Source organism: Sminthopsis crassicaudata, chromosome 1 (genome assembly GCF_048593235.1).
Source record: "Sminthopsis crassicaudata isolate SCR6 chromosome 1, ASM4859323v1, whole genome shotgun sequence".
In the NCBI taxonomy this organism is placed as follows: Eukaryota; Metazoa; Chordata; class Mammalia; order Dasyuromorphia; family Dasyuridae; genus Sminthopsis; species Sminthopsis crassicaudata.
The window spans coordinates 468,524,542-468,660,879 of record NC_133617.1 but is presented as its reverse complement, the minus strand read 5'-3'; the positions used below and the strand labels follow the sequence as shown (position 1 = coordinate 468,660,879).

Sequence of the window (136,338 nt, the reverse complement as noted above, 5' to 3'; positions counted from 1 at the left end):
AGTAATCCAATATAGGTTAAACATGTGCAATTCTTCTAGAAATATTTCTACATTTATCATGCTTCACAAGAAAACTCAGATCAAAAGAGGAAAAATGAGAAACAAGTAAGCAAAAAACAGCAATAAAAAAGATGAAAATACTATTTTGTGATTAACATTTAGTCCCTTTAGATGTCCCATTTGGATACAGATGATTCTCTCTACCACAAGTCTATTGGAACTGGCCTGAATCACCTCGTTTTTTTAAAAGAGCCAAATCTATGATAGCTGATCACATAATCTTGTTATTGCTGTGTACAATGTTCTCCTGGTTCTACTTATTTCACTTAGCATTGATTGTTTTAAATCTCTCCAGGCCTCTCTAAAAAATTTTAAAGAACCAAGTCTTTAAAGAACAAAATACCTTTCTCATAACAATCCTATGAAAGAGCAATTTGTGTAATTCTCAAGAAGCTGAGGCTGAGAGATATAAACTATACTATACACAGTTGTGTAGTAAGTGCCTCAAACCTGAAAGATGTTAAATTCTGATAATCATTTCTTATAGAACAATAATATCCCATTACATTCATATAAAACTTGTTCAGGCATTCCCCACCTGATGAGCATCCACTCAGTTTTCAGCTCCTTGCCACTAAGCCCAACTTTAACACAGAGTTCAAAGTTAAAAAAATAAATAAATAAATAAGGCTGGGAAAATTAACAAACAATGACAACAAAAGAATTTGACCATAAAAATCTAGTATGGGGACAGGGATGATCAAGATATAAATTACTACTGGGCTTATATCCCAAAGAGATCTTAAAGGAGGGAAAGAATCTCACATGTGCAAAAATGTTTGTGGCAACCCTCTTTGTAGTGGAAGGAAACTGGAAACTGAATGGATGCCCATCAATTGGAAAATCTCATGGAATATTATTGTTCCATGAGAAACAACCAACAAGATGATTTCAGAGAGGTCTGGAGAGACTTACGCGAACTGACGCTAAATGAAATGAGCAGAACCAGGAGATCATTATAAATGGCAACAACAAGACTTTATGATGATCAATTCTGATGCACGTGACTCTCTTCAACAATGAGATGATTCAAACCAGTTCCAATGAAGAAAGCCATCTACACCCAGAGAGAGGATTGTGGGAACTGAGTGTGGACCAGAACATAGCATTTTTACTTTTTGTTGATGTTTGCTTGTATTTTGTTTTCTTTTTTTCCTTCTTGATCTGATTTTTTTTGTGCAGAAAGATAACTATAAATATGTATGCATATATTGGATTTAACATATATTTTAACATATTTAACATGTTTTGGAATACCTGCCATCTAGGGGAGGAGTAGGGGGAAGGAGGGGAAAGGTTTACAAGGATCAATGTTGAAAAATTACCCTTGCATATGTTTTGTAAATTAAAATCTTTAATAAAATAATTTAAAAATAGACTATTTAGGAAGGCAATGATATGAAAACTCAAAACAAAAAAAGTGGGACTTTAGGGGTGGTATATCCATTCTCCTGAAGATTTTGCTAATAAGTAATTTCATTCTTAGAGTAACATGCACTTAGTACTCACTTTTCTACTTTCCATCACCTCCACTAATCAGTTGGATTCCTACAGGAGTGATTATTATTTCTAAGTTTACAGGAGTAACCTGTGGAAAGCTAATTTCTTAAATGCTAGTTTATGAACCCTACTAGTATGATTTCCCTTAGCAATCATTTAGTAAGTAGAATAAATGCTTTAGTGAAGGCATTTACTGAAAAGCTATAGCAAGAACAGAAGTTATAAACATGACCCCTAACACTAGGAATATACTGTCCTTGAACTATGCCCATAATCCAGGAGTGAGTCTGGGTGATATTATGGATTCATCACTTGGAATGTTACTATGTTCTTTTCAACTAGAGTCCTATTAAAAACCTTTTATCTAACACAATTATTCTTTAATTCAAGACCTGTGGAAGCTTTTTCCCTTTGATGCTCTTAAGTTCTCAATTCTGAGATTTGTCATCCATAGGCAGGAGTTGGAGGAAGTCTTGCCTCTCTTACTTCCAAATTCTTTTTGACTCAAAATATTCTTCCTTCCATAGACTACTTAATATTGCCTTATGGTTTCTATTCAGTCACTTTCACTTCCCATATTTCTTTTTGAATCTTTATGTAGATGTGTGGCTAGAGACAAAGATGAATGCAGTCTCTTGATAAGCAATTAAGATATTCACTGCCTTCCCAGAGTGAGGAATGCCTGTTTTATAGTTTAAGATTTCCCTCTTTAACTTTCTTTCATCCCCAGAAGATCTTTAGCTTTTGATGATGGCTGGGTGATCTCCATTGAATTCCATTGGATTCTCCAAATGTCAGTTTGAAGAAGCTTTAGATTTCATCTGATTTAATTCCCTCATATTACAAAAAAAAAAAAAAAAAAAACCTGAGGCATAGAGGAGTTTTCTCCTTGTCACAAAAGTATCATAGAATTTAAACACAAGCTTTCTGACTCCAAATTTAAGTCCCCTTCTTATATTGCCTTTTCCTATACCTTTTACAGATGAGGAAACTGAGACCCAGCAAAACTAAATGACATAGTCAAGATTGTAACATAATTTCTCCTCTCCTCCACAGACAGCTCCTCTTGGATCCTGCCTCTGTTATATACTTTTAGTACTCCAATAACTTTTATTCTTATGAACCTTTATTCTCATATTCATATGAGGGAATATGGGTATTTCCTCCAATGTATCTATGCTACACATCTATGCCTGCTTATGCTTCTCCTAGAGGCAGCATTGTGTAGTGGAAAGCTTTGGATATAGAATCTCTGAGTTCAAAACCTATGACTAACATTACCTTTTCAACTCCTTTTTTGAGCCTTTTGAGCTTCATTTTGGCAAATGAAAGAGTTGGACTAGATGATCTCCAATAACTCTTCCAATTCTCAATTGTTCTATGATGTACCCAGAAGATGTCCAGTACTCCAACGTGCTCCATTATAATGTTAATAAATGTCAGGTACAATTTGTATGTTGATGGTTTCAGTAGTTCCTGAAATATTATCATTTTTGTATGTTTCTAGTAACAACTAGCATTTATGCAGAATTTTAAGGTTAACAAAACAATTTACAATTACTTCATTTTATCCTCACAACAATCCTGTGAGATAGCTAATAGTATTCTCTTTTTTTATAGATGAAGAAACTAAGACAGACAGCTGTTTCTAATTTTTATTCTTTCAATTTCTTTATTATTTTGAAAAAGAGATCAAAAATCCCTTGAGAGCCTTTATAGATGCACTAACAGAAATGTTCACTAGTTTGTACCTGAGCATGATACACCTACAATGTCCACCACAGCACAAGAAAGGTACTGCTTAAACGTTTGTTGGATCAATTGTTTATTTTCAAAGAAGATCAATGGCATCACAGAGCAATGTCTTGACTTGCTCGTGAATTGGATTTCAGTAAAGCAAAATTGTACAAAGTCATCATCAATGTCCAGCATCAGGACAAAAGTCAAAATGACTGGCAATGTCTCAAGATGTGGCTGGAATTTTTGGTGTCTGACCAGGCTTTAAGCATTCCACAGTTTCTGCTTCAGAAGAGTTGTAAAGAGCTTTTCACATGCTTGGAGTAGAAATCCCCCTAACTCACCAGAAATTGTCATTTAGCTACTCTCAACCTAATTTTAGCTCATTTGCTGAAATGGTATTTGCTGAGAGAGTATAGATGCTGGTCATGCTACAGCTTCTTGGAGCATTAGTACAGTAGCACTAGGTTGCTTCCAAGAAAATGAATTAATTTTCTGTGATCTATTCATGCTCATTTTGTACTGTTTTTTGGTGTGTGATCAATTACACATATCTCTCTCTTAACCTCTAGTCAGAGCTAGGGGCTCTATGTGGCTCCATTTCCCCTCTTCTCATTCATTCTTCACCCTTCAGAGTCTAGCATACAGTTCTGTCCCTCAATTGCAACTATTCTCTCCAAAATTACCTATAATCTTTCCTGCCTATTCTTTGCCTATTATTTATTTTAAACATTTTAGTGATACCTTTCATTTATATCATGATAATTTCTGGATTTATCCCTTCCCCTTCCACGCAGAAAGCTCTCCCTTTTAACAAAGAAAATTGAAAGAGAGGGAAAAAAGCAATTGAGTAAAATTTAACCATATCAACTAGATTTGACTATATAATATTCTGTACCTGTAATCCCATTTCTGTGAAGTAGATAGATTGAATTTTTTTCATTTTTTTCTTTGGCAATAAGCTTATTCATGATGATTAAATATCTTGCCCCCTCTCTTTTTTGTTGTTGTTCTGTTTATAGTGTTGAAATCATTGTATTTATTGTTTCTTAGTTCGGCTTACTTCCAAGGCATCAGTTCACAAAAGTCTTCTCATGTTTCTGTGATTTCTTTATGTTCATTATTTTTAATGGTAAAGTATGAAGAAATAGAATCTAAGAATCTCAAACTCTTAAATTTGAAAAATTCGGAAAGTTCTAAATACTTAGCTTAATTTATTAGATTTCTAAAAGCTATTTTATTTGTTATTTATATCTTTTATTTTGATGTATTTTAATATTTTACATTACTTTATATAGTATTATAAAATAACAATTATAGAATGCTACACATTATATATTCATAATTTTACTTATATACTTACATAGTATCTATTACATATTATTTTGTTATTTTTAAAAGAATGTTATTAATAGTTATAGTAATAATAATAATAATAGGGAACATTCAAACAATGTTTTTAGTTTCCTAAATTGCTTTACATGTTATATCATTTAATCCTCACAACAACTCTGTGAAGAAAGTGCCATTATGTCCCCATTTTAAAGATGAGGAAACCAAGACTGAGAGGTTTAAGTGACATCTCCAGGGTCATATAGCTAAAAAGGCTTGACAACAGAATTTGAATCTAAGTCTCATATACAGTCTAGTACACAATCCATTGTGCTACTTCACTGCAAAACCAAATGATTTTTAATAATCGTGGACAAGCTTATCCTCTATGCCACTGTTTTTGTACTTTGCAAAGCATCAGAGGATCCTAATAATTTTGTTACATGACCACATGAAATTAAGCCTGTTCTTCAAATTGTTTGATCCACCACAACTCCAAAGGATTCAGGATTTTAAATGCTTTTTAACTCCAGATAAAGAACTTATGGTCTCAGAGTACAAATTAAAGCATAATTTTTTTTTTTCCTTTTAAAATTTCTCTTACTTTTTTGGGAGGGGAGGGGATGAGGATGTGGCTAATGTTTCTCATGACTTTACATGTATAATGTTTATCATATTTCTTGCCTTCTCTCTCAATAGATGGGGGAGAAGGTATAGTGAAAGAATTTGAAACTGAAAATAAAAATAAAATTCTAAAAATTTTAAAACATAAAACCTTTAAAAAGTAGACTATTGATGGTATCTTTGTGATTTGCAATACCTTAATAACTTTCTGGAGTTCTTGAAATTGTATATAATTGATACTCATGATCCAAATAATAGTAACTTACTTTTTTTCCATTGATATAAACATTTTTTAATAATTTAAAACTTTAGAACAAACATTGTAGTATTACAGAATTTCTAAAACTTTCTAGGTTTTCACAAGGGTATATAAAATCCAGATTTTATCAAACTAGGATTTGTGGTTCACCAAGAATAATCTGAAAGACACCAACCTTTTGAGTAGTTATTTATGAAGTAAAGAATCCATACTTGTAATAAATCTGAATATTAAACATAATATTGAGTTTTTAATTTATTTACTTCCATAGGACTTAGATTTAGATCTAGAAGTGACTTGAGTAGTCATCAAGGCACCCTTATGTTAACAGTAAGAAAACTAAAACCCCGTAACTAAATTGCCTTAAAATCATAGAGGTTAAGTATCAGAGAGGATTTGAATCTGGAGGGCAGTGAGTAAAATGCTGGACCTAAAGTCAGAAACTCTTGTGAATTCAAATCTAGAGTCAGACATTTACTAGTTGTGTGATTATGGGCAAGTCTCTTAACCCTGTTAGCCTTAGTTCCTCATCTATAAAATGAGCTGGAGAAGGAAATGACAAACCATTCCACTATCTTTGCCAAAAAAACCAAACCAAAACAAAACAAAACACAGAGCTAGGCACTATTGAAAATGACTCAATATCATCATTTTCCTCTCAATCTCATTTCCTGGATCTTCATCTAGGTCACACCTGCATGGATGTCCTACTTGGTGAACTCATCAACTCCCAGGGATTCAATTATGTCATGCTGATGATTCTTAAATCTACTTATCTAGCCCACATTTCTGTACTGAACATTATTCTTCAGTGTCTATCTGACGGACATGTCCAATCCATATCTTAAACTCAGCATATCTGAAACTGAACTCATCTTTCCATTAAAACCTTTCCCTCTCAACTTTTCTGTTATTTTTGGAAGAACTACCATCATCCTAGTCATCCAGGCTCTTAACCTACATATCATCCTTCAATCCTCACTCTCACCTCTTATATCTGTTGTGAATCTGTTGTGAAGGCCTGGCAATTTTGTCTTTGTTTTTTTCCCCCGGGGCAATTGGGGTTATTTGTCCAGGGTCACTTAGCTAATAAGTGAGGTCACATTTGAACCCAGTTCCTCTTGATTCCACAGTCAGTGATCTATCCATTGTGCCACTTAGCTGCTCTTTATTTTATCTTTGTAACATCTCTCATATATTCCTTCATCTTTCCTCTGACATTGCCTGGTACAGGTACTCCTCATCTCATGCTTGGACTATTGCAATAGTTTGCTAGTAAGTCTACCTGCCTCAAGCTTTTCACCCATTTGTCAAAGAGATCCTAAAACATAGTTTCGACCATAATTTTCACCCACTTAATCAATTCCAGTGATTCCCTTTCATCTCCAGTATCAAATAAATAAATAAATATAATCTATTTAACATTTAAACCCTTTAACAAACTAGTCTCTAGGAACAAGAAAGAATTGGATTTGTAAGAAAGTCTAGATTAAACACACACTTTGGGCTACCTAAAATTGTTTCCAGCTAATACAAGCTATGTGTTTTACTTTCCAGTTTTGTACTGTTTTTGGTCTTTAGCCTGGGAATATTAAAAGGCATACACACACATCCACATCCCCACCCAGCCTAAAGATCCATATAGTTCCATTCTAGAACTAATTCTATTTTTAATTATCAGCATTATCATAGTCAACATCAGGGTCACTTTGTTTTCCCTATGGGCAAGAGCAATAGCTTTCCTGAATTCTCTGCAGAAGCTGAGGATCAGGATTTTTTTTTTAAAGAGCAGATGGCTTTCTTCCAAGCTCTGTCAACTGCTATTTTGGATGTACAAATCCTGCCCTTGATCAGTCTTCTGGATTACGGTGTTCTAATAATTGTTCCTAACACACACAGAAAGTACATTGGCAATCTATTTCACTAATAATTAATTACAAGTTATTCTGGGAAAGAAGCCTTTTCAAAGACTAGTTGACCCAAAACTCAGCCATGCTCAACTTGATTCAGAGTTTCATTTTAATTTTTTTCTACTTTAATTCTTTTTACTTTAATACTTTTCTACTTTAATTCTTTACTACTATAAAAATTGAAAAAGAATGGGCTTCAAATCCTTAATTGAAATGTGTCTTAAGGAAAATGGCTCCCATAGTATTTCTTTAATCATAGCACACATTCTCTCTGTTACCAATGAAGTCTTAAGATCCCTTCCAGCTCTAAATCTATGACTATGTTATTGGTAATTTTATTGTCTTGCAAGAGTAAAATCAGTCTTGGTAGTCACATTGAGGAGTGAAATCTAGTTTTCAGGGCTCCCGTTATGGGAACCAAAAATATGATGAGGTTTAGGTTTTAGGGTTCCCTTTAGTAGGGAACCAAATGATAAGGTCTAGATTTAGAGAGCCAAAATGAGATTAGAGTTTTTGGTGGTCAGGGAGTTAAATGATAAGGTCTAGTGGCAGGTTTGGGGTTCAAGGAACCAAATGGAGAGATTTGGCTCTGCTGCACCTCCCTCAGAATTCAGCACAAGCATAGGGAGTTTTGGGGAATCCCCTTTTAGTGGCGCAGAGATTCTCTGTAAAGGAATTTACAAACCTGAAAATCTAGACTGATAAGAGGTTTATTATAGGGATTGGGAAGTAAGGTTAGAAATCCTGACAGAGAGGCATAAAGTCTCATTAGGGACATAGGTGAGGATAAAGAAGGATAACACTAGAAAAGATTGTTATTCCAGTGGGCAGAAGTTTCTTTGGCATAGCATAGCATGGACTAGCATGGCATACCTGGCATGTTTAGAACCTCTGCAAAGAGAGGATTTTAGATTGGCTACAAGCTGAAGTGTGGGTGAGTCCCAAGTTGGCTCATCTGAGTTTCAGCTTGAGATGGAATTTGAATTGAATGAGTTTCTTTAATTGAATAGAGTGAGGTCCCTTACTGAAGCAGAGTTGAAGGAGATTTTCTGCTTCAAGGAGTTTTAGAGTTTCGGGGTCCCCTCTTCAACATCTCATCTGTTGGCCCCTCTGAATGAAGAGGAGAGCAAAACCACAAACACCAAAAGGAGAGGGTCAACATAATCTTTTCCCCATCATCCATAAGCTACACTGCTTTTGTATTTCTTTGAATTTGTCCATCATGCTCCCTTACTGAAACTTTCTCCTGCCACATGAGGCAGGTGAGAGAGCCAAAGAAGAGGGAAGGAGACAGATAGAGAAACAGAGAGACAGAAAGAGACAGATGCAGACCGACACAGAGAGAAACAGAGACAGAGAAACAAAGGAAATTAATGTCATTTGCAAGTGAAGAGATGACCCCAAAACTCTGAAAATCCTAGGCTGAGAAAATCTCCTTCAACTCTGCCTCAATAAGGGATCCTGCCCCAAGGGACAAGCAGTTTCATCCTTGTTATCTGGGTGGAGTCAGCTCAGTCCTGAAATTCATTTAATTCAATTAAAATTCCAGCTCAACCTGAAAGTCAGCAATGAGCCAACTTGGGACTCCACTCACAAGCCCCCTTCAGCTTGTAGCCAAAGCTCCTATTATAAAAAGAGCCAAACTAAAACCCTCTTTTTGCAGAGGTTCCAAACATGCCAGTTCCATGCTTGGCAAGCCAAGGGCCTCTGTCCACTGAAATACTCTTTCCAGTGCCATTCTCTCTTCATCCTCACCTATTTCCCTAACCAGACTTTATGCCTTTATGCCTTTATGTCAGGATTTCTAACTTTAGTTCCAATCCCCATAATAAACCTCTTTTATCAATCTAGGTTTTCGGGTTTGTAAATTCTTTTACAGAGAACCTCGGCGCCACCAGAAGAGAGTCCCCAAAACTCCCTACCCTTGTGCCGAATCCCAAGGGGTTGCAGGGGAGCCATACCTCTCCGTTTGGTTCCCTAAACCCCAAACCTGCCACTAGACCTTATCATTTACTTCCCTGACCTAATTTCAATTTTGTTTCCTAAATCTAAACCTCATCACAAGGACTTTGTTTAGGGAAATGTGTTAAATGATGGGATGAACTCAAATCAACAGGATCATCAGGCAATTAAGTAAGCAGCTCTTAAAAAGGGCTTTGTAATGGTTCTTGGGGAAGAAGAAAGCTCTATTTGTATATACTTTTGTCAGGTGCAAGTTCCTCAATTCACCATAGAGCTAGTCTGCAAGGTTTGCATGGCAATTGTCCTTTTTCAATAGTCCTGGAGTATTCAGACACGGGCAAACTAAGCAGGTAACAAAAGAAAAGAAAAGGAAAAAAACAAAGGGAAACTAGACGACTCACACTATTCATATTCAATTTTCTCTTCCACTAGCCAACCTAAGATACCCACCATGATGTGACCATGGATGATATTTGCATAATATCTATCACATCATCTATTTCCTTTTTGTTCGCTCTGGAACCAGGCCTGCCCACTTTCCAAATGACATAGAGTCCATGTCTGTATGGAGATGGATTTGAGGATGCTCTTCACTTTCCCCAGTATCTACTATTTTGCTTTGGAGGCAAGAAGCCCAAATGTCCATCCTTAGAGTCAAAGATCTGAGAGTGATGGGATACAGATCCTAGAAGAACAAGATAAAGCATCCTTGTAATGCCAGAGGAACTGAGGCAAGATAAGAGATTAGAGAGTTTTTAATAATTTATTTGAAAAGGAGAGATTGTGCTGCTCCCAGGGCTGACGTCTAAAGTATCCAGAAACTTATGTGTGCTTCTCATGAAGTATATGTACACACACGTGGCTCAGCTACAGGGGTTGACCTAGGCAGGGGCGGAGTCAGAGCACTTAGATCGGGAACAGACTATCAATCCGGTTCTGATAGGGTGGGGGGGTAGGACCATAAATTCTTGATGATGACTTAAGAGGAGTTAGGAGCCAGGAAATCTGAACTCCCCCTTATCTTGAGTTTATACATTGACAATTTATAACCTTAGAATAAGTAGCCCTGAGTTATATCAGTCTTAACAAACCAGAGTGGAGCTTGCAACTAAGGGGATTGAGACAGAACAATTCAGGGAAACTGAGTCAGAACAATTTAGGAAAACTGAGTCAGAACAATTTAGGGAAACTGAGATAGAACATTTTAGGGAAACTGAGGCAGAACAATTAGGGAAACTGAGGCAGGACAATTAGGGAAACTGAAGCAGGACAGTAAAAGGGAACTGCAGCACAGCACCTTAGCTGTTGGATAAGAAAAGCCTGAATGAATTCCATCCTCTTGCCAGACTCAGAAATAGGTGAGAATCATTCCTACAGAAAGGAACACAATTTGGGGGATCAAGTTAGAAGGGTCTGACCTTGAGTTCAAAAAGCCATCCTTCAAACTCCTTTTTGCCCAATGAACAAACCTCTACCTTTTGAAGTTCTGTGACATTGCTCCAGGAAATTCTCTAGGGCTTTCTGATTTATTGGTCCTCATCCATACCTGGATTCAAACTCAAGAAATATTATTAGTTATAGTTCCCCCAAAATTTTCTCTTAACTAGCCCAATCCCATATTAGAGTTTAGTTCAAAAAAGAAAAAAACCTTACAAATCATCGTGCCTAAAACTATGTTAGGGCTGATATGGTAGAAGGTAGTCAACAATGAGACCATAATACACTTAATAATTTACTGAATGGTATTAAAATATTCATTTTTAGAAAATTTGCAGTTAACCGGAAATCTAACTTCTCTTAGGAACTCCTTATATTACTAAGCACTAGAACTGCTTATATTAAGTATATACTTGGATATATAAGTGATTTTTAGCATTACAGAAATTATTTTACTCTTAAAACAACTACCACAGACTTGAAAAACTAAAAAAAGACAGAAATATTCAGTTAAAAAACACCTTGTAAACATAGGCTGAAGATGGATTTTAATAGTGTGCCCAAACCTTTTTTTTTCAGGTGGGTAGCTTGGTGGAAGGCTAATGCTAACTTCCATATAATAGATAAGAGGAATGAGAAGTTGTGCCACTGGGGAATGTGTAAAGTTAAAGAAATTTCATCTAACCAACAGGGCAAGGCCAGAGAAGGGCTGAGCATAAGTGGGATTCTTTCCACTCTCCAATAATCAGTAAAGTGGGGATAGGGCTCAGGCTAAGTAAAGGAGCAGCCACCTCCAAGGAGAGAAGGGTGGACTACATCCTCATGTATAATTATGCCAAGTGATCTAAAATAAAACTATAATTTAGTTTTTAATCCTAAATTTCAAATTACCACAAAAAGTTCTTTAAAATTTTTTTTGAAATGATAGCCAAATTGTTACCTGTATTTTTTCTTGTATGGGAATTTCATATCACATACTAAGATCATTTCTTAGAGCTGATGACCTTGCTAGAAAGAATGGTTCTGTGAGTTTTTCTTCCACTTTCTTCACCAGTGGAATATGGGAATGGGAAGAACAACTTATTCAAAAATAAAACCTAAATAAATTTTTTCATTGTCCTATACCCAGCAGGTATATAAGTTTTAGGTTTTAAAGTGAATTTCTGATAACTCAAGCTTCTAAAATTCAGAACATAGATGGTATCTAAATAATTTTGAGTAAAAACTTCACAAAACAAAACTCATATGCAGCAGGGCTGACAGAATTTTAAAAACATAGATCATAAAATTTTACAAATTGTACAACATACAATTTAAAAAGCAACATGACACCTTAAAGATATTTCATCTAATTAGGAGATATAAATCTATGACCTCTTTGAGTAAGTTACAACACTTAACTCTACCACTGGGGTACCCAGTTTTTTTAGCTTAGAATTAAGTCAAATTTAGATTTAAATTTCCAGGAGTAATACTTCAATATTACAGATTAAGGCACCTATATTTTTAAGATCTTATACCCAGAATAAACAAGTTCATAATTTTAGCCTGTACTTGTTAATAGCAATTATTTCATATAATTCTCTCATACAATTTCAGAATCAGAATTTTAATATAAACACAGATGCAGCCCCCAAATTTAAAGATGGCAGAAAACTGTCCTTCCAAATTACAATAATTTTCTTCTATTTTGCCATTCAACTCTGCGGTTATGGTTGAAGTGATAGAATGCAGCTTCTAGGGGACATATAGAAGCAACCCTAAGGCCACCTGGCCTTGAGACTGTTGTAGTTCCACAAACAATTCTGGTTGTCAGATAACAATCTGTTGGTCTGTAATAACAAAGTTTCTGAGATAATAATGAGGTACATACCAAACCACTCTTCAACTCTATCTGTAAGATCACTCCTCAATTCTGCCTCTAAGCTATAAAATTAGCATATGAGTGACATGAACCATCTGATGTCTCTTTTTCCTATAAATTTATCTTCTTACTCCTGGTTCTCTGCTAATTTCTTTTGGAACTTAGCCCTCTTCAATTGGCATTACAATTACAATAAACTTTGTCCCTTGACTTGGAGATAGGTTCAAGCTTGCAAATTCTTTTGAGACATCTCTCCTCACTGGTCTGTGACCCCTAACCTTTTGGGGTCTTTTCTGAACCTCAACAAAGGGAAGAAGGTTTCCTTGGGGTGCAGGATGGCTGGATTAATAAGCCATATCCTTTTGCCCACTTGGGGTCCTGAGAGGAGGATTTTAGAACTCAGGAAACTGGGGACACAGGAAGTAAATGAAACTGAGAGGAGCCTACCATGTGTCAGAGAGGCTTGGTTATCCACAAGTGGCAGGGATCTTAAGCTGGGCATAGATCTGATGAGGATGGTCTTGGACAATGAATCTCTCTTCAAGGGAGAAAAGCTTAACTTAAGAAAAACTTTGGTTATTTTGAATTGCAAAGACAAGGCAAATTGTCACAGATAGGCAGAAAGGGAGACAGGAACAATAGAAGAAGAAAACTTTTCAATCTTAGATAGCCAGATAGTTCTTTATCAATAGTGAGGATGGAAATACCCCCTAAAACCCCAAAACACAATCCTACACTCTGGTGGGCTCTCCTACTTCTGTCCCATCCTTGTAGCCAATGTTCACATATCCAGAATCCCAGAAAAGTCAGGTCCTCATCAGAAATGGCAAAACAACTTCATTCAAGGTGATAGGGGTGAATGTAACGGGAAACTGAGGACTTCTCAGAACAGTCACTTGATAATTCCAGACCCAATTTCAACGGTCTGTTAATCATTAAGGATCTGGGAAGGAGAATAAAAGGCTTGCTCTTCTAGTAGAAATATCTGAAGTGATCTTCTGGACCTTTACTTAACTGCTTAGGAAAAAAATTTAACTATTTAATGGCCTGGAGATATTCTAAGGGGTCTATAAACTGGCTAATTCTATTTGTTGATTGAGGAAGCCTGAGGTAAACTAAGTCTCCTTGGTTATTCTAGCTTAATGGACTACTTAACCTCTAAACAACTCTCCTCTTTGTGGGGGATTATATGGTTTCTTATAAATTCATTAACTAAGGTAGATTGAATTTATAACAGATTCAGTTTATCTGGGAATTTGGGAAAATGAAATAGGGTGCTCATACTGGCTAAAGTAAACAGTACTTGTAAGCAGTTGCAAAACTGACCAACATAAAACATACCTGCAAACAGTTGTAAACCTTGTGAAATTGACCATCATAAAATTCCAAAATTTAACAAATTCATGTTACTTCCAAGCATTAATTGAGATAGTGAGAATTTACTGGATAAGGGGAGAAGGAGGTGTCATGAATTCTTGTGGTCATGACTATGTAACTCATTTCAATCTCTGTGGAAATTAACCTCTCTCCACTGGTGGAACTCCAATGGAAAGATGTTTGCTTCTTGCAAGATTCAAAAATAAACACTTCTATTCTTCACTAGAGATATCTGTGAGTATTTGTAAATTGGATTTGCCATATCACACAGTTGTGAACTCTGAGATTGTCCAAACTCTCCAAACCAATGAGACCACTTAACTGCTCTGAAGGGTGGGATCTCTTTCAAAGGAGAGTTTTGACAGTTTCAGGGTTCATCCACATCAAAGGCATCCTCTGAATAAGTCTGATCACTAGCCCATAGTTTTGCTAAGTATCAACTAGCTTTGGAGGAGAAAAAACTGGGTCTTTCCCCAAAAGCTTGGCTATGTGGAGGAACAGGAGTTAAAATTGGGGGAGACCCCCTTATGTTGTGGTTTGAGGACCAACATGATGTGGGTTATATCAATACTAGTTGATGGTAGGCACCCAAAGTTGGGGTTCAGTCATGTGAAGAATTCAGAATGGCCATACTCTTTGGCAAAAGGTAGATTTATTTAGGGAAGAGGTTTCATACAAAATGAAAGAATACAATAGACACTGGGAATGGTAAACACAAAATAAATTTGGGAGAGTATAGAAAGAAGTTTTCTGGACAGGTACATAGCACCCCAAAAGAGTTATCTAGCTACAAGGAGGAGAAGTGAGGTTCAGAAGCATAGTGGAGTTAGGGGAGATACTATGCAGCAGGGGAAAGGGGAAGAAGAAAGACACCACGAGGCAGAGTGCCATTGACTGATCCAAAGGAGGGCAGCAGCCATGGGATAGCCCATAAAGAGATTTTATAAGGAAAATTTAACCTCAGGAACATGACTGGAATTTCTGATAGGGCATGGCAAGGTGAAACATAACTTGGATTTCAGACTGGATGACTTCCCCAGAGGGTGGGACCATGGAACTAAACTGATCTCTATCACACCTAATATTGAAGACCTTATCACTTACATTTAGGTGAAGAAGAAAGCCAGCTGTTTGGAAGCACCAGGTATTTGCTGTTCTTCTGGTTACTTCCCACTTTAGTTGAGGAGCAGGAATTGAGTAGCAGACAAAAATAGTGGGGTGCACATTGCTTACTTTGTCAAGAAGAAGATCAAGGCCAGTTTCAATGATCTTGTGATGAAGAGAGCCATCTACATCCAGAGAGAGGACTGTGGGAACTGAGGGTGGATCATAACCTAGCATTTTCACTCTTTTTTTTTTTTGTTAGCTTGCATTTTGTTTTCTTTCTCATTTTTTTCCTTTTTGATCTGATTTTTCTTGTGCAGCAAGATAATTGTATAAATATGTTTACATATATTGGATTTAACTTATATAAAAAATGAGAAAGCCAAGAATTTCTAGCACCTAAATGATGTGATGTGGGTGATGTAGACACCAGATAATGGTAGGCACCAAAAGTTGAGGTTCAGTCTGTAAAACATTCACAAAGACCACTCTCTTTGATAAAAGATAGATTTATTTAGGAAAGAGGTTACAGAAAAAATAAAGGGATACAATAGACACTGGGAATGGTAAATAGAGTAGGAGAGCATAGAAAGAAGTTCTGCAGTGTAACTCACATTACCCAGTAGAAAAAGCACATCCCACAATGTTGGGATATAAACTTAGCTGGCAGGCAAAATCTTGAAAGGGATTTAGCACCCTAAAAGAGTTAGTGGCTGTAAGGGAGAGAAGTGGGATTGGTAAATATAGTGGAGTTAGAAGAATTACCATATGGCATGGAAGAAGGGAAATGGATGGGAGAAAGGGAAGGGGAAGTGAAAAGGGAAGGGGAAGAGAAAGGGGAAGGAGAAAGGGAAGGGAAAAGACATTATGAAAACAGAGTACCCTGGTGGACTGATCCAAAGAAAGGCAGCACCCATAGTCCATAAAATTTAACTTAGGGATATGACTGGGATTTCTGACAGGACATGTGAGACTGTTCTAGATCTGTACAGAGGGTGGGTCTCAAAACTTGGATTTCAGACTGGAAAACCTTCCCACTGGTGGAATAATGGAGTAAATTGATCTCTATAATAATCTTCTGCCTGCTTGCCTAAGGAATCAGTTCTTTAGTTTTTTTTGTGTAATGCTAGAGAAACTGAGGCAAGATAGAGATTATAGAGTTTTTTTAATATTTTATTTGAAAAGGAGAGATTTACTGGGACCAAATGGTTGGTCGCAGGGCTGAATGAGACTACAGTCTCCAAGAATCTAGCATCCAGCCAACATCCAGCAGTCAATATGAGTTCTCAATGACATATTTATACACAGTAGCTAAATAAAGGCAGGGGGATGAAGTCCAAACTCTGGTGAGTGGGAATCTCCAGGCAGGAATCATAAATCCGGTTCTAACAGGTTGGAGGGTAGGACCATAAATTCTAACAAGCTGGGAGTTAAGAAAGTGTCTGACTACAGACGGAAAGTCTAGATTCCCCCTTTTTGAGTTTACACGTTGACAATTTCTAACCTTAGAACAAATAGCCCTGAGTTATATCAGTCTTTATGAAGGGGGAGTTGCAACTAAGGGGTTTAAGGCAGGACAATTAAGGAAACTGAGGCAGAACCAATTTAGAGAAACTGAGTTAGGACAATTAGGGAAACTGAGTTAGTAAAAAGAGAACTGTGGGACAACATTTGGTCCAAAACTATATTCAGAATCTCTTTAGTCAGTAGAAGCCATGAGCACAATACAAGTATCTTGCCATTTTCAATCTGAAAATATGTAATTATCATGTCCTAAATAATTGGCATTAAATGAGTATTTATTTGACCTATTACTAGATATATACTCATATGAAATTAGGTCCCTAAGTTGATATGGGACCTAACTGTTATTCCATTGATTATTGAAACAAAATCTGAAACATCTTTAGTACGCTTTAGAGAAGAGACTTTTAGTGCAATGAGTTTTCTTAGACACAACTTAATGGGATACTTTATGTTATATCAATGAAAAAGTTGACTTTATTCAAGTTTGTTACTAGCGTGGAAATGACATGTTTGTACTATGTGTCCTGTAATACAGACATGTTTTTATAAATGACCCTCCTAAGTCTTTTGTCCTACAAGTAGAAAGCCTCTACTTGCAAGGGTGTTGCTATTCATATTTCCACGCCAACTGTTATTCAACCTTTTCATGATTTTCAGTCCATGAACTTCCAAATACTTATTCAACCAGAATACTACCAACTACCTAATTCTGAGACCCAGCTGCCACCATCTTTAAGTCACAAGTCTTCCCTTCCTCTGTCTGGGCTCAGCTAGGCAGGGCCAGCTCTACATTCCTTCCACTCCAGAAGATGATAGCTTCTTTCCTTTGTCCCAAATGAATTTGAGTTTTCATTGGTTGTGGGAGAATGATAAGGTGTAGCTCTTAGGAAGAATATGAGAAACCCTAGGGCTACTCATCCTTGGGAATGCCATGAACAGTGCTGGCTGGCAGAAAACAATCTGTTGGTCAGCAAGCCATAGAATTCAATAATGGATGCAACCCCATTCCTACCATTCCTTCTTTATAACTTCTGAGCCATAAAATTAACATATCAATGACTCAAGAACCTGATCTTTGTTTCTCTTTCTTATAAAATTATCTTCTTGCTTCTGGTTCTTTGCTAAATTCCTTTGGAACTTAGCCCTTTTCAAATAGCATTACAATTATAATAAACTTTGCCTCTTGACTTGGAGGTGAGTATGAACTTGCAACTTCTTTGAGATACCTCATGATACACTGATCTGGAACTTCAACCTTTTTGGAGTCTCCTTTGAATCCCACCATCTGCACTGATGCTTTTTTTGGTTGCAGGAAGGATTTCACAAAGCAGCTCAGGAAAGGTACCATTTTTCTTTTTTAATCTTTTTAAACTGTAATTAATTTTTAAATACACATTGCTTTATGAATCATGTGGGGAGAGAAAAATCAGAGGAGGGAAAAAAATTATGACAGGAAAAAAAAAAACAGAAAAAATAAGTGAACAGAGATTGATTTGCATTCAATCTCCATCATACTTTTTTTCCTGGAGGCAGATGGCATTTTCTATTCAAAGTTTATTGGGATTGCCTTGAATCACTGAACCAGTGAGAAGAACCAAGTCTTCCATAGTTGATCATGGCACATTCTTACTATTCCTGTGTACAGTGTATTCTTAGTTCTGTTTCTTTCGCTCTTCATCAGTTATGTAAATCTTTCCAAGCGAAAGGTACCATTTTTCTTTCTCTTGGAGAAATTCTTCCATAACTATGGAGGATCCTGGACCGTCTTCTCCCCTAACCCATCCTTTTTTTCCGTTCTCCCTGAGATCCCAAAGAGCTCAATTCTCTAGGCTATTACTACAGCCTCTGGAGAATTGTGCTGACCAGACCATGAGACAAAATGGTATACAATTCCTAGGAATTTGCTACTCAGACATGATCCTTATTCTGTAACTTCTCCCTTCCTCCCCCTCCCCCAAGTAAATCCTTCAAGGCTCAGTCACAATGACTCCCAAATGCCTGAGGTGAGCAGGATTCTCCAGGGAAAGGTAATGGTCTTTTATTGATTGACTAGTGGTCTCTTAAAGCTTGTTGATTGCTTAACCTATGCTACAGAGATTCTAATATTTTTTCCTATAGAGTTCTCCTATTCCCATTCCCCAATGTTACCTTTCTCTGCCATGTCCGATGAAAAATCCCTTACCCATTAAGGCTCTATGCCTCTCACCCCTGGCCTCTCCTTCTAACTTTCCCAAACAATCCAGAAATCCCGAACACTTCGGTCTTCAAGATGTACGGCGTTGGCTCCATATAGATCTACTCCTCCTTCCCCTAAAATAAGAGGCAGCCGATCGTCAATCCAGGAGTACAGCCCCTCCTCCGAATGCCCAGATCTAGCGAGTGCCCTCCCACTGACTATGACGTCAATGGCCGGAACCTGGAATAGCCGTGGCTGGGAAGCCCGGCTGGGCCGCAACCCGAGCTGTCTCCTACTTCGCCTCTTTTTATTTTTTTCTCTCCTCCATCTCCTCTTTCCAGTCGCGCAGCCATGAGTGACACCAGCTCGGTCAGCCGGCTGAGCTGGAACGGCAACAGAGATGGTAAGCAAAAGGGGAGAGGGGAGAACAGGGTCCTGGGCTGCACCGTCGCAGAAAGAATGAGTCTTAGGAGATTCCCAAAGAAAGAATGGGCAGCTCCCCTCCGACCCCAGCAACCGGTTCCCACGCCGGGGAGGAGACACTGGGAAGGGTGAGACTTGCGGAGGGTACTTCTTGGATCAGGAACTTAGTCTCTTGGGAAGCGGTAGCTTCTTCTCAGCTCTATGCTTGCCTCTAGTGAATTCAGAAGAGAAGGAAGGAATCTTTCTAGGACTTTGGATCTTCCAGACATCGGGAAGTTTGAGATCAGTCTTGTAGCTGAACTGTTCTTATCTTCTCCAGGAGCTCATTTCCTGAAAAACTTATCTGGATGAAAATATCCATGCTCCCCTTGGAGCTAGGAGGCAGACTGCGTGGAGTAATTGAAAAGGAAATCGAATTGGGAATCAAGAAAGCTAAATTCTCTAGTCTTAGATCTCACACTTAGTCAAAGTGTAGTCTCAGACCGGCCACAGACACTGGAACTATTTATCTATCCTGAAACTCCTTATTTATATGGAGCGTTTACGTTTTAAGTGCCGTGACGAGAGTGTTGACTAGAACGACCAGAGATGGCCAACCTGCCCACAAAAAGCGTATTTTGGTTTTAGACGGGTCCTTCCTCAATACAAATCTCGATAATTACGGAAAAGTTTTGGGAGGTTTCTGGCTAGCCACCTAACATTTTAATCTTGCTAGCCAAAATTAGTTACAACAAATGTATCTGGCTCCGTTCTTAATTTGCAAGTTTGTCTCTGCCCAGCAAGAACATTTTCCTTTACGTAAACTACTTATTCAAAAATGACTAGAGAGCATTGTTAATGGCCAGCAATTCTGGGCAGCATGATTTAAAAGAAATCCAAATATTGAAACATTCTAAATGACCGAGAAGTCAGTCAACAAGCATTTATTAGTGCTTACTGTATGTTAGTTAGGTACTGTGCTGAACTCTGGAAATAGAAAGGAAAAAAAAAAAACCAGTCCTTCCTCCTCTTAAAGAATTATGAATTAATATTGTAATGAGGGAGACAACTGTAAATTACTTCTATGTTGATATAGGATATATTTGGAGTCCATTACTTTCCACTGGGGGTGGGGGAGTCTACCACTTTCCACTGCCGGAGGGGAAGGAGGGAGGGGGGGAGTAGGAAGTAGACAATAGCAGCAGGACCAGGGGAAAGGCCACCTGAGATAACTTTGAGCTTTGTATATTCTGTGTACTACATGGATGTTCTTTGAGATTTAAGAGTTCCCATAAACCACTTTAAGTCTTTTCTGGTTTTTATTATTCCTGCCACTATTTAGGAAAATTCACTAATGTAATGGTGATTATGTTTTGAGTTCTGGCATCTCCTATACGCTGTGGAAAAGACCCACAAATTTAAACATGATTGTTAGATATTAAGAGAGTGGCCTGTCAAAACTTTTTGTCTTTCATTTATTTTAGTGCATAGAATAACGTTAGTAATTTAGTGGCTATGTAATCATGGCCGATTCATCTCTTCTGATGCTCAATTTTTTCATCTTTCAAATGGGGATAATTATGCATGACCTGTTTCAGAGAATTGGAAGAGAGGGAACGGTAATAGAAAAGTTTTGTAAATCTTAAAACACTATAATGATGTGATATTTTTATTAATATTACAAAAATGTTGGCAACTGTAGAACTATATTATTTTTTTACATCTCTGAAATCAATTTTATAATGAAATTGATTACCTGTAAAGCTTAACTCTTGCCATACTCTCTGTTATCACTGCCCATATGTGGGTGGATGTGGTTGGTTTTTAATATGATTCACTAGTGTATTTTGGAAAGAGGAAAACCTGTTTCTTCAGATCTGCTCAGAATGTCCAAGGAAAACCAAACCCTTTTGGTTAGGCATCACATATGTTTCCTGTCATTTAAACCCCAAGAAGGTTTGCATTCCTATAGAACAAGGCTCCCCAATTTGATTTAGTTATCTGGTTACATCAATTGTCTTTTGGCTTTTCAAAAAAGAAACAAGCGACCTGGCAAGAATTTGTCTGCAGGACTAGGGACCAAAAGGATATTTGGCTGTCCCTGAGAGTTAGGTACAAGCAAAGGTCATTGTTTTCGACATGGAAAATGCCTTTAATATCCAGTCTTCTAATACATTCCTCTCATTTTTCCCAATAAAGGTCCATAAAGCTTAAATGACTCTCATAAGTAGGATTGGAACACAGTCCTTTGGCCCCACATTCATATCTCTTTTCCACTAACCACACTTGGGCTACAGGAAGTTAAGACCTCTGGATTGAAACTAATAGGATGCAGTTAAATTTTTTAATTTTTTGTTTCTTATTTCATATTATCTGTATTTTCTAATGTATCTCTTTTTTACCCAGAGAGTCATACTGCAAACAAAAGAATAAAAAAGAGGGAACAAACAGTTTAGGAAAACTTACCAGTGTATTGTAAAAGCCTGCTATTTTGTATAGTTCCACCCACCTTTGCAAAGAATTATGGGGTTTAAGCCTTTTGTATCCATTCTCTGGGAACTACCTTAATTATTATAAATTTGGAAGCATTCCATATTTATTGCTTTGTGCTTGATTTTTTTTCATTTTTGTTATAATCATTGTGTTCATTGTCAGTTTCTACTACTTTCACTTTGCATACATAAGTTCATAGGAATCTCCTTATGTTTCTCTGTTTTCATCATAGTCAATTTTTCATACAACCCAGTCGTTTTGTTAAATGTCTGTACTACAACTTCCGTTTACAGGTTCCAAATTAGGTTTCAAACTCAATACAAATAGAGGGTCAGTTACAGATTGGGAACGAACTGCATGTTCTATGTGGCCACTAAGTAAGTAAAAGTCAGGAAGACCCACATTCAAATCCAACCTCAAACACTGAGTAGCTGGAAGACCCTGAGCAAGTCTTCATCAATAAAATAATATATAATATATAAAATAATATATAATGGCATCCAACTCACAGGGTAGTTGTGAGCATCAAATGAGATATTTGTAAAGCACTTAACACATTGGTAAACACATATAAAAGTTAACCCTGAGGATGAGGATGATGGTGTTTGATTTGTCCTTTATGAATAGAAGACCTGGATGTCAAGTAGGGATGGTTTGAAACATCAAGTTCCACAAAAGCCAAGGGCATGACGTTGTACCAGTGCAAGTGCAATCTTAGGTTGCTTCAATAGAGATACAATGTCCAGAACAAAAGCAGCTTAATCTTCTACCCTTCATTGCTTAGATCATGTCTACAATGTCAGTTCAGTTAGAGGAACACTAATTCAATAAAGCATGTCCAGAGAAGAGTGTTCAGGATGACATGGAACTGAAGGGTCAAATGTTAGAAGTCTTAAAATGCTTTTCTTTTTTTTTTTTTCTTCTCAATAGTATTTTATTTTTCCAGTTATAGTAAACATAGTTTTCAACATTTTTTAAATAATTATACTTTTTTTCCCCAAAAATAAATGCAAAAATAGTTTTCAACATTTACCCTTGCAAAATCTTGTTCCATATTTTTCTCCCTTCATCTTCACCTCCCTCCTCCTTTACACAGCAAGTAATCCCATATTGGTGCACTTCCAAACATGTACAATTCTTCTTAACATATTTCCACATGCTGTGCCAGGGGGAGGGAATGAGGGGAAAAAAACCAAGCAAACAAACAACAACCAAGGTGAAAATGCTGTATAGATCCACATTCGGTCTTCAAAGTCTTCTCTGGATATGAATGGCTTTTTCCAAAACAAGTCTATTGGAATTACTTTGAATTAACTCATTTTAACATTCATTTTTGTGAGATTTTGAGTTCCAATTTTTTTTCTCCCTTCTTCCTTTTTATCTCTTCCCTCCCCAAGACAGCAAACATTTTTAGATTAAACATAAGCAATCATTTTAAGCAGATTTCCATATCAGTTATGTGAAAGAAAAATCAGAACTAAAGGGAAAAAAAACACACACAAAAAAAAGAGAAAGCAAGCAACAATTAAAAAAGGTGGAAATAGCATGCTTTGATCCATTTTGTCTTCATAGTTCTCCTTCTGGATGCAGATGACATTTTCCATTCCAAGTCTATTGGAATTGTCTTGGATCACTGCTTATCTTAACTTAGAAGAGCTAAATATATCATAATTGATCATCACATAATCTTATTGTTACTGTGTACAATATTTCTCCTGGTTTTGCTCACATCATTCAACATCAGTTCATATGAGTATTTCCAGGCTTTTGTGAAATCAATCTGTTAATCATTTCTTTTAGAACAATAATATTCCATTACCTTCATATACCTATTCAGCCATTCTCCAAATGATGGACATTACTTTCTACTTCAGTTTCCAGTTCCTTGCCATTACAAAAAGAGTTGCTATAAACATTTTTGCACACTTGGGGCCTTTTATGATTTCTTTGGGATATAGACCCAGTAGTGGCATCTGTAGCCAGTAGTTCTGTAGCCCTTTGGGTATAGAGGGATTAAAATGTTGGAAAGGTCATGAAGTGGTAAATTTATTCTGGCAGAACTATGATGAATAAGAGAAAGTTACAGAGAGTCATATGATGGCAAGCAATGAGTGAAATCTATTTTCTAATGACTTAACAATTTTTATTTTGTATTAAAAAAATATTAGTTAACAAGTATTTCTGCATTCTAACAAGAACAGAATGAAATAGAGTTTATATAGAAATCTCCCAATATAGTTGGGTGATACAGTGGGCCTAGAGTAAGCACTGGGCCTAGAATCAGGAATCCAATCTCAGACAATTAGTAGATGTGTGACTCTGGAAAAGTTATTTAGCTTCCTTTTGCATCAATTTCTTCATTTGTAGAATAGGGATAATAATAGCACCTATGTTCCAGAGTTGTTAGGATCAAATATGAAAATAGTTGCAAATTCTTAAATACAAGTTGTTAAATACTCTTAATTACTTACAGCTTGCCTTTTTTTATAAAGTAAAGAATTTCTATTTTTTGAAATTACTATCTTATTTAATTTTGTCAATTTTATTTTCAGTTTCAAATTCTCTACCTCATCTACCTACTGAAAAGGCAGGAAAAAATGAGACCCTTTACAAATATAGATAGATAGATAGATAGATAGATAGATAGATAGATAGATAGATAGATAGATAGATGATAGATAGATATACAAAACAAATTTCTGCATTGGCTGTGTTGTGAGGAAAAAAAATAAGCAAAAGAAAGTGAGAGAAATAGAAGGAAATATGCTTCAATCTGCACTCAAGAGTACATCAGTTCTCTTTGTGGAGCAGACAGCATATTTCATGGAACATTGTATTGATCAGAATTACTAAATCTTTCAAAGTTGATTATCTTTATAACGCTGTTATGATTGTATAAAAATGTTCTTCTGGTCCTGCTCAGTTCAGTTTACATCAGTTCTTCCCAGATTTTTCTGAAACCATATCTTTCATCATTTTTTATGGCACAGTAGTGTTTCATAATATTCATATACTATAACTTGTTCAACCATTCCCCAATTGTTGGTCATTCCTTTAGTTTCCAAGTTGCTAACACAAAAAGAGCTGGTATAAAAAATTTTGGAAAATATCAGCCCCTTTCCTCTTTGATGTCTGTGGTATTAGGTAGGAGGGGCACCACTAGGTCAAAGGATATGTACAGTTCAATAACTTTGGAGAATAGTTTCAAATTCTTTCCAAAATGCTTGGATTAGTTCACAACTCTACCAATAGTATGCTATTGTACCTATTTTCCCATGTCTCCTACAGCATTTTGTTATTTTCTTTTTTTGACATTTTACCCAATCTATTGGGTACAAAGTGGTACCTCTGAATTGCAGTTCTTTAATTAGTGATTTATAGCATTTTGTTAATGTGGCTATTGACAGTTTTGATTTCTCCCCCTTGAAATATTCATATATTCATATATGTTGACCACTTATCAATTGGGAAATAGCTCCTATTCTTGCAAATCAGTTCTCTATATATTTGAGAAATTAGACCTTTATCAGAGAAACTTGCTACAGAGATTTTTGCCTCATTTTCCTACTTTCTAATTTTAGCTATATTAGTTTAATTTGTAAAAAAAAAAATTTATATTATCAAATTAATCATTTTACTTCTTGTGAATGTCTCTATATCTTGATTAGTCATGAACTATTCACCTATGCATAAATCTGACAGGTAATTTTTTTCATGCTTCACTTTTTCTAAATCATGTACCCATTTTGAATTTATCTATGTTGGTCTATATCTAGTTTTTGACAGACTATTTTCCAGTTTTTCCAACTTTTTTTTTTTTTGACAAATACTGAGTTATTATAATAACTAATAATAATAAATAAGATTATAGTACAAGTAATTGGGATCTTTGAGTTTATCAAACACATCAAACATGTGATATACTGAGTAACACTGCTTTTTCTTATTTAGTATCAAAAAAAATTTTTTTTTTTTGATGATTACAGTTTTGTAGGGTAGATTGAAATATAGTACTGCTAGTCCTCTTTCCCATTTAAAAAACTGATTCCTTTTTGTTGTTTTAGATGGATTGAGTCATCTTTTTCTGGTTCTGTAAAGTAATTCTTTGGTAATTTGATTAGTATGAAATTGAAGAAGTAAATTAATTGAGGTAGTATTGTCATTTCTGTTATACTGGCTCAGCCTACCCATGAACAATAATTATTTCTGCATTTTTCTAGATCTGTTTGTATGAAGAATGGTTTGTAATTATTTATATTCATATAATTGCTATGTATGTCTCAGTAGGAAGATTTTCAAATATTTTATGCTACCTGTAGTTATCTTAAATGGAATTTCTCTTTCTATCTCTCTGGGTTTTGTTGGTAATATGCAGACATGCTAATGATTTATGTGGATTTGTTTTATATCTTTCGACTCTGCTAAGGTTAATTGTTCTGATTAGCTTTTTAGTTCTCCCTAAGAGCATCCAATAAAGTTTTTAGGGTTTGTTGCAAAGTGTGATAGGTTTGTTTCCTCACTGCCCATACTTATCCTTTAATCTCTTATTTCTTGATTTAATGCTATTGCAAGCATTTCTAGTATAGTATTGAGTAGTAATGGTGATAATGGAAATCTTTGCTTTACCCTTGATGTTATTAGAAAGTCTTTTCTCCATTATAGATAATGCTTACTCTTGGCTTAAGACAGATAATATTTATCATGTAAAGGAAAATTCCATTTATAATTAAAAAAAAAAAAAACCCAGAAATGGATGATTTATTTTCTCAAATACTTTTTCTAGATCTCTTGAAATAATATAATTTTTGTTATTGATATAGTCAATCATGCTTGTAGCTTTCTTATTATTAAACCAACCCTACATTCCTGGTATAAATCTACTTTGATTGTGATATATGTTCTTTGTATTATGTTACTGTTATTTCCTTGCTAGTAGCTTAGATGGTGCAGTGAACTAAGCATTTTAGCTTACAGCAGGAAGAGTAGAATTCAAATCCATCTTCAAACACTTTACTGTATGACACTGGGCAAATTGCTTAAGTTCAGTCTGCATCACTTTGCTTATTTGTAAAATCAGGATAGTGATAGTGATGGGGGCGATAGTCCCTTTAAGATTCCTTTCCTGATTTCCAACTTCCTTTGGGACTGATCTTTGATTACAAGATCTGGTCAAAACCAGCCTTTTGTATTCCTAGGGGAAAGATCCGGATCTAAGCCAGTTTGGGCTGAACTCAGCCCCCACAGGATCTGAGTTGGCTTGGGTTTTCAGCCCCCATTCTAATGATCTGCTCAAGTAGCCCAACCCTCCACCTGGTGGGTTCTAGCTATCGAGGAATCAACCTGGGCACCACCCAGATGCCTCTTCAAGCAGATAAAAAAGCCAAGTTGGAATCATCCCTCGGCAGAGAGTTGAAACATGCCAGGCAACCATGCTTTGCAGACTCTCTGTCCCGCCGCTTGGGGTGTATTTCCTTCTCTATCTAATGCCTTTCATTAACCAGACTTTAACCTTACTTCTAAAGCCTGCAATAAACCTCTTTTTATCAATCTAGGTTTTCGGGCCTGTAAATTCATTTACAGGGGACTCTCGCCACCACTATACCTCATTTAACTCTGTATCCTTGCCCGAATCCTAAGGGGTTGCAGGGGAACTTCTATTTGACTCCCTGTACCCCAATCCTGCCACTAGACCTCAATTAATCCTAATTTTATTTAGGTATTTACCTCATCAATAGCATTTATCACTTAGGCAATGAATTCAATAAAATAATGTCTATGAGAACTTTGCAAAGCTTAAAACACTAAATGTTGGCTAATATTAATTATATTGATAGTGCTTAGAATATTCACTAGAACATAGAATTTGATACTTTTTTTTTAATCTCTGAGGAAAATGCACTATCCAAATTTTGACCCATGATTAGTTGAAATAGAAGTTTTTTATTTTCCAAAGCCATATACTGGAATACAGCAGAATATTATAAATCTAGTCATCTTGGATTATTAACCAAAAAACACAAGCAAAATAATTTTGCTCTGCCTGCAGGGGTGGGGTAGTAGAAAGGAGGAGTTGGAATCCTGAGATTTTAAGAGTTAGTGAAGTTTTATGCCATTGGTTAGGAATGAAACTTAATATTAGGTTTCCAGTTCCTGAGTCTATGATCACTAGGGATAATAAGGACATTTTGTCCTTTTTTCATATAGATTAAATTAGTACCCCATAGTCTAATTATGGTAAATGTTAAATTGAAATTCATATTAAGAGCTTGTTTTTGCCCTGAAGCTCTAATTCTTCATGCTCACTTAGTAACTCCACCCATCTGAGTCAATTTTCCTCGGAACTCTGAAGCCTTTTAATATTCTTTTGTGTTTAAAGGAAATCTAGCTAGCCATTTTCTTTTCTTTTCTTTTTTTTAAATTAATTAATTAATTTTAAAATAATATTATCCCTTGTATTCATTTTTCCAAATTATTCCCTCCCTCCACTCCCTCCCCTTGATGACAGGCAATCCCATACATTTTACATGTGTTACAATATAACCTAGATACAATATATGTGTGTAAATACTATTTTCTTTGTTGCACATTAAGTATTAGCTTCCGAAGGTATAAGTAACCTGGATAGATAGACAATAGTGCTAACAATTTACATTCACTTCCCAGTGTTCCTTCTCTGGGTATAGTTATTTCTGTCCATCATTGATCAACTGGAAGTGAGTTCGATCTTTTTTATGTTGAAGATATCCACTTCCATTAGAATATATCTTCATACAGCATTGAAGTGTACAGCGATCTTCTGGTTCTGTTCATTTCACTCAGCATCAGTTCATGTAAGTCTCTCCAAGCCTCTCTGTATTCCTCCTGCTGGTCATTTCTTACAGAGCAATAATATTCCATAACTTTCATATACCATAATTTACCCAACCATTCTCCAATTGATGGGCATCCATTCAACTTCCAGTTTCTCTAGCTAGCCATTTTCAACCCTTTTGCAGCCCCATTCTGTTTAAATACATGTTTGCTAGTCCTACCATTTCCCCTTATCCAAGATTTTTTTTTTTTTTTTTTGCACTGCTACTTTTCTTTTTTTCACCGGAACTGGTTTTGTGTGTGTGAGTGTGTGTGTATAAGAGAGAGAGGGAAAGGGACAGAATCAGAGACAGAGACAGACAGAAACAGAGAGACACACTGAGTCAGGGTGGAGTATCAAGTTTTGCTCAGCAACTGAAGCTCAGTTAGTTCCTTTGTTCTTTTTGTTTATTTCTCTTCTTCCCTCCCTCCCATTAGAAGGAAGAGGATCAAAGAAAAGAAATGTATTTTCATTTTTTGCAACCTTTGTTGTAATCTAGTTACTTTTTATAGATCATTGTTTCTATCTGAGGCCCTCCTATACTGAGCACAAGCCAGGTCCACACCGGTTTGAGTTCTAAAATTAGTTGTGAGACAAGAGAATTCTGACATTATAAAAGTAGTACTTAATTCTAATGCTGTAATCTACAAAATATGCACATGTAAATTATTGATAATAATCCTTTAATCAATGGCCAGTTATTGAATTGAGTGTGGAAAAAGGAGTGGAGTGAAGACCAGGGTTTTAAAAATAAAGTGTATAGGAGAGAAAAGGAAAAGCAGAGGGAAAATCTCATTTTCTCCACTTTATTACCTTTATTACTATTTCTTTAGGTAGCCCTATACAGAAAAGAGTTAAAAGACAGCTCCCACCTTCTAGGAGTTCATAGGGAAAGCTTCCTGTAGAAGATGACATTTTAGTTGGGACTTGAAGGAAGACTAGGAAGTTAGTTGGCAGAGTTGAGGAGGGAGATGAATGGGGACTGTCAGAAAAAACTCTTGGAGCTGAGATGGATTGTCTTTTTTTGAAATGTCTCGCAGTGTTAGCTAGGCCAGTGTTAGCTAAACAAAGAATATGTATTGGGGAACAAGGTGTTAAAAAACGGGAATGTTGGAGGGAGCTAGGTAATGATGGGCTTTGAATGTCAAAAAAAGCATTTTGTATTTGCTCCTGGTAGGAAATCACCAAAATTATTGAATGGGGTGGTGGTGTGTGAGGTGGTGTTGTATGGGTGGTATGTATGTGACATTCACAATAACTGTCTCACATTCTCAAGAAAGCTTATCTTCATCCTTTGCCTCTATTTTCTCCCATTCTATTCCATTCTTAAACTTTGCTACCCATCTTCAGATTCCAACACTGACCTGAAACTGAAAGGATATCCTAGCTGCTAAATTTTTTCTTCCTTTTTTTTGTCTTAGGCTTTTTAAACTAAATTTACATTTTTCCTTTTTTTTTTTTTAATTACTTTTCCTCCTATTATATGTAAAAGCAAATTTAACTTAAAAAAAAATTGAGTTCCAAATTCTAATTCTCCATTTCTCTCCTGCCTCTTCCATGAGATAGTAAGCAGTCTGATTACTTGTGCAATCGTGAAACATTTCTGTATTAGTCATTTTATACAAGAAAACTCAGAAAAGAAGGAAGGTAGTATGCTTTGTCTCTCTTCGGATAATAACAGTTCTTTCTCTGAAGGCAGATAGATTTTTTTCATCATGAATCCTTTGGAATTATCTTGAATCATTGTATTGCTGAGTTATTCACAATTTTTCATTGTCCAAAATTTCTGTTATTGTGCAGAATGTTCTGGTTCCTCTTCATTTTGTATCAATTCACAAAAGTTTTTCCAGTTTTTTTTTTCTGAAATCATTCTGTCTGACATTTTTTTTTTTAAATTTAATTTAGTTTAATTTTTTTTTTATTCATTTTTCCAAATTATCCCCTCCCTCCCTCCACTCCCTCCCCCCCCCATGGCAGGTAATCCCATACATTTTACATGTGTTACAATATAACCTAGATACAATATATGTGTGTAAATACCATTTTCTTGTTGCATATTAATTATTAGCTTCCAAAGGTATAAGTAACCTGGGTACATAGACAGTAGTGCTAACAATTTACATTGGCTTCCCAGTGTTCCTTCTCTGGGTATAGTTATTTCTGTCCATCATTGATCAACTGGAAGTGAGTTGGCTCTTCTTTATGTTGAAGATTTCCACTTCCATCAGAATACATCCTCATACAGTATTGTTGTTGAAGTGTATAGTGATCCTCTGGTTCTGCTCATTTCACTCAGCAACAGTTGATTTAAGTCTCTCCAAGCCTCTCTGTATTCCTCCTGCTGGTCATTTCTTACAGAGCAATAATATTCCATAACCTTCATATACCACAATTTACCCAACCATTCTCCAATTGATGGACATCCATTCAACTTCCAGTTTCTAGCTACAACAAAAAGAGCTGCCACAAACATTTTGGCACATACAAGTCCCTTTCCACTTTTTAGTATTTCTTTGGGATATAATCCCAATAACAGCAATGCTGGGTCAAAGGGTATGCACAGTTTGACAACTTTTTGGGCATAGTTCCAAATTGCTCTCCAGAATGGCTGGATTCTTTCACAACTTCACCAACAATGTATCAGTGTTCCAGTTTTCCCACATCCCCTCCAACATTCATCATTATTTGTTCCTGTCATCTTAGCCAATCTGACAGGTGTGTAATGGTATCTCAGAGTCTGACATTTCTTTTTTAAAAAATTATTTAGCATTTTGTTTTCCCTCAGTTACATGTAAAAATAATTTTTAACATTTGTTTTTAAAATTTTGAGTTTCAAAGTTTCTCCCTTCTTCCTTTTTCTCTCTCCTGCCTCCCCCCACCCCCACTCCAAGGCAAACAATTTGATACAGGTTTTACATGTGTAGTTATTTAAATTTTCCATAATAGTCATGTTTAATCTAAACTAAACTTTAAAAAGACTAAAAAAAAAAAACCCTTAAGAAAAGTAAAGAAAAAATTTTTTTAAAGTATGCTACTAGGGGCAGCTAGGTGGATAGAGCACCAGCCCTAAAGTCAGGAGGATCTGAGTTCAAATTTGGTCTTAGACACTTAACACTTCTTAGCTGTGTGACCCCAGGCAAGTCACTTAACCCCAATTGCCTCAGGAAAAAAAAAAAAAAAAGTATGCTACTATCTGTCTTCAGACACTGTTAGTTCTTTTCCCTTTTAAAAAAATCTCTTTGGGATGCAGAGGTGGTAGTGTTATTGTTGGATCTAAGGCATTTTAGCTGCTAAACTCACTAATTCAGTAAGCACTTTTTAAAGATGATAATAGGTTTTGAAGCTGAAGACAAGAACGATCTGATGGCTTTTTCTTAGGAGTAAAGATGTGTTTTAGTTGAAAGAATGATAAATTCTGATTCAGAGACTGGGTTTTTAATTCCCTTTCTGCTAATTACTACCTATATGATATTGGTAAAGTCATTTAAGCTCTCTCAAGCCTAGATTTCTTTATTTTTGATATGAAGGAGTTGGACTAAATGCCTTATGAACTAGACTTCTTTCAAAGACTCATCATTAAGTCTATGATAATCTATGATCCTATGAGGCCATAGCCCAAGAATGTTAGTATTCATATATTTTAGCATAATTGTTCTGTGGGTGACCTTTGACTAATTTTTCATTATAATAGGATAGAAAGAACACTGAACCAACTGTCAGGAGATTTGGATTTTAGTCTTGGCTCTGCCATTAACCCAATGTATGATGTTGGATTTAACCTGTTATGAGCTTCAGTTTTCTCACCTGTTTACCAGGGATAATAATATTGCCTTTACCTCAATAATCCTATTGTTGAGGAATATACTTTGACAATGTAAAAAAAAAAAAAAAGAGTGAGCTCTCTATTTTCAAGGTTGAATTACTTACCATTTGAAACACACACACAAAACTTAGAAGCCATTTAAATGTCTAACAATGGAGGAATGGTTAAATAAATTATAGTATATTCATATATGATGTAATTAAGACCAATAAATTTCAGAAATATAAAGAAGTTTTCTAAGTGCTTTATGAAATAATGATGTAGATAAAAGCATAACTCCTAGAGCATAATACATAAAAAGAAAAGTGAGGAAGAATGAATGGATGGTGAATTCTGATAGAGACTTAGAGGGTGGGGAAAGCGATAACTTTTTATTAAAATTAACTACAGAATACCCCAAAAGTCTTTATGTAGTTTAAAATTTTAATACCTTAACATTGTACTTTAACATGCTCAGTATATATATTCATAAAGCATATTTAATTCAATATTAAGTTTATAATAAAGTATTTTAAAATAACATCTGCCTTAGCTGTCATTGTAATGAGGGAAAGGAAAGGGGGAACCCCATTTCTCAGCGCATAGATAATCCCATGAGGCGCAGTGTCCCCTGTAAAATGAATTTACAGGCCCGAAAATTTAGATTGATAAATAAAAAACATTGTAGAAATTTCAGTTAGAGAGACTCCAGGGCCAAAGATGGCCGCTGGGCGGGCAGGAACCCCTACATGGCTGGAAGGATACCATATGTTGGCTGGGAGGGCTCCTGCAATGAGGTTGTTCGGGCTCACCTCTTTTATATCCAAAAGATAATGGGCGGTACCCCTAAGTTCTCTGCTGCCTTTTCAGTTAGCTCAGATCAGGTGAGGGCTGGGGGAAGCTGAGCTAATGATGGTGGGAGCTGGGCCCAGATATTCAAAAGGTGCCTTTGACCAGGATTTGTGAATCAAGGTCAGTCATGGGTTGGGCAATTAGAAAGGAATCTTAAAGGGACCCCAACCCTCATCAATTGTTCTTGTGAGATCATAAGATTAAACATTTAAGATCTGAAAAGAACCTTTCTCTTATGCTGATTTTTTAATACAGCAAAATATTTCATATATATATGTTATATATATTTATCTTCATTCCTCAATTGATGGTATCACTTTATTTCTAGTTCTTTGCTATGAGAAAAAGGTACTTACATCAACACTTTATGTATGGATCCATTTCCTCATTCTCTGATCTCATTGAGTCCAGTTGTGATATTAGCGGGTCACAGTTAAGTGACTTTTTGAGTAGAGTTCCAAATCATTTCCAGAATGCTTAGACAAATTCACATTTCCATCAACAGTGCATTCTTGTGACTGTTCTTTTAAAGCCTCTCCAATGTTGTCATTTTCCTTTTCTATTGTCTTTTTTGATGGGCATTGTTGACAATCTAATGGGCATAAGGTAGAACTTCAGAGTTAATTAGCATTTTCCTTTTATTAATTTGGAGCAAATTTCATATGGTTGCTGATAGCTTGCATTTAAAAAAACAAAACTGTCTTTATATCCTTTGCCTCTTTATCTTTTGTGGAACAGCCTCAAATGATTGCTGTCAAATTGTCAAAATTCACTTTAATTTTTAATTCCCTATTTTGGGGGAGAAGAAATAGTCAAGGTGTTGGAGATTGTGGGAAAATGTATTGTCAGAAACTGGGCAACACTAATAAACTCCAAAAAAGGTTAATAGTGCAGTTGAAAGAGATTTGGACTTAGATGATCTGGCTCATAATTTCAGCTCTATTATTAACTTTTAAAAAAGGTATATTTTAGGGACAGGTAATTGATGTAGTGGATAGAGCACCAGCCCTAAAGTAATGAGGACCTGAATTCAAATGTGGCATCCGACACATCGCTTTCTGGCTGTGTGATTCTGAGCAAGTCACTTAACCCCAAATGCTTCAGGAGAAAAAAAAGATATATTTTATTTTTAATACATATAAACTTCCATTATACTCCCAATTGAATTCACTACAATATGTAATACTTGTATACTTTTACTTTTTATGTGAACCTGAGTAAATTACTTAATTACTCTGTCCTCCAGATCTTCATCTGAAAAATCAAGATAGTCAAGTTAAATTAACATTTATCAAGTGTCCTCCATATGCCAGGCACCATGCTAAGTTCTGAGGATACAAATAAAGACAAAAACTTTTCTGCTTCCAAGATCTCAGTCTAATGGGGGAAGACAATATGCAAATAACAAACTATATTAATTGGAGATAATCAACAGAGGAAAGGTACTAACATTAAGGAGATCAGCAAAGCTTCTTGTAGAAGGGAAACTATTTTATTTCTTTCCTTTTATAACAGAAACACTTAAGGGTTTCTCTATCTTGTCTTTTCCAGTGAAATTTGGAGAGGGAAAGCTATTTATATGTTTCTGATGAAGAAAATTGGCAGGATGGCTGTTGAGTAGTTCCTGCTTCCTATGTAAAGTCTTCTCTTCTTTGCTAATAAAGCTCTTTTGTTTCATGAGATGTAGGGAAGTGATTGCTTGTCCTCAGAGCATGGCTCCATTATGGAGCAAGCTTGGGTCCCTTTTTTGCAGCAAAGGCACCAGACAAAACACAATTCATTTTTGTGTATATGTCATACCAGGCAACAGTGCCAGCTGGTAAATATGACTGATATCTCAATGTGCCAGCTAAAAGAAAGCATAATGAGTGGACCTTTGGGAAAGAATCCCTAAGTCCATAGTTGATAAATGACTGTGATTTTTAAATGGTAATAACAATTAGCAATTTACATTTATCTAGTTCTTTTTGCTTTTTAAAGTGGTTTCATATATATTATCTCAATTAATCTTTTTAAAAATTGTTAGTTTTTTTTTAATCCCTTTAACCTTCCAACAACATTTATTATGACAACCTTTTGCCCACTTCCCCCAGACAAATTCTAACTTGTAACAAAGAGGTTCAGTTAGGTGAAATAAACTTACCTGGAATCTGATCAAATTTGGCTCATTTTGAACATACATATGCGTCACTCCACCTGTCAGGCGAGAGGAAAAAAGTATGATTTCATCATCTATGCTGGAGTAAAGGTTGGTCAATGCTTTGATCCAGATTCTGATTTTAGTTTTGCTTTCTTCTACATCAAGGTGGTAATTGTATATCTTACTCTCTGCTCACTTTACACTACATCAGCTCATGGAAGTCTTTCTGTGTTTCTCAGAAATAAATAATTAGGCAAGAATTGATTATCTTTATTTGACAGATGAGAAAGAAAGGAGATTAAATGCCTTTTCCAGAGTCACATTAAGTAGTCAAAGAACCTGGACATAATACCAAGTCTTGTGGGAGGAAAGTCTTGCTTTCTGGAAACTTACATTTGAAACATTACTCACAATCATTAGTTATATCATCATGAAGAAGTCACTTACCTTTCAGAGCCTCAGTGTTCTTATCAGTAAAATGGGATAATAATATTTACAAGACCTCCCCCATGAGATAGTAATTTTAAGTTATTTTACAACATCACAAACCTATTTATTACTAGTCTCAAATTCCAGCAGTAGACTATTACAGTTCTGAGGAAGGACACTGTATAAAGAAAACCTACTTGCTATAAGTGAGTTTACTGCTTTGTCTTCCACCCCAATAAGAAAATTAAATGAGATGAATATTACTTTGTCACTAATCCAAGGAAGTGAATTTTTTTTTGAAGACTGGTAATGGTGTATGATGAGATCTCCATTTCCTCCTTGGATAAAACAGCATGGAGTGGTGGATAGAGGGTGGGAGGTGGAATCAAAAAAAACCTGAGTTCAAATCCTGACCAAATTTTGTTAGATAAATGACCCTGGGCAAGTCAGTGTCTTTGAACCTACTTTCCTTATCTATAAAATGGGGATAATAAATACCTAGGGTTATTTGAGGAGTAAATGGCATCATGAATGAAAAAATACTTTGTATACTTTAAGGCACCATATAAATGCTAGCTTTTGCTACTTTTACAAGTGACTTAGTGTTATTTCTTCCCAATAAAACAAATAAATAAGATCAATATGACTTTGTCACTGAGCTAAACAAGTGATTTTACAAGACTGGTTATGATGTATGAGATATTGCATTGCAAACTTTATTGTTATTCATTTGTATCTAACTCTTCATGACCTGGTTTGGGATTTTCTTGACAGAGATGCTGGAGTGATTTGCCATTGCTTTTTCCAGCAGATGAAGAACCTGAGGCAAATAGGGTTAAGTGACTTGGCCAAGGTCACACAGCTAGTAAGCTCCTGAAGCCAGATTTGAACTCAAGAAGATGAGTGCCCTTCTGCTTGTCTTGCTGCCCCATTATTTTGTTATGATGATACCATAATTGTTATTTCCCATTTGATGCTGATATTTTCTCTTCCTTTGTATGTGTAGACAGCTTCTTGGATTATAACCTACTTTCTTCAATGACTGTGAGCTTCCTTCAAGAGCTGCCCAGTTATCGGTCCATTGTGCGAAGGAGAACCTCCATTCTTGCAAGGGATAAATCAGGAGGCACTTTGCTGAAGCCAGCCAGCTCTGAAAGCAGGAGCTATTTGGAAACAGGAAAATCAGAGAGGGAACATCTTGGGAGCCAGTCCATCAGAAAATATGCATTGAATATCTCTGAGAAGAGGAGACTAAGGTTAGGTCCACAGCAATTTTTCAGCAATTTAACATGCAGAACGTGTTAAGAGACAATGCCATGGGGTGTGAAGTTTCATCAACAAATATTTATGGAGCAGCTACCATCTATGTTAGGAGTTAATGGAGATTACAGAAGCATAAGACACGAGTCCTGCTCTTAGAAGTCAATCAGCATTTATTAAGTACCTACTCTGTGAGGACCTATGCCAGTGCTTAGCAGAATTAAAATTCCTTGAATAGGGAGTTTAAAAAAAAAAAGAAAAAACTTGGTATATAGTAAATGCTTAATAAATGCTTGTTTCCTTGATGGATTGATAAGTACTGAGGTTATAAATTTTAAAAAGGAAAGCATTTATCTTCTTTAGGAGCTAACATTTTATCAGAAGAGAAAACATGTACCCATATAAGTCTATATAAGATAGATACAAAATAAATAATAGCATTTGTTTTAGTTTTGCAGAGCACTCTCATGATATTGTTACATAGCACTTTATGGTTGCAAAATATTTTCTCATTTGATCCTTACAACCCTGGGAAATAGGTGCTATTATTACCCACAGTTTACAGATGAGAAAACTGAGGTATATAAGTTTAGGGACTTAGCTCAGGGTCACACAGCTAGTAAGTGGCTAAGGCTAGGTTTGAACTTGTCTTCCCGACTCCAGGCCCAGTGCTCTATCTAACTGTACTACCTAACTGTATTGGGAGATTTCTATAAACTAGATTTCATTCTGTTCTTGTTTGAATGCAGAAATCCTTTTTAATTGTTGTTTTAGTATGAAATGGGAAAAAACTTTAAAAGCCATTTTTTAAAAGCATCTGAGGTTATATTTGAACTCAGGTTTTCTTAATTTTAAGTGGCATTCTACTTGCTATGCCACTTGCTGCCTAAATAATTATTTTTTAATGTTATATTTTTAATAATTAAATTCAGGTTTTCCTGACTTCACATTTGCTATACTACCATTTACTATACTACCTACTTGACTATGGGCTTAACTTGTAATGTTTTAAATATTACATATATTTAACATTCAATGCATCTTAATGCATTTATTTAATATCTATTTTGATATATATTTTTATTTTTTATTATTTTTTTTCCCCTGAGGCTGCGGTTAAGTGACTTGCCCAGGATCACACAGCTAGGAAGTGTTAAGTGTCTGAGACCAGATTTGAACTCGGGTCCTCCTGAATTCAGGGCTGGTGCTCTGTCCACTTTGCCTCCTAGCTGCCCCTATATATATTTTTAAATACAAGGTTATGTGGGGCATTTCGGCGAAGGTCAAGGAAAACCTTTGTGAGAGGTGGGTATTTTATAGTATAGTCAAGAAGAGGAGAAAAACATATTTGAAACATTAAATAAGAACATAATGTGATATTGAATATGATTGTGAAAAATCAAGAGGATAGTAAGTGTGTTGATCATTCAGAGATAAGAGGGATCATTGGCATAGAAAGGGGAGTGTAGGCTTTCATGGTAGAAATAGAATTTTAAGAAAGAACAGGAATTTCCTGAGGAGAAGGAGCAGAGCATGAGTGAAAGCCCATGAATAGAGCTGGACAAGTTGCATTCAGGAGACAATTAAGTAGATCAGCCTTCTTGGATCACAGGGTGGTTGAGGTTTCCTGGAGATAAGGTTGTAAATATAGACAGATTTAGAGGGTCTTAAATACTGGGCTCGATGCCAGCCTCATTATATATTATTCTTTCAATATGCTCTTTTAACTGTGACTGTTTTTTTTTTTGTTTTTAATATTTTTCTCAATTATATGTAAAAACAATTTTTAACATTTAAAAAAATAGTTTGAGTTCCAAATTCTCTCCCTCCCTCCCTTTACCCTCTTCCTCCCTGAGATAGTAAGCAATTTAATATAGGTTAGACATGTGCAATCATGCAAAACATATTTGCATATTTACCCATATACTCTGAGCTAAAGCCAAACTAGATTACAGTCCTAGAGTCATGGATTTCCAGTTGGAAGTAATTTTAGGGAATATCCAAAGATTCAATCTGAGTTTCCTCTAACCCCAAAGAATATGAAAAAGTTTGTTGTCAAGAATGTACAGGAAATATTTTGATTTGATTAAAAAAAAGATTTCTAATCAATGAAGGTAAGAAATTCTACTTCAATTGATTTATATAGCCCAAGTACTTAAAAAGAAAGCCACTGAATCATTTTTTTTTATCTATCTCATATGTAAACATATATATATATATATATATATATATATATGAAAGTAAACTGTAGAATTTATTCTTTTTATATTGAATGGGAGGACTGACATCCCAAGGGTAAAAGGACTGAAAATGACTGGAAATTCTGATCTAGTCCAGTTTTTTTATTTCACAGATGAAGAAACTGAGGCCCAAAAGTGATATGATTTTGCAAAGGTCACATTGAAGTAATGTGGAGAGCATACTTTTAGACTGTGCCAGAACATAATGATTCAATTCGAAACATGAAACAATCATGACGGAGGCATTTGGTATGGAACAAATATTTGCCATTTCTTACAAGAAATAGCTCACAGGCTTAACCATATATGACTAAGCAAAGCAGAATCATAGGTGATTAAGCAACTTTTCTTCCAAATTTGGGGACCTTTAAAATCTCAGGGGAAAGGAGGAGCAAGGGTAGAGTCTAAGGAGTATGGGAGGAGTTAGGAAGGAACAAATTCCAGTGATAAAGTATATAATGAGATGGTTGAGACTGTCTTAAATATATTAACAAGAGTTTGCTTCTTTTTTTCTGTTGTTGTTGTTGTTGTTGTTGTTGTTGTTTTTTAATCTCTCCCATGGTTTTTTTCTTTTGCTCTGATTTTTCTTTCCCATCAAGATTCCTAAAGCAATGTATATTAAAAATAAATTTTTAAAAAATGTTAGCAAGACAGTCTAGGAAAATGGATCTTTTGTGTGTGATAATATGTTTGATAAAATTCACATATTGAGTGTTTTAAATATACTTACATTCAGTCTGGGAAAGCTGAAATGGTTGAGACTGCCTTAAATATATTAACAAGACAGCCTAGGAAAACTGGCCTTTTGTGTGTGTGTGCGCGTGTGTGCGTACGTGTGATTATGATTAATAATAGGAACAGGATTTTAGCATTTATAGAAATAGCTGGTTTAGGGTTCACATTAACATGGTAATAAATGATAAGGCAAAGATTTGAACCCTTGGTCTTCCAACTTCAAATTTACTATTCTTTTCATGAACTACAACTGCTTCCTCCTTGTCATTCCTGTGTCATTTTCTGCCTCTATGCATATATCATTTCTTTGTCTGAAATGTTCCCTTCACTGTTGGAACTTTTGTCCATGATTTAAATTTCAACTCTTTAATGATAATAGTAATAATAATGATGGATTTAAATAGTTTTTTAGGTTTATATATATATATAAAATTTGTATTTTTGGTACTATTATTATCCCCATTTTACTGTTGAGGAAACTGAGGCAGGCAGTGGTTAAGTGACTTGCCCAGCATTATACAGCTAGTAAATGTCAGAGAAGAGATCTGAAGTTATGTCTCTGGAAGCTTTCCTAGAATCTCAAATCCAGTAATTATCCTTCCCTTTTGGACCTCACAGCACTTTTTGTTTGTGCCTATCTACTTTCCATGTATTTTTTGTTCTGTAATTATTAGTATGTTATATGCCCCACATAGAATGCAAACCCCATGGAGACAGTGTCTTACTAAAATTTTGTATCTCACCCAGCACAGTTCTCAGTTGTGTGTTTCGAGTTGAATTGAGAATATCTTCCTATTACTGAATATTAATAATATTTTTTAAAATTAAGGCAGGTTGGTGGCAGAGTGGCTAGAGTGCTGAATCCAGAAGACTTAGCACTAGAAGATCAGAAGGCTTCTGATACCAGTTTCATGAGTCTGGGCAAGTCACTTAATTCCTCTTTGCCTCAGTTTCCTCATCTGTAAAATGGGGATAATAACAGGACCTATCTCACAGAGATATCAAGTGACATATTATCAAGTGAAATATTTGTCAAAAGCCTTTTGTAGGCTTTTTACTGATAGAAACTATTATCCCCTCCCTTCCCATTAAAAGGGTCCATTTTATAATGGGCTCAATAAAACAAACTTAAGATTCTGCAGTGGGAGAATATTGGTTAGATGTTGTTGGAACCTCTGGTAATGGATAAGGCAGTAATGTTCCCCAACTTTAGTATCCTACCCCAACTTGTTATAAAGTTTCTTTAAGCATCAAGAGAATATATTTGGTAGATTTTCAGCTTTTTAAAAATCTTCACATCCTTTTTAGCCTTTTAAGTTTTGCCTCATGAAAAGCAAGAATCCTGAGAAATATTTTTTCATTTATTTTTATGGTACTTGGATTTGAAAAAATCTGAAGAGCCAAAGTTTTGAAGCATCTTTAACATAGCTAATTGCATTTTTATTAACATAGCTACATGCATCATGGTAGATTTGAACTCTCTAAAAGTTTAAATGAATTGACCTGTAAATAAATATACTATGGTACTTTGAGAGTACCTGTCTGGTCATGTTGTATTTGGGCATGGAGCAATGTTTAATTCTTATAATCCAGGATTACTTTTCAGTTTTAATACACAAGAGGAAGGAAGAGAAGCTAATTTATTCCATATGCTTAAAGATCACTTTTGAAGTGAGAAATGAGGCTTGAGTTAACAATTGACAGTTTTTGAAGAATTGTGGAAGGTTATTTCATTCTGAACCATAACAGGGAATCTCTGTCCTGCAATCTGGATTTGGCCCCTAGTTTAATTCTTTGGGAGAAATAATAGGAGATAATTTGTTTTATGCCTATAATTGTAAAAACCCCAAAAGGGCTTCAAAAGACTGATGACATTATTTGAAAAGGCATATTAAAAGGAATAGGGAGGATATTCCTGAACTGGTCTCTCTCTACCAGTAAGACTTCATTCTCTGTGTTTATGTCACTCTGTGTATCTTACTATATAGATCATCCTGGGTTTAATCTGTACTTCTGTGTTCCTCTTGTATTTTCCATTCTTTCTGCTTTTGTTTTTTAATTTTTTTCCTCTCCTGAGTTTTGGTCTACCTTCATGTTTTTATCTCTGATAATTAAAATACTCCAACTGCTAAACAAATTATTTTATTGATAGAGGATTATCAAGAATTTAAATGGATTTAGCACCTTAGTCCTATAGACAAATTAAGAGTTTTAGATACCAAATATTAAATAAAATCAGTCAGTCATCTAACATATAAGTGGGTAGATAAGCAAATTCCTTTTGTTTTTGCCATTTTATAAAGATTCCAAAAAAACTTAAGTTCTGGGATACCTTATGCTTTTCTACAAGAAAGCAAACTTAAAAGCAGTGTTTAAGAATGTGAATATAAAGTCAAGACTGGAAGAACAACACATTGGAATCTAGTAGAGCAGAAGTTTCTAATCTGGAATTTGTGATTTTTTTTATAACTATCTTATGCATTTAAAAATATTCTAAAAATGGGTCCATAGACTTTACCAGAGTGCCAAAGGGGTCCATGAAAATGAATGGGATTAAAATGGATGAAAAATCTTTACTCTGGATCTTCTGATGAACTATGATGGCTTATCTCTTGGCATGCAGTTTACCTCTAGGTGTGGCTTTCCAGTCTGATCTTGATTTCTTGTATTTCAAGTTTTCTTTTCTAAATACTCCTATTTTTTTAATAGTATTTTATTTTTCCAAATACATGCAAAGATGGTGTGCATGATTCACCTTTGCAAAACCTTATGTTCCAAGTTTTTCTTCCCCTTTCTGCACCCTCCCTAAGATAGCAAGCAATCCAATATAAATTAAATGGGCAATTCCTCTAAACATAATTTTTTTTCTTAAAGGAGGGATAAAATCAGCCTGAGAATCAAAGTTAATCTGTTAAATTTCTTGCCCCAAATTCTAACTACATCTCCCTTACTAGATAGAATACCAATTGGGACATTATCTTATATGTCTTTATCCTATATATGCAGGGATTCAATAAATATTTGTTGAATGAATCTGTCCAGTCTTATCCTTGTGATTCATTTATTACTTAGAAGTTTCTGACATCCTGTATTTCTGACAAATTTTCAGATATCCCAGCCTGTTTCAAATGCTCCAAGTTTTGTGAATACTGCCTTATCAGCTAGAATGTTTTTAAGCCAGTTTAAACATTAAAAAAAAACAAACAAACAAAAAACCTATCCCATTTGTTTTAAGAAAAGAGGTTGGACCATATTCCTTTATAATACTATCCAGAAATAATGTTATTAGTGGGGGGAGGGGGAGAATAATAAATACAAATTTATATGTCCTGTAGCTATTCCTCAGTTATAGTTATTAGTTCAAAATGTAGTAATCTTGCTGTTGTGTTGTTACTGTTTTTATTAACCTAGGGAAATTCAGGAGGCCCAGGTCAAGTATTTATCTGAATGGGATCAGTGGAAACAGTACAGCACCAAGTCATGGAAAAGATTTATTGAAGAAGCCAAGGAACTGGCTTCCCACTTGGAACTGTGGAAAAATGACATTCGCAGCATAGAAGGTATTGATGAATTATGAATAATACTGCTCATGGAATTCTTATTCAGAAAGTAGTGTTGGGGGTTAGGGGGCATATTCTTACTGGGGATCTTTTCGGGGGGGTAGTGATTCATTTCTTTTAATTTGAAAATACAAAATACACACATATATAAATACATGTATGCATATCTATTTACATATCTGTCTACATATACATTTCCATCCATCCATCCATCTACTTATTTATTTCCATAAGCATTTATCTCTCCCACCTATTCCCTCTCTCTCCTCCCATGAGAAAGAAACAGAAAACCTCATCATAAACATATAATTCAGTAAAACAAATTCTTTCATTGTTAATGTCTAAAAATATGTCTCATTCTGCATTTTAAATACAAAACATTTTCCTTTTCTTTTTTAAAATGTAATTTTTGTCAATTCCAAATTCTCTCCTTCTTCTATTCCTTCCCCTCCCTATTGAGAATGCAAGAAATATGGTAGTCATTATATATATATAAAATCATGCAAAATATATTTCCAAAGTAGCCATATATCACTCCTCCTCCCCCCCCCCCAAAAAAAAAAGAAAGAGAAAAAAGTAAGCTTTAATCGACACTGAGTCTATCAGGTCTTTATCTGGAAGTGAATAACATTTTTCATCATGAGTCTTTTGGAATTGTTTTGGATCATTGTATTAGTTGCTGGATCTTTCAGAAATTGATCATTAAAATATTGCTATTGCTGTGTATATTGTTTTCCTGGTTCTACTCACTTTACCTTTCATCAGTTCAGATAAATCTTCCCAAGTTTTTCTGAAACCATCTTCATCATTTCTAACAGAACACTAGTATTTCATCACAATTCATATAATATGACTTGTTAATTATTCTCCTACTGATGGGCATCTTTGACTTACAGTTCTTTGCTGCCACAAAAAGAACTGCTATAAATATTTTTGTATATGTGGCTAAATCTGTCAAAATTGTTTTTCTTCAAATTGTCATTATATAAATTATTTTGCTTGTTGTTCTTACTTCACTTTGCATCTTTTCATTGACATATTTTCAGTTACCTCTAAAATTGTGTATTTTGACATTTATGGTACAATAATAATAGTACATTCATAGCACTAATTTGTTTAGTTATTCCCTAATCATGGGCATATCCTTAGTTTCCAATTTTGAGCTTATCTGAAACATATAGGTCCTTTTTCTCTTTCTTTGTTTTTTTTGGGATATTGGCCTCATAATTTTATATATGTAAAACTATATAGATATGTGTGTGTGTGTGTTCAGAAATAGGGAAAGGAAATTAAAGCTCTCAAAAATTAAAGCATTTGCTTTTCCCATCACCCCAACCTTCAATCTTATCTATTTTCTAGGATACCAGGTCCCCATTGGTCCATTCAGCTTAATATTCCTGCTAACTGGAGTTTGCTTTTTTGTTTTCCAGCAAAATTTGGCACAGGAATTCAATCTTATTTCTCCTTCCTTCGCTTCCTGGTGATATTGAACTCAGTGATATTTACTATCATATTTTTGTTTATTTTGCTTCCAGTCATCCTTACCAAGTACAAGATTACTGAAAGCACTTTTTTGATTCTCCCTTCTAATGAAGTAGGTGAGTCATCCAAGAGATAATTTGTTTATTCCCAAACCCATATCTTGTTTTCCAAGGTATTCATGTACCCAAGAAAACGCCATCTCCTATAGAAGAGTAGGAAATGTACCATTAGCACAGAAGCTTAAGCTTCTCTCTATAAAAATAGGATAGATGCCTTTCCCCTACTCTAACCTTTTGTCCTTCTGCTTCTCCCCTAAGAAGTAATTTTTATTTTTATTTTTTAAACAGATATGCGATGTAAAGTATACCCAATGAATAGCACCGGACTCATTTACTTCTATACTTATATGATAGATTTGCTCTCAGGCACTGTAAGTATTTAGGTTAAACTTACTCTCTGTGGGTTTTTAAATTATTATTATAAATATTCTGGAGGCAACAGGGTTAAGTAATTTGCTCAGGATCATATAGCTAGTAAATGTCTGACACTAAATTCAGGTCCATCTCTACTTCAGGGTTGGTGCTCTATCCACTGTGCTACCTGGTTTCCTTGCTTAGATGTTTTCTTGTGGTCATTTTTAGCTCTAAATCTATCATCTTATGCTATCAAAATAGAATTTAGAAGATTGAACTGCTGCTGACTGGAGAATGAGAGAGGGTGGTTGATTGAACATTGAGAAAGAAAAGGGAAAGTCAAGGATGATTTCAAGATTTTAAATCTCAATAACTAGAATTTCTTAACAGTAATAAGAAAGTTTCTTTAGCTTTCCTCAAGCTTCCAAGAAGGAGCTCAAGGTAGTGGTGGAAGGGAAATATTTTTTGCCATCTTTGTCAGTTTGATGGATTAAGATATTGTAGCATAGCTGTTTTAATTTTTGTTTCTCTGATTATTAGTCATATTTAATATGCTTTTTGTGATTGTTGATAGTTTGGAGGTTCTTTCAGGAACTACTTCTTCACATCTTTTGATGACTTACCTTTTGGGGAATAGTTCTTAAATTTGTGTCTGGAATGACATTTTTCTCATCCTATTTCATTTGTGTATAAGAACTCTACTATATTCCCAGTCTTGGGATAGAGTAAGTCAAATTTAGACCAAATCATCTTTTACATTGTACAATTAATTTACCTTTCCAAACTAAAGCAGCTCCTTCATTCTCCAGGTTTCTTTCCTCTTGGAAAAATTTCAAGCTTTTAGCTTAGAGATATATAAAATGTAGAGCTGTAAGCTATGAACCATCTTCCTTTTCAGATGATCAAAGACAAAAGAAGACATCAGATTTTCATTGGCTGCACATTTCCTTTCCCTGAATTGAAAAAGGAGGCAGAATTAGAAGAATAACAAGGATCCTATCATTCCTCATTGAGATTTTCTTAGACTTTAATAACACTTACTCTTAGGGTATTTGTGAAGATTAAGTGAGATATTTGTAAAGTGTTTTGCAAACCTTAAAGTGATAAACTAATGCTGCAGTTATTATTGTTATTGACGGTGTTGTTATTATGATGATTACACTCAAGATTAAGTAAATAGTCTGGGGAAAAGAATTTTGCCTTTTTTTTTTTATACCCCCAGAACTCAACATAATGCCCAGCACATGGTAGGTGCTTAATAAATGCTTGTTGATTGACTGATCTCAAATCAATAAACTTCTTAAAGTCATAAGGAGCCTCAGACATCATCTAGTCTGACACTCCCCCCCCTTGTTTAACTAAAGAAAAAAACAAATCTAGAGCTCTGAAGTAATATATGTTCAAGGTCACCAAGCTAGCTAATAATAGTAGGATTTGGCTAGAACTCAGGTCTCTTCTCTTCTACATTGGTTTTCTTTCTAGTTTGTTGTCTCTCTGACTGATGGATACAGATATGAGAAAATAAGTACTCTCCTCAGGATTGGACTGGAATCCTTTGACAAGACTTAATAGGAATAGCAATGGTTATTGATCTTTCTAACTCTTTAGGGAAATAATCTCACAGTATGCCCTTTTCTATATTTTAATCAGGGTTTCTTGGAGTGGACCAGCTTATTTTATGGCCATTACACCGTAGATGGAATAAGATTCAAAAACTTCACATATGATTTGCCCCTTGCCTATTTGCTGACTACAGTGGTTTGTCTGGCATTGAGTCTCCTCTGGATAGTAAAAAGGTAAACTCTACTATATTATTGTTTGTTTTTGTCCAATATTGCTGCACTTTGAAGTCAAGTCCACAGACAAAAGGTTCTATTAACCCAGAGTAGATGGGTCTGTCAAAGAAATATGGGCATCCTCTGTGTCGTATCCCATTTTTGCTCTGTCTATGCTACTGTGCTGTCATAATCAACAAAATAAAAATATCAAAATCAACAATTTAGAAAAAGATTGCAGGAGGAAAAAATCTAATGACTAAATGTATTTTTACACAGTAATGACTGAATAATTAAACAATTTTCATTCTTCAAAAAAAGAAAGCTCATCTCAATTCTTCAAATCTCAAATAAAACAAAATATTTCTCGTGAACACAGGCCATATGGTAAATCTTAAATAATCCTTAGTACTAAGTTAATTTTGTTGTTGTTGTTGTTTTTGTCCTTTATTCTGAAAGACCCCTATGACATCACAGAGGTGATGCCATGTCATACTAGTGAATTGGATTTAAGTGAGAATGAGCTGTGAAAAGTCACCCATCTCACTTTCTCCTTTAGCTTATTCTATTTTCTGGACCTGATCTTCACTATAATGACATCTATATTTGAATAATTTCAATTCATATAAAACTATATTTCAAGAAAAGAAACAAATTATAAAATATCTTTTAAAACCTTGCATAGCTCTGAAGTCATTTAATCATCATGGATTAAGTGGGGATTTTAAAAATTCTTTTTTAACCTCTGATATATTCTTTATCTTGTACAGAAAATAAAGATTTGTAAATTCAAAAATACAAAAGAAATCTGAGTATCTTGGGAGAAAAGTATTGGAATATGTCCTCTGTAGAGCTATGAATCACTGGGAAAAATTTTTGAGGCTGTTTGGCTCCTACCTTTAAGGAACCCTTGATAATCAAGGGAGATACTGCCTAGCTTTGAGCTGCTTTCCCAGTCAGCTGTGATCCTTCCTTCTATCCTCACCTTGCTGTCCTTTCTAATCATATGGGCAAAGGGAAAAGTTAAAAAAATCCTCTTTCAAGTCAGATCTCAGCAGTCCAGTCAATCTAGTAGTCTCTCAACAATTGGTGAACTAATGCAATTAATGAATATCCTCATTGGTTAGAGAAGAAGGCTAATGAGACCAAGTGGTGAGGTCCTTAGTGAGTTAGACTCAGTCTGTTCTCCATTCATTAACTGGCTTTTAAATTTAGTTATGCTATATATATATCTAGATATGTGTCTACAAATATATTTATGTGTGTATACATGCATTTACATATACGTACAAACATATATCACACGCGCACACACACGTATATATTCACAAGGACTAAGCTGGTGACTATGATGGGCTTAGATCAGTGGAAACTTATAGCCCCAGGAAAAATTCAAAGGCACGCTCCTTTTCAATATTTAGGATATGAAATACATCCTAAGGTCCTTACAGTACAAAAACTTTCTTTAAGAACAGAGAAGTTGAACACCTTAAATGACTTTCAGAAATTGATAGGAGATATCCAGTGGATGCATCCAGTGTTAGGCTTAACTACAACTATTACATGACATTTTAAGAGGAGACACTGCTTTAAACACACCACGCCAGCTTATAAAAGAAGCTCAAGAGGCTTTGAAAGAGGTTGAACTGGCTTTTTCCAATGTGGTTGAAAGAGTTACTCAGAAACCCTTGGAAATATCAGTTTTTGCTATAAAAGAGGCACCCACAGCAGTCCTTCATCAGGGAGACAGTGTGATAGAGTGGGTGAACCTCCCAGCACAACCAGAACAAAGCCTTACTCCTTACTCAGTGCTTGTGGCTAGGCCATTAAGCGAGTAGTACAATTATCAGGGATAAGACCTATAAGATATATACCTTTTCTACCAATGCACAAATTAATGTATGCTGTGAAACCATCCCAGAGTGGCAAATTTTATTGTCCACAGCTTCAAATTTTACACACAAGTCTTCATTAAAGATAACCAGACATTTACATAATTGGCAATGGATTCTTGAAGAAAAGGTTTCAAAAATTCCTCTTAAAGGACCAACTATCTTTACAGATGCGTCCAAACATAACATTTATGCTGTATACTCTCATGACTTAACTACAAAGAAAGTAGTCAGAACTTCCTTCCAGTCCACTCAGCAGAATGAATTGTATATATCATGCTAGCTCGCTCTTATTATCCAGGAGATGTAAATATATCTGATTTGGCTTATTCAGTAGGTGTAGTAAAGAATTACCAGAGCCCAAATAAAATTTATAAGGTCCAATTATATCAGTTCTTTAAGGAATTTCAAGAGCAAGTAAGAAAGCATGCAGGTAAGATATCTTGCATGTCCACTCTCTTAGTGGACTTCCAGATCCTATTTTTTTATGAAAATTCAAAGGCAGATAGCCTTCTAACCATGTGGCCAATACTCTTATTTCAGGCAGCCCAAGAATCTCATTCTAAATATCATTAGGCAGCTTGAGCTTTACGTTTGCAATTTGGGATAACAAAAGAGGAAGCTGCTAGGAGCATAGTAAAAGCCTGTACAGCTTGCCTTCCTTTCCACACTCCTACATTCCCTCCAGGGAAGAATCCTCGTGGTTTGAGATTCAATGAAATTTGGCAAATGGATGTGACCCATTATAAATCTTTTGGTCATCTGTCTTTTATCCATGTTGTAGTAGACATCTTTTCACTATTTACTTTTGCAATATCAGCAGCAAAAAGAGGCCCAAATGGTCACTGAATTCTTTATACAAGCTTTTGCAATTATGGGTGTGCCATAAGCAATAAAAACAGATAATGGACCTGCATATACTTCTAAACATTTTTCACACTTTTGTACACAGTATAAGATTTTATACACCACTGGCATACCTTTTAATCCTCAAGGACAGGCAATAGTAGAGAGGAGAAACAGAGACATCAAGACACTCCTCCAAAAACAAAAGAAAGGGGGAGCCACAGGTAATCCAAGAGAACTTTTAAACTTAGACCTTTATACTATTAATTTTTTTCATTTTTGATGGAGATGCACTGGTTCTGGCAGACAGGTTTTATAACTCACTGGAAGGGCAGTATCCAGTGCAAGCAGCTCCACTATCTTTAGATCATTGCCAGGTGATGTGAAGAGATCCAGTAAGTGGTGAATGGAAGGGACCAGATAGCTTAATTGCTTGGGGGAGAGAATTTGCTTGTATCTCTACAGATGGAGAAGGAATCAGATGGGTGTCAATGAGCCATATCCACCTTATCCATCAGATAGAGATGGAAAAAGAAAAGACCCTTGAAACGAAGAAGACCTAAGAAACACCTGGTGGTTCCATCTCTTGACTACATGTGCCACTGAAAGCATGGCAGTTAACCCTATGTGTATGGCAATTGACTCATGAAAATAAAAAAATTATTAATGAGACTGTTGCAGGACTTCAAAACCTGCAAGAATCATTGGATTCTCTGTCACAGGAAGTAATGGACAATAGATTGGTTTTGGACTATCTCTTGGCTGCTGAAGATGTAGTATGTGTGATTGTTATTTATATACCCTCCTTCTAGGACTCATGGAAATCTTTTATAATACCTTGTTGATTCACATTGTACATTATATTACTACTTAGTTGTGTAATATCTCCCATACTGATGGATTTATGGATACCTGTTTCAACTAAAACAAAAGAAAGTGGGAGATGTAGAGGCCCACAGATAGTGGGGGAACTCTGGATAAGGTATAAGACCCTTTATTTAGCCCAGAGGGAACTTGCTGACAATGTCTGGTTTGGCTCCCCACCTCCCTTTGGTGATCTCACCCTTTCTGAGAAGTCAAGAAGGGTGTGACCAACTGTGTTTATACTAGAAGCCTAGGATACTTACTGTAAGAGGCATTTACATATCAATAGCAGGGTGCTTATAGTTAGCACTTGTACAGTGTGCTATGGTGAGATAATGCTACTATAGTTAGCATTTGCTCAATGTGATGTGATGATATAATGGTTCTCTAGTTGGCACATACTTAGTGTGCTGTAATGATGTAATCATATCAAGATATTTAAGTGCTAAAAGGACTTGAAATAAGGATCCCATTTTTGACCATTCTTATGGGTATCCTGCCTCCTTCATTTCTCCATTAAGACTAAGGTTGGTCCTGAGATCCTCCAGAGAGGTAGTTCAGGAGGTATATTTTGGCACCTCAATTTGGGGGCTCTAGAAAGAACACTACCTTATAGCACCCAAATGTGGGACACAAGAATCACAAAAAAAACCCACAAGAAACAAAGAAGCAGCAGCTTCTGAGAGCTGTTTGTGAGTAGAATCCTTCCAGGGTTCTTTCAGTAACCCGAAGGGAAGGAAAGGAAGAAGAGACTCTGTAAGACATTTTTAGTCGGGATAATTAAATGGGCCAACACATCAAAGAGCCAATCCAGGAAACTGATGAGAGACTTATGAAAAATGCCTGTTCTAACTATAGCTCTTTTCTTTGTTTGATTTGCCTCCATGACATTTCACAAGATTTAACACCTGGTATATAGTATCTTACCCTACAATTATCCAGTGCTGAGAGTACTGTTTGTACTCCCTAGCATTCGTACTCAGATATCTTAGCTTGTAGACTTAGATAATATTTAATGCATAAACTTACTGACCATTCTGTGAAGGGGAAATAATCGCGTTTCCATAAAACAAAAACGGAATTGTTAAGGACCATGTCTAGATGAAGAAGCAGGTTGATTCTCTGAGAGCCTCCACAGCAGTAAGTCATAACTTTGAAGGAGTTGCAAAGCAGCCTTTGCAGATGTTCCTTGTAGATTGGGAATGAAATAAATTGAAGGCAAGAGGAAAGAGGAGAAAAGTCAGAGAATGCAAATGCCTCTCAGTCTCCTTGTATCATCATCATCATCCTCTCACATGAAGAGATCCATTCTACAGATTTGGGTTAGCCCTCCAGCAGCCACTGGCAGGTGGCTCCTGTATCACAACAGAAATTCATTTCTACTCCACTACCTCTATCACCATAGCCCTCAATGGAACAATAAGTCAAAATACATGTTCTTCTACATAATAGGTTTGACAAGTAGATGTTGACTGACCAACTGTATTCTAGCCCTTTAGGGAGAAAATTGTACATCGTGCCCTTTGCTCTATTTTATTTAGGGTTTCTTGGAATGGATCACTTAATGATCTAACCTCAACAGAATATATGACATTGGGTGTCACTATAGGACATTTTTCCCTCCAGGACATCAGTTTTTTTCATTTGTAAAGGTGAAGTTGATAAATGAGCAACAATACAGAGAGTTGAATTAGATAATCTCAAAGATCTATAATAATTCTAAAATTCTTTGATATTTGTAATGTACCCAGTTATTGTAATAAAAGTTTTATTTTCTTTCTCACACATACACATAAATGTAGTAAAGTCTATGGATCTCAGAAGAATGTTTTTAAATGCATAAAATGGATAAAATTATTAAAGAAAGCTCATGGAACCCTGATATATAATTGAATTTTAGCATTTTGTTTTTTACTTTGTGACTCTAAAGGTTATAATGATACTAGGAACATGAAAGGAAAAAGAAATTTTCATTGGTGTAAATGGAATATTCTGTGTATTTTTCTAGTGTTGACATTCCCATTCACATAGGGATAATGTTTAATGCTTTGATTTCATTGGTATAGAGAATTCCCAGCTAAGGGTATTCCCTTTTCCAATACAGGTTAACATCTTTGCAATTTATAGTTTTAGATAATTACCTAGGTCACTGAGAGGTGAAAATGAATCTCCCAAAATCACATAGCCAGTATAGGTCATTGGCAGAGCTTGAATCTTTCGGACAGCTCATTTTCCACTATCCCAATGTCCCTCCATATTCATCTAGCCCAGTAGAAAATAAGTGACTATTTGTCTGATACATTGTAGAGAAAATTCTTATTCAGGTATAGTTTGGACTAGATATTGCCTCCAGGATTCTTTCTACCTTGAAATCCTGTGATCTTTTAAACATGAAATACAGGTCCTCTTCCTCTTTATCTCCACTTTTTTGAAACTCTTTTCTTTCTTCAGCTCAGGAGCTTCCTCTTCTGCAAATAACCAAGTTGAAAGTGATCTATTTTCTCAAACTATCTTCTTTCCCTTTTTATCTCATTCTACCTCCTTGTATATTTATTTGTATTCATTTCCTCTTTCACTTTCTTCTCAACCCCTGATAGATTATAAAAGTTTCCTGGATTCAAAGGATGTGACATTTTTCATCTTGGAATATTCAGTGCCCAACATAGTGTCTAGATGATTCTCAATAAGTTTTGTTAAATTGAATCAAATGGGTTAAATAGTTTCAGAAAACTTAATTTTTAAAACTTGGGGGAAAAATTTGAAAAAATTTTAGAATTTTTCAGAGATAATGGAGTATACTCTGTTACTGGGGAAGTTAGGTAGGTAAAGTAGATAGAGTGCCAGGCCTGAAGTTAGACTTGAGTTCTCACGTGGTCTTAGACACTTAATAGCTGTGAGATCTTGGATAAGTCACTTAACTGCGTCAATTTATCCTTTGGAGAAATATTCTTTGTTAATAATACTTTCTGGAGAAGGTAATGGCAAACCACTCCAAGTAACTTTGCCAAAAAAACCCAGATGGGGTCATGAAGAGTTGAACTGGACTAAAAATGACTGAATGACAAACTATTGAATGGAAGGAAGGAAGGAAAATATTTACTTAGCAGTAATATGAACACATTGCTAAACATTGGAGATAGAAATGCAAAAAAAAAAAAAAAAAAAAAAAAAGTCCTTGCCTTCAAAGAGCTTGCATTCTAATATAAAAGAAGACTACATATATAGGCAAGTGATGACCAAGATGGAATATTTTGATTTGGAAAATTATAAGGATAGCGAATAGAGCCTTAAGGGAATAGATTTTTAAATTCTTTCCTGGAATAATGACAATTCATAGAAACACAAATCTGGAGTTGAAAGGGAACGCAGAGACCATCTAGTCCAGGGGTTCTCAAACTACTGCCCAAGGGCCAGCTGAGGAGGTTTATGCGGCTTGCAGGATTATTTGCCATAATGGGCTGAGGGGTGGAGACAGAGTGTGAGTTTTTGTTTTTACATAGTCCGGCCCTCCCACAGTGAACTGGGCCCCTATTTAAAAAGTTTGAGGACCACTGATCTAGTCCAACCTCCCTTTTTTAACAGATGGGAAAACTGAGGCCCAGGAAAGTTAAATAACTTTCTGGAGATAACAAAAATACTAAATGTCAGGAGTAGGGTTTGAACATAGATCCTTTAGCTCTAGAGCTCATTTTGAGGTGATTTAATTAAGATTACAAATTTGAAAAAGAATGAAAGAGGGTGAGAGGGATGAGACAGCAGCTTAGGGGCCAGAAAGAGAAGGGGTGGGGGAGTAGTTGAGCATGCCTCAAAGAAGGCATAGATATTGTGGGGGAATAAGGCAAGTATCAATCAGGTTCTTTAAGATAGAATACATATTCTTTTTTTTTTTTTTTTCTTTTTTTTAACAGGTCTGTGGAAGGATTCAAACAAAACTTGGTGCGAAGTGAAGAACAGTTTCAGAGCTACTGTAACAAAATCTTTGCTGGCTGGGACTTCTGTATCACAGACCAGTCAACTGCAAAGCTCAAGCACAGTAGTATTCAGTATGAGCTTAAAGTGAGTCCTGCTGATTTTGACTATCATTGTGGATTCCTGAAAGGTTAAATCAACTTTAAATTTGGGACTTGGGGGAGGGGGGAAGAGACAAGGTCTGGTAGAAATATTTTTTTAACTCTTTAACATATCATTTTCTGGAGCAGCTAGATGGCACAGTGGATAGAGCACCAGCCCTGAATTCAGGAGGACTGGAGTTCAAATCTGGTCTCAGACACTAAACACTTCCTAGCTGTGTGACCCTGGGCAAGTCACTTAACCCCAGCCCTCCCAAAAAAAAAAAAGAAAAAGAAAAAAGAAAAAAGAACATATCTTCTGTGGATTAAAAAGTTATGAACAACAAATCAGAGCACTGGCTGAAAAAGGGACTCATTATTTGTAGATGAAAGAGTGACTTGGTGTGGAAAAAAGATAATGCTAGCTATACCAAACACACTCTCCCCTTCATAAAATCACCATAAAACAGCCAGCACCTAAGAGACTCAAATACCATCTGTTCATAGTTTGCACTTAATATATACCAATTTAGGCATAACTATTATGACTACCTAAACAACAACTCCTTCATTCTTCTCCCAAACCTTTTCTTTCCTCCTTAATTTCTTTTCTTTCCTTCTCTTTTTTTCCTTTCTTCCTCTTTCTTTTTCTCCTCAAAATTGCCCTTGCTAATATTTTGTTGTGATTTCACCAGGATAAATATATTGATAAGGATATATTGGAGGAGAAACTGCTATATCCACATAGTACAACTATACATAAATGCTTGGACACTCCCCTCTATGCCATGAACATCCTGTTTCCAATAGATTACAAAGAAAATATACAAGAAGCCAGTCTGAAGGGAGAGATGATCTGGAATGTTTTTTTAAATTCCAGAATGGGATTAAAGCATTTTTCATTCCAGATCAGGTCTTAACTTGTAGTTAAGATATCATAGTTGGATCCACAAACTTGGATGAGAAAGAAAATTTAACTTTTATTTCCTTAAATTAAAATTAAAAAATAAATTTCTGATAAGGAGTCTGTAGACTTCACCAGATTGTCAAAAGAGATCCAATGACATGGACACTACTAAGTTAAGAACCCTCAGTTCTAGACAGACTGTTCTGTAAATGTAAATCCTGGGTCTTCTTTCTAGCTTGTTGTCTGAAGAAACATTCTAGACACACATGAAGGCTCTACCACAGGTTAAGCACAAATAATCCATATGAACATTTGGACTGGAGATGTCTCTAAGTTTGTGTCTCTTTTGAGCTACTGCAGTTTTGCTGCTCAAAGAACACAGCACCTTCTTTGATGTGGGCAGGCCATATTGAGAGGTCCTATGCCAGTGTCTCCCGTGTCTCACAATCGATTCCAAAGCTCTTCAGAGAGACATTGAGCTTGTTTTTGTATTGTTTCTTCTGACCTCTGTGTGGACTCTTTCCTTATGTAAGTTCTTCATAAAATAACCTTATAGGCAAATGTTTGCCATTCAAGCAATATGGTTAGCCCCTCAAATTTGTGCTCTCTATGGTAGAGTTTGAATGCTTGTGTGGTAATTCAGCTCAAGAAAGAACATCAGTGTTCAATACCTTGTCCTGCAGGTGATCTTCAAAATCTTCCTAAGGTAATCCAAATAGAAGTGATTCAGTTTCCTGGCATGACAATGCTATATTGTCCAGTTTTCACAGGCATTGACAATAAGATCAGCACAACTCCTTCTTAAATGTTCAGTGTGGTAGGCAATGTATATACTTTTCTCCTACACTTTTCCTTTGGAGCTTCCCAAACACTGAACTGCCTCTGGCAATCTCATCTGTGTGTAAGTATGGAAAGTATGCTATCAAGATAAGCAAACTTATCTATAGCATTCAAAATTTCTCCTGTGAGAGAGCCAAAAAATTTCCAGATGATAGTATCTCAAATGATGCATTTCCCATGCATCTCTCTTGGTGTATGCTCTTAGTTGAAAATCCACCTATGACTTATCTTTGTCTTCACTATCTTTCTCTTCATTGTATAGGCACTTTGAAATATTTAACTAGACAGTAATATTTAGACACTTTCTAACAAATCTATAAATCAGCCATCCTTTCCTACCCCAAACTTTAGACAAAGAATAACATTGATTGTGCATCTGTTGAGTGTAGAGTACTTGACACCATGGAAAGGTAAGCTATGTGAAGGAAGAAGATACCAGGACTGAGAGTTTGAAGAACTCATAATCTAATAAAAGAGATTAACTTCAGAATTATTTCTAACACAAGGAATAAGGAAAATAGTATATGCATAATCAGAGCTGCATAAATAAATATGTGGTCATTCAGTGTAAGCATTAACCCCTGTAGATAAGAAAAATAATTCATAAATTAGGGTTTTGTTAACACATTAATGCTGATTAATTTTGGAATAGCTATTTAAGTATAGGTTCAGCTTTGATTGAGGTTATTAGTTGCCATGAGAGTGAGCTGGTACTCATGGGTTGCTGAGTCATTTAAGTCATTCTTTAAGGAAGGCAATTGGACTTGAATTTGGACAATGGCTTGGATTTTTCCTATAAAAATGTCCCTTATTGTGATTCCAGTATTCTTAAGAATGAAATTTTTTTTGGTCCTTAGACAGACTTGGAGGAAGAAAGAATAAGGAAAAAAATAGCCGAAAGGACTCCAGAGGAAACCTTACGGATTTATAGTCTCAGAATGCTTTTGAATGCTATAGTTATTACTGTCCTGGCAGCATGTTTTTATGCAATCTATGTAGCAACTGTATTCTCCCAAGAACACATGAAGAAGGTAAGTAGCTTTAAAAAATAAAATAAAATTAAGATGATTGAAAGAATTCACAAAATAAAACATGGGCTTTATTTAGGTCCAGAATTAGAACCCAGAACATTTGAATTTTCTACCCATTTATAAGTCTGCAACATTAATGATTAATCAGTCAGTAAACATTTATTAAGCCCTTACTACGTGCCAGACACTGCTAACGTCAGAGAATACTAACACAACTAGAAAAAAAAAAAAAAATTGGGTCCATGTCCTTAGAGGCTTTATATTCTAAAGAATATAGATATCATAAAAAAGGAAGCTAAAAAGGAATGGGGAAATACAGGGACGAAAAAAGAAAGTTCAAGTTTAGCTGTATCTTACAGAAGATGTTTAGGGGTGGTCTTAAGTGGAGGTTTCTGGAGGATCCACCCCATTCATAAAGTTAGGGTACTTCTATTATGTGAATTCCAGGGTTGGAGTGGGACTTCAGGATGAAGAGCTGAGGTTCTGTAGATATTTGGAGTACATCCTAGAGAAGAATAAAGCAAAGAACAAGATTATATAATGTAAAGTGAAAAACTAGTTACATTTTTAAACTAGACAAGTAGAACTTTTGTAAAAATGAATGAAGGGGTGGAGGCAAGATGGCAAAGACTAGACAGGACATTACTTAACTCTTCCCACCTTCCTCTCAGATCAAGCAAAAGCAAAAATCTAATTAAATGAGATAAGTAAGAAAACTAAATCTTTCTAAAGGATACTATGCACCAAGTGGTATAGCATTCAAATTCTTAAAGGAGAAATGAATTGCAAGAAGAAATACCCAGCAAAACTATTAGTGTGGAATCTCAAGCTCCCTCTATTGGAACTAGATAAACCTAATCACAAAATAAACAAGAAATTAAGAAAGTAAATAGAATTTTAGATAAATTAGGTCTCTTTGGAGAAAATTGAAGGCGATATGCCTTTTTCTCAGCAGTATATGGCATCTACACAAAAATTGGCATGTTTAATGCATAAAAACCTTACAGTTTTTACTGCCTTTTTAGGCAGAAGGGCAGAAATAGTAAATGCATCTTTTTTCAGATCATGATGCAGTAAAAATTATATATAATAAAGAGCCATGGGAAAATAGACCAAAAATTAATTGGAAACCAAATAACCTAATCCTAAAGAATGAGTAGATCAAAAAACAAATCATAGAAACAATTGATAATTTCAACCAAGAGAATGACAACGAGACAACAGACCAAAATTTATGGGATGCAGCTAAAGCAGTACTCATTTTATATCTCTAGATGCTTACATGAATAAAATAGAGAAAGAGAAGATCAATGAATTAGACATGAAACTTAAAAAGCTAGAAAAAAAATTTTTTTAATCCGCAATTAAATACCAAATTAGAAATTCTGAAAAGCATAAGAGAGATTAATAAAATTGAAAGTAAGAAAACTATTAAACTAATAAACAAAACTAAGAGTTGGTTTTATGAAAAAACCAACAAAATAGATAAATCTTTGGTTAATTTGATTAGAAAAAGAAAAGAAAAAAACCAAATTACCAGCATTAAAAATGAAAAGGGTAAATTTACCAACAATAAAGAGAAAATAAAAGCAATAATTAGAAGCTATTTTGCTCAGCTGTGTGCCAATAAATCTGATAATCTAAATGAAATGAATAAATACATATAAAAATATAGATTGCCTAGATTAACAGATGAGGAAATAAATGACTAAAATAATCCCATTTTAGAAAACGATATTAAACAAGCCATTAATGAACTCCCTAAGAAAAATCTCCAGGGTCAGATGAATTTACGAGTGAATTCCACCAAATATTTTGAGAATAATTTATTCCAATACTATATAAACTATTTGGGAAAAATAGGGAAGTCAGTCATTCATCTTGACAAGTTGGAATCTTTTGCCATTGTAGGAGATTGACAAAATGGTATTTGGAGAGAACCTTTTGATCCTCTATCTTCCCTCCATTGTAATTACACTGGCCAACTTTATCACTCCTCTTATCTTCTCCAAGATCATTCACTATGAAGACTATTCACCAGCCTTTGAGATCAGATTGACTCTCCTCAGGTAAGTGATAACTCAGCTTAGCCAAGTTAGTGTGTCAATATTACTCTAATTATCCATTTAATTCAAAGATTATTTGTTGAGCATCTACCATGTGCCCCTCCTATACTTTGTGATGTTCTGTTGGAGCTAAAGGGAAAAGAACTTACAAAGGTGCATAAAAAGATAATTAAGACTTCCTTCTTGCCCTTAATCAGTTTATAATTTATGAAGTCATTTACCTTCTTTTTCTGTTTGCTGCTCCTGGTTTCAAGGTTATTCGTAGGATCTATCAAGAGAGTAGGGCTTCTAAGCATCATGCTTAGGGGGGAGAAGAGGGAAAAGAAAAGGAAGGAATTGCATCCCCATCTTTCCTTTCAGAGACCTGGAAAATAGTATACCAGCAGCACACCTGGACCACTTTCTTTTCTTCCTTAAATATTTCTGTTACTGTATACAACTCTTCATTCTGATCACTTCAGAATTCATTATTTCATGCAAATCTGTCCATATTTTTTTCTAAAATCAATCTGCTCATCATTTCTAACAGCATAGTAGTATTCAATCATGAAAATATAACACAACTTGTTTGGTCATTTCCCAATTGATGGGCATCCTTTGGACCTGTTCTTAGAGGCACATACATTTCATTTCAACAAATACTTATTAAGCACCTGCTGTTTGTGAGGCACTGAGCTAGATACTGGAAATGAAAAGACAAAAAGAGAAATGATCCCTGCCCTCAGAGGGCATATATTTGGGAGTAGGGTGAGGTGGGAGAATATGACACATACACAGATAAATAGATGTAAGATAATTTATTTTTTTAAAAAGAGTACACTATCAATTGAGGAAGACTATAGAAGGTTTTTTTTTTATTATATATATATATATATATATTTTATAATATTATCCCTTGTATTCATTTTTCCAAATTACCCCCCCTCCCTCTATTCCCTCCCCCCGACGACAGGCAATACCATACATTTTACATGTGTTACAATATAGTCTAGGTACAATACATGTGTGTGAATATCATTTTCTTGTTGCACAATAAACATTAGAATCCGAAGGTACATGCAACCTGGGCAGACAGATATTAGTGCTAACAATTTACATTCCCCTCCCAGTGTTTCTTCTCTGGGTGTAGCTACCTCTGTCCATCATTGATCAACTGGAAGTGAGTTGGATCTTCTTTATGTTGAAGATTTCCACTTCCATCAGAATACATCCTCATACAGTATTGTTGTTGAAGTGTACAGTGATCTTCTGGTTCTGCTCATTTCACTCAGCATCAGTTGATTTAAGTCTCTCCAGGCCTCTCTATATTCCTCCTGCTGGTCATTTCTTACCGAGCAATAATATTCCATAACCTTCATATACCACAATTTACCCAACCATTCTCCAACTGATGGACATACTATGGAAGGTTTTAAAAAGGAAGTGCTACCTGAAACTGAGCCTTTATGAAAGCTAGGGATTCTAAGGGGGAAGTAAGAAAGCAATATAACCTATACTTAATGGATAATCTGGAAGGGGAGTATTCCTTGGACCCCACTTAGTGCTCATCTGAGCTATTATTCTTCTTTCTTCTCTTGATGATTCCCTTTGGAAGCTAAGCTTCTTGAAAAAGTTTTCCATTCTCTATAACTCTCTATCACTTCAGACACTATCTGGCCTCTGCTCCCAGTTCTTTACTGAAATTGTTTCTCCAAAGGGTATCAATAATCTCCCTAATCATCAAATCCAATAACTTTTTTTTCCCCTTTTTTCATAGTCTTTATTATTTGGGAAAATATTTCCTTAAAGAAAATAGCTAGAAAAAAATTTTAAATCCAAATACAGGACTAATCTCTCCTCTCCCTTTTTTCTCTTCCTCTTTCCCTCCCTATCTCCCTCCTTCTCTCTTTCTCACATTTACTCTCTTTTTCTCTCTATTTTGTCATATCAGAAGAGCTACTTTATTAATTATGTGTATTGGTATATATATGCAATTAAATTACATATGCAAGTACATGTACATTTGTTTCATATGTACATGTATATACACATATGTATATCAATATGTCTATATCTCTATATATTACTTTTTTCCATGAATCATAATATTTGGCATATTTAGAGGTAAAAACCTTTCAAAATGGGAATCTGGGGTGGGGAGAGGTAAGGATGATATTTTTTCTAATTTTAGTGGGAAAAGCCACAAAGTAATTGGGGGGAACATATATTTTTCTCTTTATCTTTTTTTGTCCTTTCTATCTTTAGCCATAAGTGCCAATAGATTTTGTGAACAAAACAACTTGATTGACTTGACTGTCTTTCCTTCTCCTTTTTCATCCTATTCAGGTGTGTCTTCATGAGACTGGCCACTATTTGTGTGCTTGTGTTAACACTGGGGTCCAAAATAACTTTCTGTGACAATGAGGATTGCCGAGTCTGTGGTTATAATCACAAAATCTATCCAGTAAGTTTAGTTGGTTACTAAAATGTTTTTGAGTCACATCAGTTGTTTACCAACCCGGGTATGGAATCAGTGTTCATTTAAGATCCGTTTTGAGTCTAGATTAAGCTTCATAGCCTCATTTCATTATTTTACTATCTAAGCTGTGGATTCCTTAGTGATGGTGGATCAAATGAAGTAGAGATGTTTTAAGTACAGTCACTCATCTCAAGCAAGCATAACTTTACTTTGAGGCTTATAGGAACCATACTTACAGAGATCTAGCTGCCTCCTCTTCCCAACCCCTACCATCTACAAGCTTAACCTTCAGCCTCCCTGAAGCAATAAAGAAACAGAAGAAGTAGCTTCCATTTATTTCCCCAGTACCCCAGGTCAAGAAAGATCTGTATTGAAGTTTACACTATTTAAAAACATTAAAACTTCCACAGATTTCAAAGTTTCTTTGTATAAGTTATCAGCTGACAGTAGCTCTTAATGCATCTATCTTGGGGTAGATTGAGTCATGGGCTGCATTCTAGAAGAATTTCTCATGGTTTATGAGATACAATTTGTAACAATGTAATGAGTCACTTGATGATTTATAGGATTTCTCAACCTTAATTTATAACTCAATGGGATCTCCCATGGAAATATAACTGACTCATTGAGTAAGTTTATTCAGTGTTTTATTGTGTCCAGTCCTTAGAAGCTTAATCTTATGAAAAAATGAGATTGACAGCAGAGGAGATTGTCCTTTCCCAGAACTGTTGGTGTTAAACAAACTATAAAGCCTTCATTAAGTGCTTCTCTAAGGTTGTACTATTAGGACTTGGGAGGCCACAGGATAAAGTTAGATGGGATGTTGGTGTTCAGATAGAGAGGAGGAGGGATCACAACTACCCGAAATTAGGTAAATTGGTGGTTAAAACCAGCACAATCAATTACAAAAAGAGAACCATGGGTCTTGAAAAACTAATGTAGATTCAGGCATTTAATAATAACTCACATTTATGTATCAATTTTAGGCTTACAGAGGTTTGTCCTTACCTTACTTACAACTTATAGTGTTAGGCAGTTAGGCAGATAATAAGAGGTTAAGTGACTTGTCTAGGATCACACAGTCAAACATGTGTTAGAGGAAGGAATTGAACCCAAGACTTCCTGGCTTAGAGTTTAGTTTTATATCCATTGTGCCATGATGTCTTTTTAGCTTTTTACCTTTTAAGTATAGTAAAACTTTACTGTAAGAAATAAAATTAGTTTTCTGTTATACCACATGCCTTCCTCATTTTCCAGCCTAATAAGTTTCCTCACTGGAAATTCAGAATTTACCCTTGGGCTCTGATCTTTCACTTTTTTCTGCCAAGATGGTCTGCATAGCACTTCTCAATCTTCACAATACCCCTGTAGTTGTCAAACCACAATACCTCCATCTTTCTCCTTTCCAGCATTCAGACAAAGGGCATGGGTATTATCAACCTCATTTTATAAAAGATAAAATAAGATGATGAAACTATAGAAGGTTAGTTGATTTGTTCATGGTAGTGTCTGAAGCAAGTCTAGAGTCTGGAAAGGTTGTAGAGCATGGCATAAGGAACTTGGATAGGAGGTAATGGAATCAAAGTACTAGACACAGGGTCTTGGTGACCAAGGGTTTAGTATCCAAGCACTGGGTACCAGCAGAAGAAAATGGAACTGATCATTGAGCCAAAATCATTGTGTACCATGGATTCTTTTTATCCTGGCTTCCCAGGACCAAAACTGGTTTTATAAGTGGAGGTAAGTGTGTATGTATATAGAAGGAATAAATAGTGAAACAACACCCAACAAAATTGTAAAGCAGGGCCAAGAAAACCTACCATGTATAGGTAGAGGGAGTGCCTTTAGAGACTGGATGGGGCAAGAGATAAGAAGAATCAAGAACTGAATTTCATGACCTAATGAGAATGGATTCCTTTTGCTTATTTTTGGTTTCAGTGCTGGGAGAATCAATTTGGACAGGAAATGTATAAGCTAACAATCTTTGACTTGATCATCAATCTTGCCATGACTGTATTTGTTGAATTTCCTAGAAAGTAAGTATGAGTAGTTTTCTTACCAACACTATACTTTTCATTTATTTACTTATTCAATAAACATTTTTCTCCTACAACTTAATTTTTTTCAGCAAATAAATATTTATTTTCTCTCCCTCTCACCCATTCCCAATTGAGAAAAAAAAATTTGTTTTCAACAAATATATTAAGCAGCTCTTATTTTCAATGTATATTCTTCTATCTGTGTACATATTAGACACACAGATATAAATATAGTAGATGTTGGAAAAGATTATAAAGATATTTCAACAATGAGGTGATTCAGGCTAATTCTAATAGACTTGTGACGAAGAGAGTCATCTGCATCCAGAGAAAGGACAATGGGGACTGAATGTGGATCACAACATAGTTTTTTCATCTTTTATTGTTGTTGTTGTTTGCTTGCTTGTTTTTTTTTTTTTTTTTTTTTGTCTCTTTTTCTTTTTTGATCTAATTTTTCTTGTGCAGCATGATAAATGATAAATGTGGAAATATGTTTAGAAGAATTGCACATGTTTAACATATTGGGTTATTTGCTATCTAGAGGATGGGGGCAGGAGGGAGGGAGGAAGGAGAGAGAAAAATATGGAACACAAGATTTTGCAAGGGTCAATGTTGAAAACTGTCTTTGCATATATTTTGAAAAATAAAAAGCTATTATAAAAAATATTATAAATATAAATAAAACAATTAGCTCAATTGCTTATAATTTGATGGTAGTGATAAAACAAGTATATAAATAGAAGTAGAGTCATCCTAATTATGTTAGTAACTTTTTAGCTGTTACATACAGTATAAGAACTGTGCTCTAATAGTCAATTTTATATAGGTTGTGTCAACATATATTTCTTACATATTGACAAATATAGTTATATTTCTATATAATAGTGTTGTTCTAAAATGCTATGTTCTAGACTATATTTCTCATATATTGTATACTTCCATATAATAGTATATATTTTCTTGTATTTATGTAGACTATGTGAAAATATATTTAATTTATATAACAGTATATACATATTTTAAAATGTTATGTAATTATATATTAAACATAATATTAAAATAAATGTATAAATTTAATAATATAATTATAACATAAAATTTGCATTTTTGATTATATAAATGTTATATAGACTACATAAAATATATTTATCACATATTGACATATGGTTCTATTTCTATAAAATAGCATACTTATTATCTTTGTTGTTTTATTAGACTATGTAAAAACATTTCATATATGTAGTTATATTTCTCCAAAATATATATTTTCTTATATTTATATAGACTATATACAATATTCTTCTTAATATATACTATTATGTAGAAACATAACTATATGTAAGAATATTTACATATTAGTTATTTTTCCACATAATAGTATATATTTTCTTGTAGGCTATATCAAACATTTCACACAAGCACACATATATATTACATATAAAAATATGTGTCTTGTTACTTTAAAGGTATATTCCAAAGTGAAGATGACATCAAAGACTATTAGAAACAGGTATAACCAGAAATGATGGTGGGGGTGGTCAGAGAGTGAGACTAGGGGATAACAGCCAGCTTAAAAGTTAATTGTTACCACAATATTAGTACAAAACCAATCAAGTGTGATAATAAATCATAATTTTGCACCCCCACATTCAGTTACAAGACCCATATGGGGTTGTGACCCACCATTTAAGAAGCTGGGCTCCAGAGGATTTATATAAAAACTTGAACAAATGGGGGCAGCTAGGTGGCGGAGTAGATAGAGCACTAGCCCTGAAGACAAGAGAACCAGAGTTCAGATCTGATCTAACACTTCTTAGCTGTGTGACCCTGAGCAAGTCACTTAATCCCAATAGCCTCAGCAAAAAAAAACAAACAAACAAACAAAAAAAAAAAAAAAAACTTGAATAGAAAGAGCCAAGAATGTACCAAGAATGGTTCTATGTGCTGGGGATACAAATCAAAACACACTGGATAATCTTTGCTCTCAAGGAGCTTATATTCTAAAAAGTATAAAAAGGGGTAAGTGGGGCAATTCCCTTACAGGAGTGTGGAGAGGATCAAGAAATTCAGAGAAACCAATTCAATGACAAGGCAAAATATTAATTATCAAAGTCTTTGAAGCAAATACAAATTTCCAGTAAGGCAACCTATGAAGCTGGGAAGTGAAGGACAGAATGAGAAGTAGTTGTGTGGTATGCCAGCTTAAACAAACAACAGTTTGGAGAGAAGTGAGATAAAGAGAAAATTGTTCATTAAATTTTTTTAAAAGATAATTACCTTTATAATGTTTCTTCAATATCTGTAAATTTGTTCTCCAAGGAAATTCCTTATCCTTTAGCTATATTCATCCTAAAAGCAGAGCTCTAGTTCAATCTAGTTCTAGATTGGGAGTCAGGATTTCTGGTTTCTAGTTCTAACACTTATTACCTGTGAGACCTTTAACTTAGGTAAGCCTCATTGTTCCATCGCTTGTGAAAGATAGATATAATGCCTGCCCCGACTTCTTCACAGATTTTTTGTGAGGATCAAGTCAAATGACATATAAAGTTATTTTATAGCTGTAAAGCTCCCCTCTTTCCTATTGCTCCTTTATGTACTTTCTTTCCTCATTAGAATGTAAAATCCTTTGCCTCTTTTCAGCTACTTTTTAATTGTTTGTTTTTCTTTCTCATTTCTCCTTTTGATCTGATTTAGAAAAAGTGCATATATTTAGCCTGTATTGAATTACTTGCTGTAATTCAGCAAAGAGGGAAAAGGAAGGAAGGGAGGAAAATCTCAAATACAAAATTTTGCAAGGGTAGATGCTGAAAACTATCTTTGCATGTATTTTGAAAAATAAGAAGCTATTATTTTTTTAAAAAAAGAATGTAAAGTCCTTAAGATGAGGGATTGGTTTGCTTGCAGCTAAATGGTAGATGATAAAGCTCTTCTCAGAGTAAGGAACACATGAGTTCAAATCCTGCTTGAGACAGTTAACAGCTGTGTGACTTTGGGTAATTCATTTAACTTCTATCTTATTTCCTCATTTGTAAAATAAATATAATTTACTAAGTATAAATTATTAAAATTCATTATAAGTTTATATTATAAATATGTCATCATTGTTAATGTAAATGATATAAATTAATTATAAATAAAATAAAATGGATAATAGCACCTACTTCCCAGAAGAATTGTTATGAGTATTAAATGAAATTATATTTGTAAAGCATAGTATATAGTATAGATATTGGCACATAGTAGGTGCTAAGTAAATATTTCCTTCTTTCCTTGAATTTGTATGTGTATACTTCACATAGTGCTTGGCAGCTATATAATCTTTTAATTATCACAATTGCTTTTAGATTATTGGTGACCCACTGTTCTTCTTGGAAGTTGATCAGGTACTGGGGACAACAGGAATTTGCCATTCCTGATAATGTCCTGGGGATCGTTTATGCACAGACAATCTGCTGGATTGGATCCTTTTTCTCTCCCCTTCTTCCTGCAATTGCAACTGTGAAGTTCATCATCATCTTTTACGTGAAAGAGGTAATGGCAGAAATGAGAGGGACCTAAAAGTGATGTGCAAAGGAGTCTCCTGGTGCCAGGCCCTGCACTTGATACTAATGCTCGAAAGACAAAAATAGAGTTCCTCCTCTCAAATAATTCACATTTTATTGGGGGAAGGGACAGACATCTATGTAAATTATACATAAACACACACACACACACACACACATCTATATGTATATGCATAGTATATAGAGTATTTACTTAAATGTGCCTTACTGTTTCTCACAGTAAAACATAAAGTTTAATATATGTATATAAATAACTTATTATAGGATACCTAATAATGGAGGACTTAAGAAAGACCTGATGTAGGAGGTAACCCTTGAGATGAATTTTGAAGGAAATACCTACTCTCCTATGTGTTTATAGATAAGAATCAAGCTGGCATAGTGGATAGGTGGTCATACTTGGATGTAGAAAAGACTCAAATTTTGACTCTGATGACTACTAGTAAGTTTAACATTTCAATGTCCCCAGGCAATTTTTAAGTTTCACAAGAATTTCTGGTCTGCCTGAATGAGGGAGTTCTATATCAAGCGATCCTTACATTGATAAAGAAGGACTTTTGAGGTTTAGAAAAATCTTCATTTAAAAAAAAAAAATCTTTATTCTCCAAATTGGGAAGGGTACATATACTGGGGTTATACACAAATAAGCCCTCCCTTCTTTGTATTTCAGCAACTTTATAGAAAATGAGCAGCTAATTTATGCTATGTTGGTACTTAATTGGGCTAATGATTACCACTGTGATCAGATGATCTCTGCCTCAGTTAAAGAATCAGTAGGTTGAGAATATCACTTGGAATCTGATTATCAATTTTCTGCTTTCAGACACAGGAATAAGCTTTTCTTTCCTTTGGAGGAATTGAGTACTTGAATAAGATTGGATTTGGAATTAGAAGAATTGGATTCAAATCCCAACTTCTAGCTACTTATCACCTATGTAATCTTGGGCAAGTTATTTGAATGTAGTGAGGGTGAATTAGATAACCTGTAAGGTCCTTTCCAGCTCCAAATCTGTGATCATGATCTATTATGTTGTTATTGTGTTAATTAATACCTATGTGACTCATTAAATGATTTTCAGCAAATCATTTAACTTCTTTTTGCCTCAGTTTCCTCAATTGCAAGATCTGGATTATAATAGCACTTATATCACAGGGTTGCTGTGAGGATCAAACAAGATAAAAGTATTTTGAACAGTGTCTTGCACATAGCAAGTGCTTAATAAATGTTTATAACCCTTATCCATTAAATTGCAAGTTCCTTGAGGGCAGGAACTATCTTTTGCCTCTTCATATTCCTAGCACTTAGCACAGTGCCTGGCATATGGTAGGTGCTTAATAAAATGTTAATTGAATTCCCTATTATGAAGGCACATATTTCCATTATGTGAATTCCTTCCATCAATTGCAGATCATCAGAATATTTATAATCTATGACTTGGGTAGATAAATCTTATAGAATTGCTTGAAATGTTGACTTGAGGAAGATCATAAAACTAGTAAGAATCAGAGGTAGAATTTGTAACCAGTCTTTCGGACCCTAAGCCTAGCATTCTAGATGTCACACCATATGCTGCTTTTTTCTGAGATAGCAGTTGTAAGGGTTGAACTTTTCAACCAGAAGATTGACTTTGATCATGACCTTACTCATGTCCTCAGGGTTGATATCGGAAGCTTTCCTTTGGTATTTTTGAGTAAGGTCTGATTCTTCCTTGAAAGTTAAAAATTATATAGATCAGTGAGGAATGATGATGGGAACTAAGTGGGAGAATTTTACCAAAAAGAAATAACAATTGGATAGGGAAGATGGAATGAAAAAAGGAAAAGTTAAACCTGTCATCCTTATTTTTGTTTAAGAGATATTAGAAGAAATCTAAATTAGAGGTCTTTTTTTTTTCTTCTTCTTTCCTCCTTTCCACAGATAAGCCTGATGCACACCTGTAGACCGTCCACAAGGCCTTTCAGAGCATCAAATTCTAATTTTTTCTTCTTGTTGGTGTTGTTAATCGGACTGACATTGGCTTTCATTCCACTGGGAATCAGCATGACACAGTAATCAATGAATTTGTCTTCCATAACACTTGAATAGATACTTTGGTTTGTGGACTGGGTTTTGTTTTCTTTTTTCAAGCTTGAAAAACAAGTTTTAAATGATATCTGAGGTCATTCTTTGCCCAAACCAAAGTATTATTTTGCCTTTGTAGAAACTTATTAGAAAAGTAGATAAAGATTCATGTTTTCAGCTTTTTGTTAAGTTGACTTTTTATTTTTATAGAAAAAATTTTAGCGGTCTTTTTTTTTTTTAAACGTAGCCTACATTTTCACTTATATTCTTATTCTCCAAAGAACCATTCCATTTATCAAAAAATTAAAAAAGAAAATTAAAATTAAAAAAGCAAAGCCTAGTAATACTTTTTTTTTTTTTGGAGGCTGGGGTTAAGTGACTTGCCCAGGGTCACACAGCTAGGAAGTATTAGGTGTCTGAGATCACATTTGAACTCTGGTCCTCCTGAATTCAGGGCTGGTGCTCTATCCACTGCGCCACCTAGCTGCCCCAAAGCCTAGTAATACATTGAAAAAAAATCTAACAATATATGCAATGTTCTGTATCTATGGCTCCCCCACCTCTGCCAAGTAGTAGAAGGCAAGTAGTTTCTCATATGTCTTCTTTGGGCTAAATTTGTTTTGTAATTTTGCAACCATTTATTTTCAGTTTACTTTGTGTCAGTTTAGGCAACCAGCATTAAGCACCTGCTATGTGCTGGGTACTATGGTGAGTGCTGGAGTTACAAAGAAAAACAAACCTTCCTTCCTCCTGCCCCTCCCACCCCGAAAATCCAGTTCCTGTTCCCCGGGAGCTCACAATTTAAAGGGGGAAACAACATTTAAAAAACTATACACAAACAAGCTATATGCAGGATAAATAGGAAATAAGTAAGAAAGGCAGGCACTAGAAAAATTTAAAAAGGTTTCTTGTGGAATGTTGGATTTTAGTTGGAATTTGAAGGAAGCCAGCAAAGTCAAGAAATGGGGCTGAAGCATGGGGGACAACCATTGAAAAATTTGAGTAGGGAGGTGGAATGGTGTGTCACTAGAAATAGAATACCTTAGTGGAGGGGAATAAAATGTAAAAGACTGGTAAAGTAGAAGGGGCCAGGTTTTATAAATGACAAACATTTTATGTTTTATATTTGATCTAAAAAGATTAATAAAAAGCAAAGTATTTTTTATTTGATCCTGGAGGTGATAGGGAGCCACTAGAGTTGATTAAATAATGACAGATATGGTCAGTTTTGTGGTGGCTGTTCTTTCCATTTACATCATTGTAGTCATTGTATATATTGTTTTTTAGGCTGTGTTTACTTCACTTTGCCTCTCTTTGTGTAAATCTTTCTATGAAACTGTTGACTTGAATGCTGATCTTTTAGCTGGTTGACACGAATGACTGGTCTATTTCAACAGTATTCCATCTTCCAAGGCCTGTGGACCATTCACAAATTATAACACGTCCTGGGAAGTTGTCCCTAAGACCATAAGCACTTTTCCAAGTGCTTTTCAAACATTCATCAATAGCATCACTTCAGAAGCATTTGCTGTGCCTTTCTTTATTGTTATCTGGTGAGTAAAAACCCATATATATTTACTGTTTATATCAGTAAAGCAGATTTCAAGTTAAGCAGGGAAAAAGTATGGTGGGGTATTAAGGATGTTGGAATGGAAATGAAGAGACCACAGTTTAGTGGGAGCCATGCTGGATTTAGGAATAAGATCAATCCCACCCTGACCATTATTTGCTGTGGGAACTTGAATAAGGCACTTCTCTCTCAGTCTCAGTTTTCTAATATGTAAAATAGTACTACCTGCCTCATATGGATGTTGTGAAACAGTGTTTGTGAAATGCTTTGTGAACTATAAAACATGATAGAAATATAAGACCAACTATTATTCAATCATTTTACTTCATTGGATCCCAGTTTCCTCACCTGAGAAATGGAGAGGTTGGCTTAGCTGTAAAATTTTATGATTCAGTTTCTTATACAGAAATGAAAAATGCTTTTCATAATATCTACCCTTCTAGCTTGGAGTTGGATTCATTAATAATAAAAAGTAATGATAGCTAGTATTAGATAATGTTTTAAAAGTTTGCAGAGCACTTTATATGTCATTTTCCTTTATCTTCACAACAACCCTGTACTGTTATTATTCCCACTTTATACATGAAGAAACTGAGGCTTGGAGAAGTTTGCTCAGGATGACTAGTGTCTGAGAAAGCAGTTTGACTCAAGTTTTTCTGAGTAGTTAGCACTCTATACACTATACTACTTACCTGCCTAGAATGGGAACATAGAGGAAGAAAGAAGACGTTTTTGGAGGCTGTTGCAGTAATTCAGGGGAGGACCTGTTGGCATCATGGTGATGAGGTTTGTATCCCCCAATTCCTGATGGTGATGAGGTTAGTGGCAATAAGAGAGTTGCTAAAATCCCTTTTTGGTCGGCCTCAGGTTTAAAATGAAAGAATTCACTTATCCCAATTATTAATGGCAAAATGAAAGTTTTATTGTTGGATAGAAACTGTTTTGCTAAGACACTGACAAAAGGAAAAGTCCTATTAGGGAAATGGAGGTTGACACTGAGAAGAGAATGCCTTCTCAACAGGCAGAGGGTGCTAGCAAATTGCTTGGGCCTCTGTAAGGAGTGAGTCCAAAAACTGCCCTTTTTAAGGAGTCAGGACTCAGGTTCCCAGGCTTAGATGCTTATCAGTTTCCAGCCCAGATCTCTTATTAGAATTAACACTTCAAAAGGGTGCTTTTTGACCAAGATTTCTAATTGAATCAAAGCCCCTGGCATCCCAGAAAGATAACTTATCTGGGGGGGATATGCCTTCCCCAGGAGAGGCTGAGACTCCAAAAGAGAACACAGTTTCAGAATTATAATCTTAAAGGGAACACAGTTTCAGTAAAGGGAACAATTTCTTCCCACTTCAGTGGAAAGTGAGAAGGGGACATAGATTATGAATGTTGAGTCAATAGCTTTTGGCAGTGGCCTGGGTGCAGGAGGTGACAAAAAAGGAAGGGTCAAAGGCAGTCAAGTCGTGATTAAACACATGGAGTCTGAATGAAAGGACATCATCTATGCCCTTGCCTATAATTTAATGTTGAATAGTGTGATGTAATTTTAGAGCTGTAGGCAATCAGAGAAATAGGGTGAGTTAAGTCAAGAAAGCATTGTGGAACTGATTTCTTTGAAGTTTCAAAAAATACATAGGATGTATGAAGTCAGGGGAGAAAAAGAGCACAACTTCAGTAAAAGGGACAGCAAGGAATAGAATTGAGATTATGTTCAACAAACATCTTTTGAAATGCCTAACTGGTGCAAGATAGTGCTAGGTATGCAAAGATATATGGGACTAACTGTTATCTCTGAGTAATCTAACAATCTCAGATAATTGATGTCATCTAGTTAGCACAGGAGAGAATGTGATAGACCTGGAGTTAGGAAGATCTAAGTTCAAATCTTGCCCCAGACAACTAACCAGTTGTGTGACTCTGGGCAAGTCATTTAACCTTTGTCTGTCTCACCTGTAAAATGGGAATAATCATACTTTCCCAGAGTTGTTGTGAGGGTAAAATAATATTTGCAAAGTGCTATGTAAATATTATCTACTATTATTATTAGTGTGACATTTATGGAACAAAAAAAAATTAGCCCAATTAGGTTGAACATGTACATTGTGAAGTAGTGGGAAATTAGAGTAAATGGATCAGGAAGGAGTAGTAGCAATACTTTATATTAGACAAAATATATGATACTTCAACAACAATACTATATGATGATCAATTCTGATGGACAAGGCCCTCTCCAACAATGAGATGAACCAAATCAGTTCCAATAGAGCAGTAATGAATTGAACTCTGGGAGATGACTATGAACCACTACATAGAATTCCCAATCCCTCTATTTTTGTCTGCCTACATTTTTTATTTCCTTCACAGGCTAATTGTACACTGTTTCAAAGTCCGATTCTTTTTGTATATCAAAATAACTGTTTGGACATATATTGTATTTAACTTATACTTTAAACATATTTAACATGTATTGGTCAACCTACCATCTGGGAAAGAGGTGGGGGGAAGGAGGGGAAAAGTTGAAACAAAAGGTTTTGCAATTGTCAAAGCTGGAAAATTACCTATGCAAAAAGATTTTATAAAAATCTAATTAATTAATTAATTTTTTAAAAAGATAAAATATATAACAGAAGATTTTGGCCAAGTAGCAGAATTTAGGCTAAATATGACTGAATACTACTTAAAGAAAATGATCTATCTTGTGCAAATTAGTAGATTCTAAACCAAGTACATAAATTATTATGTTTAGATTATTTGCTCTTTTTAGAAGTGCAGCATGGCATAATTCCTGCTTCCTCCCTCCCTTCCTTTCTCCTTTCCTTCCTCTCATCTTTCCTTCCTTCCTTTTTTCCTCTCATCTTTTCTTCCTTCCATTTTTTTTTTTTTCTCTTTTGTACTTCTGAATCCTCCCAAGTTATCTTGGGATTTACTGGCTAGATTAAGGACCAGGTCTTAAATAAAAACCATTTTGATTCTCATTAGCCACCTATAGGTCTTAGGCTAGGTTCCATCTGGTCATTGTTTGGGTCCTGATTGACTCAAGTTGAATGTAAATAGCAATCTTTTTGCTTTGTCCAGAAACCCTGAGGGTCTTCCCCTCCTGGATTTATTTATTTAGATGGGGGGGGGGGGAGATACAGAGAACTAGGTAACAGGAGGTTCTTTACTTCAATTGCTACCTAGCCTTAATCACTTAATCAGTGAACATGCTGAATGGGTTCAGCTCAATCAAACTGAGATCTGCAAAAGAGTTTAGCTTAAAAAGGTCAACTCTCCCATTTCATTCAGGGCCATCTCACTCAAATCTAATTTACTTGCATATTAGGGCATCCCCTCTCTGATGTCATGGTCCTCTTTGAGAAGGAAGGTCAAACAATAACAGCAGCTGGTTTCTCATAGCTAAGAAAACCTAGGTTCAAGTATCATCTCTGAATATATGTTGGCTGTGACTGAGCATTACATAATTTTTTAGTTCCCTGAGTCAATTAGCTGAAGACTGTTCCTTTCAGAAAAGGTGCCAATCTACAATGATTAGAGTGAGCTTTTTCATTGTGAGTTTCCTAAATGCATGAAATAATAGATCAGGATCAAGGAGGAAAAATCTTGTTCTCCATTAAGGTGACAGATAAATGAAGAGTTCACTGGACAGTCACATCATGAAGTGTTTCAAGGAAGGATATTTTTATTTATTAGTTGAATGTCTAATTCACTTATGGTTTGATGTTCAGGGTGAGGACTTTATATAAAACATAAATTGTCATTTTTTTTATTATATTAGCTCTGCCCACTTATGAACAATTAATATTTCTCCATTTATTTAAATTTGACTGTTTGTATGAAAGTGTTTTATAATTATGTTCAAATAGTTTCTGGGTTTGCATTGGAAGGTATACTTTCCAGTATTTTATACTTTCTATGGTTATTTTAAATGGAGTCATCTCTTGTTATCTTTTTTTTACAAGGTTTTTACAAGGTTTATATAGAATTTCGCTGAAGATTTATGTAGGTTTCTTTTATAACCTAAAATTATTGTTTTAACTAGCTTTTTAGTTATCTCTAGGATTTTCCAAGTATCACATCATCTCCAGATAGTTTTATTACTTCATTTCCCATTCTGATACTCTCAATTTCTTTTTCTTTTATTATTACTATTGCTAATATTTGTATGACAATATTGAATAATATTAGTAATAATAAGTATCCTTGTTTCACTCCTTATCTTATTGGAAAGACATCAACCTTTAAATTAAAACAGTGCTTGCTAATGGTTTTAGGTAAGTGCTCCTTATCATTTTGAGGGGGAAAAAAAAAATCATTTTTTCCTTGTGCTTTTTAATAGAAATAAGTGTTGCATTTTGTCAAAAGCTTTTTCTGCATCTATTGCTATAATCATGATTTTTTGCATTATTATTATTGATATAATAAATTATGTGAGGAATTTTTTTTTGTTAAACCATTTCTTCTTTCCTGATATAAATTTTACTTGGTAACAATGTATGATCTTTGTGATATATTGTTATAGTTTTCTAGCTAGCTTTTTATTTAGGGTTTTCGCATCCACATTCCTTGGTGAAATTGGTCTGTAATTTTCTTGCTCGTTTTGCTCTTCCTGACTTAGGTATCAGCATTATATTTGTTTCATAAAAATAGTTCTATTAGTTTGGGGTTTTTTGTATATTATTCCAAATCATTTAATATTGGAATTAGTTAATCTTCAAATGTGTGGTAAAAATTAATTTATAAATTCATCTCATCCTGATGCTTTTTTCTTAGGAAATTTATTTATGGCCTGTTTGATTACTTTTTTTCGTTTATTTAGGTTTATTTAGATATTCTATTTCCTCTTCTCTTAATCTAAGCAGTTTATATAAATTGTTAAATATATTGACATGTAATTGGGCAAAATAACTTCCAGCAATTTCTTTGATTTCATCTTCATTAGTGATATATTCACCCTTTTCATTTTTGAGATACGTAATTTGGTTTTCTTCTGGATTTAAATTTTTTTTATTAACCAATGGTTTATCAGTTTTCTTAGGTTTTTTTTTTAATAAAACTGTTTATTAATTCAATGGTTTTCTTATTTTCAATCTTATTAATGTCACATTTAATTTTTAGAATTTCCAATTTGATGTCTAAATAGGGGAATTTTAATTTTTTTTCTAGTTTTTTAAAATTGTATGCCCCATTCATTAGTCTGCTATTTTTCTACTTTACTTAGATATAAAAGCATTTTGAGATATGTTTTCCTCTGATTATTTCTTTTGCTGTAAATGATATTTTAAAAATCTTTAAACTCATGTAGTATAGTTTTATTCCTGCTCCATCTCCTACTTTTGCAGCCTCATCATGTTTTATTTCATTGCCCTGGCTGGAGCACACAAGCGAGTCGTGGTTCAACTCAGACAGCAGTTGGCTATGGTAAGGTGGCATCCAGAGTGAAATGATCCCAGAGGGCACAGGCCTCAGCTTTTGCCCTATGGCCTTTGTGAAACCTATAGCTAGACCTGTAATTTTTCAAGGAAGAGGTGGAATGACTTTCTAGAAACTCTGCCTAGTGTACCCAGTATAATAGGGGGTCGGTTAGTTTGTTCTTTGTACAAGTTTTTTCATCGGGACCAGGTAGGGGGGTGTAATAATGGTAGTTTTTAATACAGTCTTCCCTCTTCTATCCTGAATCTGAATATGCTAAGATATATAACCTTTGGGGCAGCTACATGGCGCAGTGGATAGAGCAACCAGACCTGAATTCAAATCTGGTCTCAGCCACTTAATACTTCCTAACTGTTAATTACCAAATCCTATCCTGAATAGGTAAAACAATTAATTGTATGGCAAATATTTTAGTCTGCTAAAGAAAATTATGTCTCCAAATGTATTTGTTTGTTTTTAGGAAAGTCGAGACAAACGCTATCTAATTCGGAGACTTACAGAAGCTCAGGAAGAGATGCGAAGTCGACCAAGCTGATTTTGAATACAATTTCTGTGTCTTTCAAGCAGACTGAACTACTATACTGAACTTTCAAAACTCATCTGTAGAATTTTGTATAAATATTAAATGTATTTTTCTAGAGTTCAGGCATTTTCTGCACTGTGATGCTATTATTGCTGCTGTAGTTTTGGATTTTATTATTGTTTACACAACCAATTTGTATTTGAGGATTTTGTAAACTATAACAACACTTTGGACTGAGTATCTGCTTATAGAATCTCAGTGACTGAAAAATCTCTTAGGCTTAGACTAAGTTTTTAGAAGGGAAGAGGGAATGAAGAGAAGTTCATTATTTTTTAAGATTGTTTGAAAAATTTTGTTAAGTTAAATTTGAAGGCCATTAATTAATGAGATTGGACTAATATTAATGAGCCAGATTCCAATGGCATAAAATGAACTCTTTCTATGACTTTTTTTTTACATGGGTTGCTTTGTAAAATAAGATAACTTCCTAAACTATTATGTTGTTAGTTAGAAAGAAAATTGGAAGCATATCTATATAACCAGATTACAATTTCTTTTTTTTAAATTTTAAATGTTTTTTTTTAAATTAATTTTATAATTATAACATTTTTTGACAGTACATATGCATAGGTAATTTTTTTTTTACAACATTATCCCTTGTACTCCCTTCTGTTCCGTATTTTCCCCTCCTTCCCTCTACCCCTTCCCCTAGATGGCAGGTATTCCCATACATATTAAGTATGTTATAGTATACCCTAGATACAATATATATGTACAGAACTGAATTATTGTTGTTGTTGCAAGGGAAGAATTGGATTCGGAAGGTAAAAATAACCTGGGAAGAAAAACAAAAAATGCAAACAGTTTACTTGTATTACTAGTCTCAGTTTGGTAAGATGAGATGCAGAAATGTTCATCATCTTCATGAGCAATCAGTATTAGGCATATACAGTTACTGCATGGTTTAAAATTATTTTTAAATATCATAGATAAGACCAGCCATGCTTTCTGAACTTCTGTGCCAGTAGAGGAGCAGAACAGAACATTGTTTCAGGAAAATAGGTGTCCTTTGAACTTTCACCTCTCTTTTAGGGTTGATCTGTGATTTCTGGGAATACCTATTACTTCCAAAAGTGGCAGAAAAAAACTTTTTCTTGATTCCTTAACGTCTATTTCCTTTTATGTTTTGTAGAGGACATTTCAAGCTTCGAAATGTTTTTAGAAGAATGTTTTAAGACTTTTTATATTCTTATTTATCTATGAATAAGTGCTTTAGCATTATGCTCACACATTTTAATTCATGCTAAAACACTCTGTTACTCAGGGCCTTTTGAGATACAAATGTTTTTAAAATGCATTCAACTAGATTTCTGAAGACGAATTTAGCTTCCTTATAATACATACAAACCCATTTCAAAGTATTATTTGTCTGTTTGTAATTTTTCTATGCATGTACATTTATTTAATGAAATATAATAGGAAATAATTTACAATTCCTATTATAGTAAAAACAAATAATAGATGACTTGAAAATGGCTAATATTTGGCAATAAAGGGTTATTTTTTAAGTTATTCTATGGTTTATCAACTAATATAATATTATCAAATAAGAGCATTAAGCCTAAATCTTTTTAATATATATGCAAATATTATTTTCAAAGATGATTTTGGTGATAGATTTGGTTTTTTTGTTTGTTTTTTTATTGATTTCCTTCACTTTTAAATTCAGACACATTTTAGGGAGCAGCCTGAATTTCAGAGGCTGATGAAATTTTATGGAAATGATTGCTGATGCTGAGGAATATTGTTCAAAGATAATTTCTTCCTTTTATAAAGGATTGATCTCATTTTCCTGTGTTATGCCACAGAATGCCTTCCCTTTCTATGAGTTTAATCCCAGTACTGCCAATCAACTATTGTTGTCTTCTAATTCCACAAAGCTAGTTTATAATGAAAAATAGTTGCAACTCAACTCAATGTACAGGCATTTGTAACTCTTATCTCATGATGGCCATCAGAAGCAGATAATTTTTAGAGAGCATCTTTCTTAACGCCTTCAGCCTTGTATGTTCTTACTAATAGAGACTGCTTTTGAGTGTGTTCATTATCTTCACTGAAAAGATGAATTGTAAAAATTTCTGACCAGTGTCAACATTATTAAACCGAATTCCTACAGTTCCCAACAAACGTTTTGGGTTTTTGCTCTTTATTAATGGAAACAAAGAATTACCATTACATTTTTTTTCCCACTGTTAAGATATGCTGTTGGTGTATTAGCTGTAGTGAAATGCTGACTTTTGAATATATTACTTGTTGTTAAGTTAAATTTGAAGGCCATTAATGAGATTGGACTAATATTAATGAGCCAGATTCCAATGGCATAAAATGAACTGTTTTGGGTTTTTGCTCTTTATTAATGGAAACAAAGAATTACCATTACATTTTTTTCCCCACTGTTAAGATATGCTGTTGGTGTATTAGCTGTAGTGAAATGCTGACTTTTGAATATATTACTTGAAAATTTTTTTTTGTCAAATTGTAACTTCTGGTTAGAGTTGTAAGATCAATAGAATAGTCCTCTGCTTAATGTGTTTAAAACTTAAAATAAAATATTTAAAATCTTGGAATGATTTCATATATGTTTGAATTCACAGGGTTATTCTGAGATCAAAAGGTCGAGGAAATCTTTTTTTTTTTTTTTTTTCCCTGAGGCTGGGGTTAAATGACTTGCCCAGGGTCACACACTAGGAAGTGTTAAGTGTCCGAAATCACATTTGAACTCGGGTCCTCCTGAATTCAGTGCTGGTGCTCTATCCACTGCGCCCCCTAGCTGCCCCCTATTAATTCTTAAAGTTACTCTTTTGCCTTCTAGTAAGAAGAGTTTAGTGTCATCTTCAAATAAGTGCTTTTCATACATCAGCTAGAGATTTTTTTAGGGGGGGAAGGGGGAATTGTTTTTCAATTCTGAAATTATCTGTTTATCCAATTCAACCAAATCACATTTAAAGTTTGAGCCATCAAAGTACTTTTGGTTTCTTCACTCCAAAGAGAGAGAAATCTAGTCCTTTATTCGGCACTCTTTCACAGAATCGGTGACGTGTAGATTTTTGCTTAGGAAGGTACAATTCAACAAATATTTAGATAAGGCATTGAACTGGGTAGAGGAATTTGTGATCAGTGGTTAGCGCTCACCTTCCCCTCCCCCTACCTACCTTAGCAGAATCTATTACTCAATTTATAGTTTAGCTAAAGAAAAAGAAAAGGGGGACTAATTTAACCTCCGGCCAACCTTTCTCCAGCTGCATGAAATGGGAAGGTGGCTTCCGGGTCAGCCTCCCTTTCTACTAAAAACGGAGACTTAAACCATTTGGAAAACCTTATAATCTTATGATTGTTTTATTCTAATTATCTGCTTGCAATATATTGACAAGCTATTCACTAAATCTATAGGTAACAGATTTAAGAAACTATATTAATCTCGTTTGATTTAGGGCCAAAAAAAAAAAAAAAAACCCTAATCTTATAATCAAACTAATAAATAAATCAAAGTAATCTCTTTCACGGTCAAGTGATAATTCTAAGTCACGTGATAGTTCTTACAGTATAGCTGTTCTGGTGCACAATACTCCCCTGCTTTTGCTCCCATCAATCATCCGTTCACACTGGTCTCCTCAGGTTATTCTGCAGCCACGCCCTTCATTTCTCGTAGCACTAACCGTACTCCAGGATTATCACATAACGTAACTTGTTTAGCCACCCGCCCGTTGCTAAGCATCCCCACAATTTCCAATTCTCAGCCACCACAAAAAGAGCTGCTATAAACTTTTGGGACAAGTAAACCCTTTTCCTTATAACGGTATCGCTGGATCAAAGAGTATGCGCAGCTTACTTAAAGCCCCTATTAGGTAGCTATTTATAGCCAATACGAAACAGGGTTCTAGATCATCTCAACCAATAAGAAGCGTGACTGAGACCATCTCGGAAGCAGCGAAAGTTTTCCCTCAATGGGAACCCCAGCCCCATTCGAGCGCCGCGGGACGGGTTACGTCATAAGAGTTCGCCTACGGTGCGTCCTTCAGTGTCGTCATCTAGATGCGCCAAGAGTCCTTTCCCCTGCTTTTCCTCGGAGCGGTCTGCTGGGGTCTGCAAGATGGCAGGCTGCGCTGGGGCGGCTGCGGCTTCTCCGCTCTGGAGACTGTGCTCCGGGGCTCGGAGGTTCCCCTCAGGTAAAAAAGGAGGAGCGGGCATGTCCCTAAAAAACTCTGGGAGTTTGTGCTACTGTGCTATCTCTTTTACAGAGGGGGAAACTGAGGCTGAGAGTGCGCGGTTTTGCCCAGGGTCACACAGAGGGTGTCCTGACAAACCCAGTGCTTAAGTAACTGCTGGGCCGGCCGTACTTTTTTTTATCACTTATAAGCCCATTTGCCAAAGAAATGGGGTTAGGGCCTGAAGTCGGGGTTTCATGGGGTCCGTGCTTTCCCTACAAGTTGGAGTTGTGCAGACTGGGAACCTGGCAAGTGTCACTGACTTGCTGAGGAGGCACTTCTGTGACACTTGGGTCAAGTGCACGAACTTGAACTCAGGGCTTGATTCCAGGGCCAGATCTCTGTCCTTCTGACATGCAACTTGATGAAAAAAAGAATGCTTAAAAACAAGCCTAGAAAATGATCTCTCGCGCCTGGATGTAAAAACTCCAAAGTGCTCCCCCTTCATCAGAAGCAAGCTTTTGCTGAGAGCATGTTATATACCTGGCACTGTACTGGACGCTTAAAATATATTTTTAAAAAAGCACTATACGGGTCCATTAGACACGGCACTTTATGAAAGAAATATGTGTGTATCTGAAAGAATACAGTGTAATCAAAAGACAAGCTGAATCCATAGGTATAGTAGATAGGTAATTTCAATTTGCCAACATTACGTTTTGCAGGGAATGGATATGAAATGGATATGGTTTTAAAAATCATAATACATTGGTAAGAAGTAATCACGTTTTGTGACAACATATTGGCGCGGAGGTAGGAAAGTGCAGAGTATGTTGTTTTATGCACTTTTTATTTATTTGCTTGTGTCCAACTCTTTGTGACTCCATTTGAGGTTTTCTTGGCCAAGACATTGGAGTGGTTTGCCATTTCCTCCCGGATGAGGAAACCAGGGCCAGCCAGGCTAAGTGCCTTGGGCCACAGTTTAAGTGTTTGAGGCTGGATTTCAGTCCCAGTATTCTATCCACTGTGTCAGTAGTTGCCTGTTTTGAATATGTGTGTATGCATACATATATGTGTATGCATACATATATGACCTCCGGCTAGGCACTTAACCCCAATTGCCTCTGGGGAAAAAAAGGGGCAAGTCATTTAACCTCAGTTGCCTCAGCAAAAAAAAAAAAAAAAAAAAAAAAGGACGCTTCTCGATAAGCGATTTGATAAATACTTGTTTGTGTTTGTTTTTCCGCTAAGGACTCTGTTGTCTTGACAATTTCTTGACTTGCAAGTGAATTTAATTTAAATGGGGGAGAGCTATGCAAGGTCACCTGCTTCACGTTCCCCTCCGGGGTCCAGTGGCTAGATATAGATCTAGATAATGGAGGTGGTCCTAGATGAAATGAGAGACTTTGTTTTTTTCAAGTTAAATTCTTCTGAGTCTCTCTTTGACTGGGGCTACACCCATTCAGTGATCTAGGCTAAGTAGCAAGAATTTCCTCTTTCACCCAGCCCCCTAAATAAATAAATGAATAAATCTGGGAGGGGAAGACTGGGTTCCTGGCTAAAACTGAAATGATTGCTATTTACATTCAATCTGAGACTTTTAGGACCCTAATAATGACCTTATGGGGCTTGGTCTAGGATCTGTTTGTGGTTAGACGTGAGAGAGATAAACCTGATTATAGAATGAGATTGATTGAAAGGGACTGAAAGTGGAAATGATAAAATCTCTTTGGAAGCAATAGCCTTTGCACATGATGAGCTCCTTTTAGGGGAGACTATAGAGGGATGTGGTTAAAATTGAGAGGAAACCAATAGAAAATTAAGTGCAAATAACAGTAAAGTGAAGACTTATCTCTTACCTGATCTTTGCAATTGGATTAGGAAATACCAAAATCACCTTTGTAATAACTTTACATTTTCACAAAGTACCATTTGTTTTATAGGTTACGCAAGAAATGCCAGCGTCAGATTTGGCAGTACAGGGATGACTTATAAAAATATCAACCATGCCACTGTAGATCGAATCATCCGGGTAGATCACGCGGGGGAATACGGAGCAAACCGCATATATGCTGGACAGATGGCCGTCCTTGGTAGAACAAGTATGGGACCAGTTATTCAGGTCTGTATATGTGAATCTTTGCCTTTTACGCTTTGTTCCACTGAAGTACTTATTTAATTCTAAGTCAGTATGTCATAATTATATTTTGTAAGTAGTTCTAATTCTTAATTGTTTTCATTACTCCAGTCAAGTAGTATTTGAAGAAAAGAATAATCTAGTATATAAGAAGGAAGGAACTTTGTAAATTTTTGTTCCTTTTGGTTCAAATATATTAACTTGTGTACCTTACTTTTGATTTTGTGATGTTCACTAGTTACTAGGTGAGAAGAGTCCAAGCTGAAAGCAAAAACTGATAAGCATTTGGCCTTGCTTTGAGATTTTTATGAGAAGTATAAGATACTTTATTATATTCCAGCTGGCATCAAATGGCTATACCTGTTATTCTGACCTTTCAGATTTTAAAATAAGCAAAATAGATCTAATTTTTTTGTAATCTCATCAGGACACATCTTTTCCCTTTTTCTAAACACTGATATTTCCAGAAAATTTGTAAGATGTAGTAAACTAATTTCAAAATTAATTAAATTTGTACTTGATGACAGTCTCTCCATTCTGAACTTCTTTTTTGGAATGATGTTTTTTCACTTTAAAAGTGAATGGTTTAGGTTGAAATGTGGAAAAATTCAAGGCAGAGAGGAGAGGGAAATCTTTTCCTAGCATTTCTACCTTGATTTCCCTTTCATTGTATAGACTGAGAAAATGCAGGGTTTTTTAGCACACAGTATGATTTATGTTAGGTGTGTCTATAGGTGGTTGGATTCTTTATTAATTTATTTCTCCTACAGAAAATGTGGGATCAAGAAAAGGATCATTTGAAAAAATTTAATGAGTTGATGGTTACATTTAGAGTTCGGCCAACTATTCTCATGCCCCTTTGGAATGTAATGGGATTTGTTTTGGGTAAGTATGCACTTAAGTGAATTTCTTTTACTTAAAATAAACTAGGAATATGACTTTTTTTTTTCCCCCCTAAGGCTGCAGTTAAGTGACTTGCCCAGGGTCACACAGCTAGGAAGTGTTAAGTGACTGAGACCAGATTTGAACTTGGGTCCTCCTGAATCCAGGGCTGGTGCTCTAAACACTGCGCGCCACCTAGCTGCCCCAGGAATATGACTTCTAATGTGGGACAATTTCAGGTGCTGGAACAGCTTTGCTTGGGGAAGGAAGGGGCAATGGCTTGCACTGTGGCTGTAGAAGAAGTCAATAGCACACCATTATAACAACCAGATTAGGACATTAATGGGAAGAGGATGCAGAAAAGTATGAAGAACTCCTTCAGGTGGCTTAGTTTTATATTTGGAATTTGACTGATAAGGGCTTATATAAAAAGGGGCATTAATTAAAAGTAAATTGTAACTTTTAGAAATCATTGGATTTTAATTTTATGGGATACTGAGGTCTAAATTTTTGAGTGATTGCTGATAGTTAATGATACTCTAGTCCAGAGTGCTTTCCACTGCATCACTGTTGGCAGATTCTAAACAAATCCTTTAACATAGGTCAAGCAAAAGAATGAAGAGAATTTGTTAGTTGATTTCCAAACAAAATAAATAGAATTGTCACCATGATCAACATATATTTAGCATCCTTGTCATCAGTCTTTTAAGATGTTTCTACTTTTATATCTTTATATATATATTTAGAGATATTTAACTTCATGTAATCTACTTCTTAAAGCCAATTCAATCTCAAGGTAAAAAGTGCCAACATCTTTATAAAAGAAGTAGCTAAGAAGTGGTATGTTTCATTTTTATCCTCTTCCTGCTTTATTTAGGGGTCTAATTCAAAAGAAAAAAATGAGTAAATTTGTGTCATTTATTAATGATTAAGCCCTTGCTTAATCTAATATATAAAACATCAGTAAAAGTAAATACATTCAATAACTACTCTTTATCCTTGAATGTAAGATGTGCCAAGAAAATTAAAAAGGCATTTATACTGATGGTTAGCAGTATCACATAAGAAAATGTATGTGAAGTAAATCAAAAAGTATATATAAAAATTAATTATTAAAGTAATTTTCTCATTTGCAAAGTGCTGTGTAGTGTACAAAGTAGTTTTTTAAAACAGTTCTGTGAGGTTGTTAAGTAGTAATGTTATGTCCTTTTTACAGATAAGGACACAATTTCAACAGATATTTCTCCCAAAGTCCTGCCAGCAGTTTCAGAAGCAGAGATAGGATTTAAACTTGGTCCTTTTGAATGGGAATCCAGAGTTCTTCCTGAGATTCCAGACTATTTAAAGACATGATTTGTATTTCTGTCCTAAATTGTTATCATTATCTTGCCATTTTATTTAATCAGACAATTAAAAAATTTCGGGATGAGGAGCTAGAACACCATGACACAGGACTTGAACACGATGCAGAATTGGTAGGTACCTGTTATTTACTCTTTGCTTTTGGTGTCTTGACCGCTGCTATTTGGAAAGTAAAGTTTCCAGAAAAATTGGACTCAAAGGGGAACAATTTGATACATTACTCACATAAATCATTTGAAGTTGGGAATCCTGTTTTTTTGTTCTCTCTTATTGTAATTCTTCCCACTATAAGAAATCATTAATTCTTATTTTACAAAATTCTTACAGATTTGAAGTGAGTTATTTCTCACTTGCTAGTTTATTCTATATTTCTAACTATAATTGTGCCTTAAGCAATTAATAAAATCAATTTTTTTTTTTTTTTTTTTTTTTTTTTTTTTTAGGCACCAGCATATAGCATCTTGAAAAGTGCTATTCAGGTTGGATGCAAAGCTGCAATATATTTATCAGAACGAATTTAAAATAATTCTTTGTGGCAATATGGAAAAGGTGATAGCAGTTAAAGAAGTTATATTTGTACGTGTGAACTTTGTAATTATTGTAAATTTTGTTAATAAATTGGATAATTCTACTTTTAAAAAATCTTTGGTTTTTCTATGTACTGCCTTCATTTCATTTCATTCAGATAAATATAGTTATTCTTATTTTGGTTTCATCTTTAATCATTAAATTTGAATGATCACCAAACTAACAGAAATATTTAAAAGAACAGAATCAAAACTTGGCAGCATAATTTATACCTTTTATGATTTAAGACTCTTAGGATTCAGACAGATTAAATAATAATGCTTGAGGACAAGTATTGTGTTTTAGAGTACTATGCTTTCCACAGACATAGCACAGCATCTTTTACATAGACATATAATGCATGCTAATTATATTGATTGAAAAAATACACATTTAATTGTAATTAAACATTCAAGTAGCAACCACAGCAATTGATTAAGTTTGTTAGTTCAAAAAATGTACTCTCCACAAATCTATTCTGAAATTCCTTACATATGTTCAGGTAATGTTCCTGAATATTGGTGTTAAAACAGAATGAAAAAAAAAATAATAAGATTTATGAACTCTAAATCCTTCTTATTCTAGATACAGTGTTGGAAGAGAGCATCTACTCTGTTACTTAAGTTGTGAATTTAGTTTAAAACACCTCCGAAAAGCAACTATTTATCCTCCTCGGTGTAGATATTTGGGTGATTTACTCCTGAAATGCAATTTCCATGTAGTTGTCCTGGTCGTCACTAACTATAGAAAAAATTTTCCAGAAAATAACAGGCCTTTAGTTTTGGAGCATATAGTGGGGTTTGAAATTTCATAAGGTGCTGTAGTCATTCTACAATTTTAAGGCAGCATATTGCATCTACTTTTGTGCTTTTAGACATAAAGGATAAAGGCCTATTTGGGGGGTGAGAAGGGAGTGTAGAAGGAAAGGTAGAAAGTTTAGGAAGCCAAAGGGTAATAGCCCCTTCACATTTTGTTTTCATTTCAAATGAATCATCTAAATACAGGACTTTAAATTTCATGTTGTACAGGATAAAACATTTCTATATATGTTTGGAGAAATTACCTTGACCTTCTGGGAAAGTGATGCTCTTTCTTAACCTTTTATAATAAGGTAAGTTCAACTAGTGTGTATTGGTGGTCATACTTGTATTAAAAAAAAAGCCATTGCATTGTGACTTTGAAATTTATTCTAGAAACCAGTATTTGATATTTGCTTAGCATATCCTTCAGAGATATGCGCTATTTATTCATTTGTTTTACTTTTTTGATAGCTTCCAGAACAAGACCAGGGAAATTGCTTTCTCTAAATCCCTTTTTGATTCTTCTTAATGTCATTACATCTTGCCTTTGTATATTAACATGGCCATCTTATCTTTTTCTTGCCTTTCTAACCTTTCAGGCAAAATGTGTTTATAAAACTGGATGCCAGCCAAGTAGGATGACAAAATAGCAAAATGGGTAATTGTGTCTGAAAAGACACCTGTAAACTATAGTTTTTTCCACAGCAGCATTCATATATATAATTTACTTTGAGATGTACTATTAGGGAGTCCTCTCGAATAGAACAATATGTAAAGTAAAGAGAAACAATTTTTTTTTTTTTGGTAATTTTTTTTTTTAAATTAAAGCTTTTTATTTACAAAACATGTGCATGGGTAATTTTTTAACATTGACTCTTGCAAGACCTTCTGTTCCAAATTATCCCCTCCTTCCCCACACCCCCTCTCCTAGATGGCAGATAGTCCAATACATATTAAATATGTTAAACCCAACATATGTATGCATTTTTATGTAGTTATCTTTCTGCACAAGAAAAATCAGATCAAGAAGGAAAAGGAAAACTGGGAAAACAAAATGCAAGCAAACAACAAGAAAAAGAGAGAATGCTATGTTGTGGTCCACATTCAGCTCCCACGGTCCTCTCTTTGGGTATAGATGGCTCTCTTCATCACTAAGCAGTTGTAATTGGTTTGAATCATCTCATTGTTGAAGAGAGCCAAGTCCATCAGAAATGAAGGTCAAAGTGGTTTTAGAGTCTTAAAAATACCTGATAGCTAAAGAATTCTCAAAAGATAGCTAAGTTAAATTAACTTTTTTTTTTTTTCTTCCCCAAGAATTTCTTTGCCTCCTAAGACTTATATTCTCCCTATTTTGTGTCCTAAAATGGCAGGCTGGCTATGCTGTGACTAAACAACATGCTCTTTCATAAATAATCATGTAGGAAGATAGGCTCTGGGATTTGCCATGGATAAGAGAATCTCCACTTTGTCCACCAGAGGGTGCTCCTATCCCAGAGTTACCATTATGTTTTCAATGACTTCAGAAAGATTTGGTATCCAGCACTGCTATTGATTTCTGAAATGTGACTGATAATTCCATGCAAGCTTCTTATTTTGCTCACTACCTCACTTTTGGCCTTATTTCACTTACTGATTGTCTGATATTGACAGCTTGAATGCTTGAACTTCATTGTGATAGCTGAGCAGGAACACTAGGTTTATTTCAAGATAATGGTATCTCACCTGGTTCATTCTTATATTTCTTTATGTACTGTCATCAGGATGGTTATACTTTTCTATCCAAAAAATGAAAGGAGAAGCAAAATGAGTGTGAGTGATAGACAAGGGATTATTCATCTGTTGAGGGTTGCTAAATAGGAATATCAAGCTTTGAACTAGGAATCCTAAAGAATTTTACTGGCTGCCATAGTTTTGCTTCAGACAATGAGCCCAGTTATTTCACAATTTGCAAATCACCACATTTCAGATTATATCTGTGATTCTTGGGGTATGAAAATAGCTCATAAACTTAGGTAAAAAGTGAGAACAAAAACAAGAAATCCTGCTTTCTGTTTGATTTTCTTTGGTCATCAGGAAATGATAGCTTGCTATTTGCATTCAAGGGTTAATGTACAAAAGCCTGGCACATATATTATTAGCACATTATTTAATTTCTATTTAATTTATTAAAATAGCAATCACCTTTTAATTGTAATTAACTTCTCTTAAGATTTAGTTACAAAGACATTTTAGATGTAGAATGTCAGAGTTTCTTAATGTTTGACCAGACCGAGATTATGTAAGCATAAAATAGATGCTTTTTAGAATTAAATTTTCAGGTTTTGTCCTCTCCAGTGTGCCTTTTTCTGTATTATTTTCTTTGCTTCAAATTGGAAGTGGTTTCTATCCATTTTCTCCAAGCAATTTATTGCTATGACAGCTGGAGATATATAGCCTTAAGTTTTTTTCATCAGTTGGTAACAATAGGTTGGAATTATATACCCTATGTTCAACAAATCAACTAGGTCTTTGTGCTATAATTCCTATGCCTAGTTTCCCAGCAGGTTTGCTGAAATAATGACTAACTAAAGATGTCACCTGTTGTATTTATTGCCTGGTTCTTAAGGGGTTTTTAGAAATGAACACTCTTTTTTTTTTTTTTTTTTTTTAATTTTTATTTCATTTTATAATTATAACATTTTTTTGACAGTACATATGCATGGGTAATTTTTTACAACATTATCCCTTGCACTTACTTCTATTCAGATTTTTTCCCTTCCTCCCCCAACCCCCTCCCCCTGATGGCAGGCAGTCTTATATATGTTAAATATATTACAGTATATTCTAGATACAATATATGTGTGTAGAACCGAATTTTTTGTTGCACAGGAAGAATTGGATTCAGAAGGTAAAAATAACAGTTTACATTCATTTCCCAGTGTTCCTTTTCTGGATGTAGCTGGTTCTGTCCATCATTAATCAATTGGAATTGGATTAGCTCTTCTCTATGTTGAAGAAATCCACTTCCATCAGCATACATCCTCGTATAGTATCATTGTTGAAGTGTATAATGATCTTCTGGTTCTGCTCGTTTCACTCAGCATCAGTTCATGTAAGTCTCTCCAAGCCTCTGTGTATTCATCCTGCTGGTCATTTCTTATAGAACAATAATATTCCATAACATTCATATACCATAGTTTACCCAACCATTCTCCAATTGATGGACATCCATTCATCTTCCAGCTTCTAGCCACTATGAAAAGGGCTGCCACAAACATTTTGGCACATACAGGACCATTTCCCTTCTTTAGTAGTTCCTTGGGGTATAAGCCCAGTAGTAGTATGGCTGGGTCAAAGGGTATGCACATTTTGATAACTTTTTGGGCATAATTCCAGATTGCTCTCCAGAATGGTTGGATTCTTTCACAACTCCACCAACAATGCAACAGTGTCCCAGTTTTCCCACAGCCCCTCCGAAATGAACACTCTTGAACCCAATAATAATAGCAATTAAATATTACTTGAATACTCTATAAGTGTGTAGTATTATGCTATGTTTCAAAACATAAGAGACTGAACCTTTCCTCAAGATCAATTTGAGTGAGACCAGTGAAATGGATATAGTGACATAGACAGTTTTGATTTTTTTTTTTTTTTTTTTACATACGGATCATGCAGGTTTTTGCATTCATACAAAACATGCATATAGTAAAACAGCCTGGTAATTCCTTTTGTTTGTTCACTTCATATAATACAAAGCAACAATAATAGATCCTTACCACAATCCTATGAGGTTTTGCAGAGGTAGTGTGAAGCTGAGAAGCTAAATGATTTGTCCAAGATCACAAAACTTGTGTTTGAGGCAACATTTGAATCAAGCTTTTCTTGATACTAAGTCTAAAACTCTGTCCATGGTACCACCTTATTACTTAAAAATAACATACAGTTGTCATTGAAACCTGTATGATCAGGAAGCCCTAGAAAATCATTGTGTAGACATTTAATTCTATAAAGGAGGAGGAAAATTATTACTGAGCTATTTGCTTTGTTCATTACTTCTCCTTTGCTAATTGTCTTATGTTGATAATATGACGGCTTGGGCTCCATTTGACAGTGGCCTGGGAACTCAGCATCAGTTCATGTAAATCATCCCAGGTCTTTCTAAAATAGGCTTGTTCATTTCTTACAGAACAGTAATGCTCCATTACTTTCATATACCTTAACTTATTAAGTCATTCCCCAATTGATGGGCATTTATTCATTTTCCAATTCTTTGCCACCACAAAAAGAGCTGCTGCAAACATTTTTGCACATGTGGGTCACTTTCCCTTCTTTATGATTTCCATGGGCTATAGACCCAGTAAAGTCACTGCTGGATCAAAGAGTGCACACAGTTTGATAGTCTTTTGGGGCATAGTTCCAAATTGTTCTTCAGAATGGTTGAATCATTTCCATTCCACAGTTCTACCATCAATATATTAGTGTCCCTGTTTTCCCACATCCCTTCCAACATTTGTTATTATCTTTTCCTGTCATCTTAGCCAATCTGAGATAATTGTTTTAATTTGCATTTCTCTAATCAATAGTGATTTAGAACATTTATTATATCATCATCTGAAAATTGTTCATATCCTTTGACCATTTATCAATTGAGGAATCATTTGTGTTCTTATAAATTTCACATAGTTTTTTATATATTTTAGAAATGAGGCCTTTAGCAGAAACAATGGCTGTAAAAAATTTCCCCCCACTTTGTACTTCCTTTTTAATCTTGTTTCTGTTGGTTTTATTTGTACAAAACCTTTTTAATTTAGTATAATCGAAGTTGTCCATTTTTGCATTTCATAATGTCCTCTAGTTCTTCTTTGGTCATAAATTTCTCCCTTCTCCAAAGATCTGGTAGATAAACTATCCCTTGGTCTCCTAATTTGCTTAATCTCATCCTTTTCCATCTCCCTTCTCAGGTTTTTTTTGTTTTTGTTATTGGTTTTTTTTTTTTTTTTTGAAGATTAAGGAGATTAAGTTGAAAATTTATCTTAATGACTAGCTATCCTTGGTTCTCCTACCAACTACTTTTCATTCTCCTTTACTAGATTATCAACCATATCCTGTCTGCTAACTATGGATGTAGCCCAAGGCTCTGTTGATGGTCTCATTTATATACTCTCTCAACAATCTCCTCCTTTCCTTGGTTTGTCATTCCTGTATAAATGACTTTCATATCTACAAATAAGTAGATATTTGGCTCCAGTTTCTTTCCTGACAACCAGTCTCTCATCATTAACATTATACTGTTTTCTCTTTCCTACCAAGCCCACTCTTCTTCTGAATTTCTCTGTTGCTTTTGAGAAAACAGTCTTCTAGAGTCTTGCAGTCTCCTACATTAGAAACTTTAATGTCAAACTTGTCAGACTCCTCATCCTTATCTCGATAACATCCTAAATGTGGCAACTGCATTAGCACCCTGGATACCTTAGAATCAACCGGAGTCAGGATAAACAAAAGTCTTTATTCTTGGTCTTTAGCATTAGAAGAGTAGATCTGTAGGATCTCTGCGACCTCACCTCTCTATCTTGTAGAAGTGACCCTAGCTAGTCTCTCTCTGTCTCCTAGTTCCTCCCACAATTCCATTTTCCAAGCATATTCTTATATTGTCCAATTGGTAATTAGGCTCAAGTGCTTGATTGTCCAACCTCAGTGCATTGACTCAAGAGTTTCAGCCTTTTACATCTCCCGTTTTCTTTTGTTTTGCCATCCCTGACTTCTCAGGAAAGGAGGTGAAAACACCGAAAATGAGGTGATCACACACACACACACACACACACACACACACACACACACTCACCCGACTTCTCAGGAAGGGAGGTGAAAGAATGAAAAAGGAGATGATCACTCCCTCCCTGACATCTCAGGAAGGGAGATGAAAAGCATCAAAGGGAAGTGGGGATTGCTGGTGGTTATCTGGGCTGAAGGGTCTTATTAGAAACAGGTATGTACAAACCCATCAGCCTGGGAGGTATTACACAAGCACATAGCAATAAAGCACAGGTTATTAGTGATGACTCTTCCCACAGCCAATGCAGGCTCAATATGGCAAGTAGTGATATAACAATATAAATCAACATGGTCTTGTAAAAGATTTCCAGAAGTCCTAGAAGGAGGGTATGTATATAACAGTCACACATGTGCCTCCTTCAGCAGCCAAGAAATAGTCCAAAACAAATCTATTGTCCATTGCTTCATGTGTCAGGGAATCCAATGATCCCCGCAAGTTTTTGAAGTCCTGCAACAATCTTTTTATGTGCTAGGGAATCTGATGATTGCGGCAGATTTCGAAGTCCTACAAACAGTCTTATCATGTCTCAGAGAATCCAGTGATTCCTGAGGGTTTTCAAGTCCTTACAACAGTCTTGCCATGTCTCAGAGAATCCAATGATTCCTGAGGGTTTTGAAGTCCAACAACAATCTTATCATGTCTCAGAGAATCCAATGATTCCTGAGGGTTTTGAAGTCCTACAACAATCTTTTCATGTCTCAGGGATTCCAGTGATTCATGAGGATTTTGAAGTCCAACAATTTTTAATGTCCATGAGTCAAAAGCCATAACTGCCAGGCTCTTTCAGTGGTGGGCACAGTCAGCAATGGAACCACCTGATGTTTCTTGAGTCTTCTTCATTTCAAGGGTCTCCTCTGTCTCTCTCTGATGGACAAGTGAATACGGCTCTTCTGCACCCATCTGATTCCTTCTCCGTCTGTGGAGATACAAGCAAACCCTCTCCCCCACGCAGTTAACCTATTTGGTCCCTTCCATTCACCACTTTCTGGGTCTCTCCACATCATCTGGTGATTAGCTAAAGATAGTGGAGCTGCTCTCACTGGACACTGACCTTCTGGTGAGTTATAAAACCTGTCTGCCAGATCTAGTGCATCTTTGTCAAAAATCAAGAAGTTAATAGTAAAAAGAGCTAAATTTAGAAGTTCTCTGTGGTTACCTGTGGCTCCCCCTTTCTTTTGTTTTTGGAGGAGCGTCGTAATATCTCTGTTTCTCCTCTCTACTATTGCCTGTCCTTGAGGATTAAAAGGTATGCCATTGGGGGTAGCTAGGTAGGGCAGTGGATATTAGCACCAGCCTTGAATTCAGGAGGACCCAAATTCAAATCTGGTCTCAGATGCTTAACACTTCCTAGCTGTGTGACCCTGGGCAAGTCACTTAACCCCAGCCTCAGGGGGGGAAAAATATGCCAGTGGTATGTAAAATCTTATACTATGCACAAAAGTGTGCAAAATGTTTAGAAGTATATGCAGGTCTTGTACATTGCTTGTGGCACACCCATAATTGCAAATGCTTGTTAAAGGAATTCAGTGACCACTGGGGCTGTCTCTAGCTGCTGGTATTGCAAAAGTGAATCCTAAAAAAGTGTCTACAACAACATGGATAAAAGACAGATGACCAAAAGATTTATAATGGGTCACATCCATTTGCCAACTTTCATTAAGTCTCAAACCACAAGGGTTCTTCCCTGGTGGGAGTGTAGGAGCATGGAAAGGAATATAAGCTGTACAGGCTTTTACTATGCTCCTAGCTTCCTCTCCTGTTATTCCAGATTGTAAACGTAAAGCTCGGGCAGCCTGATGGTATTTAGAATGACATTCTTGGGCTTCCTGAAATAAAGGAATGTTGGTCAACATAGTTAGAAGGCTATCTGCCTTTGAATTACCATCAAAAATAGGACCTGAAAGTCCACTATGAGAATGGACATGCAATATATAAATCTTACCTGGATGCTTTCTCACTTGCTCTTGAAGTTCCTTAAAGAGCTGATATATATTGGAGGCTACAAATTTTATTTGGGCTATGGCAATTCTTTGTACCACACCTACTGAATAGGCCTAATCAGATATTATATTTATATCTCCTGGATAATAAGTAAGAGCTAGAATGATTGCATACAATTCATTCTGCTGAGTGGACTGAAAAGGAGTTCTGACTACTCTCTTTATAGTTAAGTAACGAGAGTATACAGCACAAATATTATGTTTGGATGCATCTGTAAAGATAGTTGGTCCTTTAAGAAGAACTTTAGAAACCTTTTCTTCAAGAACCTTCACCAATTATGTAATAATCTGGTTATCTTTAATGGAGACCCGTGTGTAAAATTTGGAGCCATGGCTAATAAAATTTGCCACTCTGGGATGGTTTCACAGCATACATTAATTTGTGCATTGGTATAAAAGGTATATATCTTGTCAGGTCTTATCCCAGATAATACTGCTCCCTTAATGGCCTTTAATAAAATTCTAGCCACAAGCACTGGGTAAGGAATAAGGCTTTGTTCTGGTTGTGCTGGGAGGTTCACCCACTCAATCACACTATCTCCTTGATGAAGGACTGCTCTGGGTGCCTCTTCTATAGCAAAAACTGATATTTCCAAGGGTTTTTGAGTGACTCTTTCAACCACATTGGTTAAAGCCAATTCAACTTCTCTTAAAGCCTCTTGAGCTTCTTCTGGCGTGGTGAGTTTAAACAATGTCTCCCTTTAAAATGTCATATAATGGCTGCAATTGATAGGTAGTCAAGCCTAACACCAGATACATCCATTGGATATCTCCTGTCAATTTCTGAAAGTCATTTAAGGTGTTCAACTTCTCTGTTCTTAAAGAAAGTTTTTGTATTGTAAGCATCTTAGGGTATACTTCATATCCTAAGTATTGAAAAGGAGCATGTCTTTGAATTTTTCCTGGAGCTATGTGCAATTTGTAGTTCCTAAGTGTTTGTTCCTCAGGTGCACATCCCAATATATCACCCATGTAATGTAATAACATTACTTTTGGAAATGCTTTTCTTATTGGAGTAAGAGCAGCAGCAACATACATTTGACACACAGTAGGGCTGTTTTTCATTCCCTATGGCAAAACTGGCCACTCATATCTTTTATAAGGCTCAGCTAAGTTTACGCTGGGCACTGAAAAGGCAAATTTTTTTCATATCCTCCTTATCTAGAGGGATAGAATAGAAACAATCTTTAATGTCTATAACCCAAAGAGGCCATTCTCTAGGCAATTGAGTAGGAGATGGAAGTCCAAGTTGAAGGGTTCCCATAGTTTCCATCTGTTCATTTACCTTTCTTAAATCAGTCAAATCCTCCATTTTCCAGATTTCTTTCTTACAACAAATACTGGGGAATTCCAAGGACTTAGAGAAGTCAGGTTGCTCCTGTACTATATCTAATAAGGCCTAATTTTATTGCTACCTAAGGGCCACTGTTCTATCCATACTGTTGCATCAATTTTCCATTCAATAGGAACAGGTGAAAGTGTTGGCAGGCCTTCAGCAGCAGCCCTGCCTAAAAAACCGAAGTACTCATTTGTAATCCTAACTGTTGTAAAATGTTTCTTCCCCACAGATTGATGGGAATTTTTTCAACTATAAAAGGAGTAAAAACTCCTGTTTCACCTTCAAATATTCATCTCAAAGGGTAGACTAACTTCAGCTGCTATTGATCCTCCTATGCCGGACATGTAGGTAGGTGTCTGCCTTAATCTTTGGCCAATGATTGGGCCAGTTGGCACCTGTAATGACTGTGTGATCTGCACCAGTGTCTACCAATCCTTCTAATGGTATGCCATTTATATAGATAGTAAACATAGGTCGGTCAGCTGTCACAGCTGCTGTCCAATATATTCCTGGATTTTGTCTGCTTATCACCAGATTGCTTATTAGGAGTCTGTATCAGTAAAGCTGATGCTACTACTTCTCCTGGTTGATAAGTCACACATTGTCTACCTGTATTAGTGACTGAGATATTATCTACACATTCCCAGTTTCCCACACCACTGTATGGATGGACACTGTTTTGTAAGTACTCTCAGGAGGTGAAATGGTCAAGCCTACTGTACCTGGAGGCAAGGGATCCATAGGCTGGACAGGAACAGATTTCACCTCTCCAGTGGGTAACTCAGTTGTTCTACCTGCATACAACTCTATTCTCCCCAATTGTAATCCCTTTCTCCTATCAGGTTGCTTCCTGGATGATTGGTCATGTCTAGGTACTGAACTTCTAGGCACTCTCTGGGTAGAGCATCAGCTGCCATCATGCCCCAAGTATTTTTTGCCTTGGGCCCCTCATCCCATTTCCCTGAATCAATCTACATTCCGATGCCCAATGCATTTTGGACATGGGTTGTTGGGTCTTGTTCTCCCACCCTGTTTTCTCACTCTGTCTCTATGCTAACATTGAGCTTTCAGATGGCCTACTTTACCATATTGAAAGCATTGATGAGTCTCTCTAGAAGTCCCTTGCCAAAAGGGACCCTCTCTTCCCATGTTGGGATCTTGGGAAGTTTGCATCATAGCCTCGGGATAAAAGAAATTTGTGCCTACTGTGGCCCAGGATTTTATGATCTCTAAATGAGCATCCTTGGGAAGTCCTAGTATAATCCTTCTACAAACCTCATTAGCATTTTCTTTAGCGAGTTGCCTTATCATAATTTCTGTTGCTGCATTTTCACCATTAGTTCATATGACAGCTGTCTGCAAATGTCCCACAAAATCAGCAAAGGGTTCATTTGGCCCTTGTGCAGTTTTTGTGAAGGCCTCACCCTTGTCGTTTTTTTTTTAGTGGGGAGACAAGCCCATGCTTTGATAGCAGCAGCAGCAATTTGCTCATATGCTGCTAAAGGGTAATTAATCTGTATTGAAATGTCTGCATAAGAACCTACACCTGTTAGTTCATCATAGGTGATTGGAGGATTGACTCCACTATGACTATTTTGTTTGGCTTGTATTCTACAGAGCTCACTATATTCAGAAAGCCACAAGGAGTTTTGTCCATGTTCTAAGCATGTCCTTGCTATAGATTTCCAGTCCCTAAGACTTCATAAGCCAAATTCTGTAATAACATCTTAACATAAGCTGATGTAGTCCCATAAAGAGAGCAAGCCTTTTTCAAGTCTTTGAGGATTTCTTATATCAAAAGGATCTTCTACCTTCTACTTTCTTGACCTGAAGAGTTAAACTATTGAATTACAGGATACATTGTGATTTTCAAATCAGCTAAATCCTGCCCTTCTTCTATGGCTTTAAGTAGTGCCTTTTGCAATCTAGTCATAGGAGAGGGTGATTACTGGAGGGGAGGTGCTGGTGATATCACTGCCCCTCCCAGTATTCCTTCTCCCTCCATCCTGGAAGGTGAAGTTGATGGGGGCGTGTCAAGAATCAGTTCTGATTTAGATCAGATGGAGAATCACCACGACCTTCACCCCACCCTTCATCCTCACTTAGCTCCACATGCCCTCTTTGCAGGATTCTTTAAGGCAATTGTATTATGTTGTATATATAGAATGTTTCCTTGGAAATTGAATGAGGACCTTTATCATTATAGTATTCACAAAGTTGTTATCCTTCCAGTTTCCAATTATCAAGCCCTATTTCTTCTTTCTTTAAGAACCAAGGGGACATGTGTTCTAATGTACCCAAGAGTCTAGTGATCCGCAACCAGGTTTTAATTAAGCTTTGTAGCTTGATCATGTTAAGTATGCTTTCTATAGCGCCTCCTCAGGGTGGGGTTGGGGCTGGGGGAGAATCTTTTCCTAATATCTGCCCCATTTCAGCTAGAAAAGATTACTAGTTTAGCCCTTAACAAAGTAAGTTCCCTGTTTGTCTATTAAAATACTCACCCTATTTCCTGGTCCCTGAGGGCTTCTTCAGTGAAATTAGGGTCCTTAGACCTGCGTTGGGCACCAAATGTGGCAACCGTGCTAGCACTCTGGGTACCTTAGAATCGGTTGGAGTCAGGATAAGCAAAATTCGTTATTCTAGGTCTTTAGCAGTAGAAGTGAAGAGAGTGGACATGTAGGATCTCTGCAATCTCACCTTGCTCTCTCGAAGAAGTGATACTAGTTAGTCTCCCTCCACCTCCTAGTCCTTTCCACAATTCTCTGTATACACCAAACAATTGGGCCAGCACAGGATAGTGGGAAGGGCCATTTTCCAAGCATATTCTTATAGAGTATTGTCCAATCGTAATTAGACTCAAGTGCTCGATTGTCTGACTCCAGTGCATTGACTCAAGAGTTTCAGCCCTTTACACTTAAGACCATCATCTCACTTAAAGTCTGACATTAATTCAGGACCTCATCATATCTCAACTGGACTTTTGCAATAGACTCACAATTGCTTCAACTTTTTCCCGCTGCTCCTAACTGTTCTCTACACAATTGCCAAAATGATTTTCCTTAAATGCAGCTCTGATCATGTCATACATGTAGTAAATAAATGCTGGTGGCTTCCTATTACCTTTAGAATAAAATATAAACTTTTTTGTTGTTGTTTAAACTCCTTTACAGCAGAGCTATCAAATGTCCTCAGTAGAGCTTGAACCAGATTAAAATGTAATTGAGAAGTATTTAACAAAATAAAGAAAATCAAAATAAAACATAATGTTAATGTGTGGGGTTTTTTTTTTAAGGCAATATGCAGCCTGAAGGAATTCATTCCCATTTGAGTTTGATAATGCTGCTTTACAAGAAGTCTAATTGACTTTTTTAAAAATTCTTTTTAAAAAACATTGATAAACACAAATATTTCTATGTATACATAACAGAAAAAGAATAATATATGAAGCTACATATATGTCATAAACTATTTTTGAAGTATGAAATAAACACAATAGTGCTAAATTATCCTATTTGTCTAAGTTGCCTTCTAAACTTCATTCTGCACAATTTTATTTTTTTTAAATTTTTGATTATATTTAAATTTCTATTGCCTGGGGCTTGGGAGCAATCTCCAGATGAATTGAGGAATTAATTTCCAGGTCAATAATGGGTGGTAATTATGCCCCAGGCCAAAATCTTCAAATGAATTGAAGGTGAGGATTATTGTGAAAGTTTCCTCTGTGAACCAAGTAGGAGGGTGGGAATGCTCCCAGAGGCCAGGAGGGATTAAGATTCAAGGTTTTTCTAATCCAAGTCCACCCTTCACAAAGATCAGGGAGACACAGTTCTATTACATCAACCTTACATCCCAATAATTGTGTTTAGTTACAAAAAACAATTATTCTATTCATTTCTGAAATAAATTATATACTTTTCACACAAATAAAGACAGAAATAATTCGAGTAATATCAATTGCCCATGAATAAGTCAAGTAACAAAAATGACAATTCTACCTAAATTATTTATTCAGTACCATGCAATCAAACTACCCAAAAGTTGTTCTACAGAGCTAGAAAAAAATAATAAATTTCATCTGGAATAATAAAATGTCAATATCAAGGGAGTAATAATAATAATAAATAATAGTGAAGGAAGGCTGCCTGCAAATACCAGATCTCAAACTATACCACAAAGCAATAACCGTTAAAGTGATCTGATACTGGTTTAAAAAATGGAGTGCTTGATAAGTAAAATAGATTTGAGTGAAATGGGAAACTGAGAACTTCTCATTATAATAACTACAGGAAATTCAAGACTGCACCTCTTAATCATTCAGGCTCTGGGAAGAGCAAAGATTTGCTCTTCTAGCAGAAATAACTGAGATAATCCCCTTGATCTTCTCTTAACTGCTTAGAGAAGAACACGACTAATTATTTAATGGCCTGGAGATATCCAAGAAATCTCCAAATTAACTCTCTATTTGTTGATTAAGGAAGACTGAGGTAAACTAAGTTTCCTTGGTTATTCTAGAAACCTTCTAACTCCTCTGACTTAATGGATTACTTACCTCTAAATAAATCTCCTTATTGTGAGGGATTATGTGGTTTCTCATAAAAATTATTAACTAAGGTAGATTGAATTTATAACCTAAATTTTAGTTTATGAAGGTTATGGGAAAATGACACTCTTTGTACAAATCTTACAATAGAATGTTCATACTAGCTCAAGTAGGCATTTGTAAACCTTGTAAAACTGACCACCATAAACTTAGGTAAACACATCTACAATAAGTCAATTATATCAGCTTGACTAGAATTTAGCAAACCTATGCTACTTCCATTTGAGCAAACATTGAGCAAGGTAGTGAAAATTAACTGGATGGAGGGAGGGGGAAATTCATGGATTCTTATGGTATATGACTATGTAATCACCCTTAACTTCTGTGAAATTGGCCTCCTCTCTCTGGAGAACTCAGTGAGCGGACCACCCGCTTCTCTTGAGATTTTAATAAAGCTATTGTTCTTCACTTTGAGAAATCTCTGAGTAGTCATTTTGAGTTAAAGCTTGCCGTCCCACACAGATTGAATATATAATGCACAGAAGTAAGCCTAGCAAGTTAGTGTTTCATAAACCCAAAGATCCAAGCTACTAAGGTGAGAATTCATTATTTTACAGAAATTGTTGGGAAAACTGAAAAAGAGATTGCAGGAACTAAGTATAAACAAACATTTTGTAGCAAGATAAATTCAAAACTGATATGTGGCATAAGCATAAAGAATTGATGTACTAGAACTGTGTCCCCTGATCTTTGTGGAGGGTGGGCCACTTGGCCTGGGGAAATTCCTAAAAATGATCCCCACCTACCGGAATCTCCCTTGGGAAAGCTATCTGGTTCCCACGGGAATCTCCTAGTTCCCACAGGAACATCCACTTCACAATTGATCTGGGAATCACTTTGGTCTGGGAAACAATCACTACTCTTTATTGATTTGAAAATTTGCCCCTGATCATTCCATAGCTCCAAACCATAGGAGGCTAATAAAAGACAAGATTCTGTACCCAAACCGATAGGAACTGGTCTACTGAGTGGCTTCTCAGAGTAATAAACCCATTTTTTGCCAAAATACCTCCCTTGGAGATAGGGACTGCAAATTATTTTGCAAAACCACTGGCCTAGGGATCGCATCACTGTTAGGGTATCTCTCACCCCTCACAGAATGATATAAACAAATTAGGGGAGCATAGAAAAAATAGCTGTCAGAGCTATGGATAACTATGGATAAATATAACAAGAGATAGAAAGAATCATGGAAGATAAAATAGATATTTTGATTATATTTTAAAAGTTTTGCAAAACAAAACCAATGCAGTCAAAATAAAAGGAAAGCAAGAAACTGGGAGAGGGAGGAGAAAGAATTTGCACTGTTTCTCTGATAAGTCTCATTTCTTAAATATATAAGCAATTGATTAAAAATAAGAGCCATTTCCCAAGTGATAAATAGTCAAAAGATATGAACAGGCAGTTTCAGAATAATAAAACTATCAATAATGACATGAAAAAATATTTTAAATCACTATTGATTAGAAAAAATGCAAATTAAAAATTATCACATCTATCAGATTGGTTAACATGACAGAAAAGGAGAATGACATGTTGAGGGAAATATGGTCCAAGAATTCTGGAGAACAATTTGGAGTTATGCCTAAAGGGCTTTAAAAGTATGTTTATATTTTAGCCCAGATATATACCACATAATACCACAGAATGCCACAGCTAGGTCATGTTTAGGTGATTAGGCATGTAAAAGGAAAAAGACCTATATATACAAAACAATATAGCAACTCTTTTTGTCATGGCAAAGAATTGGAAACTGAGGGGGATGTCCATCAAATGGGGAATGGCTAAATGAGTTGTGGTACATACTTATGAGACAGTACTATTGTGCTATAAGAAATGATTAAAAGAATAGCTCAGGAAAACGGGTGAGATTCTTATGAGCTGATGAAAAATGAAGTAAGCAGAAGTAGGAGAACATTTGTAGATAGTAACAGCATTATTGTAACAATGTTTAATTTTTGAAAACACCTAGCTATTCAGATCAAGACAATGATCCAGGACAATTCCAAAAGATCCATGATAAAGAATGATGTCCTGCCTCTAGAGAGAGAACTTATGAATTCTGAGTGGAGATTGTATACTTTTCCACTTTATTTTTCTTGCTTTTTTTCCCTTAATATTGTAAATGTGAATTTTTTTGCATAACTTTATATGTATAATGGATATCATATTGCTTCTCAGTGAGTAGGAAGAGAGAAAGAAAATTGGAACTTAAAAAAAAAAGAAGTAGTAAAGAAAAAAAAGGAGATTCTGGGCAGGAGGATAATGTACAATGTTGGAGGAAGATATAAATAAAATGTGTTCTGTGGATAATAAATAAGCAAGCCTATCTAGAGCAATGTCTTCCCATTTGAAAAAAAAAAAAGGGAAATACAGTAAACACAATAGGTAAGAGCAGATTGTATGAAATTTAAAATCAGACTAAAATCTAAACTTTTTTCCTGTAGATGATAGGAAGCCACTGAAATTTTTTTTGAGCAAATTATAATATTAATATTTTAGAGTTTGGAACAATGTACAGGATGAACCATAGATACAGTGTTTAGTTTGGAGAATGCTGTTAGATATTTAGCTGTAAGTAATCTTAGTTGTAAGATATTTAGGACCTAAAGGGGTGTGATGATAAAGGGAATACAAAAGGTAGGATAGATGGAAGAAATGATATGAAGAAAAACATTATGAAGGTCAGAAAACAAAGGGGAAGGATGACTCAAAGATGATTCGGGTTTTGAACTTGGGTGATTGGGAATGGTGAGAAGTATGATAAAAATAGGCAAGTCAGGATGAGGAGTCACTGAAGACAGTGAGTTTTTTTATACAAATTGAATTTGAATTGAAGTCAGGATATTCAGAAGAAAATATCCAGTAAACATAGCCCTCATGGGAACATTCATAGTTAAAAGACAAGGGGAAAAAAGGTGAGAGATGGAGAAAATATGACATTGTATCAAAGGACAAGGAAGTTGAGACAAAAGCATTAAATGCTATAGAAAATTTAGTGAAAGCAGAGATAAGAGATGGAAAGAGAAGAGAAAGGGGGGGGGAAGAGAAAAGAAGGGCAGAAGGGAGAAGAGAAAGGAGAGAGAAGATAGAATTATAAAGTGGAATTGTAAAGTCAGAAATTACCTAATTTTATTCCAACATTTTAGAGAAAAGAAAACTAAAACTCAAAAATGTCAAATGACCAAGGTCATACAGTTAAGGGGACACTAGTCAGGAATAAAACATGGATTTCCAGATACTTTATCTCTTATTCTCTCTACTAGATTACATAGTTCCAGAGTGAGAACTAAGGGGGAAAAAGCAAAATGAATTTGGGATTATGAACTAGTTGGCAGCCTTCAAGCATTTCACTTCAATAGATTGATGGAAAGAAGCCAGGTTACAGGGAATTAAGTAGAGATTGGATGGTTGAGAAGTGTAAGAAGTGGTATTACATTTCATTTGAGAAGTTTGGATCTATGATTCTATGAAGGAAGAGAAATGAGAGATATGAAGCCCCTCAGAGCATTGTAAGCTCAAGAGAAAAACAATACCTACATTGGATTTGGAGTCTTAAGATATGAATTTGAATCCTATCTCTGCCATTAAATAGCTTAGTGATGTAAGACAGGTGAGTATCCTCCCAATACTTCAGGTTTCTCAACTGTAAAATGACATCTTTTTTTTTTTTAATTAATTTTATAATTATAAAAATTTTTTGACAGTTCATATGCATGAGTAATTTTTTAATAACATTATCCCTTGTATTCATTTTTCCAAATTTTCCCCTCCCTCCCTCTACTCCCTCCCCTAGATGACAGACAACCCCATACATATTACATGTGTTACAGTATAACCTAGATACAATATATGTGTGTAAATACCATTTTCTTGTTGCACATTAAGTATTAGATTCCGAAGGTATAAGTAACCTGGGTAGATAGACAGTAGTGCTAACAATTTACATTCACTTCCCAGTGTTCCATCTCTGGGTGTAATTATTTCTGTCCATCATTGATCAACTGGAAGTGAGTTGGATCTTCTTTATGTTGAAGATATCACTTCCATCAGAATACATCTTCATACAGCATTGAAGTGTACAGCGATCTTCTGGTTCTGCTCACTTCACTCAGCATCAGTTGATGTAAGTGTCTCCAGGCCTCTCTGTATTCCTCCTGCTGGTCATTTCTTACAGAACTATAATATTCCATAACCTTCATATACCACAATTTACCCGACCATTCTCCAATTGATGGACATCCATTCATCTTCCAGTTTCTAGCTACAACAAAAAGAGCTGCCACAAACAAAATGACATCTTTTTATCTATAAAATAGGAATTTCCTCAGCTTTAAAATGGGACAACCCACTTGTTATGTTGGAGTTCAGGGGCTCACTGTGTACCTTTTTTAGTTGTGTTGATGTCTCATAGCTAATCTGATGATCCACTGGCTTCTGAACCAGGACAAAGTAGCCAAGGATGCTTGCTGTATTTTGGCTATGAGCCTCCCCACTAGATTCCCCTGGAGGCATTTCCACCCTGAGCCCAGCACTGGGACACATTCCCCTCCACCTGCCTAATTGACAGACCTTTCCTGAAGTTCTTCCAAAACATTTTCTGTTGGAAATTTGTTACACTCTAAATATTTTTTAGTTCTGTCACTCCAAAATCCATTCAGAGGCTTGATCTAGTATTGATCTGAGGGAAGCCAGGAAGAGCTCAAAGACCTGTCTACTCAAAGCCATCTTGGCTCTGCCCCACTTAATCTTAGGAAAAAAAGTAAAACCAAAGCTTGGTACTTTATCTCCTATGCTAACCTAGTAAAGTTCTTATAATCTCCAAGGATACTCATCTTAATTTCTACTCTCTCAGATGAGTCAGATCTCCCAGATCAAGGCTAATTCTCCTCTTCAGAGTTCTAAGGGTACCCTTGAAGGGGTAGAGTATCTTTCCCTAATGCTGTCAGCTCAGATCCTCATTTTGGTATGTTCTCCCTAATGTACCATTTTAGAACCCCAGTTTCATTAATCAATTAACAGAAATTAACTTTAACAAAGGGACATAATACTGAGATATATCAAGAAGAGGAATTATAAATATTTCCTCCCAATACCTATAGGCATACTCTCCCCAATACCACCTTAATCCCTGAGAAGAAAGCCTCAAATGTGATGCTATTTCTATATAGCATTTGCTCTACCAAGTTTACCTCCAAATTTATCCTAGTTGATGGAGGAGTCTGGTCTCCTCCTAGACTGAGTCAAGACTTTACTCCTTCCTGCCTGGTAGAGTTTCCAGTTCTTGGACTTCTGGCAGCTCAATTTCTCTGTCTTTCTCTGTCTTTGTGTCTGTCTCTCCCCCTGCTTCTTTCTCCTCCCTCCCCCCCCTCGTGTGTGTGTATGTGTGTGTGTATGTGTGTGTGTGTGTGTGTGTGTGTGTGTGTGTGTGTGTGTATGGTGTAAATATGCATATTTCATTGTCCAATTGTATCTAGTATTTTATTTACTGTCTATTATGTGCCAGATGCTGCATTAGGTTTGCCTTCAAAGAGTTTGTAAGCTAGCCAAAGTGCATTTATATAGATAAATAATTATGATAAGAGATAGGTTATATAAGTATCCTAAGAGAGATACAGAAAGTGCTATAAAGCATATCTACTTTGATATATATATATGTGTGTGTGTGTGTGTGTGTATACATATATATGTAGAAAGAGAGGGGGGAGGGAGGAAGGGAAAAGAGAGAGGAGGAGAGGGAGAGGGGGAAAGAGAAGAAAAGAGATTCATGTTTACGTCTCAATACTTTGGGAAGTATATACTTTTTTGTCAGTGTATACTCTTTGCATACTCTTTTCACAGCTTCAAACCACAACTCTTATTTACCCATAGTATGAAGTTTCTGTGAATTGCTTTGGAAAAAAAAAAAAAAAAAACTTAATCAGGGATCAAATTTTAGGTGATTATTTCCTTCAAACTTAGCCAGGCTGATCCTTGGATGACAGAAATGTAAGTACTTTCCTGGCTCTCATGCTCAACATCTTTCCTACCCTATAGAACCTTCTACAATTTATCCTCCATTGGCATAGTCTTTAAAAGTCTTGGGCTGTCCACATGCAACACTGAGACATTGGATAGGGAAATTATCGGAGAGGTATAACAAACACATGTCAAAAAAGGGGGGGGCAGCTTTTGTAGTGGCAAGAAACTGGAAACAGAGTGGATGCCCATCAATTAGAAAATGGATGAATAAGTTATGGTATATGAATGTCATGGAATATTATTGTTCTATAAGAAACGATTAGCAGGATTATTTCAGAGAGACCTGGAGCAACTTATTTGAACTGATGTTAGTTGAGCAGAATCAGGAAGTCATTGTACACAGCAACAATAAGATTATATCATGATCAATTCTGATGCATGTGGTTCTTTTCAAGAATGAGATGATTCAAGTCATATAGGTATATAAAATAAGTATGTAAATCAAACATTTACTAATATCATAATTTTATTATTAATTTATGAAACCCCATATAGGGTTGCGAGCTACAGTTTAAGAGTCTGGGACTAGGAGAAAGATGATGAGGACCTGTGTATGAGTAGAGAGAAGGAGTCAGATACACTAGATGTTTTAGAGGGGAAAAGAGCAGCTTTGGCAACTGATTGAATATATGGAATGAAGGAGAATGAGGAGTCAAGCATAATGCTGAGGTTACAGACCATAATGGTGGTGCCTTCCTACATTACCATATGAGAATACCAGACCAGTTAGTTTGCATCTTGTTTTCACTCACGTAGACTAAACATTGCATCAAATAACATGTTGTACTTTTTGGTCATCATGACAGTGATTGTTAAATTAAAATTATAGCGTGAGGATTGGGAGAGTCCTTTAAAATCTAGGGGTATTAGAACATTCCCTCATGCAGATTCAGAAAAAAAAATACATTAAAGATGCACATCAGTTGTATCATTTACACCACCACAGATGACTTTGCTAAAGAAAGATTCCTTTAGTTCTGGATCAGAAGGTAAAACTAGTGATTCATTTTCCCTCCCTCATAATGTGTTGTATGTTGCTCCTCACCTACTGAAGAATCAATGACCTTTGGAGTGACCTATAAAAAAGATTAGCAAGTTTTCTCCTCTTTCTCTACAATAATCCTTTAACAAAGAGAAAAATAGGTGGAGATGTCCCCAATTAAGTGCAATGAATATGACATGGACTTGGGATTTAGTCTGAAAGGAATTGTCCATTAATAGACACATGAGATGACTATTCCCTGAATAATGTGGCATGTTTTCAGGTACGAATATGATAATTTAGGAAGTCAGTACAGAAAAGTACTGCATTCACTATAATCCTCCTAGTATAATTATAGTACAGAATAGTCAAACGAGAGTGCAAAATCAAATGAATATCTAGAATAGAAATAATTAGAGATTTTACAATTCAAAGCTTTAAAACATCACCTTAAAATTTCTGACAAGTCAAAATGGACTTGTAAAAGGATGGCAATACTCCCAGCCAGACTATTTTACAATGAAAAATAGTGAAATAGATTAAAACATTAAAAAAGAATAAAGTCACTGAAGCTTCCTCTTCCTCTTTTCTCACTCACCTTTCAACCTTTTGTAATCTGGCTTCTAGACCCACCACTGAATGATTCAGCTAGGTAATGTAGTGTCTTGAATGCCAGCTCTGAAGTCAGAAAGACTTGAATTCTAAACTGGCCTCGGACACTTACTAGCTGTGTGACCGTGGGCAAGTCACTTAACTATATTTGCTTCTGCTTCCTAATCTATAAAATGAGCTGGAGAAGGAAATGGAAAATTACTGCAGTATCTTTGCCAAGAAAACCCCAAATGATGTCATGAAGAATTGGACATAATTAAATGGTAACAATAAATAATGGATACCTTTGTATAAAATGCACCTAAGAAAGCTCTGAAAGTCTCTTAAAGCTCTGAAAGAGTGTTATAATCAATATGGGTCAACAATGTGATGTGTAGCTAAGACCAGGATACCATTTAAAATTTTTGGTCCTAAACCATGATTTCATCAGTGAATAACACTCCTATAAATATCTCATTTGTACCTTAGGTTAATTATTTAGGGGACCCTGAGAGGCTAATGTGTCTTGTCTATGGTGAGTTACACAGCCAGTATATATAATAAATAGGATTTGATTGGGGGTCTGCTCATCAACTCTAGCTCTTTATCCAATATACTACCTATACTATACTATTGCCTCTTAGACAATCTTGGATTTCATTAAGACAAATACAACATTTGGCACATTGTGTTCAGTTTGGCAAGACCACTACATGTGGCAAACTGAAGAGATTTTACAGAGGGCATCTTGGATAGTAAAGGGTCTTGAAATCATACCAGATAAGAATGGTTTGAAAGAACTGGGAGGCTGAGTTTTGAAGAGATTTAGGAATGCCTGATAGCTGCCTTCAAATATTTGGAGGCTTTTCATATGGAAGACAAGTGTGGTAGAAACAATATCTGCCATGTGGGCTAGCCTAGCATATTTTTGCTTTTGTTTTTACTTAAAATCTTGAAGTCATTTTCAAGACCTAATTGGCTCAGGGGGTGATTATTAATCTTTTGATGTGACCTATGTACCAAAAGCCAGCCACACAATCTCTCCATCTTCTGACTGACTGACCGATATCAGGGAATTTGAATTCAAATGAATGAATGCTACATCCTTGCTGAGTATCTTTCCTTTCTTTCTTTCTCTCTTTCTTTCTTTCTTTTTTTTTTAACAGATGTTTATTTTCTTTATTATGAATATCTTTAAAGCTTGACCATGTTACTATTTCATGCAGTAATATATATAATAGGTCAGAATTTTGGTACATTTGATCATCATAAAAACTGGTCAAAAAAAAGGAGAATGATCTTTAAAATAACTTATGAATATCAAAGCAGAACAATTTTAAAGTTTATTGCTATGTATGACAATCAATTAATTTAGATGATATATGCATATACTTATCCTATTATTCACTTTGTAGAATCAAATTTTACTTTAGAAAATTATGCTTTCACAATTTTGTCATGGACATAGCTAATAAATATCATCTCCCTCCCTTTCTCCCCCTTTCTCTTTCTATTTGTCTTTTTTTTTTTTTTTCTTTTTTTAAGAAAAATACTATGTGACTGTTAGGATACCCAAATGCCAATAGGGGAAAAAAAAATCAGTGTGACTTTAAAAACACTAAGTATAAGAGTTGAGTATCTTTTCCATGATATAATGAAATAAATGACAAATCTCCTTCTGTTAATGATTAGTTTTATGTATGTCTCATTTTTTGACTCTTCTAAACTCCAGCCACTTATATTGGCCTGAATCAGGACCAACCTATAAAAAATTGGTTAGCCTAGTCATTCTCAGAAAGTTGTCCTTAGACTTCTGGTGATCCTCAAGACCCTTTCAAAAGGGCCATGAAGTCAAAACTATTTTCATAGTAATAAGATTCATTTTCCTATCAAAATTCTCCCCTTTCCAACCATATAGCTTTTTGTAAAGTCAGATTTTTCTTTATATATGTTAGCCAAAACAACATATCACGACAAATTAAATGTAGAAGCAGGCATGAGAATCCATCTTTCCTAGAAGGCAGACAATATTCACATTTTGTAAATTTCAATAGATATAACCAACATAAGCGAAAGCTCTTTGGGATCCTCAGTAATTTTTAATGAGACTAAAATGTATAGGAACCCTGGGATTAATTCACCTTGCCTCAGAGGGTAAAACTAGTAACTATGGGTAGAAGTTAAAAAGCATTAAAATTTTGCTAGCTATAAATAAAAATTGGATTGCAAAATAGCATGGTGGATGGATTGCCAGGCCTGGATTCAGAAAAACTCATCTTTCAGAGTTCATATCTGACTTCAGACACTTACTAAGTCTTACTTATTAGGCAAGTCACTTAACCCCCCTTGCCTCAATTACCTCATCTGTAAAATGAGCTGGAGAAGGAAATGGCAAACTACTCCAATATCTTTGCCAAGAAAACCTAGAATGTTGTCATGAAGAGTCAGACACAACTGAAAAATTTTTGAATAACGATAACAAATAGAAATGGAATGGGAATGGGTTTTTCTTAATTACATTATGGGGATTTTTTAAAAAAAAGGTATACATTGGATTAGGCAGCCTCTGCTATTGTTTCTAACTGAAATTCCATGATTTTGAGATAGGTTTGGTCTTGAGGACCAAAGAACTATACTGAACAGAGCAAAATCTGATAACTGAAATCAGAGGTACAAAGAAAAAGCATAAGTTTTGAGTAGGATGAGATTATCATAAATATGTGAGGAAATTGCTAAACTTGTCTCATCCTAAGCATCCCTCCCATCTTCCAGTGAAAACAGCATTAAGAAGAAGAACAGTTCAAAGCAACACTGAGTTTTCAATTTTCTTCTGGTTGTTGCATTCTCATGTTGAACATGACACTTTACTGAGGAAGTCTCTTTTTTCCCTCCCTTAGGGACAATTAGTAAATTTGAGTTTCATTGGCCAGAAAGAAATTCAGTTAAAGTGCTCCTTGGGGGATCAAAATATCCAATGCCTTGCTGCTCACAAAGATAGCAATGATTTCTGTCTTTGGACAAAGGGGAACCCATCCTTCTCCCTCCCCACGTCCCCAAGTGAAAAAAAATCAGTTTGATTAAAATCTGAAACTGCTGTTGAGCAGCACAGTTTTCCGATTAGTCATAACCCCATCATGACTGTGTTTTTAGACACACAATCACAGGGATAACTGCACAGGATACTGCTCTTTATTTTAAGTATAATTGCCTAAGAGACCTATAAAAACTCAAATACTTCTGAAGAGAAAAAGAAAAATCACATTTCTAGTTTTGTCTGTTAATATGGGACAGCTATATAATGCACTAGACTTGTTAAAAAAAACAAACAAACCAGGTTTGGCCCCATGAACTATATACTCAAAATGAATTATTCACTAGCAAGTATGGAAAATATCCCAACAATTTTCCTAGTGATGATGACTTTTACAAGGGTCTATGATGTTAGCATCCAATGGAACTTAGTGTAGATGAAAAAAAAAAATCAGTTTATTAATCTTTAATTGTGTTAGGTTTATAATGTAATTCTCAACGGCTTCAATTGAATATTGGATCATTTTATAGGCATACAATTGCATTACATACTCATTAACCTTTTCTGTTGCTTCATCTTTGGGAGACCAAAGCTCTCTTTTTTTTTTCAAGTGTGACTCTTACATGAAAAAAGGCCTCAGGACAGAGTACAGACCAGGGGAAGCATTTTCCAATGAAGTTCTATAATCCAGTATAGGCTTGCTTTTTTCTGAAGCAAAAGAGGGCTGGACCAACAGTTCTTTACGGGAGATTATTAAGGTAGGGTCTGTATATTATACATGTAAAAGAATTTTAAATTCCTTTAAAACAACCCCAAACAAATATGTCTCAAACAAACAAAGGATACCAAAACCCAAGAGGCAAGACGAAACTGGGGAATTTCTCTGGATTTAGATTCAGGCATACCTAATTTTGAGTCCTTGATATTTACAAACTCTGTGACCTTGGACATTTTGCTTAATCTTAATCTTAATTTTTCCAAGTGGGTTTTTTCATTCATAAAATGAGGGCAACATATATTGAGGTTGTAACAATCCATTGAGATAATGTATGTAAAAGTGCTTTGTAAAAAATCTTCCTGCCTTTACAAATGTGAGGGGCTATTATTATGCCATATGGTTTAGAATATGCTCCTTCTCCCTCATTTTCACAATCAGACTAGGACAATTCTGGGAATGAATCTGTGAAAATATCTAATATGGGAAAGTTTATGCTGAAAATGTCTAATCCTACAATCAGCTGCCTCTAGTTCTGATAGAAAAGAGTCCACTGTATTACATAAATGAAAGTGAATATGGTACTCATTTCCTAGAGTTTGAAACATCCATATTTTGAATAACACTCCCAGATCAACAACCAGACTTCTCATATTGGCATTCAAAATCCTAATTCAGTTCCATCTTAACCTATGTACTTTTTCATAGTTTCAGGATGCACACACTCCACTTTATTAGAGTTCTGATCTGCATATTTTTTCTCACCTATAACATACTAACTTTGGCTCTTGTACAAGAAAGCCTTTCCCTATGCTTACTTACATCCTATACCTTAACATAGTAGCACAAAGATCAAGAGCAATGAATATGGAGTCAGGAGAGCAGGAGTTCAAAACAAGGTTTACAATTCTACTAGCTGCGTGATCCTGAAAAGGTCACTGTATCAATTTCCATTTCCCCATCTGCAAATGGGGATAATAATAGCACTTATGTCCAAGGTATAAATAGTAATATTTATAAAGTGCTATATAAATCCTAACTTATTATTAAATCTTACCTTCTCTATCCTTACCCTTATCCCCAAACTCAATCAACAGGGAAAGAAAGGAAAAAAGAAGGAAGGTAAGAAGGAAGGTGGGAAAGGAAGAAGAAGAAAGGGGCATTTGTTAAGTTCTTACTATGTACACTGTGCCAAGTGCTTTACAAATATTATGTCATTTGATCCTCACAACAACCCTCAAAAGTAGGTAATATTATTATCTCCATTTTACCAGTAGGGAAACTGAGGCAAATGGAGTAACATAGCTAATAAGAGTTTAAGTCAGAATTTGAATTCAGACCTTTCTTACGCCAAGCTCTATGCTCTATCCATTGAGATCCTTAATTTCCTCAGTTAAATTTTTACCCTTTCAAGTACTTCCCATACTCTAAGGTCCTATATGGATATCTCATCATGTAAAGCTTTTGACTTCTGGAAAATCCTACCAAGATGTAAAGGATTTAATGGGAGCTTTGATGTGGTCTACTTTCAATCTACCTCACTCTAGTCTGTTCATGGGGTGATGAGGTTTTTTTGGCCACAAAGAAACTATCTACTAAGTTATAGTGGGAGGACTCCCACTGGTGAAATCATACATTCTTTTTTTTTTAATAACTTTTTATTGACAGAACATATGCCTGGGTAATTTTTTACAACGTTATTACTTGCACTCACTTCTGTTCCAACTTTTCCCTTTCCTCCCTCCACCCTCTCCCCTAGATGGCAAGCAATCTTATACATGTTACATATGTTATAGTATATCCTAGATACAATATATGTGTGCAGAACCCTACAATTCTTTTGTTGCACAAGAAAAGTTGGATTCAGAAGGTAAAAATAACCTAGAAAGAAAAACAAAAATGGAAGTAGTCCACCTTCATTTCCCAGTGTACCTTATCTGTGTGTAGCTAATTATATCCATCATTGATCAATTGGAACTGAATTAGATCTTCTCTTTGTTGAAAATATACATCCTCATGTATTCTGATGGAAGTGGAAATCTTCAACATAAAGAAGATCCAACTCACTTCCAGTTGATCAATGATGGACAGAGGTAGCTACACCCAGAGAAGAAACACTGGGAGGGGAATGTAAATTGTTAGCACTAATATCTGTCTGCCCAGGTTGCATGTACCTTCGGATTCTAATGTTTATTGTGCAACAAGAAAATGATATTCACACACATGTATTGTACCTAGACTATATTGTAACACATGTAAAATGTATGGTATTGCCTGTCGTCGGGGGGAGGGAATAGAGGGAGGGGGGTAATTTGGAAAAATGAATACAAGGGATAATATTATAAAAAAAATATATATATATATATATACATATATATATATGTATATATATATATATATAATAAAAAAAGAAAAAAAAAAAGAAAAAAAAAGAAAATATACATCCTCATACAGTATTGTTGTTGAAGTATACAATGATCTCCTGGTCCTGCTCATTTCACTCAGCATCAGTTCATGTAAGTCTCTCCAGGCCTTTCTGAAATCATCCTGCTGGCAGGACCAGGAGATCATTATATACTTCAACAACAATACTATATGATGATCAATTCTGATGGACATGGTCATGTTCAACAATGAGATGAACCAAATCAGTTCCAATAAAGCAGTAATGAACTGAACCAGCTACACCCAGTGAAAGAACTTTGGGATATGACTATGAACCACTACATAGAATTCCCAATCCCTCTATTTTTGACCGCCTGCATTTCTGATTTCCTTCACAGGCTAATGGTACATTATTTCTTTCTTTCTTTCTTTCTTTATTTTTAATTTTTTTTTTTTTTTTTTTTTTTGAGGCTGGGGTTAAGTGACTTGCCCAGGGTCACACAGCTAGGAAGTGTTAAGTGTCTGAGACCACATTTGAACTTGGGTCCTCCTGAATTCAAGGCTGGTACTCTATCCACTGCGCCACCTAGCTGCCCACAATGGTACACTATTTCAAAGTCCGATTCTTTTTGTACAGCAAAATAACTGTATGGACATGTATACATATATTGTATTTAACTTATACTTTAACATATTTAACATGTATTGGTCAACCTGCCATCTGTGGGAGGGGTGGGGGGAAGTGGGGGAAAAGTTGGAACAAAAGGTTTACAATTGTCAATGCTGAAAAATTACCCAGCATATATCTTGTAAATAAAAAAGCTATAATAAAAAAAAGTCATATACCACAATTTACCCAACCATTCTCCAACTGATGGACATCCATTCATTTTCCAGTTTCTAGCCACTACAAAAAGAGCTGCCACAAACATTTTGGCACATACAGGTCCCTTTCCTTTCTTTAGTATCTCTTTGGGATATAAGCCCAGTAGTAGCACTGCTGGGTCAAAGGGTATGCACAGTTTGATAACTTTTTGGGCATACTTCCAAATTGCTCTCCAGAATGGTTGGATTCTTTCACAACTCCACCAGCAATGTATTAGTGTCCCAGTTTTCCCACATCCTCTCCAACATTCATCATTATTTTTTCCTGTCATCTTAGCCAATCTGACAGGTGTATAGTGGTATCTCAGAGTTGTCTTAATTTGCATTTCTCTGATCAATAGTGATTTGGAACACTCTTTCATATTTGTAGAAATAGTTTCAATTTCATCATCTGAAAATTATCTGTTCATATCCTTTGACCATTTATCAATTGGAGAATGGCTTGGACATCATACATTCTTAAAGTAGAAGTAGTTATGACATCACAACACTGCAAGTTTCTCTAGGTAGGGATGGTAATATAGACTTCTTTTGCATCCCCCCAAAGACAGTGTTCATTTGATAAAGTGAGTAGAAATCTGAATTTAGAGTCAGGAAGATCTGTTTGAATTCTTCCTCAGATATTTCTATCTAGGTTATGCACTTAACCTCTCTCAGATTCAGTATCCTAATCTGTAAGTGGGGATAATAATTTTACCAGTCCCAAAGGGTTGTTTTGAGGATCTTTAAAGAGCTGTATAAATGCTAGTAATTAGTAGTAATGCTGCTTGCTATTTGCTATTGATGTTCCCCCCCCCCCTTTTTTCTTCAATATCCTTTGTAGTTTCCCTGAACATTGGGCTCAATCTATGGGAGTCAACTATAATGAATTGCTTATCCAATATTTCCTTATAGGGATAGTTCAAGGGGGACTCCATAGCAATTCCATCACATTTCCCTTGCTCCAACATATCATCAAAGAGGAGCAAGGAGAGGTAGCAGTGGACAGCATTAAGACTTAACTTTTATCTGGGAACTAGGTCACATTCATAGGATTTGCTGATTCAAAGAGTGGTTCCTGGATAAAAATACTAGATTTATTTTCTGCTTTATAATTGTAAAAAAAAAAATTGCAAGCTAATTCGTAATAAGTTTTTCTTTAAATTCAAAATTTGAATTCTCAAGTGTATGATATAAAATAATTAAAGTAGAATGTAAATAATTGAGGGACTCTTAAATCCCCTTCATCTTAATCTTTCCATTTTAGAGATGAATAAACTAATACTCAAAGTAGCTGGTTTGCCCAAGATCATGTAGCCAGTTAGTGGCAATATGGGGGTAGAACTCTTCATTTTCCAGGTCAGTGGGGGAAGGGGTGAGCTCTGGCACCCTGTAGCTATTACCTATTCCCTTGGAGGAAATTTAGAGATAGAATGAAAATAGAAATAAAAAAGTTTACATCAGGTTGCTTGAAGGAAAAGAGTCTGAGAACATATGGCAGATATTGACAGTCTCAACATACCCCTATCCCCAGCTTGCTACTCAGAGACTTCAGGGAGTTTCCCCCTTGATGATGAGATCCAGTACACTCTTGGTTGAACAGAATTATCTCTCTCCCAATGAGAGAACTTCTTCACTCTGTATTATTTTGTGAATATCTTCTCTGATTTCTGTTTTGCTATGATTTAGATAAATGGATTTTCTTGGTTTAAAAATGGAAGAGAGAGAGAGAGAGAGAGAGAGAGAGAGAGAGAGAGAGAGAGAGAGAGAGAGAGAGAGAGAGAGAGAGAGAGAGAGAGAGAAAGAAAGAAAGAAAATGGATCTATAACAAGAGACATTTTCTAAAAATCGTAATATATAATAGGTCTATTACTAGAGGAGAAACCTTCCCCCTAACCAGCTACTACATATATATTATCCATTCATATACATACAGATAAACATATATAGAAAGAAGAGGAGAAAGAAAGTTAGGAAGGAAAGAAAGAAAAAATAAAGGAAGGGAAAGAAGAAGAGAGAAGGAAAAGAAGGCAAGAAGGAAGATAGGAAAATTGGTCATAAGTCTATAACCACCGCGCCTCACCGCTCCCATCCTGCTAGCTAGAGGTCCTTCATTTAGGGATTATACCCTGGGTGTGTTGTTAATTTCTCTCACTCTCCACTTTCATTTTGGCTGTTTGTTTATCAACAATTCCGCTCGTGCTGTAACTGCCCTGGGCCAAAGCTTGCACAGAGTGCGCCTGCCCCAGCAAGTCCTTTTTCTTGTTTCCACATCTTGCATTTCTGGTATTTTCAGTCTCTGGTTGCAAAGACCCAAGTTTCTGGTCCAGTTTTGCTGGACTTCCAGGTCCGCTCCGGCCTCGTGTAGCTTTAAGGAGGCGGCCCGGGGGGAGGGGGCCGACCCCGCCCGCTCCTGCTCGACTCCCAGACATAGGCATTTCCTCCCCACTCGCTGGCTCGGCCTCTTCTCTCCTCGGAAGAGGAAACTTCTCGGCCCAAGTAACGGGATCGGGGAAAGGCAGGGCCTGAACCTCGGGAGTCCTGTTCCGGCGCTGCCAGAGTTGGGACGCGGACCGACCCACCCGACAACTCGCAGATTTGAGCCTGGGCAGGGCGGGAGGGGGAGGGCCTCCGCGTTCGGCGGGGCAGCGAACTGAAAGAAGCGCGGACCTGGAGAGGAGAGGGTAAGACTAGAGCGGGTGAGGGCCGGGACGGCAGCTGGCTTGAGGGACTGCGCCTGGACCAGGGCCATGAGAGAAGCTGAGCTGGGAACAGCCCTGAGCTAGGGACGGGACGAAGGCGTCGGAGAGGCCCGGACTCGAGGCTTGCGCTGGAGGGCGGGGTGGGGCAGAGCCGGAACCCAAGCTGGAAAGAGAACTTGAGCTGGGAGAAGAACCGAAGGGAGCCCGAGAAGGTGCGGGAGCCGGAACTGATCGAGAAGAGGAGGCTTGCCTTCCAAGGACCAGCTAAGGGATAAGCCGGCTCCAAGGAGGGAGACGGAGGCAGGGCAGGGCTCAGACTGCCGCCTGTATGCGGGGGGCGGAGAAAAGGGGGGCGCAGCCGTCGCCGCCGCGGAGGACCCGATCATGGGCTGACGGCCATCGCGCGTCGCCGCAGGCGCCCAGCATGTCGGTGCACTACACCCTTAATCTGCGGGTCTTTTGGCCGCTGGTGACCGGCTTCTGCACCGCCCTGGTCTGCCTGTACCATGTCCTGAGCGGAAGAGGCGGCTCCGCGGCGCCCCAGGACGGCGAGGATGCCGGCTTCCCGCTGCTCAAAGCCCTTCTCTTGCTGTTCCTGGGCTACCTCCTCCTGCGTTTTCGCCACGCTGCCCGCCAGCGCTTCCTGCCCCGAGCTCCCCACCCCGGGCTCACCCCCTCCTCCTCGAGACTCTTCCCCGAGCCGGGCCTCAATGTTTTATTGGAGAGCTACTATGAGCACGAAGTCCGCCTGTCCCCTCATGTGCTGGGTCACAGCAAGGCGCATGTGAGCCGCATCGTAGGCGAACTGGTCCGAGCCGGCCGGGCCCGGGGCTCCCCGGGCCCTTCCCCCGGAGGAGCCCTCGCTCTGGCCTTTCGGGGGGACTTCGTCCAGGTGGGCAGTGCCTACGAGCAGCACAAGATCCGCCGGCCCGACGGCTTCGACGTGCTGGTCCCCTTGCGCCTCCCGCCTCTAGTGGGGCTGGAGCCTCGGGGCTTGGGATCGGAGCCCGAGTTGCCCGTGGCGCTTCGTGGCTGCTTCGTGTGCGCCCTTAAGGCCCCGCCGGCGTCGCCTTCTGGCGGGGCTGGACACCAGTGGCACCGGGACTCCAAACCCTTCTCGGACGGCTTCTGTGTAGACTTGCGCGGCCGGCGCCACCTCTCTGCGGCGCTGGTGTCGCGTTGGTTCCAGGCGCACTTGCAGCGATGTCTCACCACGGTGCGGTACAGCTTGGAGGAGCGCTGCCGGGTCAGCCTCTCCCCGGGGGGCCTCGACCAGCCCCCCACGTTGCACATTCTCCCTTGTCGCACCGACTACGGTTGCTGCCGGCTCTCGATGGCTGTGCGCCTCATCCCTGCCGTACACCTGGGCGATGGAGTCTTCCTAGTGGCGCCGCCGTGGCCTCCGCCGGGGCTCCTGTCCGACCTCCCGGGAGGGCTGAAGGCCGAAGCGCTGTGGGGACTGAACACGGCCCGCCAGGAGCAACGCCTCCTGGGCTGGCTGCAAGAACGAGCCCCGCCGGGGGCCTGCCATCTTAAATGCTTGCAGCTGCTCAAGGCCCTGAGGGACCTGGGCGCCCGAGGCCTGGACCCGATGGCCTCATCTCAGTGGGGGCGCATCCTGTCGTCTTACACGCTCAAGACCGCGCTTCTGACGCTGCTGCTGCGGGGGGATTCTCTGCATAGTTGGGAAGAGGTCCGTCTGAGAGAGCGGCTGGAGGAGCTGGTGCTCCACCTGCGGGACTGCCTGCTCCGCCGCCGGCCGCTTTTTCACTGTCTTCTGGGCCCCGAGGGAGCAGTCGGACTCGCTGCTGAGATCGGCCCGCTGCCCAAAGTACTGCGTGAAGCTGCCCCTGTAGATCTCCTGGCCGCTTACGACGGGCGCGCCCGGGAGTTCGTGGCAGCGCGACTGGTGTCCACGTGGCGCCGGCTGCCCCAGCTTCTCCGGGTGTACGGGGGGCCCCGCTACCTGTCCAGATGCCCGCAGCCTCGGAGCCAGCGAGCCCAGGGTTTCCCGGAGCACGATCCCTAAAACTGGCAAAGGGGTTTCACCTGACCACTAATTTCGTGAAGCGATCCTGGAGGATAGCCCTTAGTAGGGCCCCGCTCTCAGGGCCATGGGGGATGAGGGTCGGAATATGAACAAATGATGCTTTTGGCTCGTGGGGCTGGGGGATGCGGGTCCAGTTAAAACCATTGAGTCGCCAGAATAAATGACTCATCATTACACCAGCGGCGCAGAGGAGGGCCCTCCCTCATCCCCCTCCAGAGTTTGGCCCTAGCTTTCTTTACAGTATAGATATTAGAGATATATACATTGCTGCCGCTACTTTAGGAACAAAGAAAGCACAGTTTAAATGTTGATTCTTTTTAAAATAGTCTATGGGAACCGGGAAATTGGGAGAGTATAGTCAAAAGGGAAGTTGGGGAAGGTCCTAGGCCCATAGCATGTGTTCACTTGCCTTACAAAAATCAATCTGGATCTTAAACCACAGCTGGAAGAGCAGGGGATAATGTACTGGGTAACTTAGTTATAGATTCTACAAATTAGTATCAGTGTGCTCTGTGAGCAGCACAATTAAGAACATGTTTGACAAGATTTCAAAGCATTCCGTTGCCCAGCATGCCAAAGGTGATGGAGAATTTGTTAGGAAAAAACCCTTTTAAAGAGAATAGCACTTTATTTTGATAAATGCCTTAATTTTATAGTGATTGTTATTACCAAGTGTTGCATTTTGCAGACCAAATTATACAGCAATCTAAATTAGTTGGCATCTTTACTTAACATTCCTGAAGAAGCCAAGGAATGAAAAATGCTAGTTAGTGCAAAGGACCATGGGTAACAACAAATGTTTTTCAGCAACACTGATGAGATCATAAAACTTATCAGTGCCTAGATTATTTAGGCCTTCCCTTTGGCTTATTATGCCAAATTTTTGCTACTTGTACAAGGTAATCTTTTCTTCAGCTACCCTCCACCCATTTTAAAATGCCTTACTGAAAACCCAGGGTACGTAAGGGATGCCTTCTCACGTTGGAATGACCTTTGTTTCATTGCACAGCCACTACCCAAGATGACCTTAGAGCCTGAAGGGATCCTGAAGGAAGCTATGCCAGTTCTACAACCATTATTTTAATACTGTGTATTCTCAGAGACTGCCAAACTTCCATAAAATAGCTGCATTTTCACATAGTATAGCACCTTGGGAATAGGTTATTCCTTTGGTAGTAAAGGGGAATTGCAGAAAATAACAAAGGAAATGATAACCTTTGTTAGCTGTGCCCCCCTCTCCTCTAGGCATAAATCATAACTAAGGAAATCCAACATAGCATTGAAATTCTATTTCTTTTGCTATAATCTTTTCTGAAATCTTTTCTTAGGAGCTTCTGAATTTGTTTTTGATTGAGGTGCAAGTCACATTTCTTATCATTTTCCATGGTCAGTTGTCGCACCGATTGGAATGACAGGGTTTTGGATTTGATCTATCCTGTGTGTGTTTAAAATAAAAGGATAGGTATCTCAAGAATTCAGTCTTTAAAATGTAAGTACCAACTATCCAGAATAAGACTGTTGTTGAGTGCTTGGACAGTCTTGAGGAAGTTCTTCAAAATTTGCTGCTTTGGGAGGTTCCTCTCTCAAGTTTCTGAATGAATAATTTATAAGCAATAACCTCACATGAGGACTTCTCAGACTGGACTGCACTGAACACTAGCTGCCTTTGAAACACAGGATAAATCATCAGGGAAACGGTTGGAAATGTGTCTTGGAGGAATTAGTTTTGTTCTTTGTTTTTTTTTTGTTTTGATAGATAACTCAGTTTATAGTTTCTATACCAAAAGCCATTCCAGCTTCTCTTCTTTTTTTTTTTTTTTTCTTTTCTTTTTCTTTCTTTTTTTTTTTTTTTAAATATCAGTGTTAGTCATTAGGTACTGAATTTGCCAAAACAATCTCTCTGTAAGCAGGTGACATAAAGGAATCTAAACTTTGCCATTAAGATAAACTTTTAAATAAATACTAAGGTATATTATTATATTCTGGGTATATATATATATAAATTTCATGTAATCAACCTAAAGTGCATTCTCATTAGCCAGTAAAGGAACTGGGATAATTGAAAATAGTTGACCTCAAAATATTTCCATTTTAGTTTAGGACGAATTTTTTGATCTTTTGAGTGGGAAGATAGAAGTTGAGCAACTATAAAACTTCAGAAGATTAATTTATCACATTTTCTAACTGTGGTGATGGGTTCTTTATTTAAAATGTTATTTAAAAATATAAATTTGATAATGTGCTGCTGCTGCAGCTTTATTTTCAGGTATCCTATCTAAAGCCATGACTATTCTTGAGGTTTTATTATTATTTTTATTATTTTTTTTAAATTAATGGGGCATTGTATTTGTGTTTTCTAAACATAAATGTCTTATTTATATGCCATGCTGAGCAATTTTTCATTGTACATGGTAACCAAAGCTTAAAAATTTAGATCAATTTTGATCAATGCTTAGTAGCCCAAAACATGTACTATGTACACTTGAAATAATATGGCATATAACAAGGGATGGTGGTTGCCTAGGGCACTTAAGTTTATTTTTTACTTTATTATAGCACCATTCCCTTAAATGAGCTGAGCTATATGGTGGATCACTCCAGTGGGTAGTTCTCTCTCATATATATATGTATTTTTTTTTTAAATTTACACTTTTTTTGGTACTGGAGATAAGATACATGGAAATTTCTAATGAGTTTGTTTTATTTTTTTTGCTGGTACCACAGTAGTTATATGAGTTGCTGGTGCCAGGAGAAAATTGGGGGAAGATAAGAATCATTGCAGCTTGAAGCACCCAAAAGTAACTTCCACTGACCCCTATGGGAACTGTACTGGATTCTTCTGAGGAGGATAGAATTAGGTTTTTGACCTAATTTGAGCCTGAGAAAAGAAAAATGAGAAAGGGAAACAAAGACTGTTGGAAGGACTAGGAAAGTGAATCAAAGATGGCAAAGTAAGCAATCTGAAGAGTGAAAACTTGTGATGATAGGAGAAGAGAGGGTAATAGAGAATGGGGTTGGAGGAATTCATTTTAACTCTGTATTATGTTAAATGGTCTATTCCTCAAATATATATGACTTGGTATTTTTGGTTATAGATTGTAATTTTGTTATCTACATATTGGGGGTGCAATATTCCAAGTATAAGATATTATCTTATCTAAGCTTTATTGTAAAGCTAAGCCAGCAGAATAATAAAGCTACAGATATGACTTTTTACATACAATTTGCTTAACGTGACTATGGAGAGTTGAGTTGTTAGGACACCAAGTGGATTCTTTAGCAGAGGAAGTATGAGTAAATTCATAGCACTTTCCTTCTCTGGGACTGTGGTCTTAGACTCTTCTGCCATATTGGATTTGACCATCCAGATTGCACATTTCTGGCGGTGTCTTAAGTACCACCTTGGAGTAAGCCAGATTCCACCAAGGGAATAATTTGAACCCTTGTCTCACTTTACCACAGCTTAACATCCCTCACGTAGGTATATTAACTTTTTCAGGCTACTAGATTAGCCTCCACTGAAGCAGGACTTTATCCATTGGCATCCCTAGCAGCCTGAAAAAGGTAGTCTACCTCCAAGTGCCATTTGCAAAATTGGATTGAAATTTGTCTCTTAGAAAGATATGACCTCAAAGTTCTGGTTTTCTCCCATATCTCAAGAGCAAGTGCCTCTGTGACTTTGGGCCTGTCTGCTTCAGCATCCCCATCTGTAAATTGAAGATAATTGTACCCCTACCTCATGAGAGGTTTATGAAGATTAGCATAGCTAATGCTGGTTTACAGTGTGCATTGAAAAGGAAAAAAAAAACCCTCAGTATTATCATCATTATTGTTATTTTTAAAAGCATATCTATGACTTAGACACTACTGTTTTCTATGTACATATTTTTATACCTATATTTTTGAAAGGTATAAAATATACTCATAAGGGTAGGTTATAATGATCCTATTAGCCATGGATGTAGGAGTGGGAGGGACTGGAGAAGAATAAGATTATAGATATACCAAGTTATATAGATGTACAACTAAGTCATATACATATTTCTTTCCCTTTATAAATATCAGAAGATAATATGTGATCTTAAGCAAACTTGATATATTTTGATTAGCAACACTATTAAGTGTCTAGTAGATTCAGGACACTTTGGGAGAGAGAAAAATATATGACACAATTGTCCTCCTGAAGCTAATGTGCCTTAATTCAGTCATCTTAAAACATTCCATCTATTTTATTTTTCAAAAGTGCATAAAATGTTGCAAAGCAAGTCTGTTTAATATTTCTTGTCCTTTGGCAGAGAAAAGTCATTGTAAAATGTCTTTGAAGAAAAAAAAAAAAGACCAAAGAATTAACTGAATATTGTTCTGCTGCTATTGCCAAAAAAAAAAAAAAAAAATGCTTAAAATTTCTGCCTATTTCAAAGTGTTAAAATGTGCCATTTTCTTTCTCTTTTAAGGTCCAGACATTTGCACTTTTATTGGGAAGAGGGTGACTTTAAATTGTTTTTCTATATTTCACTCTATGAATAAACAAGCTTTTTGAAACCTCTGGCTGTAGGTTGAATTTGTAGTATGGGAAGATTCTTGTGAATGTACATATAAAACTTGTTTTAGCTTCTGATACTTTATACAAACTTGTATTTTTTTTCACATGAAAAGGAAATTTTTTCCTATGAAACAAATATAATGATTATAATTTGCATGTGCATATTATTTAAAAGGCTGGGAAATGATGCCAAAGTTATATCTTGTCATGGGGATTGTTGCAGCCCTGGGAACCTGCCTCCTAAACCTTGCCAGAAGTTAAACAAGACTGGGATTTCTTAGTTTTATGTATCTTTTCCCTATATAGTATCTTGTGGCTATTCTTCAGGTCTCAGCCCCAATGTCACCAGCCCTAGTCTGTTGTGGCCCTTTAGTTTCCATCCCAATATCCTTCAGTAGATGGATTGTCTCTGACTTTCTCTAAATGATAAATGTTTACTACTAAGAATACTGCCTTAAGGAGAAATTTAAGTCTGGAGCTGATGGAGTGATCCGAATCTGCCAAGATGAAACCAGCAGCCTTCTGTCCATTAAATATTAGTCTTGATTTGTTCCAAGGAAAACCTAGATCCTTATGCCCAATTATGGCACACCCTATTACCTAGATTCCAGAAATGTTCCTAGTGATTATTTGAGTTTCTCATATCTATTTGAAAGAGATAGTGTGATAGAGTGAATAGAGACCTATCTCATTGTTTCACTTTTTCAGTCACATAGTGACTGACTGGCCAAGCCTCCATAGCACCCTAGGAAAGTATAGATTATAAATTCAAAAGCAAGTGCTGATGTGAATTAGAAAGGGCAGTTTACTTTTGGGGAGTTCTCTATGAAATCACTGCTCCACTCCAAAGTCCACTGACATGTTTGGAAGGGAGTGGATTTTCTTCTGCTGGATGAACTAGGATAACCCCTCAGCCCCAGTTTTTTTCATTTTTGAGACAAGGAGTGTGTCATCTATAGTGTATTAGGACAATGGGAGAATTTGAGCATTTGAAAAATACATTTCTAAAAAAATTAGACCTCTTGAATCCTAGATACCATTCTCCAGCCATGCTGCAATTGCAGAGAGTCTCATTAGTCCCTTTAGTTGTTGAGATTCTAGGTGTGTACCACATTGTACAAGGAAAACAACGTACTGTACTCAGTACATTTTTTGTTTTACTTTTGTTCAGTTGTGTCCAACTCTTCATGATCCCATTTGGGGTTTTCTTGGCAAAGATGAAGTGGTTTGCCATTTCCTTCTCCAGCTTATTTAATAGATCAAGAAACTGAGGTAAATAGGGTGAAGTGACTAACTCAGGATCTCACAGCTAGTAAGAGTCTGAGGCCAGATTTTATTTTTTATTTTTTTATTTTTAAAGCTTTTTATTTTCAAAAGATGCATGGATAATTTGATGACATTGACTCTTGCATAGCCTTGTGTTTCAGATTTTCTTCTCCCCACCCCCTCTGCTAGATGGCAAGCAGTTCAATATATATGTTAAACATGTTAAATCCAATATATATAAACATTTGTGCAATTCTCTTGCTGTATGAGTAAAATCAGATTAAAAAAAAAAGTAAATGAGTAAGAAAACAGAACGCAAGCAAACAACAACAAAAAAGTAAGAATGTTACATTGTAATCCACATTTGGTTCCCCCAGTCCTGGATGTCTATGGCTCTCTCCATCACAAAATCATTGGAACTGGCCTGAATCATTTCATTGTTGAAAGGAGCCACATCCATCAGAATTGATTATTGTATAGTTTTGTTGTTGCCTTTGTACAATGATCTGGTTCTATTCATTTCACTCAGCATCAGTTCATGTCAGTCTCTCCAGGCCTCTCTGAAATCATCCTGCTGATCATTTCTTACAGAACATTCTCCAACTGATGGGCACCCACTGTTTCCAGTTTCTTATGAGGCCAGATTTTAAACTCGAGGAGATGTCTTCCTCTCATTCCAGGCCCTCGATCCATTGAACCACCATTCTACTCATATTCTTAGTACAACTGCCACCAAATTTATCGTCAGAAGTAAAGCCAGATCGAAGCTTAGAATGTTTGGTACAAAAGCAAATTATGCCCAGTCAGTCCCTCTTTTAGAGACTGAATATCCCTTAGATGATGTTCACAACCCACTTCTTGGACTAAATCAATGCTTTCTTCAGTGCAGGCTAACTTCACCATTTTCCTCTTCCTTTTTCTTTTGCCCCACCTTCTTCTGCTCATTAGACTAGGAGTGCCTATCTATTGTTTTGTTTCACAAGTGTTATTTTTTGCCTTTTTTTGGAGGGGGGAGTCTTACATTGACTTTATTAGAATTATTTGTATGTGTTAGAGCAGAAAAAAACTTTTTATTAAAGCTTTTTATTTTCAAAACATGCATAGATAATTTTATTTCTTTCCCCCCCCCCCTGAGGCTGGGGTTAAGTGACTTGCCCAGGGTCACACAGCTAGGAAGTGTTAAGTGTCTGAGACCAGATTTGAACTCGGGTCCTCCTGACTTCAGGGATGGTGCTTTTTCCACTGCGCCACCTAGCTGCCCCATGCATAGATAATTTTCAACATTCACTCTTGCAAAACCTTGTGTTCCAAATTTTTTTCTCCCTTCGACCCCATCTAGACAGCAAGTAATTCAATATATGCTAAACATGTGCAATTCTTCTATACGTATTTCCACAATTATGCTGCATAAGAAAAATCGGATCAAAAAGGAAAACAATAAGAAAAAACAAAATTTTGCCTTTGTATTTCTAACTCAGCACAGTGCTAGGCTCAGAGTTGGATCTTAAATGCTACTTGACTGATCTTTGTTTCTTGCAGCCTTCTGTAACTGCCCACTTAATAATACCTGTGTCCCTTCTAGGGTTTAAAACATTAACACTAAAGTTTTGCCGTTATACTCTGGATGTGTAATTAGCTAGTCTTGTGGGCCACTTCTGCTTTTGTATACTCATCATTCAGGGCACTGGACTAAACAAGAATCTTGACTGTTGACCACAAGTAAATCATGTAATGTCTCAGCATTCTTTTTTGTGTTATTGTTTGATCTTTGTTCTCCAATGATATCCCTTGATGTCTTGCCTTTCCTGTGAATTGGATTTAAGGGAAGCATTAAAAACTATGTGGCACAGGGGACAATATGGGACCTGGAGTCAGGAAAACCTGAATTCAAATACGGCCTATAACACAGTGTGATCCTGGGCAAGTCACTTTATCTGTTTGTCTCAGTTTCCTCATTTGTAAAGTGAACTGGAGAAGAAAAGCCCCCAAGAAAATGGCAAACTAGTATCTTTGTGAAGAAAAAAAACACAATTAAGGAGATTTTTCTAAATACTATTTGTTCCCTTCAATTTTTTACTTTTCTTTGTAGGTCCATGGATTTAGACCTCAGAAATCACTCAGTCCAATTTCCAATATCAATCAAATAAGTATTAAGCTTTTGTGTGCTAAGATGGAGAAGAGCAAAAAATATGCTGGCCTTCAAGATATTTACAAACTGATGGAATAAAATAAACATAGGTATATAGATGGAAAAGGAAGGTAATCTCAAAGGAAAAGCTGAACTGTCTAGGGTAACTATTGGTGGACAGACTATGTGTATGGTGGGAAATAAAGTGACAGGAAGGAGTCAGGCTGTGAAGTATAGATATAAAATAGGTAGATATAAAATATAAAATGGTTAAGTGGTTTGCAAATCTTAAAAAGTTATATAAATGGTTAAATTACTGTTATGCTGTTGATCTTGGAAGAAATAGAGAGTCCCACAAGTTTTTTGAGTTAGGAGAATGTCTTCCTTTAAGAAAATGTGTGCAGGTTAGTTTGGATGGGATAGAGACCTGAGGCAAAGAGGTCATTTAGAAAGCTATCATAATCTAGGTGAGAGTTTGAGGGCCTGAACTCTGGTGAAGGGATAGGGGATAGGGTATAGAAGGGGACATGTAGGAGAGAGATATGTAACCATGGCCATACCACATCCTTGTCTTTCATCCAGGAAATCCAAGTAAACTGCTCCTGCTACCTTTTTGTCTTTTCTCCAAATAATCCTGGCAAAAGTTTACTTGAATTATGTTATGGGGGCTAGTGAATGAAGAGAGATTTTGGAATAAAATTAAGCCCAAGGCCACAGATCTCCAAAAGGGAAATATAAAATATCATTATGAACCTAGAAGATGATTTAATCTAACATGGGTTCCTCTTTTTCCTAGCTTAGGCAGAAGGAAGCATAACCAAAAATAGACCATTATGTCATAGTGAGACTTATCCTTGTAGCAATTATTCAAAAAAAATTCCTCACATCCTTTTTTTTTTTTTTTTTTTTTTTTTTTTTTTTGCTGAGGCAACTGGAGTTAAGTGACTTGCTCAGGGTCACTCAGCTAAAAAGTATTGAGTCTGAGATTAGATTTGAACTTAGGCCCTTCTGACTTCAGGGCTGGTGCTTTATCCCACTGGGCCACCTATCTACCCCATTCTAACAGATAATACACACATTCAAATCTTCCTGCCTTTGAGCCTTCAGAGTCTTCTTTAAAAACAAACTTTCATAAATATTTAATATGTTTATCTTAAAATTTTATTTAATTTTTAATTTATGGGATAAAACAAACATTTCCATAACATAGTATAAGAAAAAAAAAAACAATTATACACGAAACTACAAATCTGTTATGTACAACTTGCTATTTCATTTAAATATGTAATAAAGTTAATTTCCCCCCCTTTTTTTTCTTTCTGCCTTTCCCCCTATTCCATTCTAGAGATGGATACCATTAGATACAAATGGATGTATATATAGGTAAAATGTTTCTATACATACTTCTATTTATGTTATTTCTCAAGATGCAGATAGCATCATCTCTCTTCATATGTCCTTTGTTTTTTATTTGGATATTTATTAATAGTCAAAATGACTTAGCCACTCACAGTCATCCATAAAACAATATTGCTGTTACTGTGTACAATGGTTTTTTTTTGTTTTGTTTTTTTTTTTTTTTTGGTTCTGTTCACTTTGATCTTCATCATTTTGTGCAAGTCTTTCTATGCCTTTTTAAGATCATTGAGCTCATCACAGCCATATACCACACAACCTGGTCAATTGTTCCCCAATTGATGGGGATCCCTGATATTGCCAGTTCTTAGTCATAACAAATATTATAAAAATATAAATACATATAAATGTTATAAATATCCCTTTCATATTCAAAGTCATAATTATTATTTGTGAACTTCCCTCCATTTTATAGTTACTCGATATTTTCTTTCTCAGACTATCTTTTTATCCTATCCCTATAACCTCCCCCCACCATCCCAAATCCCAACCTCCATACCCCTTTAAAAGTTCCTCCCCCAACCTGTCCTTCATTTTTCTGTCTTCTCTACATATTCAGCAGGTTTCACATTGTTTCTTCTACAACCCAGATGAGAGTAAGGTTCCAACATTATCAACCCTTCACCTGCACCTGCTTCTATATATGTTACTTTCTTACTTTCAATTTATGTCCTACTCTGCCCATTTCTTTCCATACAGAGAGACTGTAGGCTGCTACTTATTTAAAAAATAAAGTGAGGGGGGCAGCTAGGTGGCGCAGTGGATAGAGCACCAGCCTTGAATTCAGGAGGACCTGAGTTCAAATCTGATCTCAGATACTTAACACTTCCTAGCTGTGTGACCCTGGGCAAGTCACTTAACCCCAGCTTGGGGGGGGGGGGGGGCGGGAAAGCGATTCAGAGGATCTACTGCTGGGCCTAGAGTCCAGAAGATTTATCTTCTTGTGTTCAAATCCAGCCTCAGAAACTTAATTAGTATATTAGGCAAGTCACTTAATCCTATTTGCCTCAGTTTCCTCATCTGTAAGATGAGCTAGAGAAGAAATGGCAAACCCCTGAAGTATCCTTGCCAAGAAAACGCCATTTGAGGTCACAAACAATAAGTGTAATATCTAGGAATATGTATAATCAAAGCAATTTTATCTTCACCCTGCCCTCCAAAAAAACACCCCACTCACTAAGTAATTCGAATTATATGTGCCTCTTATTTTTAATTTAAAAAAAAGGATAAATTTTGTTGAGACAGCAGACAAACCAATCAAATCTATAAACAAACCTTTCATAAAATATACTCTCTCCTAATTGTTAAGCATAGCTATGAATAAGGATGATTGTCTCTGGTTGATTATTATTGGTACTTAACGAAAATGAAAGTGAAAAGATGCCTTTCAAATATCACGCATGCAAATGTGACTTTAATTTTAAGTTTGGAAACAGAGAACCTTAACTTCTCTATCATTCATTTGTGTGAGATGCTAGGAAAAGGTGCTAAGGGAAAGGATTTGTCATTTTTCCATTGGTTTAAGCATTTTTTTTTAAGTTTGGATAAATGCCCAGCATTCGGAAACTGATCGGTATGAGCTGCCTCTTTCCAAATCATCAGATAAAGTACTTAAAATGTACTGGGGTTTACTCTTGCAAAATTCATAGCAGTGTGGGCCAGCTACTGGCAGAAGAGCACAGGCTTTGTCCGGAAGAACTCCAGTTATTCAAACAAAACAGTGAATTGCTGCTGGCTTGGAGGAAGACGTCTGCCTTTAAGTTTCCATAGTCCCTTTCCAAAACCACTGCAGGGAGGGCCTTTCAAGTGTGTGTCTATAGGGAAAGGAGGCACCCTTGCCAAGGAGAGCTTTGGAATTCTGTATTAAAAGGGAATCCACGACAGGATGATCAGAAGAACGGAGCCATCCATTGCCTCTTCTTTGTCTCACCCCCAGAATAAAAGGGTGACTAATTTCCTTTCCTGTCCCCTCACCCCCACCCCACTTCCCCAATGGAGGTTACTTATTCAGGAAGTGACTCTCTCAGGCCACAACAGCTGGGGTCCAAAATGGACCAGCAGTAGAGATGTTTACAAGTTGTCTGGAAGAGGCACAGGGCTTGACTCCAGTGAGTTTTTTAAGATCCTGTGGATTGATCAGGGTCTCTTTTTCACTTGATTTTTTTAATTAAAAAAATTTTTTTTTTTAAACAGAGAGTCTCCAAAGGGATCTTTAATTTCTGGAAAAGCCCCATTTCCCAAATGACTGACTTCATACAGCTTTCTGCAATTAGGAGTTAGGAAGAAGTGGTGGCAGGGGGAAGGGAAAGGAGAAAACTGCTATTTTCTCCAAACTTCACAGGGATTAAAATGCCTGAGGCAGACATGATTTTCTGCTTCATTGTTTTTAGAACTTTTTCCCATCCCAAGGGGATTGCTTCTTGAAACAGATTATTTCCACCCACACTGTAGATGCTATATATGTGTATGGATGTGTGTGTTCATGTATGTTCATAAACACTTTTTTCTCCACAAACTTATTGCATCAGTTTCCTAAGTGACTCAGAGCACATGCACCCCTGCTTGCTTCCCCCGCATGTGGGGTGTTTTCCAGGAGCCAGAGAATACCACCCTCATACAGCTGCTCCCAATCATAGCTTTCACAAATGGCTTTCTCAACTGCACTTAAAATGAGTTGGTACCCACAGCATCAACTGCAATGACATCATTTTGTAGGGCTGTGTCCTTGGAGACATTTTCAATGGCCTGATAGGAGATGGGAAGGAATAGAAAGGTTAACTAAACACTTTGCCCAAGGTCAACAGCAAAACAGAGCTAAGATTAGGAGCTACATTCTTTCCTTTCTTTGGGGTCAGGCTTGTATCTTCCAGAAGGCTAAGTATAACAAGTACTTGTTGAACTGGATTGAATTATTTAATTAATGTTAACTTCAACTGCTGCTTTATTTACTTTTTTTTAAATAGGGAGATCCTAAATTTTAGAGTCAATATCTGAATTTAAATTTCCACAATTATTGCTATTGTTACTTTGGACAAATCCCTCAATTCTTCCCGGTTCCAGTTTCCTAATCTTCAAAAAAGAAAAAAATAGAAGGGTTAGCCAAAATGGTTGATAAGGCTCCCTTCCAGCTGTGTCCAGTCTCAGTCAACATTGACACAAGGAGAAAAGTGTACATTACTGAATTAACAGTAGAAATATTTACATTGTTTGTAGGCAAAAGGGGGTGAGCACGTTAGTGGGAAGGTGGCTGAAGAGGAAGTTGTAGAGGGTTATTTTCCAGTGAATCAGGATAGGCTGCGGTTAGGGGAACAAGACAGAGGAATTCTATTCTGGTATATTTTCCCTGGTATATAGACCAGACACATGCTGGAGAAGCAGTGACAAGAGAATTGATCTCATGAAGATAAAAAAGAATGAGAAAGAAGAGCTTCTGAGACTTTGGAAGACCCTTCTGGATTTTGAGAACATATCTCTTTCCCTTAAATGAAAGATGTAGGGAATGGAAAAGGTTGAGAGCAAACCTGATAAAATCTACCTGGAGTTATGAAACGGAAGTAGAATAAAAATAGGGTGGGTGGCTTGCTTTTTACACCCCCAGGATTATGTATAGTAACTTTGTACTAATAAGATTCCAGAAACAAGTCAATGGCACATAAAATGTCCCCTCTCCCTCAACTGGAATTTACTGTAAAGGGGAAGATTTTTTTACTTCCTTCCCACCAAAGTTATTGGTAAGGTGAACTATTGATTACTAACAAGCAAATAAAATAAGGAGTGTTTTTATTAGATTTATATTGCTTAGCAGGCATAGGAATATTGATTCTATCTTCTTTCCTTTTCTTCCTAAATTTTTTTAGATTTAACATAAGAAGAAAGTTCTAAGGAGGAGTCTAAGATTATAGTTTTTCCTTCTACTTTGAAAATATCAGAGCAAAATCAGATGATACCAGATTTTCAGACTTTTGCTGTCTTGTAAATAATTGGAAAGAGGGGAAAGAGATTAGGGGAAGAGACTCCCAAATACTCTGAAGAGGTCATGGCCCTAGACAAGGGCATCTCAAGGGTCCTACTTTATAGAGAATCAAATTTGGAGAATGGGAGGATTTTTGGTAGACCATCCCACATCTACCCTCGAAGTCAGGCTCCAGAGGTATTAAATACTGAAGCCTCATTCCCAATTTCTGTGCTTCCTCCTAGTGATTTATGTAATTTAGGCAAGTTTTTCCCTGAAAAAGTGCTTTAAAAAAAATAAATAATTTTTTTTTGAGATTTAAGTCAATTAAATAGAAAAACAGCCCCAGGCTCCAGGACAAGTGTCATGCTCTTCTCTTGGACTTCTAACTACTAGATCAGCAAGGCCAACGTGGAAGCATGTATTTTCAATGAGTATCTTTTCTTTGCTATAACTCAGTCTCCTTTTGTTTACTGTTGGATTTATGAATATCTAATTTTATTTCAGCCTTCAAAGTTGAACCTTCAATTAGGCTAGTCTGAGTCAGGCTTAGTCTACCACATCTCTATCTCTCAAGTCTACCCACTTTTCTAGAGGATAACTAAAATACAAATGCTACACAAACTATCTTAACATTTTCTTCAAGAGACCCAAAGGAAGGTTTTACTTGAGGTTTTCTCCAGCTGCCTCAGTAATTTCCTTTTACTGATGCTACATTTCCCACCCACAAATTATTTTTCTAGGTGCCTTGACTGTTTCTGAAAGAATATTCCCAGCATTGTTTTCTGAGAATTAGGGCAAATTTCAGTGAGGACCCAGAATCCTTAGTGGATGTATCATCCAGAGCCTGAAATTTGGAGTTAGGAGTACCCATAATTCTCTTAGCATTAGCGTCACTCTTTATATGTACAGTCCATGGCATTCTCCTATACACCCACTTACTCCCACCATCAGCCCACTTACATTTAATAGATATCATCAGGGTTGTAATTTTTCCCCCCCATGATGGTGGTGATGTGGCTATTCCAGTCTAACCACAGACTTGCCTTCAATGAAATAGAGGCTCATTTAATAGACACTAGGCAGGATGTTCATGGCTAGTCTTTTCTCTCCTTGGCTGAGTGCTGATCAAAGAGACAGTGCTATAAGGAGAGAGGCCTTGGACTTCCTCCATCCATACAAGATATGGACCCTGTGAACACATATCTGTCTTCTCTGCCTCTGTATCCTCCCTCCCACCCCTTTTTGGGTGACAGATAGTGGATATGACCTTGTGAATTTTGAAAGATCAGGAGATGACAGAGAGGTGATGGGCTAAATATTCAGAAAAGACATATTTTTGGACTTGGTCAGTAAGAATTGATTTTGCTTGAATATGCATATTTATTGCAAGGGTTTTCTCTTTCTTTTTTTTCTATAGCCAAAGTGGGAATTGATTTTGCTTGAATATACATATTTATTACAAGGATTTTCTCTTCTTTTTTTTTTTTCTATAGTCAATGTGGGAATTGATTTTGCTTGAATATACATATTTATTACAGGGGTTTTCTCTTTCTTTTTTCTTTCCCCAGAGGACAGAGGAGAAGAAGCAGGAAGGAAAGAAAATAAATGCTTGTTAATTTTTTTTTTTTTTTTAAGAAAGTCAGGAGAGCAAGCCATCAGAATCTGGGAGCTAAAGTCCATGCCAGGATTTTCCAGGAGCTAAACAATGAGGCCTGAGGTACTAATTGATTAACCTAGTCCATCAGTAGCAGAGATGCAGACTTATCCATCTATCATCTGTGCTGCCATTTTAAATTAACGTGGTGGGGTGAATGCTACATGGAAATTTTTTAAAATCTGAATCCTCTCTGCCTAGGAACTGGGTTGATATAAGGGAGATTGTGTACCAAGAGTTTATACTTATGTTCTTCCTATGTTTTCAATGTAAAAGAAAAAGCTAATTGATGTAAATTGGTTAAATGGAACCAGGCACTAAATCGTTGACAAATAACAGTGGAAGAAACACATTGGGGCTAGTAGAGCATTGGAGAAAAACATCCTCAATCCCTTAGGAGTGTCCTTTGTCTAAGGGGGGAGAAATAGCTGACCATGTTCTGGGACTATCACTACACTCAGAAACCAAAATCTTAAAAGAAACTGGAGAAAAACACCCAAGATTTTTCTGTGATTGCTGGTGAGTGTATTCGTGCCTTACCCTTGAATTTAAAGCCTTCTTAGTAAGCCTCAACATGCTCTGAGGCTGTCTCTCCATATGTTTGCTCCAATCTAAGGGATTTTCAGTTAATTGCTTATTAAAAGGATGGGGCTGCCTTTGATTACTTTAAACACAGGTTAATCACATTTTTCATTGCCAGGCCCAAAAAGCAAAGACATTCTTAGTCTTCCCTTAGCCTTCCCATGGCACAAGAAATAGTTTAGTCCTCATGTCTGGGCCTGCCTGCTGTAGAACTGTGGCCTTAATAACTCAAGGGGACCTTTCAGGAGGATGGAAAAGACTGCCTGGCAGTACCTTCTCCTGAGAGTAGATTCTTGTGAAACTTTGAGTA

At 36.2% G+C, this 136,338-nt stretch overlaps 3 protein-coding genes across 7 annotated transcripts; all 3 read left to right on the top strand.

The window, feature by feature from the left end:
* Positions 1-19,091: 19,091 nt before the first annotated feature.
* Positions 19,092-80,060, top strand: TMC7 (transmembrane channel like 7). Of its 5 annotated transcripts, XM_074280903.1 has the most exons (16): positions 19,092-19,272; positions 36,844-37,093; positions 43,484-43,632; positions 45,063-45,230; positions 45,462-45,544; positions 47,178-47,323; positions 54,813-54,960; positions 57,558-57,731; positions 59,643-59,800; positions 62,123-62,240; positions 64,194-64,291; positions 67,639-67,825; positions 69,776-69,906; positions 71,317-71,472; positions 76,823-76,901; positions 77,374-80,060. In XM_074280903.1, the coding sequence occupies exons 1-16, from the start codon at positions 19,221-19,223 to the stop codon at positions 77,446-77,448; spliced, it is 2,172 nt and encodes a 723-aa protein (XP_074137004.1). In that variant the 5' UTR covers positions 19,092-19,220; the 3' UTR covers positions 77,449-80,060. The 5 variants fall into 5 exon arrangements, 3 of the variants coding, with proteins under 3 accessions (XP_074137004.1, XP_074137005.1, XP_074137006.1); XM_074280904.1 differs by lacking the exons at positions 76,823-76,901; positions 77,374-80,060 and adding an exon at positions 72,190-72,261; XM_074280905.1 differs by lacking the exon at positions 36,844-37,093 and having other exon boundaries at positions 19,109-19,272.
* A 1,444-nt stretch (positions 80,061-81,504) lies between these two features.
* On the top strand, positions 81,505-86,664 carry COQ7 (coenzyme Q7, hydroxylase). Its single transcript, XM_074280902.1, is given in 9 exon segments — positions 81,505-81,662; positions 83,585-83,763; positions 84,549-84,663; positions 84,900-84,916; positions 84,918-84,962; positions 84,964-85,005; positions 85,007-85,042; positions 86,067-86,135; positions 86,466-86,664. Coding segments are annotated over 9 exon segments (657 nt in total). The 5' UTR covers positions 81,505-81,586; the 3' UTR covers positions 86,544-86,664.
* A 31,280-nt stretch (positions 86,665-117,944) lies between these two features.
* ITPRIPL2 (ITPRIP like 2) lies at positions 117,945-125,026 on the top strand. The gene has a single exon (XM_074280901.1). It carries the CDS (start codon positions 118,763-118,765, stop codon positions 120,461-120,463), a length of 1,701 nt encoding a protein of 566 aa, XP_074137002.1. The 5' UTR covers positions 117,945-118,762; the 3' UTR covers positions 120,464-125,026.
* Positions 125,027-136,338: the final 11,312 nt, after the last annotated feature.

Coding starts and splice junctions, on each gene's coding strand:
- TMC7 (XM_074280903.1), top strand. CDS start 19,221: ATGAGTGACACCAGCTCGGTCAGCCGGCTGAGCTGGAACGGCAACAGA. Junction 59,801..62,122: donor ATCAGATTGACTCTCCTCAG/GTAAGTGATAAC, acceptor CATCCTATTCAG/GTGTGTCTTCATGAGACTGG. Junction 62,241..64,193: donor ATAATCACAAAATCTATCCA/GTAAGTTTAGTT, acceptor TTTTGGTTTCAG/TGCTGGGAGAATCAATTTGG.
- ITPRIPL2 (XM_074280901.1), top strand. CDS start 118,763: ATGCGGGGGGCGGAGAAAAGGGGGGCGCAGCCGTCGCCGCCGCGGAGG.